This window comes from Cynocephalus volans, chromosome 2, assembly GCF_027409185.1.
Source record: "Cynocephalus volans isolate mCynVol1 chromosome 2, mCynVol1.pri, whole genome shotgun sequence".
In the NCBI taxonomy this organism is placed as follows: domain Eukaryota; kingdom Metazoa; phylum Chordata; class Mammalia; order Dermoptera; family Cynocephalidae; genus Cynocephalus; species Cynocephalus volans.
In genome coordinates, this window is record NC_084461.1 from 107121813 (window position 1) to 107265991 (window position 144179).

Here is a 144179-nt window from a genome sequence, read left to right on the forward strand (position 1 = left end):
ATTATTATAATAATCTAAAGTTTTATACATAAGCATATTCTGAATATCTGCCTTATACCTGAATGCTGCTTCATCATTTCAGCACCTGTTGCATTTGTCTTTTCTGTCCCAGTGAGACTCAATAGTTCACTTTAATTTTGAAGTAGTGACAAAAGCGCAGATGTGGACTTAATATATACATAATATTTTCAGGACTAGTGAAGGTTAGGTGGACATCATTGAACATTCTCAAAACAATGATTATGAAGCTGTTTCAATGAAGAAAAGTGAAGGACATTTTCAGTTATCCCCGAGCATATGGTGGTATGGGCATGCCAAACTTAAAGGAACCTGCCCTGTAGCAGTTGGTTTTATATTTACATTTTGAGCAATGAATTTAGTTTCAGCAAACAACATCATCTGTCACAGAAAAACAATGTTTTTAAGTGTAATTTTATGTTCTCTTTCAATTTTGTTTGCATTTTATTCAAAAGATTATTTTGGAGATTATGGAGGGTGTTAAAAATTATGGGAAATTATTCACCATCCCCAGCTACCAGTTGACAGAACCACTGTCAGGACAACAGAAATACAGTATTATCATATTATTAGATGTAAGTTTTCATATTGTTTTAAACCAAAAAACCAAAAATTAGTCATTGTTTTTCTATTCTTCTACATTCAACAATCTTATAAAAGGGAGATTACCAAAAACAAAAACAAAACCCAAACAACAACAACAAAAATTTTGTTCTAGTTCTTTCTCTGTTATTAACTAGCTTGACTACCTTAATCAAATTATTTAATTTCTCTGAACCTCAGCTGTTTTGCTTTCCCACCTGTCCATCTCTCTACTTTGAGATGGAACTTTTTTCTTTGAACATATCCGTGTTTCTCATGCCTTCATATGTTTGTATATGTTAGAAATCTTCCTGCCTCCTGTTGATTGTCTGGATAGCTTTCTATTTAGTTAGCTGACACTTACTCAATCAGCACTTCTTCCTAGAAGTCTCCCAGACTGCTCTATTGCTCCCCATCTTGGACAAGTGATAACTCTTATCACACTATATTATTGCTGCTTTTGTTGATATATTCAACTCTAGTCTTGGATTAACTCTTTGAGACTGTAGATTATATGTCTTATTCTTAATGCAGCTTTTATCACTCAACCCAGTGTCTGTGACTATTTGGAGCTCAATAAGTGAATTAATGGATGAATGAATGAATAACCAGATTCTGTTTGAATAGTGGTGTTTTTTTCATATTTATTTGAATAATGCTTAGTCTCATTAAAATACAAAATATAAATGAAGGAAAGAAATCTAGCTGCATTGCTTCCTGATAAAATAGGACTACATACAGAATTTATTGTTCTCGTGGTCCTTAGATCAGCTTAATTACAAGGCAGGTATTTATATAAGCCTGGTTATGCTATCTGCAGTCAATCCACTATTAATGTTTTCTTTTGACAACTGCAGAAGTTAACAAAAAAATTAGGATTATCACCGTCAGAGCAGTTATTATAATTGAGTTTTGAATAATGAATGAACTGTGTACAAGTGTCCAGGTGAAGAGCAGCTTATCAGGCACATTGTTTCTCTTGAGATATATATATATATATATATATATATATATATATATATATATATATATATATATATATATATATATATATATATATATTTCCACATTTCATTAGTAAATATGCTATCAAATATTACATAACAAAAGAACACAATTAGCAATATCACTGAATTTTAGCTTTAAAAAATATTTTAATAGTATTTTATTTCAAGTGTTCTTTAGTATCAGTGTAGTAATATCAAGAATATTTTATTTGAAGCCTAAAAAAAGAAACCAATTTAAAACCAAGAAGTTTTTAAATATTTGCCATTGGTTGAAATTTTGTACCATAACAAATAAACATGGCATACCATTTACAATGATGCTTGTTTCATTTTATCGTCTCTCTGTATTTCATTTTAAAATTGGAAGATAAGATGCTTCATTGTCTAAGCCTGAAATGTTTCCAAAATCTCAAATATGCATATATCTAAAAACCAAGAATGTGTTGAAAAGATATGATTTTATTTTGGGCAATGGTTATAAATGGAAGAAGAAAGAAGAACTGAAAATTTGAGAATCTAAGTTTCTTCTTTTTCATCAAAGCAGTTGGCATGATGACCACCATTCTAAAAGTTGAGTAGACTATAAATTCCCAAAAAAGCAATGCAGAACAAATAAAAGGGAGACAATACACAACCGAAAAGTTTATTTCTTAAACTCATGACAGTTTCGTTGAACCAACTGAATAATAATAAAGAAGCCACCATCTGGAAAACCCCTAAAAGGCAGCCTCTGTAAAGAAATGTTTAATTGCCATCTATTCCTTTGCTTTGTATACTGTCCATATTTGCGGTTATTCATTTTCATTGTTTTATATGTTTCTTAAAATTTATCAGAAAAATGATTGGATTTAGGAATTAAATAAATTATTCTCTAAGATTTGAGAAAGCTTAAGGCAACTATAAATTTGAGGGGAGGTATGAAGACAGCAAATTTGATTGCATATATTATGCAAAAAGAAAAGGTCAAGAATGAACGTGTAAGAATATAGTGAGTCATCACTTTACAGCAGAATTTAATTGACTAGTGCAGCTCAAAATACCACTGGGTTGTCACGGAAAGAAACTCATGACATCAACTTGAACAGAAAAAGTTCATTTTACCTCTTCTGAACAATTATTAAGGTTGTTGATAAGTTACAGAAATTACAGCATCATTATTTGGCTTTCAAAGCTCTGATCACTGTCCTCTTGGCTCCCCAGTAAAAGAGCTTGTTTACATGATAATTGAATGCTTGAATGCTTTAGACCCATTACTAATGAATTTTTTTCAATATAGTAATGATAAACATAACTAGAAATCCTTCATTAACTACATGTACAAATTTTATACATTCTTGAATTATGTAATCAGTTTTAGTTTACTTCGATTTCACTATTATTTTTCATATTATCATATTAAATAATATGAAATAGCTGCTGTTTATGGCATGCTTACTCTGTTCCCAGCACTATGTCAAGAACTTTATGGAAATTATTTCATTTAATACATACAATACTCAAATCAAGTAGGTGCTATTATTATCTTTATTTTATAGTTGAGAAAACTGAAGCTTAGAAAGGACTTCTTGACCTGTTTAATAGCAGAAACTGAACCCTTTCCAGATTCTCATTCCTGAATCCACGTTTTTAGCCACAAAATTATACTGCTTGAATTAAGAATACAATTGTACTATTCAAAATCTGATTTTAATGACTACTGTTGTTCATAAAATTTTTCATGTTACCTCAAGTTAGACTAAAAACAGGAATATGAAATTCCCGAAATGCAGAAAGAAGACACTTGCTTTATTGAGCAAAACTGCTCTTAACTCTTAAACCTTGAACTTGAATTGTGCTGACTCTTCAGAGTATTACCATTAGTAATTAATACCAGGTTCATAAACATCTGTATCAAACATGAGACCATATGTTTCTATTAAACTCAGGTTATTGTATAGACATAGAATACTTTAATAAACAGATGTTTACAATAATTGCAAAACATTGATTCTTAAATTATAGACATGTAATTTAGGGCAGAACAGAGAATATCATATTCATATGATCAAATCTCAGCAAAAGGTTTAACAAGTTTTAAACATTACATGGTTCAGCATAGTATTCTCTATGTTTGATGATATCTAATACATTCTAAATCTCTTAAATCATATACAGCACTTCCCTTGGGCTTCTCGGGATTTTCTAATTTGCAGATTTTTTAGATTGCTTCCACCAAAAGCATTTTCCATTATCCTCCTGAAGACTTTTGAATTATATCTAGTGGCATGTTTAGAATTTATGAGACAATATAACACTGGTTGTTTGTACAGTATCCCATTAACTCACTTCTTCCCACATTCTCAGAAATGGAAAATTAAGGAACCTCCATACCATTTTCCATAAAGGCTGCACCATTTTGCAGCCCCACCAACAGTGTATGAGAGTTCCTTTTTCTCCACAACCTCTCCAGCACTTATCATTCTCAGTCTTTTGGATATTAGCCATCCCTAACTGAAGTGAGTGGTATCTCGAAGTGGTCTTGATTTGCGTTTCCCAGATGCTGAGTGAAGTTAAGCTTTTTTTCATGTGTCTGTTGGCCATTCGTATATCTTCCTTTGAGAAATACCTATTCAGCTCTTTTGCCCATTTTTTTAATTGGGTTATTTGCTTTTTTGCTGTAAAGTTGTTTGAGTTCCTTGTATATTCTGGATATTAATCCTTTGTCAGATGTATATTTTGCAAATATTTACAGATAGATCTACCATATGACCCAGCTATTCCACTGTTGGGAATATACCCAGAGGAATGGAAATCATCGTGCTGAAGGGATACCTGTAGTCCAATGTTTACTGCAGCTCTATTAACAATAGCCAAGAATTGGAACCAGCCCAAATGTCCATCATCAGATGAGTGGATAAGGAAACTGTGGTATATCTACACAATGGAATACTACTCTGCTATAAAAAAGAATGAAATACTACCATTCACAGCAACATGGATGGACTTAGAGAAAATTATGGTAAGTGAAACAAGTCAGGCATAGAAAGAGAAATACCACATGTTCTCACTAATTTGTGGGAACTAAAAATAAATAAATAAATAAATAAACACAAAAACAAATAAAAGGGGGGGTAAGAAGACACAACAATCACAAAAATTCCTTGAACAATTTAAGTTAAGTGAACAGATATGACATGTGGGGAAGGGTAGGGTGTGGAAAGGAACAGGTAAAGGGGCATGAAAATCAACTACAATGTATATTGGGAAGTAAAATAAAATTTTTTAAAAAGAAATGGAAAATTAAGAAGTGCCATGAAAATCCAGTTTTCATGAAAACCCTGTCATGGTCTCTTGTTTACTTGTTAATATCCTAGATGGCCTTTTTTCCTATTTTGAGGAACTTCATCTCCTTTTTTCTGATTCTTATTTCCGCCCATAAAAAGATAAATATGCCCCTACTCTTAGCAGGCAATATTTTATGTTCAGAATTTCCACAGAAATGATATACATTTAAATACGTGGGTTCATTTTCATTGGTCTAGACCTCAGTATCTTAATTTACATTTTAATTGAAAATATCAGGTTTTTAAAACAGAATTTTAATTTAAGTGGTTTATCTATATTTGTCTAGGACTTCCACACTCTGATAACTAAGATTTTAACCCATGATCCTCTTTCCAGGTTTTCGTAGACTCCCCTTCCCCCTCCATTGCCCAACACTGAGACTGTAGACCTTTACAGCAATGTACTCAAAGGTTACAGAGGTGAGTATATCAACAACCTCACTCCCTTGTTACACAATAGTAGATAATATAACACTGTTGTTCCCAAAATGTGGTACAGTAGTTCCAAGATCCCCAGTGAATGCCTGAAACTGCAGACAGTATCAAACCCTATATATACTATATTTTTTCCTATGCATACATTCCTATGATAAATTTTAATTTAAAAATTGGGCACAGTAACAGATTAACAGCAATAACTAATAATAAAATAGAACAATTATAACAACATACTACAATAAAAGTTAAGAAGTGAATATGGTTTCTTTCTCTCAAAATATCTTTCCATACTGTACTCCTTATTCTCAGATCACTGCTGACGGTGGGTAACCAAAACCACTGAAAGTAAAACAGTGGTTGAGGGGGACTACTGTATACTTAACATTAAGAGTACTTGATATGTTTTAGCTGGTACACAGATAAACGTTTTTAATTTTAATGGTAACGTGTTTATTACATATGTACCAAAACATATTACTAGTACAGCAAAACTGTGATACTATTGTTTGGACAAGGCTGAAACAGTATTTAGGTTTTATGGTGCTTTTTTCAAGAGAATCATTTTAAGAAAAAATATTAAGTAAATATTAGGAAGGTTAGTGTATGGATAAGGCAAAACATGAAAATTCTACAAGAATTACTGCTGTTTAAAAAACAGTAATGCAATCATAACTGTAAAATAATTGGGAGTTGACTGTAGTCTCAAAAGAAGCATCGAAATTAGGCCAACCTAAATTACCATAACTAGTACATAGTTGTTATTGAAGTAAAAAAAAAAAGAGTAATTTGTTCCATATTAAATAACATCTTCAGACATATCTCAAAGCTAATATTTTATTAAATATGACATTGTAAACACTAACTTTCACAAACCAAGCCAAGAAGTAAAATGTGCTACGTTTTAAATAATGTATAATATTTACAGATTTTTCTCCCACTTAAATATGTGCTTTACTCTGTAAGGACGATAAATATCAATGGCCTGAAAAGATTTGTAAGTGCTTCTTATAAGACTTTTTAGACATTTATTTTGAGCCAGAAACATTAATAACCATGTAAAATAAAACAAAACTGAGAGTACATAGATTCTATTCCTAATGCTGCATTGTAATAATCACGTGAGGAAAAGCAGGTTTCATTTAACAGCGCAAAGGAGAGAACATGGTAGAAGTTCTGGTAGATTAGGTGAAGTTTTGAGCTTTTTCTACTCTTAGCTCCCCCAAATTGTGTGAATTTTATGGCTTTTTTATTTACTGGGGGGAAATGAAAGCACTTCTTCAAATAAAAGGTGAGTTCTTTCTTTTTCATTTTTTTATAATTTATTTTTTAATTGACATATTAACATATTTATGGGGTACAGAGTTATATTTCAATACATGTCTACAATGTGTGATGATCAAATCAGGGTGGTTAGCATATTCATCATCCCCAAATTTATAATTTCTTTGTGAAGAGAACATTTGAGCACCTCTCTTCTAGCCACTTGAGAACACACAATAAATTATTGTTAGTAATAGATGCCTAGCATTGCTATATGCCACTAGAACTTATTTTTCCTATCTAGTGGAACATAGGCTTCCACTTTGACCTATTATTTTCAGGAAAAATAAAATGCCAAGTTATAAATACACTAATATAAATATAAATTAGATTACACTACTGTATTCTAAACACAAATTGTTCAATATCAAAGGTCAATAGTATCATAATCCAGAAGCAAATGACACATACATGATTCTGTGCTTAAAAGTTATATAATTTATTGTATATGAATGATATCTCAATAAACAAAATTCAGTGGGAAAAACACAGGAAGGCCTACATGATAAAACTCATAAAAGAATTACAGAATTAGTCAACTCCTGGTAATGGTAATTAGTCAATTCCTGGTAAAGGTGAGTTTAAATGGTGAAAATTATTTCAATGGAAGTAATCCAAGGATTTCAAATTATACTTTTAAAACCCTTGTCATAAAAATTGTGACAGACAGTAGCTGCGGGGCAAATTAGAGAGCTGAGCCTCAGGCACTGTAGCCTGCTTCTAAGAAATCACATGCCTGTCCAGAGAGACTAAAATGTGTACAGCTTCAGCACAGCAAAGGGACTGGCAAAGTCGCTAAGCATCATTGTTAGAGGTACACAGCACACACGTACAGCAGTCACAACCAGAAATCCGTATTTTGATCTTCCTCTCCACTATCCATCCACAGGAGGGGGAAGGGAGGAGGAAAGAAGATAAAAATTCTGTCTGCCTTCAATTTATGAAAGTAGGATTTGGATTGAGTACTCATTCTTACCACTCTGATATTTTATTTGTAAGTATTTATTCCTCTTTTTTTGTGTGTGTGTGTGTGACCGGTAAGGGGATCGTAACCCTTGGCTTGGTGTCGTCGGCACCGCGCTCAGCCAGTGAGCGCACCGGCCATCCCTATATAGGATCCGAACCCGTGGCCTCGGCACTCCCCCGAGTGAGCCACGGGTTCAGCCCTTATTCCTCTTTCTAACATGGTTCTTTCAATCCACCTTTTTCTCCCTTTTCTTTTTCTTTTTTCTTTTTTTAGTTTATTTCTGACTAAATTCAGTTATTTAACTTCAAGAAACATAAGGACCTTTAATGGCTTAACTTTGTTAATTCTTTGTCAATTTATGTTATTTTTGTCCAGTATTTTGGTTGCATCTATTACTTAAACCCAACAAATTATACATTATTTTATTACTTTGTAAGGTTGTTGCTAATTTCGATGTACCTATGTATTTTCTGATATCTCTGCTCATCATTTCTTTTCTTTATTTCTGGCCTCTGTAGATCACTTTCTTTTGCACCAGGCCAGTGAAGGATTTTTAAGCATTTTTTATATTTAGTCAAGCAGTTTTAGTTGTTTTAATCTGGAGGGTCTTCGAAAGTAATTAGTGTGTTATTTTACCCAAAATTAAGTTTCTTTCTTTACTTTCCCTTCATCATTCAGATAAATTTTACTTGAAAACCATATGATAATTTTTAATATACTCTTGGTTCAATTAGCTAATATATTATTGAAGACTTTTGTATCTCAGTTCAGAAATGAAATAAGCCTGTAATTTGTATAACCATACCTAGTTTTGCTACCAAATTTTATTGGCCTCATAATATATTGTTCTCTTGTCCTTCACCGAGCTTATTATTTGATTGAGCCGTGAGAAACATGCAAACCTAAAATATGAAGCTAAGGGAGGGATAGACAGAAACTTCAAGAGGTACGGCAGTTGAAATGGTGCTGTGACACAGAAATGAGCCAATATTTGCAAAAAGAAATTCTACTGCTGCCCCCAATTTAATGTTCTTGCATTATAAAATGTGGTCTGTCTTATATGTTAGCATTTTAGGAATATTAAAAACTCAATTATACATTTGTCTGAAGCATGTACTCTTGAACAAAATAGGAAAAATTATTGAACTTTGTATTTGACTACGTTTATCTGAATGGAAATACAAATTTGGTAAAATAGATACTACACAGTGTGATATTTCTACTTTTAAAGATATATAAAACTAGCTCTTAGAAGAGTTCTAAAATTTCCAGCTGATACTGACAAAGGCATGATTTACCACAATATTCTTTTTTCCTTTGTCTGACACAGCATCTGGTACATGGCAGTTACCACTCATTCATATACTTTTACTGTGATAGCGTCGCTCCCTTTTTTTTTCTAGATTTAGGATTTTGGCCAAGAAACTATTGTATTAGTCCTACCATTACAATATTCTGGACATACTAGTACTTGCCCAATCAATCAAAAAGGATTAAATGAGAATACAATGGGTGCTTAGTTTTAAGTTCTCTATATATTAAATAAATTTAAAATATATTTTCTTCTTGTATGGAACAGATATGTGATCATAGAATTACATAATTAATTTTATGGAAAGCAAAAGTAAAACCACAGAAAATACGTAGCTGCTGAAATAGTAAATAGAAAACTCATACTCATTTAGAAAAGACTCCCAGGAAACATCTGGTAAATTTAACTCTGATTTTCTTTCCCAGGTAAATTTTTTTAGATAACTGGAAAGTAAAACAACTCAGGTAGAAACAGATCAAAACATTAAATATATTACATTTATATATATATACATATATATATATATACACACACACACACATACATACATACATATATATATATATATATATATCATACAGGAGTTCTTAAGAAAGTAGAACTGATGGTAAGGGAAACAGAAGAAAAAAATTATGAATTAATTGTATGCCTAAATACCTCACCTTGACTAATAATAATGTTATACATTTAAGAACTATGGATGAATCTCGCTATTCTTTAGTTGGCTTGATGTAATTGTCCCTAAATAAAACAGACTCTTAAAGCCAATCTCTTTTTGGAGTTAGATATAAGCATTCTCTGTCCCAGTCAAGGAAAATATCAAGCACTTAAATAAGTAACATTGAAAATTATTATTGACTATATCTGATCACACAATGTAAGCACCAAGATTTAATAAACTAAATTGTCATTTTTCTTTTTTTTTTATTTACAAGTGAAAGCATGGATCAAAAGTAATACCACTGTCCATGATTGTGTGCCCCAAAAGTCAGATATCAGATGTTCTAAATATACTTTAATTAATTATAACTAATATTCCATAATTATCATCTTCTGTCCTGTAAGTACTGAAAAGATCCAGAATTAAGCAACCTTCGACAACCCATATGTATGTGTGTTGAAATTCTTTTGGCACAGTAGAATGTGATAATTAAGAGTAAGGCTTGAGCCACACTGTCTCTACTTAAATAGTAGCTCCAGCATTTTCTCAGTGTTGGACAAGTTTTGGTAAATTACTTAAGCTCACTGTGCTTCAGTTTCTGAAACTATTGAGAAACTTTTTTTTAAAAAAAAAGGATAATAATGGCACCTCCCTTAAAGTGTCATTTTGAAGGTAAAATAAATGAAAACATATCAAGTGTTTAGAACGATGTTTGGTACTTAGTAAACGAACGTTGTTGTTTCATCACCTTGTGATAACTATTATTCATTATTATTAATAGTTATTTAATACTATTATCATCCTTAATCCTTAACTTTTCTCCCTTTTTGTCCTTCCTGCTTGACAGAAATGTTAACAATATGAGGTTGTTATTGCTGTGGTTTAATCAGACAACCTGCTGATTCTAAAATAATTTATTCTTTCTAACTCTCTTCTACCCCTGGAGCCTACATCAAATTAAAGTCCCTTCATTTTTGAAAGTGAGAAAGATACGCATAATGAATAAATAAAGCATGTAGTTAATCTTTCACAAATGACCTTTAGCAGAAAAGGATTGTCAAATTATAATCTAGGCAATTCATCACTGCCCTTTATTTTCTGAAAAAGTAGAGAGATGTCCTTGATCCAGAGAGCTTCCCAGGACATATTTGATTAGTTCCTAAGGACACATATGAATTGTCAAGGAAATATTACTACTAGACATTTTAGTACCTTAATGAGATCCTTTTATTCTCTCTTCCTCTGCTTTATTACTTTTTCCTTATGGACCCTAACTGCTTATTACTTTGGCAACAATAGATGATGTTACTGATGTAACTACAAAATCTCTACTCTGAAATTCAAGTTTTTTAGCTGGTAATAAAATCATCAAAAACTGGCTGTAACAAAGATGTTCAATCTTTTCCCTCACTTCCATGCTCTAAGGACTCCGAGTCCCAACCAGGGACTTGAATTTAGAATTATGAGGGGAAAAAAAGAGAATGCACTTAGGAACCATATGGACTGAATTAAGTTGCCTATATAGCTGCTTTAGAAGTTAAATAAAATATAGAAAGATAGTGCCTAGCACAGTGCTTGGTAAAAAGTACTCAATTCCCATTAATTTCTGTTCCCTGTCTCTTCCCTTTTGAAATCTTACTTTTGTGCCTTTGTTTGTCCTCTATGTCTTCTGTTTCCTACAACTGTCGAAAATCTCATCTGTCCTTCTTAGCCTGCTCACATGTCACCTTCTTAACTCAGCCTATTTATACCACTATTAAAGAATTTTAATTCTTTAGTTCTTTGAGAGTAGTGACAGAGTCTCCTGTCAAAATTTCTCAAAAAGTGGCTTGCCCACAGTGGAATGAACACTTTAAAACTGGAATGGTAAGTTTGGGTGTGAGGTCAGGGGTGCTGACATTCATAAAAATCCAACTTGTGCTGGGTATAAATAAAATAGACTATAAAAAGCAAACCAAGATTCTAATATCAGAGAGGTCAAGTACGTAATAAAAGCACAAACTTTTGAGTACATGCTGGGAGTCTCAACTTGAACCTGTAACTTTTGAAAGCAAAACCAGTGCAGGGAATTGATCTTGGTTCGTATGCTGTAATTCTGCTTTTTCTCCATAATCTTTCTATTGTTATGCAACTATTTAGACTGGTAAATATTATTTATGCTTACCAAACTCCTGCTAGAATGACCTTCTGTCATTTAGAGCTCCATATTCACATAATTATGGTGGCCATACATCCCAGTTTGGCTAGGACACTCCCAATATACAATATAAACAGCCCCATACTTTGTTACAGGCAAACTGCAATGCAGGACTCAGAATGTTATTACATTCTCCTCATAAAATATCCTCACACCAGAGTATTATTAATTTTTACTAAATATTTTTGCTTTTTTGTCTTCACTTTTCGACTTAATATTTATTGCAAAAGTAATAAAGGAAGACAAACCACTGCAATTTTTTTTAATTTACAGCTAAGACTTCTACTTTTGTCTTAGGGAATAGATTACTGATATCTTATCTATAATGTTTAATTTGAACATTACTCACAATCTTAGTTTCCTCCCATGTTCCAGAGATAATCATTACTGTTAGTTTGACATGAGACCCTCTAGATAACTTTTATGTATTATATTCAACTACATATGTATGTAGCAGTATAAAGAGAGTATTGTTTTTCAGTTGGGGAGAGTGTTTACATAAATAGCATCATACTGTTGAACAAGTTCTTCAACTTCCTTTTCCCATTCAACATTTTCTGAGCAGTTATTGCTGAGACAAAGAAAAGTGATTAATTTTTGCATGCTGACTTATATCTTTTATCTTGATGAACTCTCCAATACATAGTAACAGTTCCCTAATCTATGCATTTTAATTAATTCCTGGGTAATTTTGGTCATTTATATGATCTAAGAAATTTGTCACTTCCTCCTTGTTTTACAATTTATTTCTATAAAGTTTTTAATCACCTTTATATCTATACTGCCTGAAGTTATTTCTGCTTTCTGCTTTCTTCTTGATATTTACCAAAGTTTCTTTTAATTGTTATTTTCAAAGAAATAATATTGAATTTACTGATAAAATCTTCTGGGACTTTTGCTTATTTGTATTTTTAAATATTTCTGCTTATTTTATTGATTTCAATAATTAATTCCTTCCAGGTTGTTTGGAGGTATATATTTTTTTGCTTTTATTTTTAGTCTCTTGAACTAAAGTTTATTTCAGTTGTTTTTAATACTTCTTGTTTTATAATATATTAAAGTTATAAATATTTGAGTGTACTGTTTTAACCAAAACTACAAGTTTTAATATGTGATGCACATATTGTTGTTCAACTATGAGCAGTTTATAATTAGTATTTGTATTTCCTCTTGAACACAAAAGTTAATTAGTGGTATATTTTTACTTTCCAGTTATGTGCATTTCTTTTTACTACTGTAATCTAATTATATTGTGATCTGGAAATATGACCTCCAGGAAAACAATATTTACTATTTGTTAAGATTTACTTCAAGGTCTAAACATTTTTGAATTTTGAAAAGTATTTTTGTGTGTTTGAAAGAAATGTGCATATTTGGAGAATCAAAATTTTATACAATTCTATTAGATCAAATCTAGTATTTGAAGTTGTGATTTTTAATATTTTACCTATTTTAATCTAATCTGTTCTTTCTGAATGATGGTTATTAAAATTACCAACTATGATTATAGATTTTATATTTCTCAGAGTGTCTAACAGATTCTAAGCAAAAGTGTCAAGTGCATAAAGATTCCAATACTCCTCCATGTTCTGCTTATTATGTGTTGCAATGAACATACATGTAATGTCTTATAATAAGCATTTACCTGGATTTAAGGGTTTTTACCTTAATCTGAGTTGCTATCTCTTTCAACAGGTGCATTTAACATATAAACACATACTGTGATTACTGATAAATTTGTATTTATTTTTGCTATTTTATTTTATATTTCTACTTTTACTATGCTTTCTCTTTGAAAGACCTATTTTTTTATTTTTCTTTCTTTTTTTTAATATTTGGCTTGTGCTTTTTTTATCCCTCTTAGTTTTAAATTCTTCTACTTCTATCGTACTTATATTCTTCTAGTCATTATTAGTAAATTTTTATTGCTTGTGCTTTTTCTAACATCTACAGTTAATCAATATGACTGCTCTCTAACAAGACAAGAATTTTTTTCCATGAACTTTTTTTTTTGAAATATAATTGATTAAACATATTTGTGGGGTACAGAGTTGAATATCTGTGCCTGTGTAAAATGTGTGATGATCAAATCAGGATAATTAGCATGTTCATCATTACAAAATGTAACCATTCCTTGTGTCCATTAACAGATTTCCCCCTCCCCCTTTCCCTCCTCTAGTCACCACAGGGCTGGCCGGTTGCTCAATTGGTTAGAGTGTGGTGTTGATAACACCGAGGTCAAGGGTAAGGGTCTAAGGGTTCAGATCCTTGTACTGGCCAGCTGCCAAAAAACAAACAAACAAACAAACAAAAAATTAAACCATAAGAGAGAAAGAAAGAAGAAAGAGAAAAGGAGAGAAAGAGAGATAAGGATAAAAACAGCGAAAGAAAGAAAAAGAGAACAAAATAATATGCTGAACTTTAAGAAGGAGAGAAAAGACAAGAACACTAATATGCTGGTATTTCAGTCTTGTTCTTTCTCTGTCCTCCCTCCTGCCCCTCATCCTTCTATGTTGCTATAGTTCAGAATTTTCATTTCAGATTGTTTTTAAGCATTTTAAATATTCTATAGCTAGAGTTAGCAATACATTTTCTAATTTATTTGCTCTTTATTGATTTTTTAATTCCACTGTCACCTCATTTGTTTTCCTTTTGCCGAAGTAAATAATTGTTTGTGAGGTTGCTTTATCTTTAAAATCAAGTAATTTTAAGTTTTTGCTGTAATAATTTATAAAATACAAAAAGTAAATGTGTTTGCATCTTACTTTAGAAGATTATCATCTATTTTTACTTATAGCACTTACCATTATAAATACAACTTTATAGACTATATTTAATTCCATACTTTAGAAACTAGCCATTTTCTACAACTGCCACTCATTGAACAATTAGTAAATTTTAATACATCCTCATTTTCTTCTCTATCAATTTAAGCTGGTTATATAATAATTCTTATCTCTTTGAGTGTTTATTCTCAGAGATTTTGAAGTAATACTTTATCATGTATAACTTTGCCTATCAGTTTAGAAGTTAGACATCAACTGTTAATTAAAAGTGGAAGTTGGTCGGCCTATCTCACAGTCTGCCTACAATCCTATTCCATATCCACATGCTGATCATTTTTAACATTCTTCCTACATTATCACAGTCTATAACAACGTTCCCTTTTATAACCATAATTCCCACAGCTGTTTTAGCTTAGTTCTTCTTTTAACTAACTTTAATGCTCACTGTTATTGCTTAAACCACTGTTTTTCTATTTATTTCCTGATCAGCCGAGTTGATCCTCTAGTGTCAAGTTTTTCAACCTAGCACTATGGACACTTCTCTTCCACTCTGCCATCCTAACAGCCTGCTTCTTGTGGAAACGGCATGTGTAAGTTTTTCTTGCCTCAGCCCTTTCCCTAGCACTATATTGGAAGCATTTGCTGGCTCACTCACAATATTGTTGCTCCAAGAAAAGTGTCATAGTTTTTCCCCTCAGTGTGTATAAGAAAGAAGCCTTCTGCATACTTTGCCCACGTTTTACAGACTCATGTTTGGCCTGTTGCTTTACTCTGGTTCCGTTTTCATAGTTATTATCTGATTTCTTTCATGTTTCAATTCTGAGTTACAGAAGTTTCCTAGTTTCCTCAAAGATGAACTTTCCATTACTGTTTATCATTCTCCTTCTTATTTTTCAGTTTGTTTCAGAGAGGAGAAGGAACAAATAAATATACACACAACCAGCTCAAACCAAAAGACCTTAAGTAATATTTGACATTTCCTGATGGGTGGCATTAATCTATTACATTTTGTACAATATACTATGAGAAAAAATTAATTCTATGTAGAAAAAGTATGGGTACAGGGCCAGCCCTGTGGCTCACTCAGAAGAGTGCTGCACTGGTAGCGCCAAGGCCACAGGTTCGGATCCTATATAGGGATGGCCGGTGCACTCACTGGCTGAGCGTGGTGCAGCCAACACCATGCCAAGGGTTGCAATCCCCTTACCGGTCAGAAAAAAAAAAAAAAGAAAAAGTATAGGTACAGATATAGTTAGTTATATAGATACCTTTATTGCTTGCACAGCTTTTGGTTTATTTTAAATTTTCATTTTGACTTTTAAGAGTTCTAATTAAAATTGCTCTAAACATTTTCTTAAAGAACTATAGAATGCTCTTTTGTGAAGTTATAGATGTTAAGGCATCTATTGTATATTGCAAGTGATCATGAATTCAAATGGAACTTACTTAGAGATAAGAAGTACGTACACTACTTAAACACTGCCCTGCTTTTCATTTCAAAGTTTGTCGGGGTCTTTTTCTTTAATTGTGCTTTCTGAAATAGTCTGTATTATCAACCTAATGGTATTTAATTGTATGACAGATAAATTCTACATTTTACATAGCAGGGCCTTCTATGGGACAAAGGGGCCTAAGGATGTGACTGGAATAACTACGTTGGAGTAATGACTAAAATAAGAACACAAAAACCATGTACATGAATTATATGCAGGAAATAAATTATCCTGGAGCCAAAAATAATTTTCAGAAAGAAATATACGATGGATATCAGTGTAAAAATAATAATCCTCAAAAAAATAGTACAATTATATAGAACATTTCTTCGGCACTGAAAGGGTAACAGCTATGTTATGAGAAGGGTTGGATTTTAAAATAGCAACGTGTGGGGAAGATTTCAAAAATAGCTAACATGGTAAGGTTAACAATTGTGACATGTGGGAGTGGGGCAGATAAAGAAATTAAAATCTCTTCAAGTATCCATTGCAACCATTGAAATGATTCATTATCTTTATCATTTGTGAGTTTACAAGAGTAATGCATGCAGTTGTGAAATACTTAAGCATAACAGAACTATATAACAGAAAGATAAAGTCTCCCGTGAACCGAGCCCAAAGTAAGAAAACAAATCAGATTTTTAAAAGCATACTGGCACACTGTTAAGAGTGTTTTGTGTATGTTTTTGTATGTTTTGTTTGTTTTTAGTTATTTATTAGCATTTAATATTTTGGGGTTCCTTTTAACAAAAAGATAGGTATAAATACGTCATAATTTTTTTAACTTTTCCCTTATTGGGCAAAAATTTTCTTGTTTCCAATTTTTCACAATTTTTTTCTAGTTTTTACAAGGGTAAAGTACAATGAGTAATCTTGAATATGTATGTTTATATACACATACATAGTTTTAAACTGCACCTATAGCTCTAGAAATAAAATTGCTGAAACAAGAGATATGAACATTTAAAGGTTTAATACATATCACTAAATTTATCTAAAAATTATTAGGATTCTAGAGTATTACACACCCACCAAGAGCACTGGCCCTCTGCCCAAATTGTCACCGATGCCAGGTAAGACAATAAATTTTTTTTATGTTGATTTTAAGTGTTGTTAAACATCCTAGTGGAAACACTCCTTCCTCTTTCCCCAGACAGCAAAAGGGAAAGAATTGTACTAGAAATAACAATGCTGACAAGAGAGAAGATACACATGTAATTGTAAATCCTGACTAAGGAAACAGTTCAGACTCTCACAGGAGAAGGACTATAATGGGAATAGTAGTGCACATAATAATGAAAATAACCTTCTAAAATATATAAATTCTTTGTAATTTTTCTCCAGCTTGTCTAAAGAAGAACTTTTCCTCACTTTAGAGAAAAATTGTGATCAACCAGAAAATAATTACTTCCAACTCAAATATTAGTCTTATTAAAGATATAATAACAAATTATCTAAAGTCAGTGATAGTAAAAGTTTAAGGATGTTTTTGAGTATAGAGTAAGTTTTTATCTATCTTTCTTAAAGTCAGAACCCACTGACTGCTGTATGTTAATTTTACCAGTTTAAGCTTTGCTATTTTCTCTTACAAAATAGTCACATTGTATATGATATCATGATTGAAGTAAGGACTCTAGTGATGTATTTTCCATTATTTCATGGAAAGAAGTAATTAAGTAGTAATAAAATTATAGTCAACTTACGAAATTAAATTGAAAACCGCCACTTACCTGAGTCCTTCAAGCACTCAAATCAATATGTGTTTTTAATGGTAACACTTACATGCTTACTGAGAGAGCTTAATTAAGAAATACAGTGATGAAATTACTAAAGGTACTAAAGGAAGCCGTCTGGACATTTAGTGCCTCAACCCATAGACTATCTGTATTCACTTTATGTCTTTAAAATGCATTTAAGAACAAATTGGAGAGACAATATAGCAATACCAGATGTACTTTGCAAGCTGATTATGAAGCAGATGGTTTTATGATCACATTTGTATTTTAAAAGGTGTTATTCTATTATATAAGGTTCACATTTATGACGTGCTTCTTGTGTAGCATAGTGTATGGTGTCATTCATTAGAGCATCTTACCAGTTTCTCTTTCCTTGCATCTGTTCAGTAAGTATGCTGGCTGATTCTCTTAGCAAGAGGGATAAATTATCCAACTCCATTGTTGGGAGGATAGTATATAACACAGTCCTAATTTTCTTATTAACATGATGATGTCAGTATGACTTATACCATAGGTAACTCCGGAAAATCAACACAGATGTCTAAAAGCCAAGTCGGGTGGTGTCTAGTTTATTAATATCTGGCCCATGTAACCTAACAAGATTTGATGTGAACATTTTATTACTTAGTGATGTCTTTCTGCTATATACAATACACTTTTGTTTAAACTCAAAGGTACACACTCTGGAAGCTATTCCGTAATAAGAGACTATAACTACAATTATTCTTGGCATACTAAACTAATAAAAACATTAACCTTTATTAAACTATAATAGAAAATAAATGTGATTACAGAGATATAGGCATGCCCTTCTGAAGAGAGCAATAAAACATTAGGCCTTTTGCTCGTGCAGTCAATTTCTATTTTTTCACTTCTTTAGGAAGTAGTGAAGTGTAAGAAAAGTGTTTAAGAAAAAGCCTGCCCTGTCTATAAACTCAGTCTAAGTCTTGACATTCTGGCACTGTTCCCTGCCTGATTTGTAGTAATATCCTATTTGAGTCCAATGAGAATGATCCTATTATCTGAACAGACCAGATTAATGCTACTGTGAGAAAATACCCTCTTTCATTCAATTACCATTTATTTAACACCCATTAAATATTCCTAGGCTAGCCACTGGAGTTACAGATAGAAGGGAATCATTGCACATGCCTTCAAGGAAATCATAGTCCAGTGGTATAGTAGACATGCAAATAATTACATACAATAGTATATAAGTATATACAATATATAATACATTCCAGAGAGAATTACAGATTACATGTGTGAGGGTACTTCAAAAAGTTCATGGTTCATGGAAAAGTAGAATTAAAACATAATATGAATCTTTCAATGAACTTTTAAAAATACCCTTGTCTATTATATATATATAATTATACAAATGATATGTAATAATTATGGTGCAATATTTTTTTAAATATGCAACAAATAATTACATATATCATAGAGAATTACTATTACTGTAAACAAATATTAAACTGTAGCTAATATTCATTCTGAGGTATTAAAGGGGTAGTTTACTGACATATGCAATTTTACTTTAAAATGTACCTAACATAAGATGGATTAATCATGGAGAGAGAGGAGGATGGATAGATGATAGATGATGCTGTAAAGCAAATATAGTAAAATGTTAATGGTAGAATCCAAGGTGGGTATACAAGCGTGTACTGTAAACTGTTTTCAACTTTTCTGCACGAATGTTTGAAAACTTTATAATGAAATTCTGAAATGGAAAAGAAAGTGGAGTGCCTAAGAGTTCTTGGTTGCTTGAGGTAAAAAAAAAAAAAAAAAAAAAAAAAAAAATTAGGGAAATGGAGGAAAGCCAAGGAACTGAGAAACAAGGGCAGGGAAATAATAAGTTCATTTACCTGAATCTACATAAATATTGAAATTATCAAATTTTGTATTTGTCATACTGGAGAGAGTAATAGTGAGCAGTACCTACAAATTCAAGAAATGAGAGAGATTGACTTGGGTGTGGCTAACAGAAGGCAAGGAGAGGGCTTTCCAAGTAGTGGGAACAGCTTGCGCATATGTTCAGAGACTTTTGACAGTAAGGTATTCTAGGGATTATAAGTAGTTGAGCGTTTCTGGTACCTGAAATGCAAGGGTTGGAAAAGATGATGCAACAGACAGGCAAGGTGGTAAAATCGCGTATGTTGTGGTAATGGGGTTTAAAGATTATCCTTTGAGCAGCGGGGAACCATTGAAGAATTTTATGAAGGAAGTGATTTGATCACATATCTTTACTACAAAGATTACTCTGGACTCATTGTAGAGTTTGGATTAGATGATGTCAATCTTGAGGCAGAAAGGCCAGCTAAGAGGATTGTTCCAAGAGCAAGTGAGAGAGGATTCATGCCCAAGATAGAAATGTGGCAGTAGGAATAGAGAGGCATGAAGATATATGAGATATGTTTAGGAAAAAAGACCAATAGTCTTTAGCCATTGATACAAAAGGTAAAAAATAAAGGTAAAAATTCATGACAGTCTCAGGTCCGTGAGATAATTGTGGAGCCAATCACTACAGAAGAAGGAAGTAACAGGAATTGAGAGGACTTGGATTAGGGGAAATACCATGACTTGCTTTTCTGACATGAAGTAGAATACCAGCATGAACTTATGTGGTAATAATTTGGGTTATAGAATTGAGGTATGAGTGTAGATTGTGAAATAGCTTTCACCAGTTTTAAATACAGAACTGAAATGTGATCATTCCTTGCCTGTCTATTGCTAGCCCAAACATTACAATAAAAGAATGCAAATTAGCAGAAAGGAAGCATGGAGATCAAGAGATCTACAGGATTAATACATTATAATACCTTCTCACTTAAAAAAATGCAGTATTCAATACTGGTAGAAATACACAAAGAGCTAGAAAAGAGTAATTTTGAAGTATTATCTTAATTTTTTAAGATAAAAGTCATAACATTGTAATTATGAACCAATTACTATTGTGTAGTCCAGTACATTATGGAGTCAACAAAACTGCTTTGCTTTCTTAGAATAGTTGCAGAGTTGGATCAAACAAAACTTAATGTTATTCCAATACTTTTGCATGCATGAACCTAATGACTCGCGTGGCTCCTTTTTTTCAGCAAGCAGTGATAATTTCATTTTTTTTGGATACAGTACCAGTTGCTGTATCATACTAAAAATCTCAATGCAAATCCAATGAAGAATGGACTAAAACCCTAGTAAATATATTAAATATGCATGGCCATAGGAAACTGTTTCTTAAAAAATTAAAAATCGTTTTATAAACATTTTTATTTTTGGATTTATATTTCAATTTGCTAAGGACATGAAACTTCTCTGAGTAGTAGATCCATGTAGAGATCACTTTTCACTAAGAACATACACTGCTCGTACATTTAAAAATATTGCCCTTATAAAGTTTTCTTGTCTTAAATATGGTAATAGGGAAATTAGAAGTTTACTTCCTGAAAACTGAAAAAAAAAGTTCACATTTATTTCAAAGAGAAAGACCGTTTCCTTCACTTTCTTAGAGAAGTTATCTTGAAAAAAATCTTACTTATAAATTCAAATTGAAATCTAAAACTGTAGCTTTGGGTTTCTTTTGTTTGACATAGAATTATTACACTTGAGTGAGTCACCATTTTGCTAAATTTGTGAGTCCATTTTTTCCACTTCTCTTTGGATACAGAATTCTAGACTGGGTGGACATAAAATCACTTAATGCTAGAACATTGTCAGACTTATAATCAAAACTGACATTTCTTAAACTACTTCTGTCAGTACTTAGATTTGACACACTATCAGTGGTAAAGACACAGCATTCTCACATGAAATACAGTTTCTTATAAAACCTTTTCATGCTTTCCAGTTCTCTAGTTTTGTGCCACCTGCTTAACCTTACTGATCTATCTTCACTGAGAGAATACTTATTGATAACTACTGCTCCTTTGACCTCTGAAGAATTTGCAGTTTGTCTTTTTTTATTATTGTTTTGTTTTGTTTTAATGATTAGTGTTTCTTATATAAGTGAATTAATGCATGCTAAGTAAGATATAATTCTCTTTTAGATACAACCAAGATAATAAAGCTGAAGCAACTGTAAGATAGAATTCTAGCAGCTTTCTACACTCATAGTCCACTTATAGTCCTGCATTAGTGCTGCAGTAAATACATTAAAAGTGTCATATACCATGACAAAGTGGGATTTATACCTGATATGCAAGAATGGTTCAATATATGCAAATCCATAATATGATACACCATATTAACAAAACAAAGAATAAAAATCACATGATAATCTCAATCAATGCAGTAAACACATTTGACAAAAATAGGAATTTACCCTCAACACAGTAAAGGCCGTATATGAGAAGGTCACAGCTGACATTATACTCTGATGAACCAAAAGCTTTTTCTCTAAGATCTGGAATAAGACAAGGATGCCCACTCTTACCACTTCCATTCAACCAGAATGACCGGAAGACCTAATCAGAGCAATTAGGTAAGAAAAAGAAATGAAAGGCATCCAAATTGTTTCTGCTTGCAGCTGACATGACCTTATATGTAGAAAACCCTAAAGAGTCCATTTAAAAAAATTGTTAGAACTAAGAAATGAATTCAGCAAAGTTGCAGGATACAAAGACAAAATATGAAAATCAGTTAAATTTCTATATACTAACAAAAAATTAAGGAAGTTAAGGATACAATCCAATTTACAATAGAATCAAAAAGAATAGAATACATAGAAATAAACTTGAGCAAGGAGGTGAAAGACTTATACACTAAAAACTACAAAACACTGATGAAAGAAATCAAACCAAACACAAGTAAATGGAAAGACATCTGTGTTCACAGATTAGAAGAATTAATATTGTTATAATGTCCATCACACCCAAAGCAATCCACAGATTCAATGTAATTCCTATCAAAACTCCAATAACACTTCTTTACAGAAATAGAAAGGACAATCTTAAAATTCATATGGAACCACCAAAGACACCAAGCAGCCAAAGCAATTTTCAGCAAAAAAAAAAAAAAAAAAACAAAGCTGGAGGCATGCAGGTCCTGGCTTCAAAACATCTTACAAAGCTATGGTAATCAAAACAGTGGGACACCAGCATAAAAACAGACATGTAGGCCAGTGGAACAGAACAGAGAGCCCAGATATAAAACCACACATATACAGTCAACTGATCTTCAACAAGGGTGCCAAGAATATACAATGGAGAAAGGATAGTGTCTTCAATAAATGGGGTGGGGAAAACTGAATATTCACATGCAAATGAATAAATTTAGATGCTTATCTTACACCTTACACAAAAAGTCAAAGTAAAATGTATTAAAGTCAAATGTTAAGACCTGAAACTGTAAAACTACTGGAAGAAAACAGAGGAAGCCTTCTTAACATTGGCCTTAGCAATGATTTCTTGGATATGACATCGAAGTCACAGGAAACAAAAGCAGAAATAGACAAGAGGGAGTACATTAAACTAAAAAGCTTCTGCACAGCAAAGGAAACAACAGAATGTAAAGGCAATCATGGAATGAAAAAAAATTTGTGATTCATATATCTGATAAAGGGTTAATATCCAAAACACATAAGGACCACCTACCCCTCAATAGCAGATAAAGAAATAACTCAGTTTATAAAAAAAGGGAAAAGGACCTGAGCAGACATTTCTGCAAAGAGAAGAATGCAATATTGATAAACAGTTGGTATATGAAAATATGCTCAACATCACTAATGATCAGGAAAATGCAAATCAAAGTCTCAATGAGCTATCACCTTACACCTATTACGATAGCTATCATTTAAAAAAAAAGATAAGTGTTGAGGAAGATGTGGAAAAAAGGGAACTCTTGTACACTTTTGGTGGGAATATAAAATGGAACAGACACTAAGTAAAGCAGTATGGCACCTTAAAAAACTAAAAATAGAACTACCATATGATCCAATAATCTCACTTCTTGATATATATACAAAGGAATTGAAATCAGGATGTTGAAGAGATAACTGTACTCTCATGTTCATTGCAGCTTTATTCACAATACCCAAGATATAGAATCAACCTAAGTGTTCATCAGCACACAAATGGATAAAGAATATGTGGTATATATAAGTAATGCAATACTATTCAGTCTTAAGGGAAGGAAATCCTGTCATTTTTGATGAACCTGGAGGGCATATGCCAAGCAAAATAAGCCAGACACAGAAGGGCAAATACTACATGATTCCTCTTATATGAGGTATCTAAAATAGACAATAGAATGATGGTTACCAGAGGATGGGGGGAGGGAGATATGGGAGTTGTTCAATGGTACTAAGTTACAGTGATACAAGATGAGTAAGACCCAGCATTATGCCTATAGTTAGCAATAAGATATTGTGTACTTAAAAATGTATTAAGAGGGTAGGTTATATGTTAGATGCTCTTATCATAGGGGAAAAAAATAAAGAGTGGTATAAATATTTATTACTTGGATTGTGGTGATGATAACCCTAGCATGTATGTATATCCAAATTCATCAAACTGTACACACTAATTACATGTAGTTTTTTGTATACCATTAATATCTCAATAAAGCTGGGGCAAGTAGGTAGGGAAGTTAGCCTGCCACAGTTTCATGGGTGCTGGCAAAAGACATAACACTCCTGAGTCAAAGACTAAGCCCAATTTTTTACTCACAGCACTAGCAGTAGTCAGAGTATCACCATTTTTGCACCTGTTCTCTGAGCCCCAATTTGCATGGGTCATTGACAAAGGACCTGGTGACACCTACACACATAGTGAGGTACATTACAGGAAAGGAATCTGAGCTCAGGAAACACAAATCTTAAACACCAGTCTTTTTATAATGGGCAGTAAGCCTGCGTGGCCTGATAGCAGACATTTTATTTACTATACTGAACAGTAAATAAACATGCCCTTTGCTCTGGAAGGAGACACTGTCTTTATCTTCCAAAGCTGTTTGCTACACAAACATTCTTAGAAAGACAGTCTAGGATAAAGTAGATAGTGACTCTGCTCGCAAGAAATGTAGAAATGCGAGACATCCATAGAGAATTGCTGGTAATCAGGAAACAGTTTTCTGATGGGTTTAGCAGAGGCTTAGTTTCTCCAGCTCATTATCTCTTGCCCTGTGCTACTCTCAACTTCTTTCCTCTGCCTATCCAGTTTATGCAAGCTAAAAAGTTAACATTTCAGTGTGCATCCTAGGACTTCTGAATTCTGCTTTAACCAGTGGCTATTTGTTTTCTTACTGTGTGTGTGTGTGTGTGTGTGTGTGTGTGTGTGTGTTCATGTGTTGTACATACTTTCTGTAACCTTTATATTATGCTCTAAGTAATTCTTGTCCTTTTGGCTGGAGAAGGAAAGAGACCCTCAGAGTCAAGGTGAAAGTATTAAGTGAAGAAAGGAGGCAGATATTCTTTTTATTTTTATATTATGTAAGTTTTATGTTTTATAATATTATGCCACCAAACTACATTGAGTTCTTTTGGGTGGATAGATAATTGCATAGGAGGGAAAGCGGCAAGGTGGTAGGTAAATCAACAGAAACTTTTTTTTAATATGGTTACCATTATCATTACGTGAGAGAAAATTAGATTCACCTAAATGTTATAGAAAACCCAAATTAACAATAGCTTAAACACACAAATTTTGTTTTTGTTGTTTTCACTCAAAAAAAAAAAAAAAAAAAAAAAAGCCCAGACTAGGTATGACAATTCGATGAAGTAATCAGGGACCCAAAATTCCAAAATTTGACTTTGCCATTTCTATATGCAACCTTAATCTGTATGTTTTCAAATACTGCTGAAGTTCCTGCCATTATGTCAATGTTCCTGCCAGCACAAAGAAGAGCAGAAGGCACATTCACTTCAATGTAAATTGTACACACCACTTCACTTATATCCTTTTAAAGGGTCAAAAATTAGTAAGGAAACCAGCCTAAAAAATAATCAATATTCTGGTATATATTTGCAGCTGTCCTAGCCTTAAAAAAATCAATAATTTTCTTAAAATATCAGATGAGGAAAACAGGTTATTACAAAACTATCAGGCTAGAATATTGTAACTAGAAAATTCTAGTCGATATTTCAGAGTATTAAAACAATGGAACCAACTAGAAATAAGATATGGAGGAAGACAATGAAAAGTAAAAAGAGTTCGGTGGCTAAGGAACTAATTCAATACATGCAGAACCCTGAAGGACCTACTTTAATGGCTCATTGGGCCATATTTGGTCTTTTAAACAGGAGAAGCAGAAATGGAAAGTAGGGAACACTTTGAATGAGGTTTGAACAATATTTCTTTTAGATTAAATAGAACATAACGATAATAAGAAAGAACCTACCACTTCCTCATGTAAGGAGTTAGGCTGACATACCACACTTTCAATTTGTCATAGAGAAATCTATAATAGACTTCTAAAGTGCTTGGGGATGGGGAGAGTGTGGTGAATCTTTTATCTTGTGGAATTAAAATAGTCTATGCAAAGGATTCTTCCACCACCCTTTCTCAGGGCCAAAGGGCTAGTAAGTTCTAATATTTGTACTATATATAAAGCATTCTAATTTGTATACCATGGCTCTTAAAACTTGTTTAAAATTCTCTTGGCAGCATCTTGCCATTTATCAAATTTTATCTTCCTCAATCTTGGAAATGTCTCAGTATATCAATTTAGAAATCTTATTTTCTGATCTATGCAATATTGAATCAAAAAGCCAATGTAACTTAGAGTCTTATATAATTAGCTAAATTCAGCATTTTGATGAAGAGTCATTTAATCCATTGTTCAACTTGCCTTCATGCTCAAACAGGTAGAGCATTTTATTCATCTTCTGACTATTAATAACTGTCTTGAATATTAAGAAGGCCTGACTTTGCTATTTCTTATTCATAACATTCTCATTTTAATCAGATGCTAAATTCCACCCTGAATCTATTATATAACTCTAGAAAGCAAAATTCACATAGTAGTCTATGTTAATAGAATGGATATTCTGCTAGATGGTGGAAATAAAATGTTGAGTGAAACCAGATATGGTTCCCGCTAACCCTGAGCTTAGAGTTTAGTGGGCAGACAGACATTTAATAAGCACATTAATAGTTACATAATTTCAAAACTTACTTAAGGGAAATAACGTGGTCCAATGAAAGTACATAATAAAGACATTCAACAAATTATTAGTGAATGAATTATTGAGCACAGACCATATATGGAGACTGGTAGGACTGGTGTGAAATGACATGGTAATGTTAAGGTGCAACAAATTTTGAAGGACCTTAAGTGGCAGGCCAGGACTTTAAACTTTGTACAATAAAATGTATAGATAAAGTAAGCTATTAAAGGTGATAAAATGGAGGAGAAACATGATCTTATTTATGTTTGGGAAGAAAGCTTTGATAATAGTGAGAGAATGCCATGGTGGGGTGTAAAACGAGACTCAGGAAGACCAGTTTGCTGGCCGTTGTAACAGTCCAGATAATAAGGGCCTGAATGTAGGTAGTGAGGTAGATGTTCTTTGGATTGAGCAGGAATGGATTTGGAAGACATTTCATGGAGACTTATGAAAGAAATTGGTGACTAATAATTCTTTGAGATGTCAAGAATAAGAAGATGAGAGATTAAAGTTAATCAAATATTTCTTTTTTAGAGACTAAGGTTATCCCGTTAAATAAGACAGAACAAAGAATAAGTACTGTGGGGGGGGGAAAAGCTAAGAAAGAAAAAAGCAGCCCCTTACGTAGAAGAACTGATCTGAAACTCACAGCTAGCCTCAGTATTATTATAAGTCAGATTGATTCTCACATCTAAGCCATGTTGTTCTGCTCTTGGATACAATCTCACAGAATATCAATATCAAAGAAGGCAACTTTGAGACCATGACTAAGTGAGACAAAAAGATGATCATTGCACAACCACAAAATACCAAACATTTTCCTCCCTCAGCTAAGAGACTACTATTTCTTTACCAATTTCAGTTTTGTTCTCACTCTAATCAGCCTCCCTGTACCTAAGATTTACTGAGGTACTCAGTCATAGATTTCCCTCCTACTTTCTGAGAGCACTCTATATCTAGATCTAGTTTCTGCTTTGTTAGATCCTCTCCAAAATCACTCCAACAAAACCCAAATCCTGACACCCTCTTGATGACATACCCATGTTTTCCTCCAGTGTGCATTCTCCCTCACTGAAACAAGTGACAAACCCAACCTGTTTTAACTACAGCTGTGCTTCTGGTGTTCTTTGGATTGAGGTCATTGACATGGTGATAGGCTTAATGCTGGACAATACAATCTTTTTTTTTTTTTTTTTTTTGTTGGGAGTAGCTGGCCAAATGTGGGAATCCGAACCCTTGACTTCCATGTTATAGATAATGCAATCTTGAAGTGCTTCTGGGTGTATAACAGACAGTTGGAAATTCAATTTTGTAAGTTCAGATGAAAAAAAGGACTAGATTTGTATACTGGGGGAGAATTATCAACTTTTACGACAACATTTCTCAAACTGGTATTCACAGTTTCAGTAGATTTAATAAATGTACCATGATGTGTTCTGTGCTCTAATAAGATTGGAAAGGACTAGTTTAAACATGGATGAGAGGTTTCTTAACTTCAGAACTCTCACAAGATTTAATGTCATGTTACGTCTTGAATCCTACAGAAAATTCTAAATCTATTTGATTGTAGTATCATTTTTCTACCCAGATCTATCCCTGATGCATACTGCATATAACGTAATTTGGGAAATATTGCTTCAAAGGGTAGATGAAACATTAGGTCTAACTGAGATCCCTCAGAAAGTAAACATTCCCAAAATAGAACACCAAGAACATAATCTGTTGTTAAACATAGCCATTATTAAACATGAATTAATGTAAGCTTACAATTAAGTAAATTGTGTTAGAAACAAAAGCAATAGATACTCAAAACATATCCCTTCCTAATTCTTTTACTACATCATACTGTTGTGCAATCATATGCTCTTAAAATTACATCAGTTTATCTGCATGATAAATTCTACAAAATAGTGTACTATTGCATATCTTTTCTGATCTCCCCTCTAAATGGCTTCTCTTGGATAGATTGAAAGAGGTAATAGTAGAAATATTTACACCATGGATAACATCAAATACCACAAATCAAGGATTGATTTATTGTTTCATTGATTGACTCTAGATTATGATAGCAAAGAAGAAAATGTTAATAATGCAGATTAAATTTTGAAGTTTGTTCTGTCTATAATCATTCACTGTAAATAGCACAATTTCTTTCAGTATTTTAAAACTCTTATTCAACTTAACAAAGAAGTTGCTCAGATCATTCATGAACAAATGAAATTTGTTCTTAATATATGTCTATATAATTTTCACTTTTTTATTCATTAATGTAAATGAAAATACCAATAATATTTATGTCAGAAATATACTCATCAATTGAAACCACAGTTTGGCCAGGGATACAAGAGTTCAGGAAAAATCATGAAAACATCCTATGAATTTACAATAAAGAGTATCTTATATGTTAGTATTATTTGTAAACTGTGAGCTACATATCTTCTATACCAATAAAATTTGTAATGAACACAACTTTTTTTCCACAGAGAAAAGGTTATTAAATTTTTACCAGCTCATACCCCACAAAAAGTATTCTCACAAAAATTCGTGAATGGACATGTATGAGGATGTTCAGTGTTGTATTATTTATGGTGACAGGGATGGGCATCAATCATTAGGAGAGCAGATAGGTAAAATGGAAACTATACACTATGCAGCAGTTAGAAGCATGACATTACAGTCACATAGATAGTAAGATAATCTTTAAAGCATAAAGCTTAGTGAAAAATTTTAAACAAGAGTTTGGTAATACACAGTTTGTAAAAACACCTGCCCACCCCAAAAAGATGTCTTTTAAATATGATAAAATAGTTACCTATCAGAGCAGGGGGTGGGAAATAGGAGTAGATAGAGGAAATGCATAAATAAAATAAGAAAGGAAACTTGTATTGACCAGTGTGGAAAATGTGCTATGAATTGAGGCATATCACTGTCGGGCTGGATCACAGAACCCTCTGCCCTGTCCTGCGCAAGTCATGAGTCAGGTAGTTGAAAAAAAGATTCTGGTGGCCAGTTACAGGATAGACATGCTTTATTCTGATGCGAGCTCTGCCTGCCAGCGGTTCAGAGCTGCTGTCTTCCATACCAAAAGTACACAATAGTGGCAATGAGCCAAGGGGTACATGGGCACACACATACACTAACACTACTCTTATGTAACTTGTTTACAACAGATGTGCTGAATCATACCCAGCCAGATGTGAGGCGAGAGGGCCTGACTAAACTAACTCCATTTTCCTCACAATCACTAACTCAACCAAAGGGAAAAATGGCATCTGAGTTAAGTTATCCGAGCTAAGGCTAAAAACAGCACTGGGTAGAGGATTCCTAGGCAAGTGTTAGGAGTAGGGTGTTAAAGAAGCATTTCAGGTCAAGAATTCATGTCCACAGTGGCATATTCAACAGTGAATTTACAATGCAAAAAAATGGAAGTTTTGTTGGTATGTTTATAAAGTTTAAAAGGGAGTTAAACTTGGAGATGACAGCAGAGACGAACTGATGGTGAAAAGTCTGGTATATCACACTTAAAAGTTTGGTTTTTATCCTGAAAGCTATGAAAATCTCCGTAAGAGATTTTATGGAGGAAATGACATGATTAGATTTGTTTGAGAAAGATCACTGCGATGTGGAGAGTGGATTGGCACTGCCCAGTCTGAGGGCAGAAAGACCACTCGGAAAACTGCTACACAAATTCAGGACAGAAATGATATGGAGCTACTTGAAAATGGCAGCTGTGGAGATAGAAATAAGCAGTCTGGAAAGAGATAAAAGAAGGAGAATCTAAATAACTTAATTATTGCCTAGTTATAAGGGAGGGGGAATTGAGTGAGGAAGAAGTCAAAGATGATGGTATGTTATCCAAGCAGAGATTATCATTTCTTGTTTGTTTGCTTTTAATGTGTGTGTGGGAAGAGTAAATGGTGAGGTTAGTTGCAGACATACCAACTTTAAGTGACACTGTGATATTAGTATAACGATGGCAAAACCAATTGTACATACACAACAAATCATTTTTAACAGCACTTTCCTCTATATGAAACATTTATCTTCTAAAATATTTTCTGAAATATTTTCAAAGAAACAAATAATAGCGATAGCTAGAAAAAAGCACACAGTGAAATTATTTTTATTGAACGTTGTAAATCAAATCATGTTGTAAAATAATTAAAAACTAAAAAAAGATAATTAAATTCTAGAATATAAAAATATGAATAAAGTAATGGAATTAATACTTTCAAATTATATTAATATATTCATTAAAAAGAGGAAATACCTTCCAGTTCAGAGCCTGGAGACAAGCTGAACTAAATAAGGAGCATGAGAGATGTTAGAAATGCTAGGAATTTGAACACTGGACTTATGAATGCACAGGAAAAAGAAAATACCTATATAAGCCTTCAAGAACAGCAGAACTAAAGAAACCTTTAAAAGTCAAAGAAAACAGATTTCAGTTACAACAAAGCATGGGAGAAACTAATGTAGAAAGACAGACCAAGGATAAAGGGTCTAAGAGTATAATCATTTCCAGTAACAATCGCAGTGATGTTCAGACAGTGATGCTTCAGCAGTGAAGAAAAGTCATCCTCTGCAGAGGACAGTTTAGCCTCCTCCACAAGCTTCTCCTTCTCATCTGATTCACACTTACATTCCAGCTCTTCTACTAGCAGCAGCACCAGCATCAGTACAGGTACAGCTCTGAAGATGAACCACCAAAGAAAAGAAATAGAATTGCTCCATCCATATTGGACTGAAAGACTGAAAACATTAATATGATTCTCAAAAGGGAATTTAGAATATGTTAAGGCCAAATAGGTTAACTGGTCAAAATTTCTCAAGTTCAAAAATTTCTAAACATTTTACATTGTAAGACTGTAAGGAGTATTAATAATGAATTACAGATAAAGACTTTTTATTTTAATGGTAAATCGTGTTTTTTCTTTTTTATCTTTAAAATGTATCTCTCAAACTCATTCAAAGCTGAAATGCAGTAAATCTGTTTTTGTGATAAAACTTGTCTTTCCAAATAAGTGTCATACTTTGCTAAAAGTTAACCATATGTATCAAACATTTTCAGAATAATGCTTCAAAATATCTAGCAATGAATGTCTAAGGCTTTTTCCTGTGTATCATGTAAGATTCAATACATTGTTACTATAAGCTAGGAGTTTTCCTGCTGTTAATGTATGCTCTATTTTTATGTTTATGTTCAGAAAGTTATTCTGACTTCTTGTCTTAAATGAAAATTTCAAAGAACCTTTAATATATTCATACCCTTTGACTGCTACAAGTTTAAAGTTGCTGTGTTGTGCCATTCATTTGTTTCTGGTTCTGTGAGTTCTTAGAGTTATGCTTTTCTGAGCAAAAACATTTTAGAGTAAACTTAAAAAGGGATTAAAAATCCAAAACTACTTAGGAGTGCAATCTTTTTTTTTTTTTTTTTTGGTGGAGAACCAAGCCCTTGACATTGGTATCACAAGGCTGTGCTCTAACCAACTGAGCTAACTGGACAGCCCCAGGAAGCTAATCTTGGTGACTTTTGGTAAATTCAGTGTACCACAAAAAAAACAGCCATGTAAAAGTATAGTTTAGATAAAAGTGATATAAATATCTTTGTACATTAACATGCTATAAAAGGTATCATTCAAAGGGAGAAAAAGGTAGGAGAAAGAGAGGCAATTTTTACAGAAAATTAGGACTACAAGGGTTGCTTTATATTAAAAATACTTTTAAGCTTTATCATACATATTGCCTTTGCCATTTTTGCAATTACGGTATGACATTAAAATGTAACGGGTCATATATGGCAGCTACTGCACAAATAGAAGGACTTGGATTAATCTGGTGTGTTTACATAGCATATACATGGTTGAAATCTAGCATGAATGTTGAAAAGGAAATACTACACAATATTTCTTAAAAGTAAATACTCTATTGGGGTGAGATATTTGATTTAACATCACATTATTCTGTGATATCTTTTAACATTTTTGGAAAGAGGTATCATTTGTAGGAAAAAATTGATTTGGGTTAAATATAGGTTTTTCACATTAGGAATGTTAAAGGTTTTTTATGTTTTTATGAGAATGTACTAGAATATTACTTTTGAAGAAAATGGGCTTTTATTTAAATGTTGAGATAAGTGTATGCTGTGAGTTTAAGAAACCTGTAATTACCTATAAGTTTTACAGAACCATCTGCTTTTTTTGACTGTAAATAAACTTTAAAATGCCATCTTAAAGGCTCCATACAAAATCTATCCATTGACAAGTAAATTTAATAAATTACTAATCAAACACAAAAAATGGGGGAACATATTTCCATATTAGTGTGTCTCAGCACCCAATAATCACATTATTGTTTTTTTTTTCAAGCCCAAACTTCTGAAAATTTGTCAAAAATTGATCTTCTTTACATATGCTTGTTTATTAGACAGTATAGCCAGATTTTTCTATTTCTTTTCACTTATAGTTGATTGAAGAACACTTTTAATAAATTTTAATATTGGTGTTTTTTCGCATGAAGTAAAAACTCTTTTTCTCTGGAGAGAAAAGTTCTTAAACATAAAAATAAATTTGTCAGATATTCATTATAATCTTATTCACAATAAATTCCAAAAATTGTGATCATATCCATGTCTTTGTTTCTTCAGGATGTATGCTAGTGGTCTTGAATAACTCTACAGTTAAAAAAATTTCTACTAAAATATTTTCACCAGAAAATTTTTCATAAAATTTTATAATATTGGTTACAACTACAGAAAAAATATTTTTGCAAAAAATGAGAGATAGAAAGAAAAAGAAAGTGGCTGAATGATAAGCATACATAGACATTATTTAATGCATTACTTTAGAACAAGTGTCCATTCTTAGTAAAAACAATTGAGGCATTCAAATATTGCTCTTTAAATTTTTTATGGCAGTATAATACCAGTGACTTCTGTTTTCTCCTAATTTTAATTTCTTTAAAATTTTATTATTTTGTCTATGTGAATGTCCATTTTTTACTTTTGGTAAAAAAGTACTTTTTTGATAAGAAAGCACTTTTGGTTGTTGGTGTGTGTAGTTGACATCCTTGTCCTCATTTCCTGTGGTTTTTTTTTTTTTTTTTTTTTTTTTTGGCTTGTCTCATACAGCATTTAATTAAGGTTCATCCCAATAAGACTCCAAGTAGAAGGGACAACATGCACTGTTTACCTTAACTTTGTCTTCAGGAGCCATTAAGGCATCCCTAAGAAAGTCAGATGGTTTCTCCCTAAGTTTCTGTATTTTTTTTTTTTAATTTTATTTTGTCGATATACATTGTAGCTGATTAATGCTCCCCATCACCAAAACCTCCCTCCCTTCTCCCTCCCCCCTCCCCCCCAACCATGTCCTTTCTGTGTTTGTGGAATCAACTTCAAATAATTGTGGTTGTTATATCTTCTTCCCCCCCCCCCCCCGGTTTGTGTGTGTATGTGTGTATGTGTGTGTGAATTTACATATTAATTTTTAGCTCCCTCCAATAAGTGAGAACATGTGGTATTTCTCTTTCTGTGCCTGACTTGTTTCACTTAATATAATTCTCTCAAGGTCCATCCATGTTGTTGCAAATGGCAGTATTTCATTCGTTTTTATAGCTGAGTAGTATTCCATTGTGTAGATGTACCACATTTTCCGTATCCACTCATCTGATGATGGGCATTTGGGCTGGTTCCAACTCTTGGCTATTGTAAAGAGTGCTGCGATGAACATTGGGGAACAGGTATACCTTCGACTTGATGATTTCCATTCCTCTGGGTATATTCCCAACAGTGGGATGGCTGGGTCGTATGGTAGATCTATTTGCAATTGTTTAAGGAACCTCCATACCATTTTCCATAGAGGCTGCACCATTCTGCAGTCCCACCAACAATGTATGAGAGTTCCTTTTTCTCCGCAGCCTCGCCAGCATTTATCGTTCATAGTCTTTTGGATTTTAGCCATCCTAACTGGGGTTAGATGGTATCTCAATGTGGTTTTGATTTGCATTTCCCGGATGCTGAGTGATGTTGAGCATTTTTTCATATGTCTGTTGGCCATTTGGATATCTTCCTTAGAGAAATGCCTACTTAGCTCTTTTGCCCATTTTTTAATTGGGTTGCTTGTTTTCTTCTTGTAAAGTTGTTTGAGTTCCTTATATATTCTGGATATTAATCCTTTGTCAGATGTATATTTTGCAAATATTTTCTCCCACTCTGTTGGTTGTCTTTTAACTCTTTTAATTGTTTCTTTTGCTGTGCAGAAGCTTTTTAGTTTGATATAATCCCATTTGTTTATTTTTCCTTTGGTTGCCCGTGCTTTTGGGGTCGTATTCATGAAGTCTGTGCCCAGTCCTATTTCCTGAAGTGTTTCCCCTATGTTTTCTTTAAGAAGTTTTATTGTCTCAGGGTGTATATTTAAATCCTTAATCCATTTTGAGTTGATTTTAGTATACGGTGAGAGGTATGGATCTAGTTTCATTCTCCTGCATATCGATATCCAGTTATCCCAGCACCACTTGCTGAAGAGGCAGTCCCTTCCCCAGTGAATAGGCTTGGTGCCTTTGTCAAAGATCAGATGGCAGTAAGTGTGTGGGTTGATTTCTGGATTCTCTATTCTATTCCATTGGTCAGTGTGTCTGTTTTTATGCCAGTACCATACTGTTTTGGTTATTATAGCTTTGTAGTATAGCTTAAAGTCAGGTAGTGTTATGCCTCCAGCTTTATTTTTTTTGCTGAGCATTGCTTTGGCTATTCGTGGTCTTTTATTGTTCCATATAAATGTCTGAATAGTTTTTTCCATTTCTGAGAAAAATGTCTTTGGAATTTTGATGGGGATTGCATTGAATTTGTATATCACTTTGGGTAGTATGGACATTTTCACTATGTTGATTCTTCCAATCCAAGAGCATGGAATATCTTTCCATCTTCTTGTATCCTCTCTAATTTCTCGCAGCAGTGGTTTGTAGTTCTCATTATAGAGATTTTTCACCTCCTTGGTTAACTCAATTCCTAAGTATTTTATGTTTTTGGTGGCTATTGTAAATGGGCAGGCTTTCTTGATTTCTCCTTCTGCATGTTCACTATTGGAGAAAAGAAATGCTACTGATTTTTGTGTGTTGATTTTGTATCCTGCTACTGTGCTGAAATCATTTATCAATTCCAACAGTTTTTTTGTAGAGGTTTTAGGCTGTTCAATATATAGGATCATGTCATCTGCAAACAGGGACAGTTTGACTTCATCTTTTCCAATCTGGATGCCCTTTATTTCCTTCTCTTCTCTGATTGCTCTGGCTAGTACTTCCAACACGGCCAGGCCTCCCTGGAAACCACCACACCGGCCCTGTGACCCCAGCCCCTAGCCTTTCCCTGGTGTTCTGTGCCCTGATGCAGGGAGCCGGGAGCTCCAGCCTTCCCCATGACGTGGGTCTCCCCAGACTCGACAACAGTCCTGTCCGATCCTCACCCAGCTAGTCACAGGAGTAGCCTCCTCCTCACTCCTCAGCCTCATTCAGCTGAAATCAGTATTTCTAATTAATTTTTACTGGTGACGTTTCCTGCCAAAGTAGTCACAAGCACGTCGCGTGCTGTGCAAACTGCTGTGGTCACGACAGTTTCGGGACTCCTCAGCGCTGTGTGGGAAATGGAAATGGGGGGGAAACTGCCCCTGCCCCAGCCGCTCCCTGCCCTGCAGAGCTCCGCGGCCCCTGCTCTGCCGCCTGAAGAAGGAGTCTGGGTCCTGCCAGCAGGGGGCGCTCCCCGGCCCCTCCACCCAACCCCACCGTGGCGGGGCCGGGCCAGCCCTGCACTGAGTGCTTGTTCTTGAGCCGCAGCCCTGTCTGCCAGTTCAAAGTGTCTTTCTGTTGGGGTACATTTCAGAACGGGGGGTCCTCAGTGGGGAACACGTGAGCAACAAAGCGGTGCCCTTGCTCAGGCTTCCCCAGGGCAGCGCTCTAGGCTGGCTTCCTGCACGGCCACTCCGCCAGCCCGGCTGCGACAGAGGCTGTGTGCATGGTGGCCTGCGGGTCCCGCCTGGCCCAGTGTGTAGGTCTCCTGGGGAGATGCTGGCTGGGGCCTGAGGTCCAGCCGAGGCAGCCCTGGTAGCTGCTGGCCCCACTCAGGGGGAATCGGCCAGGATAGGTGGGTTCCTGGAAGGTGCTGGCCTGAGCACCTGTACCTGTAGCTCTGTAACAGAAAAAAGTAGCCCCCAGCTTCTGGGTCAGCCAAGGCTGGGCCTCTGGGGCTGGAAGGCCAGCTCAAGGGTGGGGGGTGGGGTCCCCACTGACCCCCTGCTATGGAATGGGGCCCCTCACCTCTCACTCCCATGACTGGCGCCTTCAGCCACCTCATCCAGGCCTGTCCTCATGGCCCGTGCTGCCCCCAGCCTCTTTCCCCATGCCCTGCCCTCTGCCCTGGTCCTCCGTCCAGCCAGGCCCCCCTGACATCTGCCCACCTCCGCAGTCCATACACCCTCAGCCCTGCAAGACAGGGGTTTGCTTTAAATACAGCTTACGGGAGATGGCATGTTCCCCAAAGCTGGGGAGCAGGTTGGGGGTGCTAGGGTCAGGGCACTGGGCCACCATGTGCCTGGCAGCTGCTCCCGAGAAACTGCAAGCCCTGCCTTTCTGCTTCTGTTGTAGTGAAACCTTCCACCGTTTCCTTCTTGGACCATGAAGGGCAAAAACAAAAAAAACAAAAAAAAATCACAAAACAGAAAACACACAAAAAAGATGTTAACATCCAAGCAACAAAAAACCCACCAAACCAAGAGGCATCCAACCAAGTCCGCGTCCCGCGTCCTGGCCGCACACCTGCACCGAGGGAGCACGTCCAGCAGGGGGCGCCTGGAGAGCGGCCCCACGGAGGACAAGGCGGGCCCCTCCCGCGTCCCGCGCCCCTGCCCCGGCCGGCAGCGCTGTGCAGAAGTGCCCCCTCTGCGTTTCACGCAGTGGGGTAGAGTTGGAGGGGAAGGCTGTTGGGGGGATCTCTGTTTTCTATCCAGTCTTCCTTTCCTGGCTCCCACTCCCAAAGCATTGTGGGCTCTGCGCGGGAGCAGGCCCGGGCCTGAGCAGGGAAGAGCAGGCGGGCAGGACTTGATCTTTGTTGCCAGCTGTGCCAGTGGAGGACATCCTTGTCCTCATTTCCTGTGGTTTTAAGGCTTAGTGTTTCACTGTACCATATATAAGGATGATTCCACCTGTTTGCAAATATTTTTGTGTCTGATTAACCTTATCTAAAACCTCACACTAGGGAAGAAAAGATAACTAAAAAAATTGCATACAGCTAACATTGTTTATTTTGAATCCAGGAATCTAAGAATGTGGGAATATGTACTATCATAGGGCCTGGAAATGAACTGGGTCAAAAAAAAAAATGAGCCTAATTAATTCCAAACAATTACAAACTGACTATAGAATAGGTGTAGCCGAGCCCACATGTGTCAGGGGCCAACTGCAAAACTGGCAGTTCTCCAAACTTACTTTCACATAGAATACAATGCTTATTAGAGATAATAAGTGCTAATTTTAAAACTTAACATCTATATTACTAAAACTTAACAGTCAAATTCAGATAATTTTTTAGAACGTAAATTGCCAATATATTTTTTGCGAGAAGAGAATTTTATAAATGAGTTCTTTTTAGAATTTCTAATGCATGATGATAATAAAAGCAGATTGACTTGTAGTCAGGATTATTACTGATTTTAAATTCTCTACAGACCAAGCCTTCCCCTTTCCTTATTTCCCACACTGGAAGCTGGCCTCTTCTACAGCCCAGCCCTTGGTACTTCACTACAGTATACAGTTGGTTGTTATAGACATGGACGTAGATTGAGAGTTTTCAACCTCCACACTACTGATGTTTGGGCTAGATAATTCTTTGCTGAATCAATAGATCCATGTGGTTAGGGTTGGGTATGAAAAAGTCCAGTATGGAGTAACCACTATCTGGCAAGGCTTCTAGCTTACGCAATGATATATGTGGGAGGCAAGAGAGGAAGAGGGTCACTGGCTCAGCCAGCACATTTAGATGAATCGATCGTTTTCCAGAACTGAGATGATAATGTACCTAGAGCCCTCTGAAATCCATTTTAGGTCAACGGTGACCTTGACAAGCAAAGTTTCAGTGGAGTGGTTAACAGGGAAAGTTACCAAAGGGCAAAGCATTGAGAAACAGTTAAAAAGTGATGAAGCAGAGATATGCTTGACTATGAATTGGGCAAAATAACAGCTGTTTTCTCTAACACTACTCCTTACCAGTAAAACAGCATTGAATTTCTTCAAAGAGAGGCTAAGTGACCTGCTCATTTTAATTCCCCATGCTCTACATCTTGCCTCTCTCTTAGTCTTGATGGACAAGTAGCCCAATGTGTTTGCTGTAAACTCCTTGCTCCTTGATGGTCATGTTCAAATTAAAAATATTTTCCTTGAATAGGTTTTTACACCATTAACTTTAGTCTCTCCCAAATTGCTATCTTCGAATTTAAATATAACTAAGAGAAATTTCCTTTAAAAGTTACTCAGTCATTTACAAATCCATAAATATCCCGGTATTTTCAAACCCACTTCTCCCAATATATTAAGTTTTATGAATTTTGATTTTTGCCTCAAAAGGCCTCGCTTCACGTTTTAAAAATTTCAATAACTTAAGAGAACCACCATCTTTGTGTGGAAGATATATTGTAAAAATTAAAATGTTTTAATTTCTATGCCTAATATTTTTGGAAACTTTAAGAGTTTATTTTTAAAAAATCTTTAGAAGCTTTATTCCATTTATAAAATAGAATTTCTTTTATTACCTTTGTTACTGGACTCAGGTCCAGCTGCCACCCCAGATAAAGAAAGACCATTCAGAAGTCAAAAGTAGGTGAGGGTAGGAAGTCACCTTTTATTCAGGAATACAAGTGAACTGAGGAGATGTGTTCAGCTAACCTATCCCTCTGGTAAACCTAAAGGAGAATGGCCAGACTAAAGCCACCTCAAAGACACCTATTTATTGAGGGTTTTTTAAAGAAAGGGCTGAGCGAATGGAACGTGGGGACCGAAAAGCAGGAGAGTGTGTGAGGTGCGGGTTCTCCATACGAGTAGCCAGGTGCAAGGTCTCCATCTGGTTTTTACTCTTATCTTTGCTGTTATCTCAGGGTCCTGCTGGAGGGGTGCAATCAGCATAGCTTTATTGATTTCTTCTTTGGTTTCCCAGCATCTGGCTAGTACATGCAAGTCTGCAAGTTTGCAGCTTCAGGCTGGCTGGAAAACAACTTTACCTTTATATAAATAATGTTTTCTTGCTCCATAACCAAGCTTCGAAATATCAAATAACCATGGGAAAAGACACAGCTCAGAAAAATGTATGCCAAGAAAAAAAATTGTGTCCTTTTAAAATTTGCCTACAGCTCATGAAGTTTTAGGTCCCAACATGGATTCAGTCCTGCTCACTTCAACATCTAGATTTTATTTTAACTAATTTCTTCCACTGGGAATTTTTCCCCTATTCCACAGCTTCCTATTGAATTGCCACCCTTCCTTCAAAAGTGAACTCAAACCCCACCTCCTTTGGAAAGCCTTCTAGTCAAATTGCTCTTCACTCCTCTATAATATTCCATTAGTACTTTATTTTCTTACTACAACACTTAATAAAGTCTGTCCTGGTATTAGAATTATTTGTTACTACTCTATATAAGTCCATTGTGGACATGGATAATGTCCTCATCATTTTTACATCTCTTACTGAACCTAGCTCAATGCTTTGCAAAATAGATGCTTGAAAATGTCTATTAAAGTGAATCAAAGCCATTCAGTGTGTTAAAAATAAATATGTACTGGGTTTTTTGTTTTTGTTTTTTTTTTTGTCTTTTTCGTGACCTGCACTCAGCCATTGAGTGCACCGGCCATTCTGTACTGGGTTTTAATAATGTTTTCTGAACTAGCTTTAAATTATTACGGGCTTTCTTGCAATAATCTTGAGCCTATCCAGGGCTAATTGGTAAATAATTAAAAGATGTAAATCATATATATGAATGGATTTATAGTTTATGAAGTGCCTTAGCTCATTAATTACTGAAAAATCAATAAATATTTATTGAAAATAATTATTTATTGGATTTTTCCCAGAAAGCACAAAAGAATGGCATTCTGGTTACAAATTATTGATATAATTCATACATCATATCATAAAGCTATTATAAAACTGCCACCAGTAATTTTATGACAAGAGACTTGGACTGCCACTTTATTACCTCTGTGACATTAGGCATATCTGTTATTCCTAAGATATGAATTCCTCATACATACCAATACTATTGCACAAAGTTACTGTCAAGATCAAATAAGATAATGAAAATAATAGCAGTTTAAATTATTGAGAGGTAAATATTCATCAAGAATGCTATGCTGTGTTCTCATTTCATTATCATAACAATCCTATGGGACACATTATCATCCTCATTTTTACAAATAAAGAAACCTTGGCACAAAGAGCTTACATTATTTGCCCAAGGGACGATGGCTTTTAAGATGTAGAATTGGAATTTGATATCAGATAGTCTGATTCCAGAGCCAAAGCTCTTAGCCAAAATGCTAAATTGCTAGGTGTCAGCTCCATCCCTTTTTTAAAAACTGGGCTATATGTCATTAACTAGTTATTTCAAAATTTTAAGATCTAAAATTCCTAGAATAGAACTTTTCTTTAGATTTCCTGGAGATATAAAGTGACAAATCTAATCAAAACATTCCATAAAAATTCAAATAAAATTTAGGCAAAAAATAATCTATTAGAGGATTTAGTAAACATACTAGTTTATTGGTTTGCCAATTACCCACTACATACCTAGTTACACTTTTTAGTATGTTACCATAAAAAACTTTGAATCAAAAAAATCTGTTAGTGTTTCATTTAGAGGGTTTACTGTTGTTTAGTGAGTCACTTAAAATCAAAATTTGAAACCTTAAATGGTTAATCTTAGGCATTACAGAAATACAAGACCTGAGAGATCCATCTATTTTCCTTCTAATTCCGAAAATGCTATCACATGCCATTCATTTCAGTTGCTTCAACATTCCCAATTTCAGTTGAATGGGCTATTTGGAGAACAACACCGCCACCCAGGGGATAGAGGACTGAAAATGCAGAATAACTGAAAATTTTACTGCAGTGGTTCTGGGTTGTGGATGAAATACTCAGTTGTGTTGCAATCTGTCGTGAGTTGAATTACTAACAGTAGCTCAAGTGCCAAGGCTGTAAATGACATGCTAAAGAAAAATGACAGAATTCCCAATAGGAACTTCTCTTTTACCCACTCATTCAAGTAAAAGAGAAGGGTGTTGAGTTAAAAACCACCTTCTCAGTAATAGCCCATAATTTTCCAACAGCTACCATAGTTAGAACCTATATGGGGAAAACACCTTAAAGCAAAAACCAATGTGATCAAAGCAATCAAAACTGAAAAGGCAAATGGCAAAATTTAGTAACCATTTCTAACCATAATAAAAAAATCTCTTGGAAAACTGAAGAAAACTACCTGAATTTTATTAAACTATTCACCATAACAAATACCAAATGCCATTTCAAATGGTGAAATGTTAAAGCCATTCTCAATAAAATCAGGAACAAACTAAGGATACTTACTATCACTGTTATTGCTTAACATTGTTTTGAAACTTCTAGCAAACATAAAAACACAATAGAATAAAATAATTGTTATAAATACTAAAAAAGAGAGGTAATTATCTTTCTGACAATATGATTGCATACTTAGGAAATCCTCCTTCTTCCTTTCTGACCCCCAGAAAACACTTGGAAAAGTGATTGAATAACAAATATACCAAAAAAATTTCAGTTTCTATCTATTCTGGTAATAACCAGTTAAATAGACAGAAATGTAAGAACATATTCCATTCACAATTGCAACAAAAACCATGAGAATAAATTTTAAATTTTATTTTTAGTTAAAAGTTAATACTAATACAAGGTAAAAAAAATTCAAAAGGTACAAAAAAAAAATCCTTGGTAGAAAGACTTTACCTATATCCCCAGCCACTGACTTCCCCTACAAGAACAACAATGCTATACAAACAAGTAAATGTGGTGTGTGTGTGTGTGTACACATATCCTTCCTTCAAACACAAACAATAGCATACTATAACACACTATAGGGTAGTGCCACTTGATTTATTGATTATAGAATATAGCATGAAAAGCCTTTCATTACAGCAAATAAGGAGCTGATTGCATATATTTAAAGTATAGTGCCTTTGATTGTGTCCCCCCAAAACTTAACTCCCACTGTGACAGTGTTAAGAGGGTGAGAAATCCTGTTTTGGTAATTGAAAGGTGGGGTCATGAAGAGGTGATTGGATTGTAGGACCATGCCATAGTGAATGGATAAATAATGGTGGTCAGGGGTGTAGTTCTGAGATCTTTAAGAGAAGAGTTCATGAGAGGTTAGTTTTTCTCTGCTCTGCCATTTTCTGCCACGTGAGATACCTGGGTCACTGTCATCACCACCAAGACCCTCACCAGATATGTTCCCTGGATTTTGGACTTCCCAGCCTCTGAAAGTGTAAGCAATAAATTTTGTTTTCTTTATAAATCATCCAGTTCTGTGGGTTGTTATAAGCAACAGTAACAGACTTATACATATACAGTCGCATAAGTTTTAACATATGTTTACACTGTGATAACATTGCCAAAATTAAAATGATATATATTGATCACCCCCCAAAAGTTCCTCATGACCCTTTGTAATTTGTCTTTCCCATCCTGCTATCCCTCCTCATCCCACTTCCCTAAACAACAATAAATCTATTTTTTTGTCAGTATAGATTATTTTTTCATTTCCTAGAAATTGAAATTAATGGAATATTATGTTAAAAAGTTCAATCATACCAAGCACTAGCTAGAATGTGGAGCAACTGGAATTCTCAAATATCACTGGTGGAAATGTAAAGTAGTACAACCACTTTAGAAACAGTTTGGCAGTTTCTTAAGAAGCTATACATTCACCAGCCATATGATATATAGTCTTCTCCTCCTAGATCAATAGAGAAATGGAAACGTGTCTATGAATGTTCAGAGCAGCTTCACTTGTAATAGTCAAAATACAGAAACAATCCAAAATTCCATTTAACAGGCAAATGAACTGTGGTACACACACACACAAACACACACACACACACAATGGAACACCACTCAGCAATAAAAAAGAATAATTTACACTACAACATGGATAAATTTTAAAATAATTATGTGTAAGAATGAGAGAATTCAGGCAAAAAGAGTACTTTTCTATTTATATAAAATTCCATTTATTTATTGATCCAAAAAATCTTTGCCTAACCCAAGGTCACAAAGTTTTTGTCCTCTGTTTTCTTCTGGAAGTTTTAGGTTTTATATTTGGGCGTGTGAACTATTTTGAGTTGTTTTTGCATGTGATATGAGATATAGGCAAGTGTTTTGGTTTTGTTTTGCTTTGTTTTGCATATGAATATCCAACTGGTCAGGCACAATTTGTTGAAAAGACTACTTTTCCACTGCTGAACTGCCTTTGCAAATTTTCAAAAATCATTTATCCACATATGTGTGTATTTTTTTCTTGATTCTATTCTGGTTGCTAAATATCCATGTTTAGTTGCGGTCTACAAATATATGACTACAATGTATGAAAAGTACCAAGTTATAGAAATGGCAGTAATCCCACATGTTAAAAAAGGAAAATCCCACATGTTTGAAGTGATCGTGGATGGATTCTCAAGCAAAGTAAGTGTTATGAACTGAATTCCTCCCCCCCATTTCATATGTTGATGCCCTAAATCCCAGTGTGATGCTGTTTGGAGATAAAGCTTTTAAAGGAGTTAAGGTTAAATGAGTTCATAACAGTGGGATCCTAATCCAATAGGATTGGTGTTCTTATAAGCAAAAAAAGAGACACTGGAGAGCTCTCTCTCTACATACGTACAGAAGAAAGGCCATGTGAGGACATAGCCACAACAAGAAGGTGACCATCTGCAAGCCAAAAAAAAAGAGCCTTTACAAGAAACTAACCCTGATGGCACCTTGACCTTGGACTTCTAGCCTTCAGAACTGTGACAAAAAAAATCTCTGTGGTGTGAGCTACCCAGTCTTTGCTATTTTGTTATAGCACCCCAAGCAGAATAACACAGTGGGATTTAAGAAACTCTTAAGGATCCTGAAACAGAAAAAAAAAATCCCTACTGACTATGTTTGTGGACCTTTAGTTCCACTAGTTGGAACGCTGTATTAAAGAGGAAAAAGGCCTCAACATAGTTGCTTTCGATGATAATAGCTTTGTTTCTTCATACATCTGACAGCATTTAATTGATCCAGTTCAGCCTTTCAGGAATAAAAGGGGGAGGCAGTTTGATATGGTTTTTTCCAGAGAAACTTGCAGTCTAATTAATACAAATAATTATTGTTACTAGAGGAAATGTGCATAACTTAATGAGAGCAGGTTAGTAGAATCACCTTTGTATACAAACAAAATAATTTTTGAGATTGCAGCATCAAAAGAAGGAGGTAGGTTAACATTGAGGTGATAAATCTAGGACATATGATTTCATATTAATATTGCAAAAACAGAAAAATACTAGTCTCTTTAAAAACAGGAGCATCTAAAATTGCTGAGCGTTTATAATGTAAAAGAACAGAAAGTACAAAGGAATTTCAAATTAAAATAGACTATCTTACTACTATAAATATGAACTGCTGATGAGAAAAATTAACTTCTGTTGGGGGCTATGAAAGGAGATGGATGGGGGCTTAAAAGAGATGGATGGAATTTGACATGGTCTTAAAAACTAGTGCTTGAGAAAGCAGATGTGGTAGGGGAAGCCTCAGAGGCAAAGGAGAGAGCAGTGGCTACAGAAAGGAGGAAAACAAATGCTGAGCCTGAGGAGACTGTGGAGGCTAAAGAATTGAGGTTTTGGGAAGCAAGAGTTTTGATCAAGAGAAAAGGCTGCAAAGCCTTAAGAGCTACAGACAAATTCTGTATTAGTATATTTTCTAAATCATTATGGGATTATAAAATACTTTTCTCATGAATTAGAAGACACATTTTCCATAACAGCTCTACATTTATCTTTATTATTTGACATTCTTTCTTACGTATTTATATATGGAGTATCTACTATCCACCTGCAGTTGAAAATTCTCCTACCCTTCAAGATCTCAGCTTTAATGAGGGGAGATAGTCAAAGCAGACAATTGCAATTTAGTGTATGATCTAGTAATGGCAAAACTACCTTCAGGCAATACTAGGCAAACAGGAAATAAGCAGTTAATCCATTTCTACCCATTAAGAGAATAACAGTCCAAAAACACATTAAGGAAATACCAATGCAAATAGAAGTCTGAGCTGTTTTAAGTGGAGTATATATCAATGAATTAAGAGCACAGGCTCTGAACAGTGCAGATTTCTTGGACAATGCTCAGAAGCGGGCCTTGGTTAAATGTCCTTTGATCAGTCTTGAAATTATTATTTTATCTTTGAATTTGAGTTTTGTAAGTGAAATCCAATGGGACAATGAAACACATGCCAACGGCTTGTAGTCCCAGATCATGTGTGGTCCTGCCTCCCACAGCCTCCCCAGATGGGTTCTCTGCCCTCCTGCTTCCGTCCCCACCCAGTAATTGCTGCCCCCTTGCATCAGTGCATGCACCCCTTCCGGAGTCTTGGGGCAGGAGTTTCAGGTACCTTTGAGGGTCTGCACTGGCACCCCAGTATCCTTGTGCTTGACGGAGAACCAACATTAAATAGCAAAAATGCCATGATGAGTCAAGAGACACCATGGAAGAAAGAAACTTTTCTTTTTGAAAGAGGGTCCCGGGGTTTCATTTTGCACCAACCCCACAAATTATGTAGCTGGACCTGAAGTATTGTAGCAGTGGACAGCCCCAACATGGTAACTCTGGGCAAGACACTTGGCTCCTCTGAAGTCAGTTTCCCCATCGGTAAAATAAGAATAACAGTTCCTATCTCGTTGGATTTCTGTGAAGATTTTGGAGCTAATTCATACAGAGTGTTTTGTTCAGCACTTAACTCTTTTTAATGGTCAGTACTAGAAGATGTTAACTTTTATTATCTTATATTATTTAATTCGGATTCACTCCCTTATGTCTCCTCTGACTGTAAGTTAACATTTCAAAACAGTCATTCCCACAGGAAGTAGCAAGTGTGCCTCATAGTTTTGTTCCAAATGTTTATTACCTAAATTTAAACCTTTCTACGGTGTTCAGGAAAACATATACATGCCTCAGTTATAATGTGAAGCTGAAAAAAAAAGCTGTGAGCTTCTAACACAGGGTTTGTTAGAAGCGCAGAAATGTTCACAAATTTGATAGACAAAAAATCAGAGCAAATATGTCTCTCAAGTGCTTTACCCTTTCACAAAAGCTCTTTCTCCCCTCAAAGGAGACAAAAACGAAGGCCCCTATAACTCCGGGCCCAGTCTACAAAAGAACAAAATAAATCAACATCTTGAAAACCTAAGGTCTCAGCTAACAACAGCCGACACACCGCTCTCCGGGCCCCTGCCCGCGCCTGGTTTCCATAGGAACGCGCAATTCCGGCGCGTCACCCTCTGAGCCGGAAGTTGTTCTCCCTCAGTTCCGTTTTTCCACTACAAGCGTTGGCGCAATCCGGCGGTGGATGAGTTTTGGGCTGAAGGGGCCGCCGTTGAAGGGCGTGGTGACGCGGCCGTGGTGTGGCGGAGTTCACGTGCGAGCAGCGGCGGATCCACTTCCTCAACCTACCATGGCGCAGCCAGGACCCCTGAACCTGAATAACGAGGTAAGCGCCGAGGTCTGAGAACCTAAGGGGATGACTTTGAGAGCCTTCAAAAACGAGGTCCTCTGCGTATTTCCGACCGACGCTGAGCGGGGGCGGGGGCAGGGCATGCGGCTGGAAGAGTTTCTGGATGGGCCCAGGCAGATTTCCCGGACCTCGAGTTTGGCAACCGGCGTAATTCCCTTTCATGAATTCTAGGTGACTAGGTACGAGACATGTCTCTGGCTCCCAGACCCCGCGATTTTTTATCTATGGGGTTTTGGGAAGACCATTTAAACTATGCTCAGTGTCCTCGTCTGTAAAACGAAGCTTAGAATAGTACCTTCCTTACAAAGTTGTTGTGAGAATTAAATTAAGATATGTAGAGTGTTTGCACAGTGCCTAACGCTTAGTAAATTCTCAGTACACATTACCTGCATTTTGTTGACTGTCGAAAATGAAGGTGAGGGATTAAGAGCTATAGCTTCTAAGAAATTCCTGATCTTCGATGAGACCGTATACACTCAGAACCCTATTTCTTTCTGCATTTTCTGTGTTATTTCTCTGCATCCATTTACAGCAAAACTAAAAGAAAGAGTTGTTTATACTTGCTGTCCCTAATTCCCCTTGTCTGGTTCTTTTTTCAGTCCGGTGTCATCGTCAGACATTTGCCCTCACCACCACCTCCACCATAGAGTGTTAATGTTACCAGGCTACTATTTCTGCCATTTACCCCTTTCCAGTTTTTGCTTCTATTTGACAAACTAATAAGTCTTCTGAAGTCTTGAAACTGGAAAAGTGAGGATCAAATGAGGACCTCGCAGCTAATACAGCAAAGGAAGTTCTTTATCCTCCTTATTATGTGGATATATAAATGTCCACTATGAGCAAGTCACTGTTCAGATTATACAGTTGTTTAAGACATACTTTATATTTTCTAATAACCTGTATTCAGGTGGGAAAGTTTAAGTAACATCAACCTATGGTACACATCAATGTATGAATACCCCCCCCCCCCCAAAAGCAAAATGAAGTGAGTGGTATTTGTCTTTGGTCTTTAAGGATTTTACAGAGGAATTGTAGTTAAGTAATTATGTAAAGGGGAGGAAGGCATTCCGGGCAGAGGGACCAGTATAAGCAGGGAAGGGTGGTATATAGATCCCTTGAATGGTATAGGGATAGGTACTTCATTGACGCGAACTTGTGTGATGAAGTAGAAAATAAAACTGAAATATATTTACTGCCTTACTGTCAGATTTATGAGTCTAGATTTCAGTGGGCAGTGGCATACAGTGTTCCTTTGACCTAAAACTCCTTCTCTTCTCCTCAGTCCATTTAGTACTTATTCCCAGTTTGTCATTTTCTTAGGGAGACCATTCTTGGCTATTATTTACCCCTTTTATAAGGTTTTGTAGCCCCATTTAATTTTCAGCACTTGTGTATGTGAGTGTGTGATAGATTTCTTATCCCCTCCTCCTGACTAAATTTTTTCTTAGTGTGTATCCCCAGTATCTATCTGTTGAATGAATAACGTGAGGCATCATTTTTATGATCCTTAATATCTTAGGTTAGCTCTTCTTAACTGGGGTTTAGGGATGTATTTCAGAGGTGCTGTAACTGCCTGAAATTATGTGTAAATATGTGTTTATATGTCTGTCTCTGTGGGGGAAAAGAGTCCGTACATTTCACCAGATTTGCAAATGTTTATAAATGGCTGTGGTATTGTCTTTGAGATATTGTTACTCACAGCTGTGACTTATTTATAGGAATCCTCGTTTCATAGCTATAATTAAAAAATTATTTGGCATTCTAATTTTACAATATATTTAATTTCTCAGGATGTCTTTTGTGAAAATAAAAGCCTGCCTGCAGAGCTACCCATTATAGTATGCTAACTTTCAATGTTTTTTACTCTTAATAGTTCTATTCTTATAAAAATTTTCACAAGGATAAAGACCAAATACTTCCTGGCTCCGGGTTATTAAAATACATTTATTCTTGTGAAGTAAAGTAAAATTTTACCTTTACTTTTTAAATAATAAATTATTACTTTTTACTTCATCTTATGATTATTTATTGCATGTTTTATCCTCCCTGGTACTTTATGTATACTTTGAAGGGAGACTGTTTAACTCCTTTATTATAGCAACTTTCCTAACTTCTAGCATAGTAACTTGTCTGCAGATAATAATAAGTAAATATATATTGGGCAGATGAAAGTATGGTTACCACAACTTGTGTTAACTAATGTTCAAATGAAAGGGAAAAATCTCTTAAATGTAGACTTTTCCCTTTTGCCATTAGAACTAGAGAAGGAAGGATGCACAATTGAAAACAACAGTGCTTTAGCATTTAGAGAGTAAAGAATTTGCAAAACTAGACCTGGATTTGTTCTAGTCATCTGTTTCTTTAGGCAGTAGTGACTGATATGTAAAATCAGAATTAGGAGATGAAACAGTCTGGTGGAATACTTTAATTCCATAGGAGGGGCAAGGGTCTTTCTATAAAACTGACATTTTATTCTTTGATAGCAAATTACCAGAAAGACATTGAAAAATTACTTTTTTTTTTTTCTTACAGTAAAGGTAGAAACTAAAGTGCCAAAGAACAGATTGACTTTTCTGCACATATTATAAAAGATAAAAATGTCAAAAACCATGTTTGTATTGCTTATGAAGCTATAAAACTCCTGTGTCATAATTGGATGCATAGTACTTTTTAATAATTTTTTCTGAAATAGAAAATCAGGGTCCATCTATAAGGAGAGAACCAATTTATTGGGTTGTTAAACTCTTATGGAAACTTTTGCTAGGTGGCAGCATATGCTCAGTAAAGGTGAAGTTGTAGATAATCACTAAGCACTGTAGATTTCTTAAACTCTTTCTCATCAGAAATAAGAAGTATAATTTAATGGTAAGTTGCCATCCAAATGGCCAAGTTAAAGTCCTCTTTATAAAATCATAATTAATTTTAATGATGAAATACTTCAAACATATGCAAATAAACAAACAAATGTCCTTGTAATTCACTTTCTGTATTTAGTAAATATCTGTGCTTAGCTATATCTTGCTGTTCAAATCCACCCACCTTCTTTTCCACTTCACAGATAATTATTATTTGGTGTGTGTTTTTCTCATGTATATTTTTGTAATTTTAGTGACATATATATGTATCTATACCTGATGTATAGTATTGTGTTTTATGTTTAAACTTTAAATGTGTAGTATCATACAGTATAAAAGTGTTACATGTATCATTTTACAAGTTATTTTTTTCAGCAGTCGTCATTTTCAAAGTGCACATCTCCTGAATTGATTTAAAATACCACGTTGCTGTGTGCTCTATTTATATACAATATTTTATCTCTTGTGCAATACTTTATAAGAATGCTGCATTGGATAATCTTGTGCCTTGCCTTTTTATATTGTTGGAGCTGTGTCTTCTGGATAGATTCCTAGAAGTAGGATTTTTGTTAGGTATTGCCAAAGTTTCCTCTGGAAGGAGTATACCAGTTTGCATTTCTACCAGAAGTGTATGACAGTGCCTGTTTCCTCACAGCCTCACGAACAGAGTATGTTGTCATATATTTTTTTTTTTTGTATTTGCCAATCTGATAGGTAAGTAATGAATAGCCAGATATCTTAATGTAGTGTAAGAAACACAGATATATACTCAGATTTTCTTTCTCACTGCAAGCTCCCCTAAAACAATACTAGCTCTTGGAATAATTGTTTTGTACTAACTACAGATTTTTGTTACAGTTTAATTCAAATACTTTGTAAAGTCAGGGCATTACCAATAGAGCCTTGCTAGTTGACGATTAGCAGATAGCCAGCCAAGAGTCAATTCAAAGTAGCATTTAATTCTGTCTGTGGACCAAAGTCTGCTGTCAGCTTTGTATATCAGAAACTTGCTGTTATTATCGCTTCTCGGCCTTTTGGCTAAGATCAAGTGTAGAAACTTGCTGTTATTGTAACCCCAAAAGTATAGGTCATTCACTCAAAAACAAATTCACATTAAACAAAAGCATATAAAAGTGTAAACGAGAAAGCTAGTTTATTAAGAAATATAAGGAGTCTTCAAAAAGTTCACGAAATGATTCATATTATCTTTTAACTTCATTTTTCCGTGAACTTTTTGAAGTACCTGCATATATCTAACATAGATAATAATGCCAACATTGTAAAACATATTCTTTGCCTGTCTACTGATCATCATCAGCTGCTTGGAATATAGAACTACAAGAAGGGGTTTTAGTTGCATGATTCATTCTTGGGTTATGATGCATCTATCCCTGTAATTGAGTTATTCCAGAATAGATTGGGATTATCAAGTCTCTGAACTGGGGAGCCCTTTTTTTGGAATTTCCTCGAGTTGTACACTGCCAGCTTTTGCTTCTTTGTGGTTTCCTTTCCTGTGTTTATGTCGACTCTTCCCAATCTGTTCACATGGTCTTTTCCCGAACAAGTCTATTAGGTTTCCACTTTATTTATGATCACATTTTTGTACTGTCTATCCAAGAGGCATCCAGGTTGTTCGGACTGCTTTCAGATTTTACCAGGTTAACTCTTAGGGCATCTGTATGCCTGAGTTCTAGGTAACACTTCACCGTCCTCACATATATATTCTGTTTATAAGTCTTAACTCCTTTTCTTCTGACTGTCTTAAATGCATTCTTTTGCTGTTTGGAATCCCTCAGCTTGAGTTTATCGGTCTTAGTGGTGATGGCCTACAGATTTTTTTTCTTCAATTTCTGTCTTCAAGTTCTTTCCTTCTAATTCTCTTTCATTTTGTTTCTTCTCTGTCAGTATATTTTATTATCATGATTATGACTCTATTTTTCCCTCACTCACTTTATTTCCCATTTCTTCTTTCCCTCCCAGACAATATCATACTGATTTCACAGTTCTAACAGGGATAGTTCTGCTGGCTTTTGGTTGAAGAATTTGTCAAAGTGTACTGCCCGTAAGCAGTGCTTTGGCCTTCTGCCAATATTGGGTGTTTTAGGCCTGTTTGTTGTCTTCTGGGTCATCTGTCAACCAGTTTCATAATTTCTGGGTGACAAATGAATTGGCATCCTTTTAAATCTTAACTAAAAGGTCATCAGTTTTACAAAAATAAAGCTAAGTGCTTGGAGTGGGCAGTTGTGACAAAAGTTAATTTTTAATTCCATTTTCACATAAAGTGAATATGCTTTTTTTTTTAAGACACTAAACTTTTCAAATTTTTCTACTGCTTGTACACAGATAGTGAAAAACTTAATAAGGTAGGAAGCATTTTTTGGTATTGGCATGAAACTATATGAAGTATATATAAAGTATATGAAATATTTCCTTTGCTTTTAAAATTTCCTTATCCAGTAATGGCAAATATAGTACTTCTTAAAGTGGAATTTTAAAATTGGAGACTAGCTTTCCCATGATTGGAATGTAACCAAGGACCAACTCTGCCCACTGCTATTTATTAACTTTGGTTAACAGTGGTTAGCAAATATACAGTGATGTATTATCATCTCATGCACCTGCAAGGTTCAGCAGTTAGAAACGTTTGTTAATGTATTTAAATGCACAATTTATCATTTGCTATTAATTTATTTTATAAATGACTTTCAAAAAATATATCATAAACCTGTTATACTTCTGCTTAAGATATGTAGCAATTCTTATTCACTTAAACCTTATCTAAATGGCTTTTTATTTTATTTATGTAAAATATGATTTTTTTTTAACGGAGCTAACTGAAACAAATTCTAAAGAGGTTATCATATCCAGCAGGAAGGAAAACTGATTAAGTATGTATTCTTTTAATATTTAATTCATTTGAAACAGTGAATGAACAAGCGAGTATTGCTACAGTTCAGGTCATTTATTTAACAAATACTTACTGAACACATACGAGTACTGCATGCCATGCACTGTGTTAGGTGTTAAGGTGCAGTGCTGAGTAAAACCAGATGCTTGATCTTCATAGAATTTATAACGTCCTGAAGGAAAGACACATTCAACCTAATCAAATTAAAAATAAAATAATAAGGGTCATGATAAATTCTAGAGATACTGGTTACTCTTAAGTGCTTGTTTGTAATGGGGAATTTGTGACCCTCTCAGGGAAGCCAGAAAAACTTCCCTCAGAAATGAGAGTTTAGCCAAAATCAGAGTGAACAGATGTTGACAGGCTAACATGGAAAGAAGGAACATTCCTGCCAGAGGAAATATCAAGTGTAATGACTTTATGGTAAATGTGAGCTTGGTGAGGACAGGAGACTAAAAGAATGCCTTTGTGGCCATCCTAAGAGCAACTGGAAACCATTGGAAAGAGTTAAGTAAAGTGTGACATCAGATCTGTGTGTTGGAAAATTTTATTCTGACTGCATTATGTATAAATGAATGGAGAAGGGCAAGAATGAGTATAGAGATACCAGTTAACAGTAACTCAGCGAAGATTTCTAGAGGTCAAGATTGCAAAAATAAAGTGGTACAATTTAAAAGATATTTAGGAGATAAAACTAAGAGGACTTGGTTATACATTTATTGTGAAGGATGATGATGACCTTTAGGTTCACAGCTGAAAAGATTGTTTCGTTCTCTTTAATATGAAACACTAAAAAAAAAAAAAAAAGTGAGGTGGATCCAATCAGAGGTGAAGAACATGAGTTCAAGTACAAATTTGAGATGATTTTGAGCACACTCAAAAAGAAATGTCAAGCAGGCCAGTTGCACATTTAGGTCTAGAGCTAAAAGGAGAGGTTTCAGCCAAGGTAAAAACTTGGAGTCATCTTTGTTTAGGTGGCAAGTTAAACCAATATGCACACATAAGATCACTTAATGCTAAAAAGTACATTGTGCAAAGAAGAGCTGGCCTAGGAGTGTCCCTTGAACTCTTTAACATTTCATGGCTGGGTAGAGGTGAATGAGCCTTCAAGATGTCATGGCTAGAGAGGAAGGAGGAAAATTAGGAGAGTATTCTGTCATGGAAATCAAGGAAATAGTGTTTCAGGGTGGAGGAAGTGGTCAACAATGTCAAATGCTGCTGAGAAGTCAAGTAAAATGAAGTCTCAAAAAATCCCCGTTAGATTCAGAGACTTTCGGAAATCATTGGTGTCCTTAGTGACAGCTTTTAGTTGACTAATGAGAATGGGAATCAAACTGGTATTGTGTGGCATTCAGAAATGAAGATACTGAGTTTGGACATCTCTTTCTAAAAGCTTGGCTCTGAAGGCGGTTAAGGAGTGGTTGCTTCTAGTGAACTATGTAGTGAAGCTGTTTTGTTTGTCTTGTCTTTAATAAAAATACTCAAGTATGTTTAAAAATCAGTGGAAAATAAATCCATTTAAGAGAATGATAATGACAGTGCTAGAGTAAAGGGATAATCTATATAGTAAGGATTGAGAAAGCAGAAGAGGATCAGCTCCAGAGCACAGTTAAAAGATTAACCTCAGATATGTGTAGGGGAATTTCTTACAGTGTAACTATTAATAGAACAAGGTGGGTGATGTAAGTAAATTTACATTTATGGAGTAGAAAGATGATGGTTCCCAACTGATGTTTATTTTCTCCATTAAACTGGAAGAGAGAGGAGAGGAGAAGGACCAGAGCTTTTAGGAGAACGGGCAGAAGTTTAAAATAGTCATTGTAGAGTGAACTGATCAGAAAAATATAATAGGAAGTATGAGGATTCATTTGAGGTTAGTTATGATGAATTTATAGTAGATACGTTGCAAGTATCTCCTGGCTATTAGGTTGTGGAGGTCTTGGAAGAACTCAGAATGTTGTTTTCATTTAGGAGTAACCTTTTGCTAACAAGAAAGATAGGATTTTATGGTATTGGCAAATGTTGATTATATACTGTAGAGCTAGGGCTAGGGTCTGGAGCTCACAGACCCCTAGAGCCCATTCACAAACCCTTTACAATGATAGGAAGAGCTGACATCGAGGGATCAAAAAGCGACGTAGCTATGAACGCTTGGCCACCACAAGCCAGTTCTGTTTGCCTTGTGGCAACAATTGAGCCCTGAACAGCATTTTGTTAAATGTCCGGAAACAGGTAGCAAGGTATGTTCAGTGGATTTAAAGGACTTTTTGATTGCTCCCGAGGAGGTGGATGAACTGTTCAATTTCGAATAGGGAGCAGGCCAAAGTACTCATCTTTTGGGGGCAGGCAAGGATCGGAGGCCTCATGTTTAATTGGCAGTACACTGGTTGAGGACAAATATGCAGCATGTTTTGGCATTGGTGGGTACAGCTGCAGAATGTAGCCTGATATATGGCAATCCAGATAAGTTTCCAGGGGCCACAGTTCGTATAGATGGCTATGGAGGACAAACTGCTGAGGTCAAAGCCGTTATTGCCATTGGGTATAGGAAGATTACCTCCTCGTGTATACACTGTATATATATTCCCAGACCCTGCCTCCATCTAGGATGGCTCCTTTGGGCATGCTGCTACTGATGACCTCCTGCTTCACCTTCTGCCTCAGTTGTGAGAACCCAGTCAGGCTGTCCCTGCAGGATCCCATGTGCGGCTGAATCTTCACACTGGGGCAAGAGAGGTGAAACTTCAATACAAAGACAAGTTCCAAAATAATGATAAAACGGTCATTTATCCTCACTAAGGGAACATCACAGAAGATTTTTAACATGTAGATTGTAGGGCGAGGGACCCTGAAGGGGTGGATTGTGGGGAAAATAGGATAATTTAGTCAGGCTTCCTTGGCTTAGGTCTGATTGGGGGGTCATGCAGCACATTTCTTTCTAAACAGGTTGTGTGTGAGTGGAGTTAGTGCATTTGCACCCATGTATCTTTTTAGTTAATTGCTATTGTGTGTTGAGTTTGTGAAGCAGACTGGCTGGCAGAGAGCTTGGGTCTAAAAATAGAACGTTTACTCTGCTGGCAGCTGCTCAGTTTCTCTTTGGACTTTGCCAGTAGCAGTTGCATTTCTGAGTTTCTCTATGGACTGCTTGGCTCATAGTGTTGTGTGTGCTGAATAAGACTATTCCTACTTCAGCCAAGGCTCCAAGGACCTTTTTGCCAGTTACCTAGCTCATAGACCTGCATGTGAAGGGTTTGTGAACGGGCTTGAGGGGTCTCTGAGCTCCAGCCCCTAGCTCTAGCTCTACTTATATATAAACTAGATAACAGGAGGAAAATTAAAAAGAAGAGAATAAATCATTGAAGAGAAAGTGTGGGGAAAAGTCAATGGACTGGTGGTCCCAGTGAAGTCAAAGACAGTTGTGGGAGATGGAGTTGAACAAACAAGCTGATAGAAGTAGTTGTGATCATGGGATGGAATATTTGAATTAATGGTTTTAGAAATGGAATAGTTATGAGTGATGACAAGGTCTACAGTGTGACCATGGAAATGGGTGGGTGAAATGGAATAGATTAAGTCATTAGAAAACAAGAAGTCAAGAAGTGAGGATGTAATATTAGATGGGTTATTTAAGTGTGCATTTAAATCAGCCAGAATCATGGCAAAACTTAGTATAAAAATAATTGTCAGCTGGTTGCCAGTATCTTCAGTGAATAAAGGAGTAAATGACATTAATGAAGAATAGAGAAGTTGTTATTGCCAAATGCAAGAGTCATGAAGAAACAGTATGATGCTGATATTCTTATTTTGGCAATAATTTGTGTGTACCAGTCCCCCCTTGCAAGGCACAAAAAACACTATGTAAATATTGCAAGGCTCCTGTCCTGTAGGATCTCACAGTCTATAGAAAAGTACAACCACATGAGCAATTAGTGACAGTACAATGAGATAGATGCTTTAATAACAAAACCTACAAAGTATAGTGGCTACCTCAGCGATGGAATGGTTATCTCTAACTGAAAAAGTTGTTGAAGGTTTCATAGGAAGGACTATATCACAACTGAATTTTATGTAGTTCCTAAAGTAGAGAAAGGGAAGAAGGACATTCCAGGAGGAATTATGTGTGACTCCTACCCATAACAGACAAAACATAAATTCAGTGATAACGTGACATTGTACTGAATACTATTATAACATACAGTTCTAGAATATTTTTATGTATTGGCCTGTAGTTCTGTTTTTTTCTTAAGAGTTCAGCATTGTTCTCTAATGGAATGATTTAAACTGAGTATCTGCTCACACATAATGTGCCCTTGTGTTTGGGGGGCTTTTTTTAGTTATACTTGAAGTAATTTATTACTGAAAGATAAGTGCAAGGGTGCTTTATAAAAAAGTAAAATAAAATAGTTTTCGCTTATTTACTTTGTTGATTCAGACATTCATTTAGTAAATTCAATTCCTACCATTGTGAGTAAGGCTCTGTTTTAAACCATAAGGATACAAAAATGAATATGACAGTCTCTGATCTCAGGTAACTCAGTTTATTATGTTCCAAGCCCAATAAGATATAAGTGTAACATTAAAATACTAATCATTGGGAATGCTGTGACTTTTTCAAAAATCATAACTTTTCTCTCAACCCTTCAAACGCTTTTTTTTTTTTTTTTTTTTAAGATGACCGGTGAGGGTATCTCAACTCTTGACCTGGTGTTGTCAGCACCACGCTCTCCCAGTGAGCAAACCGGCCATCTCTATATAGGGATCTGAACCCGTGGCCTTGGTGTTATCAGCACCACACTCTCCCAAATGAGCCATAGGCTGGCCCTCTCAAACACATTTTTAAACTGTTGATTATTCCATCACTGTTGTTGGAAGAAATTTGATTTCATCAAATATGAATACAGTTAAACAAAAAATTTGGATAAAGTGATAGACTAAGTCTATACTATTAACACTCAAAAGAAAGTGTGGTTGTTCCTGAATTAAGTACTTTTCTAATTATGGCTTCATTCCTCAAAGGTTGTGAAGATGAGAAAAGAAGTGAAGAGAATCCGAGTTCTGGTTATCCGAAAACTTGTCAGGAGTGTTGGCAGACTGAAGTCAAAAAAGTTAGTCATTTAATGATCCTGTGACTAATAAAATGTCCAAAGTTATTTTTACTCAATATTTATAAATTTTGAGGGTGGTATCTAGAGGACTAAGTAAATATCTTACTCATACAGTGCTTTGTTTTTTATATGAAGAGATGATCTGGGTGAAATGGAATGTGCTGTGTCAGCATGTCTTTCTGTGGTCTGTACCATGTTCACTTAAGATACATAAATCTGTATTAGTCAGGGTTCTCCAAAGAGACAGAATCCATAGGATATATTATAATTATATGAGAGGGATTTATTAGGGGAATTAGCTCACGTGGCTATGAAGAAAAGTCCCACAATAGGCCGTCTATAAACTGGATGCCAGTAGCGTGGCTAAGTCCAAGTCAAAAGGCTTCAGAACCAGGAAGCTGATGGTGTTCTTGGTTTAAGTTCTGGAACCCAAAAGCTAAAGAGTCTCAAGCTCTCATGTCCACGGACTGGAGAGAAGAGTGTATCCCAGCTCCAGCGGATGAGAGAGAGCTTTACCTCTTTCCTCTGTCTTTTGTTCTCTCTGGACCCCCAGTGGATTGGATGGGTCCCACCCACACTGAGGGTGGGTCTTTCACACCCAGGCCACTCAGACTCTCATACTAATCCCTGCTGGAAACACCTTCATGGATATATCTGAAAAGATTGCTTTACCAGGTTTCTCAGCATTCCTTCATCTAACCAAGTTGACATCTAGAATTAACCTCCACAAGTCCACCCCTTGTCAACTTGGTGTCCATACTATCTCCTTAAATCACACCTGATGAATTCTGTTGTTTTCAAAACTCTCCTTTAGGTCATTTCAGAATGAAATTCCCTTGGGGTTAATTATGTGTTTTATGTTATAAGAAGTTATTTTAAGATGTTGATATAGTTTAACATATAGTAAATGTAGTAATACCTTATGTTATAAACACTTCATATCACTTTTTTTATTGAATTGCTAAGTAATTTGAATTTTTCAGTGCCTTGTGGAAATCTGAACACTGTTCTATGTAATTTCTTGGAAAAAGATAATATGAGTGTTTTGTATTTTCAGCATCAATAGTATTAGTGAAAAAGTATTTTATTTATAGTTCTTAAGATTTTAGCATGAATATTTAGAAAGGCTTCAAATGTAATTTTTTCTGATTAACTTCCTGTTCTTTCATAAGTGTTTCAGAAGGTAGCCCTTCTGTCTGATATAATTAGGTGTTTCACATTTTTATTTTTTCTTTTAATTTCAGAGAACAAATTTTCATTTAATAAAATTATATCCAAACTTTAATTGTAGCAAACGCAGCTTATATTACATTAAATATAGTATACTATTGATTGATTGATTGATAAAAAGTATTATTTACCTTCCCATTAAGGAACTAGAGAAGGCAAACTGTGGTAATAGTCATTAATATAATGCCACAACAATGCTTATTTTTACCAGTTTCAAACACTTGGGTTTGTTTATGAAATTAGGATGTGTGTTGGAAGGGGCACAATGCAGGATGGTGGGATGTTTGTTATTTAGAGATTTATTATACTTTTCTGAAAGAAATAAAGAGCATTTATTATCATATGAATCTAAAATTAATGCTTTGCCTGGCCATATATTGTAATGTATTTTTGCAGGGGTACTGAAGATGCACTGTTAAAAAATCAAAGACGGGTACAACGATTGCTTGAAGAAATCCATGCCATGAAGGTAAGAACTTGTGTGGATTTATATGTGTGTATGTGTGTGTGTTCCCATGTCTCCTATCAGCCTGCATTTTTTGTGTGTGTGTTATTGCTTATTTGAATATTCCTGAGATTTGCCTAAGGCTTATTTGTATGAGTCTGTTTGGTGACAAAAGTAACACATTCACAGAATTGTAATATGTTCAAGCTTGCACTTTTCCACATTTTTTACTGAATTTGTTTAAAATGCTAGACTAATTTGAGTTAAAACTTCCATTCTAAACTCATCTATGTTTAATAATGCCTCATGCCTAAGGTTTTTGTTTTTACTGTAACTTTAGGAATGAAGTCTAAATTAAGTTCACGAATTAAAGTGGTCATGGTATTTGAGAATGTGGGTAGTGATATTGGTGGCTGACTGACATCATGCTCTGCTTCCTGCCAACTCAATACATTTTTATGTGGTGGTGTCAGCATTTTATTCAATTCTGTAGTAACTTGAAATAAAATTAGCGTTGGACCAACATGATCCATATTTTTGTTTTCTTCAGCCAGACTCTTCACTAGCATAATTTTTAGGTCTTCTCACTGCTCTTATTTTGTGGAAACTTTGATTTACCAAATGACATACCATTAAATGTCTGGGAGACTGTTTTACTGTAGAACTTAAAAACAACATTTGGTACCAGCAATTATCTTAATTGCAGGGTCATTTTGCTTGTGTGTTTGACTATTACGTTTTGGTATAACTTCCAAGTTTTGAGTTAGATAAAAGAGCAAGAGAATTCCCTAACAATATTTTAATTGAGTTAGATTACCAAAGCTTTTCACCCTTTCTTCCTTTTAAAGGGACGGTAAAGTGTTTAATAAGATAAAGTTATCCCAGTTAATCTGAATTAAAACAAATGTAGGAAATGACCCTTTGACATGAGGTATATTTGTTTCCTGTGTTTGTCTCCCCCCACCCCCTCCACCACAGGACCGCAAAATTCATGGAATCATTTGATATATCTTTTTAAAGTTATAATCCCCTTTTAATTTGTCATTCAGGGAAAAAAGTACACTGTATTTGACTCCTAATTATCATTTTTGTCTCTTTGGTTTGCAGGTAATTTAGGCTCTTTCATATACCTTTCTTTCCCCATGATATTTTTATGAGAAATAAAATCTTTAGTTAGAGATTTGGGGTTTTGAGAAGAGTGCTAAGATAAGTTGAGATTTATCTCTTTCTTTCACTTCTTTTAACCAAGGTCCTTACTAAATTACATTATCTATCTAAATTTTTCCCTGTAATTTCTTCTGAATAGTCATTCCTATAGCCCTAAATTATTCAGAGGCCTTGAGTTACTATGTGAAGATACTTCAAAAAGTTCATAGAAAATTTTGTATATCTTTTAATTCTATTTTTCCATGAATTTTTTGAACTACTCTTGTATAGTTGCTGATTCATTTTACCAGGAAAGAACTTAACAACATTTAGTTAATTACAAAGAAAAGCCGTCCCATTTGATCTACACATAAAGCTTGCTTTGATTATTCTTAAATATCATCCGTAAAGGGAGATTAGACTGAGTGTTAACGTTCATAGGTTTACAAGATTACTCTATCAGTACCATAGTTTTTGTTTTTTCTATTTTTCCCTGTGGTTATATAGGACCACTATAGAATTGTTGTCTCATAGAAAGCAAAAATTCATAGCCTGTATATTCCTTGAATATATGAAATTCAAAGTGTGTATATTCCTTGAATTTGTGGCAGTGATTAGGGTGGTCTGGGTCGACTACTCTGATGTCAACTTCTTCTGTAATGCATTTAAAAATTGGATTAAATTTAATTATAAAAACCAGATTAATAAGAGTGCTAGAAAAACTATAGGCTTGCTTTTTGAAGTATCAAATTTTATTCCTCATTTATGTTTCTTTTGCAAAATTGGTCTTTTCTAAAAGAAGCAAATACATTCATCATTTTTCTTAATTGAAAGGCCATTTTTAATTTCTTACGGAAGTGTAAGGAATGTACATGCAAGTATCAAAAAAATAGTCACAAAACAGTAAACACACAGTGTCAATTAAATTTGGAGAAAAACTTCTACTTATTCATTTTTCCAGAGGAATTTTTTCCTCGGATCATATACCACTACATTTTTATACTCTTATTCATGACATACTGTCTATACTTGCTTTCTATGATAATAGGGTATTTTGTTACAAGATGACATCCTCATGAAGAAAACCTGAGATATTTTTAGAAATGGGAGTTTCTTTCTTCTGGCTGAGAAAAACAATGGCCTGATCTTTATGTTACTATGAAATCATAGGTTCTAATTTTATAGACTATAATGTATGAGTTTCAAGTCTTTGCTGCTTTTTCTAATAGTATTCATACTTTTTAAGTTTGATTTTAGGGTAGTACTGGCTTCTGAGACAGTTCCATTTTCTTTGAAGTTAAAGTAGCTTATCAACATTTACAGAATCCTAAGTTATTTAGCTGGAGAAGGAAGTGGTGAAATTAAAGCATATATTGAAATTACTCAAAATGTGCAAGAAATCCCTTTCTCAGCAATAAAGGTAATAGCTAGCTTTTTTTTTTTTTTTCCCCTTAATTTTATTTTGTCGATATACAATGTGGTTGATTATTGTGGCCCATTACCAAAACCCCCCTCCCCCCTCCCCCCTCCCCCTCCCCCCTCCCACCCAACAATGTCCTTTCTGTTTGCTTGTCATATCAACTTCAAGTAATTGTAGTTGTTGTGTCTTCTCCCTCCCCCCCCCCCCGGTTTTTGTGTGTGTGTGTGTTTGTGTGTGTGTGTGTGTGAATTTATTTATTTATTTTTAGCTTCCACCAATAAGTGAGAACGTGTGGTATTTCTCTTTCTGTGCCTGACTTGTTTCACTTAATATAATTCTCTCAAGGTCCATCCATGTTGTTGCAAATGGCAGTATTTCATTCGTTTTTTTAGCTGAGTAGTATTCCATTATGTAGATGTACCACATTTTCCGTATCCACTCATCCGATGATGGACATTTGGGCTGGTTCCAACTTTTGGCTATTGTAAAGAGTTGTGCGATGAACATTGGGGAACAGGTATACCTTCGACTTGATGATTTCCATTCCTCTGGGTGTATTCCCAGCAGTGGGATAGCTGGGTCATATGGCAGATCTATCTGCAATTGTTTGAGGAACCTCCATACCATTTTCCATAGAGGCTGCACCATTTTGCAGTCCCACCAACAATGTATGAGAGTTCCTTTTTCTCCGCAGCCTCGCCAGCATTTATCGTTCAGAGTCTTTTGGATTTTAGCCATCCTAACTGGGGTGAGATGGTATCTCAATGTAGTTTTAATTTGCATTTCCCGGATGCTGAGTGATGTTGAGCATTTTTTCATATGTCTGTTGGCCATTTGGATATCTTCCTTAGAGAAATGCCTACTTAGCTCTTTTGCCCATTTTTTAATTGGGTTGCTTGTTTTTTTCTTGTAAAGTTGTTTGAGTTCCTTATATATTCTGGATATTAATCCTTTGTCAGATGTATATTTTGTAAATATTTTCTCCCACTCTGTTGGTTGTCTTTTAACTCTGTTAATTGTTTCTTTTGCTGTGCAGAAGCTCTTTGGTATGATATAATCCCATTTGTTTATTTTTCCTTTGGTTGCCTGTGCTTTTGGGGTCATATTCATGAAGTCTGTGCCCAGTCCTATTTCCTGAAGTGTCTCTCCTATGTTTTCTTTAAGAAGTTTTATTGTTTCAAGGTGTATGTTTAATTCTCTAATCCATTTTGAGTTGACTTTAGTGTATGGTGAAAGGTATGGGTTTAGTTTCATTCTCCTGCATATTGATATCCAGTCCTCCCAGCACCATTTGCTAAAGAGGCAGTTTCTTCCCCAGTGTATAGGCTTGGTGCCTTTGTCAAAGATCAGATGGCTGTAGGTGTGTGGGTTGATTTCTGGATTCTCTATTCTATTCTATTGATCAGTGTGTCTGTTTTTATGCCAGTACCATACTGTTTTGGTTATTATAGCTTTGTAGTATAGTTTAAAGTCAGGTAGTGTTATGCCTCCAGCTTTATTTTTTTTGCTCAGCGTTGCTCTGGCTATGTGTGGTCTTTTGTTATTCCATATAAATGTCTGGATATTTCTTTCCATTTCTGAGAAAAATGTCATTGGAATTTTGATGGGGATTGCATTAAATTTGTATATCACTTTGGGTAGTATGGACATTTTCACTATGTTGATTCTTCCAATCCAAGAGCATGGGATATCTTTCCATCTTCTTGTATCCTCTCTAATTTCTCTAAGCATTGGTTTGTAGTTCTCATTATAGAGATTTTTCACATCCTTGGTTAACTCAGTTCCTTAGTATTTTATTTTTTGGTGGCTATTGTAAATGGACAGGCTTTCTTGATTTCTCTTTCTGCTTGTTCACTATTGGAGAATAGAAATACTACTGATTTTTGTGTGTTGATTTTGTATCCTGCTACTGTGCTGAAATCGTTTATCGCCTCCGAGAGTTTTTTTGTAGAGGCTTTAGGCTGTTAGATATATAGGATCATGTCATCTGCAAACAGTGACAGTTTGACTTCATCTTTTCCAATCTGGATGCCCTTTATTTCCTTCTCTTCTCTGATTGCTCTGGCTAGTACTTCCAACACTATGTTGAATACGAGTGGTGAGAGTGGGCATCCTTGTCTAGTTCCTGTTCTTAAAGGAAAAGCTTTCAGCTTTACCCCTTTCAGGATGATATTGGCAGTGGGTTTATCATATATGGCTTTAATTATGTTGAGATACTTTCCGTCTATACCTAACTTATAGAGGGTCTTTGTCATGAATGAGTTCTGAACTTTATCAAATGCTTTTTCAGCATCTATAGAGATGATCATATGGTCCTTGTGTTTGATTTTATTAATATGGTGTATCACATTTATTGATTTGCGTATGTTGAACCAACCTTGCATCCCTGGGATGAATCCCACTTGATTGTGATGAATAATTTTTCATATGTGTTGCTGTTTTCTGTCTGCTAGTATTTTATTGAGTATTTTTGCATCTATCTTCATCAAGGATATCAGCCTTTAGTTTTCTTTTTTGGTTATATCTTAACCCGGTTTTGGTATCAGGATGATGTTTGCTTCATAGAATGAGTTTGGGAGATTTGCGTCTGTTTCAATCTTTTGGAATAGTTTGTAAAGAATCGGTGTCAATTCCTCTTTGAATGTTTGGTAAAATTCTCCTGTGAATCCATCTGGTCCTGGGCTTTTCTTTGTTGGGAGCTTTCTGATAAAAGCTTCAATCTCCTTTATTGTTATTGGTCTGTTCAGATTTTCTACATCTTCATGGCTCAGTTTTGGGAGCTTGTGTGTGTCCAGAAATTTATCCATTTCCTCCAGATTTTCAAACTTGTTGGTGTATAGTTGTTTATAGTAGTCTCGAATGATTCCTTGTATTTCAGATGAATCAGTTGTAATATCATCTTTTTCATTTTTAACTTTTTTTCTTTGAATCTTCTCTCTTCTCTTTTTTGTTAGCCATGCTAATGGTTTGTCAATTTTTTTTATCTTTTCAAAAAACCGACTTTTTGATTCATTGATCTTTTGTATTGTTTTTTGTGTTTCAATTTCATTAAGTTCTGCTCTGATCTTAATGATTTCTTTCCATCTGCAAACTTTTGGTATGGATTGTTCTTGTTTTTCTAGATCTTTAAGGTGAAGTGTTAGGTTGTTCACTTGCCATCTTTCCATTCTTCTGAGGTGAGCATTTAATGCAATAAATTTCCCCCTTATACTGCTTTTGCAGTATCCCACAGGTTTTGGTATGATGTATCATTATTTTTATTAGTTTCAATAAATTTTTTGATTTCCTGCTTGATTTCTTCTTGGACCCATATGTCATTAAGTAGAATGCTGTTTAATTTCCATGTGTTTGTATAGTTTCCAGAGTTTCGTTTGTTATTGATTTCTAGTTTTAATCCATTGTGGTCTGAGAAGATACATGGGATAATTCCAATTTTTTTGAATTTATTGAGACTTGATTTGTGACCTAATATGTGATCTATCCTGGAGAATGATCCATGTGCTGATGAGAAGAATGAATATTCTGAGGTTGTTGGGTGGAATGTTCTGTAGATATCTGCCAATTCCAATTGGTCTAGAGTCTTGTTTAGATCTTGTGTTTCTCTGCTGATTCTTTGCCTAGATGATCTGTCCAATATTGACAGTGGGGTGGTCAGGTCCCCTGTTATTATAGTATTTGTGTCTATTTCCTTGTTTAGGTCTAATAGAGTTTGTTTTATAAATCTGGCTGCTCCAACATTGTGTGTGTACATATTTTTGATTGTTATGTCTTCTTGATGGATCCAGTCCTTTTATCATTATGTAGTGTCCCTCATTGTCTCTTTTTATGGTTTTTAGTTTAAAGTCTACTTTGTCAGATATAAGTATAGCTACTCCAGCTCGTTTTTCTTTTCTGCTTGCATGGTAAATCTTTTTCCATCCTTTCACTCTTAGTCTATGTGAGTCTTTATGGGTGAGTTGGGTCTCTTGAAGGCAGCATATAGTTGGGTCCTCCTTTTTAATCCAGTCAGCCAGTCTGTGTCTTTTGATTGGGGAATTTAAGCCTTTTACATTAAGAGTTGTTATTGAATAGTGTTGGTTTATTCCTAGCATTTTATTGATTGTTGTTTGGTTGTCTTAGGTATCTTTTGTTCCTTGCTTTCTGATTTACTGTTTGTTTTCTGTGTTTGTTGGTTCCTTAGGTTGTAGATAGCCTTTTTGTTTGTTTGTTTTCTCTTCATGAATGCCATTTTTATTATACTAGTGGGTTTAGATTTTTCTTGTGGTTTTATGGCAGTGGTAGTTATTTTTCAGGAACCAAACCCAGTACTCCCTTGAGAATTTCTTGTAAGGGTGGTTGTGTGGTAGTGAACTCCTGCAGTTTTTGTTTGTCTGAGAAATATACTATTTGCCCTTCTTTTCGGAAGGATAGCCTTGCAGGGTAGAGTATTCTTGGCTGGCAATCTTTGTCTTTTAGTATTTTGAATATATCATCCCATTCCTTTCTGGCTTTTAGGGTTTGTGATGAAAAGTCTGATGTTAGCCTGATTGGGGCTCCCTTATAGGTGATTTGACGCTTCTCTCTTGCAGCTTTTAAGATTCTCTCTTTGTCTTTGAGTTTTGCCAATTTGACTATAACATGTCTTGGAGAAGACCTTTTTGGGTTGAATATGTTTGGAGATCATTGAGCTTCCTGGATCTGAAGATCTGTGATTTTTCCTATACCTGGGAAGTTTTCTGCCACTATTTTGTTGAATATGTTTTCAATGGAATCTCCATTTTCCTCCCCTTCTGGAATACCCATGACTCGGATATTTGAGCGTTTAAGGTTGTCTGATATCTCTCTCAGATTTTCTTCAATGCCTTTGATTCTTTTTTCTTTTTTTTTTTTTTTTGTCTGCTTGTGTTATTTCAAACAGCCCATCTTCAAGTTCAGAGGTTCTCTCTTCAACTTCGACAAGCCTGCTGGTTAAACTCTCCGTTGTGTTTTTTATTTCCCTGAATAACTTCTTCAGTTCGGCAAATTCTGCTACATTTTTTTTCAGGACATTGATTTCCTTGTACATTTCCTCTGTCAGGTCCTGTATACTTTTCCTCATTTCATCATGATGTCTAGCTGAGTTTTCTTGTATCTCATTCAGTTTCCTTAGAATTATCACTCGAAATTCCTTGTCAGGCATTTCAAGGGCTTCTTGTTCTATAGGATCTAGAGCTTGAGATTTATTATCATTTGGTGGTGTACTTTCTTGATTTTTCATATTTCTGTTATCTTTTCTTTGATGTTTATTCATTGTGGCAGGGGGTTTCACAGTCCACAGATCAGATGAAATGAGCAGAGTATCTTCTGTTCCACTGGGCAGTCTGATGAACACAGCAGGCAGACCGGCTCTCTTAGGGCGAGTTGGTGGGAGCAGTTGGCTGGTAAATGTCCTTCAGTCAGGTCAGGTCCCGAGGAGGCATTGGGTGGGAGGGTGTGCAAATGCAGTCCTTGGGGTCCTGGGGCTTCGGCTTGAGGAGATATTGTTGGGGCCCCTGGGTCTGGAGGGCCCTGATGTTTGGGTGAGGAGGGGCCACTGCTGCCGCCACCGCCAGGTGAGGAGGCGGTACCTCTGCTGCCGCCGCCGCTGCCACTGCCACCGCCGCTCTGGCGCAGGGTCCGGTTCCTGCTGCTGCTGCTGCTGAGCCTTTCACAGCAATATCCTCATGGGCCGGTGGTGGGGGGTCTTTGCTCCCTTCCCCCGGGGAAGCGGCACCCTTCTCGGGAGCGGGGCTCAGGCGATGCCAGCCTAATAGCTAGCTTTTCCTGAGTATTTACTGTGTGCCAGGCACTACTTGTATATTTTATAATCACTGTCTCATGAGGTAGATATTGTTATTATTCTTATCTTAAAGAATAAGAAACTGAAGCTTAGAGAAATTAAGCAGTTTACCAAAGGTCAAACAATTGTTAACTCGTGGACTCCAAAATTGTCTGTAAACTAATGATGCTAGCCACTTTACTATACTAATTCAGGAAGCCAAGAACTTCCTGAAATATATGTAGACCACTCTCCTAGAAATTAGGTGACGTAATTGAATAAACATGATGCTTGTCCTCTAGGGAGAAAAGGCCCAAAGATGTACAACATGTTTTCAGATCCTTTAATTCCTCTTAGCTAAATGTACCGTTACCTATATCTGTATGTTTTTAACCTCTTCCTCCCTAAGGCCATAACTTCTCCCTATGCTGAGTATTCTTTTAAGATGAGAGCTGTATATTCTTCTGTGAGACTTTGTTCTGCCTGCTACCCCTTACCTCTCCTCTATTGTAAAACTCTTTTCCTTTTGTTTTATTCTTTTCCTGTTTTTGTATGCTCAACTCTGTTACTGAAACTGTCCTTTGAGCTTACATCAGCTGTTAGGGTCACCCTATCTCATGCTTCTTCGTGGCCTGTTTCTAAGTGGTTGTAATTAGTGGATCACAAATAGGAAAAACTGTATAGATTATGATCTGTAGAGGTATTATGTAAAATCAAGTAAAGTAATACATCATCAAAAAGAATAAAATAACTATATCATATTATTTGAACCTCACCACAGCTCTGTAAAGTAGGGAGAATCTTGTTTCAAAGGATGTATTCTAGGCTGCATACATCCCTAGGATTGGAGGTTTATCATCATATATAGTCATATGTTCTTTGGAATTTTGTGATATTTCTGGGTATATATGCTTTTTTAAAATTTATTTAGTTTTGTTCTGTAATTTCACATACTGTGAGTTTTTTCCTGTGAATGTTTTAAAAAAATTCTCCACAGGGTAAAAGATGTCTTAATATATTCCATAAGTATACTGTATTAATTAGCTGTGTCAAATTATCATTTAGTTCACTTATTCTACTAAAGTAATTGTATTAAAAGTATTGTTAATCTTATACAATAATTATTTTTGACAGTTTTATCTGTTATTTGTGAGCCAATACAAAGAATCATACTATCAAATCAGTCTTATGTGTTATAGATCTTACTTAGAATCCAGCTGTGCTAATAGTTTCAAGAATGCGAGTAATCAGAAGGCACAGGTGAAACAAGGAGAGATCTGGGACTGTAAGTGATTCCACAGGGGTCTAACCTTTCCACATTAGACATGTACTTTCTATCCCAGACAGTCTCCAAATGAGGAAGTCTGGTTATTACCTCTTAGCAGTGAGCATTTAGGTTTTGAAACTTCTCCATTCTATACCCCAAGGTTGTGTAGTTTACATGATATTCTCCAGTGTACCATTAATCATAAATCTATAGATTCTAGGTTTGGTTACTGTAAGCCTTCTTAATAAGGGACATCCTACTAAGAGCATTCCTCAGATAAGGACCTTTCTCCAAACAAAAATCATTAGCCTGTTTACCAGGAAGACTAGTTACCAGCCTATTAACAAGTAGATTAAACTACATCACCTCTCTTTCCCTGAGTTTCCTCCTGGTAAAGGAAGTGAAAGATCCCAGAATATAGCTGTTTTAATTCTTCCTTCCCTGATTTGCACTACTCTTTCTTTTAGCTTTTTTTTCTTTCCCTTCATAAACTTTAATAATATTGTATTTACACTTTCCCCTTCCACTATTTGGAAAACATTTCAAACCTATAGAAAATTTGTAATACCACAGAATAATAATAATAATAATAATAATAATAATAATAATAATACATTGTATCACATCTGTCTTTGTCCCTTTACTGGAAATGCTAAATTCCAGTCACTCGGTATAAATGTTGTCTGCTAGATTTCTCTATTAAAAGATACCTTTATCTATTTGCAATTAAGTAATTGTGAAATGATATTTCAAAACTTTGTGAATATCCTGTAGTCTTTGACCTAGTGATTGATGTTCTCTGGCTGAATCCTTTAAAACATTTTTATTGTTTCAATTTCTGTGATGAGATTATTTCTCTGATAAGGTTTTCATTCTTTGAGAAGAATTTTCTTTTTTAAAGTATCATTGAAGACAGTGATAATAGCCATTTTTGCCTGTGGAGAAAAAAATATTCTGTTTTCTTCGTTCTTCATATGCAGGCAATTTTTAATTGTACCCTGGACATGTTGTAGATTAAGTTGTAGAGATTCAGGATTTAGTTATTTTTCTCCAATAAATGCTTGTTTTAGCAATTAATTTTTTCTTGGCTGGGCTTTAACTTCAAACTATTTTGGGGGGCGGGGGCAGCAGCTCCTGTCTCAGTTTAGGTCTTTTGTTTTTTAGCAAGCTGCTTTGAGTCTGTTCCTTGTATGAGTGGTTCAGGTTAGAGATCCCTTCTCTCTTTTTCTTATGGGTTTCCCCTGCCCTCTCAGTAGACAAGGTATCTTAGATTCACTTTTCCTGGGGGGTACCTCTGCCACTGCTACTGAATAATGCAGATTGCAGTTAGCCTAAGGCTAAACTCTGAAGAGATGGTAACTTACTTGTATAGCTTTCTATCTCCTTTACTCCAAGTAAGCTTGTAGTCCCCATCAGAGTCTGTCTGCATCAATTTACTTTCTAGCACCTTCAGATAAGGCTTTTTTTGTAGTGTGTCCAGGTTTTATAGTTGTTTTTAGGTAGTCTGAGGGCCCCAAGACACTCTAAAATTTTGATCTTAGGCAAAGAAGAATAAGTTAAAGAGACTGAGAAACTGTACCCAGTAAAGGAGAAAAAGAGCCAAGAGTATGGTATCTAGGAAACCAACTCAAGAAACTATTTCGAGAAGGGAGCAATAAACTATGTGGTGGTAGTGTTTTCAAAATAACAACATTATTTTCAAACTATAAACATTTATTAGATCATGATTATTGATGAGTTTAAGTTTTAGTTCCTCTATGATCTAGGCTGCTTTGCAGAACTGTGCTTATATAACTCAAACCTTTTCTCCTCCTCCTACCCAGTCCTGTTTCTTGTCTGTAAAAACATGCTTAACTAAATCTTTAAATCTGAAATTGTTTCCAGAGTCATATTTTCTTCCTTCAAGTCTGAAACCTGGAAACTGCAAACAGTGGTTCAAGTATGGAAAAGGTATAATGTTTCTCTCTTTCTTGTTTATTTCCTGTACTGCTTGAGCACACCCACATCCAGGCCTTTCATGGCTGCAGGATCTGCAACAATCAGTACTATGGCCTCTTAAGTCCCTTTCATAATTCTGTACTTTTTACTTAGATTGTTTTTTCTCTTTACAGAAACAAGGTAATAAATAATTTCTTGAAAGCTATAAGTAACTTTAAAGATCCCTAATAAATACTTTCAACTTAAGGATAGTATTTCTACCAAGATGGTGACAAATAACGCACTTCTCTAAAAGAGGTAATGCAGTACAGATTCCAATGCAAATGGCTCCATTTGCATAACTATTTAAATTTTTTCCTTTCCCCTTTGTCCCATCACATTTTCTCTTACTTCTTTTTTCTCCCTTTGTTTGCTTTTTTCTCATTGTAGTTACTGGTAATATCTTTTCTGGTGGACAGTTAATTAAGTGGAGAACTTGTATCAAGGGTAATTTGGAAGACTGAATACTATGAAGTTTAGTGGCTATTGTGCTAAGGTAAATCAGAAAAATATCCATTATTCGAGATGATGGGAGTACATGGACAGGCAGTCTTCTTCAGTGTTGGTGGATATTAAAAGTGATACACCCTTTTAGAACAGACATTTCACAACTATTAAAATTATTGACTGAGCATTTCCACTTTTAAAAATATATTCTACAAAATACTTCTTTTTTTTTTTTTTTTGGTCGTTTTTTTCGTGACCGGCACTCAGCCAGTGAGTGCACCGGCCATTCCTATATAGGATCCGAACCCGCGGCGGGAGCGTCACCGCACTCCCAGAGCAGCACTCTACCGAGTGCGCCACGGGCTCAGCCCTACAAAATACTTCTTAGCTCACGTTCTTATTATTTCTCATATGGACTTCCTGCCTCTGGTCTCACCCCCTTCAAATAATGTCCTGCATTATATAACCAGTGACCTTTCTAAACTGCAGATTTAATTGTGGTTCTCCCCTGTATGGCATACAAGAACCTTTGTGATCTATACTCTAGCTACCTCTCTACTGCTCCTATATCTTCTGCTTACCCTGTACTTTTTGATTCAGCTATACTGAACCCCAAATATATCTCTTCCTTTAGCACCTAATTCTTATATGTTACTAGCTCTAGGAAACTTTCCGTGGCACCACCACTCTGACCTCAGAAGAATTATTCACAGCCTACACTACACAGCCCCTTTACCTTGTGTATATTTCTGTTGTCATATTTGTATAGCAGTCTGGTTCCATTTCATTCCTACTACCTAGAACTTCTTAAGAAAATAGTTTAGTTTACTCAGTTCATTTTCCTTACCACCTCGGGGTGTGTCTGGTACATAGTGAATGTTGCCTGGCTAGCTGGCTGAGTGACTTTTAATGAAAATTTTTTTACTTAACTTGGCATGTTTGCAACTTTTAGATTATTCTGAATCCCCTAGAGATAAGTGAAATACTAACAAAGAGTTTTTTGTTACTTTCAGTGTAAAGTATCAGAGATAGAAGAATAAAAAGGCCCTTCACTTTACAGAGTTACCTTAGCCAGTGCCCTAAGGCCGTATAATTTCTCATTTAATTTTCTAAAAGGCAGAACTTTTCTTACTTCAAAAAGCTGATCAAGATACCTTGGCTTAATAGTCTTCTGTACTCAACTTGTGACCTTTGAAGTGATAAACAGGAAGTCATAGTGGTATTTTAAAGGACCAGTTACAGGTATACACTGATCTCACAGTCATACAACAGCATTTAGAAATAGATTATCACATTGAAATCCCAGTTTACTTCCTGGCAGTGATTTCTACACCTTTAAGTCAGTGTTTCAAATAGTTCATATTCCTGAAACCCTTAACAGTGTTGCATTTTTAATATGTAGGGATTATGATTCTCATTGTAGGCCATGTTGAAATGAAGATATTATATCAAGTCCATGATGGCCTTAAAATATTCTTGTCTTCCAAATAAGAGATGTGGCAAATAAAAGTGGTATCCATCCTCTGTTTTTGAACCTGCTTTCTTCTGTTTGAATACAAAAGACAAGTTGTAGTCCTTTGGAAAAGTGAAGAAAATGCTATTACCATTTACTGAGTCACAATACATATCTAATTTTTTAATACAGAACTGATTCTGGAATTGCTTCATCTGGATAAGACTACTTCAAAGGCTACTGAGTATATAAACAAGATCTAGGAAGTGAGAAAGCAGTATCACATGAGCTTTTTTAAAAAAAAAAATTCTGTTTCTTCTTTTTTTGTTTTAATTTGATTATTTAAGTTTTGTAATTCTGGAAATTTGAACTTACAACCTTGGCAAGATATTTCCTAATAACTATGAAAATACTTAAAGCACTTTCCAACTAATTCAAAAATTTTGGACAACTAATACTACTGTTATAATTCCACTGTGAAATAATGTGGTGCTTGAGAAAAGAGATAAATATTACAACATATTTTGTTGGAAACATACAAGGGTAGACAAAGGGCCCTAGAGAAAAGCAGAAATAAGATCAGAAGTAACTGGTCTTGCAACACAGGATATTCTTTTTTTTTTTTTCCCAATTGGATAGTACCTCAGTTTTGAATTAAATGGAGAAAATTCATTTTCACACATTTACATTCAACTTGAATATATCTTGCATTGTTAAATTTCAGCTGTGATGGAAACCATGTGTTTTTGTTTTTTAATGTTAGAACTAATTAGTGTTTTGACTTCTTAAAGAATTAATATTTTGTGATAAGAGAAAGTTAATATGAAGAATTTTATTCCATTTCTCTACTTGCTCACTAAATTATGTAAGCTATTGATCTTTTAAAGAATAGAAGTAATTCCAAGGAGTGGTTTTTCCAATTAAGAATGCTTTTTAGCAATTTACAATGAAATTGTATAGTTGACTTTGTGTGTGTGACCGGTAAGGGGATCGCAACCCTTGGCTTGGTGTCGCCCACACCACGCTCAGCCAGTGAGCGCACCAGCCATCCCCATATAGGATCCGAACCAGCGGTGGGAGCGGCGGGAGCGCCACTGCGCACCCAAGCGCCGCACTCTCCCGAGTGCGCCACGGGGCCGGCCCTGTATAGTTGACTTTTATTCTTTCCTTTTATCCTCCCCTTTTCCTCTATAAGAACTTGCAGGTTTTGGTTTTATTTAATATCATTTGTTCTGCTCTTTACAATCTAAGACAGCATCCCAGTTTATTAATGATCATAGTCATGTATCTTCTTATTATTACTCATAAAATTTGCAACCATAAAAGAAAAACAAGTACAAATGAAAAAGATTAGCAATTTCCAGAACAGCCATTATAAATTCCATATTGTATGTATATTCAGGTTAGTTAAATACATTTTAATTTAAAACCTACTGTGCATATATATATATAGATGAATAGATTTCTGTTCCTGCTGTTAGAGAACATACTGTTCTCTTCAAAACAAGTATAAGTCTCTATGGTATACTATCCCAGTGTTAAAACGAAAGAATTTTGGAACCTAGAAAAGTGATCAGTTAATTTAATTCTTTATATGGTTTAAGGAAGACTTCACAGAGTGGGCGACATCAAGTTGGAACCTGAAGAAAAAATATGATTCTGCTTGGGAACGGGCATTCTAGGTAAATAGAGCGCACCAAAAACAAAACATACAGCTCCATAAGTACAGGGTGTATGGGGCTGGCTGCTTTGCTCAGTTGGTTAGAGCATGGTGTTGTAATACCAAGGTCAAGGGTTCGTTCAGATCCCCTTAAAGGTCAGCTGCCAATAAAAAGATAAAGTACAGGGTGTGATTTGGATTGGCTCCTTAGTAGTCTGTATTTCTATTATAGTATGTAGCACTTTTTTTTTATTGGTTATGAATATTCATGGTGTACAGAGCAAATTGTCACCACTCATGCCTAAGATGTGATGGCCAGATCCATACTGGCAGCATGACCATTACCACAAATTATGATTATACCCCATGTCCCCCACCCAGTTATCCCCAACCTCCCTCCCCATCCACCTTTCCCCACTCCACTTTGTATCCCTAAGTATGTTCTCTCCCTCTGCAAGTCCAACACGCCACTGTGGTCTTTCTTTCCTTCTTTCTCTCTTAGCTCCTGCTATGAGTCAGTACATACAGTATTTATCCCTCTGTGCTTTCCTTATTTCACTCAACATAAGTTTCTCCAAGCTCATCCATGCTTTTGTAAATGCGAGAATTTCAGTCTTTTTTATGGCAAAGTAATATTCCATGGTGTATATACACCACATTTTCCTTATCCAGTCATCCATCAATGGACATTTAGGTTGATTCCATATCTTGGCTATTGTGAACAGAGCTGCAATGAACATGGGAGTGCAGGTATCCCTTCAACATGATGATTTCCATTCCTTTGGGTGTATACCCAGAAGTAGTATTGCTGGATCATATAGAAGATCAATCTGTAGTTGTTTGAGAAACCTCCACACTGTTTTCCATAGTGGTTGTACTAATTTACAGTCCCACCAACAGTGTAGGAGCATTTCTTTCTCTCCACATCCTCACCAGCATTTGTAATTCTCTGTCTTTGACTGTAGCCAGTCTAACTAGAGTGAGATGATATCTCAGTGTCATTTTAATTTGCATTTCCCTGATGACTAGTGATGTTGAGCATTTTTTCATGTACCTGTTGACCATTTGTATGTCTTCCTTTGAAAAATGTCTGTTCAGCTCCTTTGCCAATTTTTTAATTGGGTTATTTGGTTTTTTACTGTGTAATTGCTTGAGTTCCTTCTATATTATGGATATTAATCCCATATCAGATGCATAGTTAGCAAAAATTTTCTCCCATTCTGTAGGTTGTGATTTCACTCTCTTGATTGTTTCCTTTGCTGTGCTGAGCTTTTTAGTTTGATATAGTCCCATCTGTTTGTTTTATCTTTTGTATGTATGTAGCATTGAACTAAAATTATTTCTTCAATATCTTCCTTTCTTTGAGAAGGGATATTGTCTTTCTGTCTTGGTGCTAAGTGCACTAATTGTAGAAAAAGCAGACAATCAGTGTATATTTTACCAGTGAATTAATGTCATAGCTGTAATATGGAATGAATGGAGAAGTAAAATGTTGAAAATAATGAATAAAATGGCAGGTGAGATTACATCATAAAGCCTTTTAGAAAATGTGGACACATTAAAGGATTTTGAGTAATTGTATTTTTTCTAGAAAGATAAAGCTGAAGTCAGAGTGAAGGATTGATGAGAAGGAGAAGAGATTGGAGGTGAGATAACTAGAGGAAACAGTGGCTTGTAGATCCACCTTACTGACTTAATCTTTTCATACATTAAGCAGACATTCATTAAGCCTGTGTTTCTGGAAGGTAGTGTGCCATGAGATTCATACTTTCTGCTGCTATGTACAATTTTAAAATCAGGGTAAATTATGATAGATGCTTTGAAAATTTTTAAAAAGCAAGAGACTGCTTCTAGCTAGTAATCAGGGAAGGCTTCATGGAAAAAGTAACAGTTTAACTATAAATATTAATATTACTAAGTTACCAAATTGATGTGATATCCTTAATATTTCTTAATTGAATTTCAATTAGAAAGCAAGGATACTGTTTTATGCAACAGACTTCATCTCTCAGGCTTATATATTATTTATAGCACTATAGCTATAGCTCAACTTCATATGTAATAGCATTACTCATAAACATCATCATAATAATTTTAGTTATTAATTATTGAGCCTCTCCTCTGTTCCATGATCTTTGCTAGAGCCTATATACATTTCTCGAATCTTCATGGTAGCTCTTCAGGGTTCTTATTTAGCCGCATTTTACTGATGTGGAAATTGGTGTTTTAAGGGTTAATTGCCTTGTCCAAAGTCACACTATTAGAACATGGCAAAGCCAGGATTCAATCCAAATCTGATTCTGTAGCCCATGGTCTCAACTCTCTACTAACCTGAACTCTCACTTTAAGTATTAAGTACACAATTTTATCTGGAATAATTAGGTATTATAAAGATACTGATGTGCTTTGGAATTGTAATTTTAATGATCACTATTAATTCAAAAGTGAAAATAATAATGAAATAATATATAGACACTGCCTCTTAAAAAAATTTGAGATTTGTTTATAATTTGGCATAATTGGAACAGTTGGACCTTCCTAAAGGTATAGTGTTTTAGTCCGTTTTGTGTTGCTATAACAGAAATATCTGAGACTGGGTAATGTGTAAGGAAAAGAGGTTTATTTGGCTTACAATTCTGGGACAGCTGCATCTGGCACAGGCCTCAGGCTGCTTCTACTCCTGGCAGAAAGTGGTAGGCAGCCGGCAGGTACAAGCAGATCACATGGCGAGAGAGGAAACAAGAGAGAGAGAGGAGGTGCCAGGGTCTTTTAAACAACAAGCTCTCAGAGGAACTAATAGAGCGAGAACTCACTCATTTATCCCTCCTCCCCCAGGGAGAGCATTAATCCATTCATGAGAGATCCGCCCCCATGACTCAATAACTTTCCAACACTGCCACATTGGGAATCAAAATTCCACGTGAGTTTTGGAGGGGACAACACACCCAAACTCCATCATATAGAGTACCTGGTTATACATAAAGGATTTTGTGTGTGCATTTAACGTTTAGAAATAAAAGCTGGAAGCTAAATAGCAAAATATTCAATTCCTTTGGGACCAAGAATTAGTAGCAGTGATTGGGTTTCAAAAAAATATCATTCCTTACCAAATGTGGCACTATATTTTAACCAGATTTGGATGTAATGTGGTGCTAGGTTGATATAGCCTTCTTAAACAATTAACACATGGGAATACAATTAAGAAAGAGTATGATTTTATTAATCAGTTGTGCCCCTGAAAAAGATTGCTGGGAACTTAAAGGTTCTAGAGAAAATACTTTAAAGGAATTAGAATTTACAAGTAACACATAGATTGAATTCCTAATAACTTTGAAACTCTTACTTTCACTTAAGGACTGCTTGTTTTTAACATATCCATAGAACCTGTTTAATATATCCCTACATCTTAGCCATGATTCCAAAATTATAGGAAAAGACTGCCTCAGTCCCCTAATATAATTTCCCTTTAGTAAGCATTTTGATGAATTCCCTAGGTTATTCGCTGTGAAGGGGAATGTGCTATGGTCTTAGGTAATTGTTTGAGTTTGAGGTTTTGTCTGTCTCCTTTTTTTTCCTCCCTTTAACTCTTCGGGATTGTGTAAGGAATACTAAACTTGCAAATGTATGTAGATAAAAACTTTTAGGAACAAAAAAAGCTAATATGATAAATTCATATCAAGCTGTGATTTGTTTGCTGTAAAACAATGCTCTTTTGAAATTAATGTTTGGATTCTACTTCAAAAACAATAAACTTTTCTCACCAAGGCCAGTCATTTTGTTAGAGGGAATCTCCAGAATGAAAAAAATCTGTCTGACTTATTCCTTTGATGCAGAAGTGTTGATATATCAATCTTCATGTTGATATAATTGCTGGATCTCACTTACCTTGCCTGCCCCTTTGAACATGACAGAAGCAAGCAATTTTTTATGCCAAAAACAGTTTAGATGTTTTTATTTGGTGTAAAAAATGTGATGATGTTTAATTACTTGGGTTAAATAAGCTATTTTGCCCTATTTTCTCAAAGGTATTTTTACTGTGAGAAATAGGACTATATAGTAAACACAAGGTCTTGGAGCTTCATTTGACTAAATTATTTGCTAATGTTTATGCTTAATACGCATTTTTTTTCCTATTGAATCATAATTGATTATACATATTTTTGGGATTCAGTGTTGACATATGTTGATCAAATCAATATTATTAGTATGTATGTTGTTACAAATTACACTTATTCTTTATGCCCCTTGTCCAATCTCTCCCTATCCCCTCTCCCTCCCCCTCCCACCACTTATAACCCTAGATTTCTTCTCTCCCTCAGAAAAAGTAATGGTTACTGTGTTGATTTGTTGCCTAGATGATGTGTCCAATGCTGAAAGATGTGTTCACGTCCCCCAATATTATCATAAAGCAGATGCTTTTTCTGTCACTCTGGAATGGGCTTTGTGGAGAGAGACATCTTATTTTTTTCTTTGGTCTCTGCTGGTGACTCTCCTTATGTCAGTGCACTCCAGTGGCTGGCAGACCATCTGCATGGTGGTTGTGACCTCTAGCCACTTTCATGGCAGCCATGGTTACTGTGGTGGGTGTGGTGGGCCACCCACATGGAGGTGATGTTTTTGGCATGCTCCTTGGCACTGGTGGTGTGCCTGGTTGGGGGGCGGTCCAGTCCCCAGCTTGATGCCCTGGGCCCCTGGGCGGGGCCTTGAGGTGCTGGTGGTATGCCTGGGCCGGAACTAATTTTTTATCCTTTGCTTACTTCTAAAATGGGGGAACTTCCTGTGGGAACCAGTACTTAAGCTGTGTTGTTGAGATAAATTGCTGCTTTGCTGTTGTTTCCCTAGGGAAGACTTTTTGTGCATCTCAGGGTTTAATGGTTGACCTTATAGGTACTTCTGGCTCTCCAGAGACTGAGTGCACCTGGGTTGTGTAGAAATTCTGATCTGGACCTGAATCTTTTCATCAAACTAAACCCCATGCAGTTCTACATTCCTGACTAGTCTCCTCTGAGTGGTCCTGTGCTGATTGGGGTTGGATCAGCTATCCTTGCTGTGTCCCAGCATTCTTCTGGTGGGCCCGTCTCCCCTACCACCCATGCTCCAAACACTTCCCGTGGGATGGGCTCTGCGCAGGTCCCTTGTGATATCTCACCACCCTCTGAATGGCTCCCCTTTTTCAGCTGTTCTGGCTTTCCTGCATGGGTCCACAGGAACCCTATTAGTGGTCTTGCTGTTCTGGGGGCCACGAAGGCCCTCTTCACTCCTACAACCTCCAAGAAACTCCATCCGAAGGGCACAGCTGTGGCTTCTGCTGGCTCCTGCCAGCTCCTGCTGCATGGTCTCAGTAGTTTCAACCTTAAAGCGGCAGCGGCCTGAAATGCTCCAAGTAGTTTTTTCTTTCTCTCATCATGGCTTCTCCCTTTTCATGAACTCTGTAGTTCTCTCCTTCTCTTCCCCTGAGCTCTAGCAGCCCCACCTTGGCTGTTGTTACATTTTTATAATTGTAAATTGGTTGATTTGTGGGAGAGAGTGATGCTGGGGACCATCTGTTCTGCCACCTTGACCGGAACCTTAATATGCATTTTTAAATGAAGTGCAAATTTTTGGATTATTGAATTGTACAAGTATTTTTTTTTTAGCCTTTGCTTACCAAAATAGTGATTATTTTTGTATTGTGGTGAAGAAAGTTTATAGTTGAAAGATGCATTCAGTTTAGTTTTTAGAATTTAAAGATTCAACTTTTGACATGAAATTCAGCATGGAACTAAAGTGACAAAGTACTATTTGTAAACTTCTAGTAATTCTTTTTTACTTAATTTTTAATTGTACATATGTGTGGGGTATGGTGTATTGCTTTAGTACATGCATATGTTGTTTAAAGATCCACACAGGGTAGATAGCATGTTCATCACCTAAACATTTATCATTATTTCTGGTGATTATGTTCAAGATCTTTTCTAGTTATTTAGAAATATACAATACAGTATTCTTAGCTGTAGTCGACCTAGACATTTAGTAATTTTTAAACTGACTGCCAGCAAAAACCTGACACTTGTAAAATTTCCTACTAGTGAACTTACTTATTTACTATATTACTCTCCTGTTCAGGAACCTAAGTGAGCTTCCTGTTGTCTGCCAGTCTGCACCTAATTCCATGTTAGTATTAAAGCTTTTTCATCACTTTACCTCTCCCATCCTGACCAGCTTTCTCTCTCATCCTTGTCTTTGTCCACATACTGTAGTCAGCATTATATCCCCTACACATACTTTGTGCATTCTTGTTTTTAAATTTCTGTAGTTTTATCTGGTAACAAGGCAGAATTTACCAACATCTCACGCACTCTTGTAAAACCAGAGTGAATCATTGTCACTTGCAGCCTCCATCTCCAAAACAATGGTTTTTTGGGGAGAAGATGAGATGTACGTGCATGAAGATTTGTGCCTGGAGGCATATATCCATCATAATGAACAGGAGCTTCGTGTAGTTTGAGAAAAGCTCCCCCAGTAATCTGGCTCTTTGTATTATTCCCAACGTTGAGAATTACTGCACTAACCAGGAATTACCTTGCTTTCTTCATCTTCATACATACAGTATGTTTTTAACATACAATCATGCACGCATTCAGTTTTTAAGTCTATTATTAATATATTTTCCTTTGTGTTATGATAGCACATTTTTTAGGTTATTTTCATGATATTCCAAAAATTGAACCCTCTTTTGGTTGTCTTTTTACATAGTGCCTGGTGTTCTGCACATAGAAGGTTTTCAATAACGTGTTTCAGATATTAATATACACATCTATAAATATATTTTTTAAAAGGTTATATAGCAAAATGCCATTAAATTTTTCTAATTGAAATGAAGATAAATCTCTATCAAAGCTGTGAATTTTTTAGTTTCTTTTTCTTATCCTTCATCTGATAATAATGCTTGAGACTTTGGTATTAGCTCATTTTGCATTTCATGTTTAAGAGTTTGAATTTCAAATAGTGAGTTTGTTGAAGTAAAATCAGCGATCTGTTGATGACTTTTACATGTGGAAGAATATCATTACAAAAGCAAAGAAGAAAAAAGCGTCTTATGTCACATTTCCTGAAATTTTTAGCAAGTTGTACTGATACTGCTTTTGTACCATTAACTAATTTTGTGCAGTTCTGTCTGTTTCTTCATTTTTAAAACTAGAAATAATTTTTGTTTGACTTCTTTCCTGTGGTGATTAAGTAAAATATGCAATATCAACATTCCTAGCATGGTAGTCTTCGAAAAAAGTTTTTAAGAATTTGAATTTCTGTAGTCTTTTACTCCATATCAGTGGCCTAGATTAAATATTATTTAAGATGGCCATTGCCTTCAACACCATTTTGAAAAGTTATGCCAGACACATTCAGTGACATAGAAATCCAGAACAGAGATCTTTTGGAGATCTACCCCAGTTCATTATCATTGTACAGGTTGCATTGTGACTTTAGACCAGAAGCTGAAAGTTATTATTTTAGTTAGTACTATGATGTTATTTAGTCTTGTGCTTTACCAGAAAAGTTTGAGCTTTTACCTGATCCTATTTAGTCTTGTGCTTTTACCTGATATTATTTTGTCTTGTGCTTTGCCTCAGAGCCATCCTCATGACCAAAGCACTTTATTTTGTACCAACAAAAATATGTTAGGTCTGTACTTTCTGTGCCACATACTCTGCGAGTTTATAGAAATATAGGACTTAATATAGTGCCTACTGTTGTAAAGCTTATAGTCTAGTGAGAGAGATGGACACATGAAGAGAGAGCTTTAGTTTGATGTGTGAAAAGAACACTGATAGATGCATTGGAGGAAGGGCACTTAGCAATTGCTTGAAGATTCCTGCTTCCTGTAGCAGGAAGCTGAGTCTTTAAAAGTAAGTGGAACTTTGCAGGTTGAAGGGTGGGAAACTTTAACTTATATTTCTTTATTGTTTTGTTTTTTTGGTTTCCATTTTTTAGGGGTTTTTTTGCTTTGTTTTGTTTTTTGGACTGTAAGGGGATCGCAACCCTCGGCACAGTGTTATCTGCACCATGCTCAGCCAGTGAGTGCACTGGCCATCCCTATGTAGGATCCAAACCCACGGCCTCAGCGCTATCAGCACAGCACTCTCCCGAGTGAGCCACGGGGCCGGCCCTTTAGGGGTTTTTTTTTAACTCGTAGAAGGTATCTATAGAATCAAGAAATATGAAGTTTTTAGATTCTTTTATTAGTTTCCCTACATGAAATCTGTGTTAGATGTGATAATGATACTTAGATTCAGGTCTCAACATGGACAAGAGTAAAGATTAACTGGTGTTATTTTTTAAAATTTAGATAATCAAAAAATATTGATGGATGGAAGACATAGTTATTGAATATTGAATGTACTCTACCATAGTTCCTACACAGGAGCAGTGTTTACTGTCAGGTCTGGTTTATGCTCTGCTTATACTGAGATAATTAAGATAGTCAGTGCAACAATTTATAATACCTAACAATTTAAAATAACTTCAATATCCATTCTTTCAACAAGCATTTATTGAACACTTACCAAATGCCGTGTACTTTTCTAGGGACTTAAGATATACCTGAGGGGAAGAAAACATTTTTGATATTTTGTAATTTATTTTTTTTGTGGGATTAGAGTAGACAACATAATAAGTTAATTATATAGTGTGTTACTAGATGATATGCTATGGAAAAAATAGAAGAGAATAGGAAGGATTAGGAGTGATGATGTGAAGTAGATAGTTGGATATGTAAGTCTGGACTTCAGAGGAGAGATCTGGGCTAGAGAGGGATTTTGAGGTGTTCACATATACATGATATTTAAAGTCATGAGACTGGATGAAATCACTAAGGTGGTATTAGATAATAGTGAAGAGGAGAGTAATAAGGGCAGAGCCCTGGTGCCTTTTTAAGTTAGAGAAGAGAAAAAACTAACAAAGACTAAGAACGAATAACAAAAAATATGGGTCCTGTAAGCCAAACAAAGTATATCAAGGAGGAAGGAGGAATTAGCTGGTCAAAAGTTGAGGATAGGCCATGAAGGGAAAGAGTTAGATGCTGCTGATATGTGAGTAAGAGGATTACTGACACCTGTTCATTACATTTAGCAATGTGGAGATTGTTGGTGATTTGCAAGAATGGGATTGGAGTAATTGGGACAAAAGCCAATGAAGTGGGTTGAAGAAAATAGAGAGCATTTGGAGATAGCAAGTATTGACAAATGTTATAATTAGGATGACCATATGACCAAATTTCCCTGGGACTGTCCCAGTAATTATCATATGTCACATCATATTAATTAATAGTGCTACATTTCATTCTCTTATGGGTCCTGGTTTGAACAATAAATTATATGGTCAACATGGTTATGATTCATTGCTGTCATTATTCTTTTTGACACTCAAATTTGGCCAGTGGTATCTCCTTTAAGCCAGCTTATGTGACTTTTTTGAGACCCCATTTTGAACCCTATCAATCCTTCCTTTTCTGGCATAAGAAATTGTTGCAGGGCTTTTACTTTTCCTGCCTCATATCTGTAATCAGCTGTTCCCTTAAGAAGCTCTGCTTCCTTTGGGTGATGTTTAGAAACCAGTACTTGAAATATGGATAGATTTTGATTGGATTTGAAATATGGATAGAGTATGAAGGATAGATGGCCAGTTAGAGGAAGGCATTCTAAAGACAAATAAAAAACAAACAGTTTGCCAAAGATGTTGAGGTGGAGAATAGGAAAGTTATTCTGGGGGTTCTACATAAAAGTGAATGGATGGAGTATAAGGACGGGTCTGCCACCGGCCGACAGGAACAGCCCTAGCCTCGTTTATCAGTCTCTCCCTTGGTGGGCAAGCGAATTGCCCCAGATTCCTCTTTCCCTCCGGGCCCTGTTGGAACGAGATGGGGGAAGAGAGCCGTGAAGAGAGGTGAGCACAGCCGCCGGCCCCAAGCAGCCCATTAAAGGACACTCAAGACGTGGCAGGGGTTCTGTCGAGCAGTTCCGTTTATTATCACACAGGCACTTGCTTTTAAAGGCCAATGGGGAAGGGAGGTTTTTACATCCTCTAATCAGCTTAAAGGTTAGGAGAGCATGCATCCTGTCTCAGTGCCTAGCTATTGCAATCACGCAGTGTTCACGAGTGCGGAAGTGCGTATTTGGCCAATAAGGGCTAAGGCAAGGTTCCCGCAGACACTACCACCCTACTTCCTCCCAGTGCCGTCTTAGGCTGTCACGTTAATAGGCCCTTGTGAGCCCATAATGGCGCCGCTTGTAATGTCACTTAAGGTGGCGTTACTTTTTAAGGCTCAACAGTATAATACTCCTAGAAGAAGTATATTATAATATTAGAGCAGAAAGATACATTGAGACCAGGTAATGAAAGGATTTGAATGTCAGACTAAAGGTCTTTGACTTCATTCTATATTCAGGACACTGACATAATACGCATTGGAGTTAGTGATTCTGGAAGCAGGAAAACCAATTAGGCTACTATAATTCACACAATTCATAATGAAGTCTTGAATCTAGAGGAAGAATAATGGTAATCCAAAGGAGGGAACAAATTCAACAGACAGTACAGAAGAGAAAGCAGAAAGGGGGATAGAAGCATAACAGAAGCATAATAAAGATGTTCACAGAGTGTCAGATGACTGTGAGCTGTCTAACAGAGGATGGAGATGCCATTGATTGCAATAGAAAATACAGGAATAGGTGCAGAAGGAAGACAGTAATAATTTATTTGGAAAAATCCCTTGGCGATATGATGATAGAATATAACTTTATTGAAGTTTCATTTGATAGAAGTGTACGTTGTTTGTGTCCAGGAATTTATCCATTTTTTCTAGATTTTTCAGGTTTTTTGGCGTATAGTTCATAATAGTCCCTTATGATCCTTTGTATTTCTGTGACATCAGTTGTAATGTCTTCTTTTTCATTTCTGATTTTATTTATTTGAGTCCTCTCTCTTTTGTCCTTAGTTACTCTAGCTAAGGATTTATCTATTTTGTTTATCTTTTCAGCAAACCAACTCTTTGGTTCATTAATCTTTTGTTTCTTTTTAAATCTCTAATTCATTTATTTCTGTTCTGTTCTTTGTTATATATCTACTACTAGGTTGTTGATTTGAAGTCTTTCTTCATCTTTGATGTAGGCGTTTATTGGTATAATTTGTATAAGCTTCCCTTTTAGAACTGCTTTTGCTATATCCCATAAGTTCTGGTATGTTGTATTTTCATTTTCACTTGTCTCCAGGAATTTCTTTTTTATTTCTTTTTTACACATTTATTGTTTAGGAGCATGTTATTTAATTTCCATGTTTTTGTACAGTGTCCAGTGTTCCTTCTGTTACAGATTTCTAGTTTTATTCTATTGTGGTTGGAAAAGATATGTGTACTTAAGAGGAACTTGCAATTTGGATTATTAGAATGTAATATTTTAAATAAATCCATAACACACATCTATATTATTAAATATTTTGTTAGTATCTTTTTTTTTCCTCCATATTTCAAACTTTCTTGAACTAGCAGTGGTGTGTCAGTGTCTTCTCTTGGTAATGTTTCTATTTCTCCTTTATTTCCTGTAATTTCTGCTTTATATAAGTTTTATTTGATACATAGATAGTCATAAATGTTACCTTCTTTGTCTAGTTTAATTTTTTGTTTGCCTGAATTCTTTGTCTGACACACGATCTCAACACCTGCCTTCTGATTATTCCTATCTGCCTGGTATATCTTTGCTCATTCCTTTATTCTTAGCCTTTTTTTTTTTTTTTTAAATACGTTCTTCTAGTGTCTGTATTATATGCAGCACAGAGGTAGGCTTTGTTTTATAATCCAATTTGAAAATTTTTCTTGTAATAGACACATGATGTTTGCTTTGTCAATTTTGTTATATTTTATATTCTAATTACCACATATTCTATGTTGTATTTACTGTTTATTTCTCCACTTGATGTGTCTCTTTCTGGTATTTTTTTTTTAATTATTGTTATTTAGAAAGGTTTGTATTTTTGTTCCATGGTTATTTTATTTATGTCTCTTAGAGTACCCTTACTTTCTCATTTTCTTATGTAATCTTTTATTTTCTAGTCTGTCCATTTTAAATGGTGTCCTTTGACCTCTCCTGTTTGCCTAACACAGACAATAATTATCTTATTCTACTTTCCCCGCTTCCTGTATTTTTTCAATTGCAGTTTTTTCCTACTTCATCAAAACATGTAAAGTTTACGTACTATACTTTCTCCTATACCCCAAACTTATTTTAGTCCTAGATCTACAAATATATACTCTCTTTCAGTTCTTTTCTCAACGTCCTGTCTTAACTGCCTGAAGCTCTTCCTCTAGAAGATTCCTCTGGAGAGGCACATGTGTACAATATTCCTTGCATTCTTGCAGGTTCAAATTTCTTTTATATGTAAAGATTTGATATTTGAAGAGCTGCTTGACTAGATATAAAATCCTCTAGTTACTGTTGCTTGTATTGAGTTCCTAATAATACTGTTTTGTACTTGGTTTGTATGTTCTTAGAAGATTATTTTTTAAAGTCATTTTGCTGTGGGTTTTTAGTATGTGATAATTTCTTACTGCGGTAAGACTTACTCTTTCTAAGAGTTAAGATTTTATTGAATATCAAGTTTCTTAAAGCAAGAATGGGAAGGAATTAGCTCATAATAATAATAATAATGACAATTTAAAATTAGACTCATAACTAAAATTAGTTTGTTTTATTCTTTTACAGGAATTGAAACCTGATATAGTAACTAAATCTGCTCTTGGGGATGATATCAACTTTGAAAAAATTTGCAAAAAGGTATATTTGCAATGAATTATATTTGTCTTATGAAAACTTTGTTATTTGTAATGTTTATTTTTTTCTTGTCACCTTTTCTCTTGAAAAAACTTGTCAAGAAGCCAGTTGCTATTAGTATATAATGACTTTTTCTCACTGAGCCCCAGTATTCCCACCAAAAAATATCTTTACATTAATTTATGCATTTTGTTTTATAGTAATGTCACAGCTCCGAGGTCCTTCAAAGTGTGTTGAACTTAATATGGCCTTTCGTGTGTTATATAACAATTAGTCTATTAATCTTACTGATTAGAAATAGGAGCCTTTATTACTCCTCCTACGTAACTGAAATTTTGTATTTTTTGACAAACATCTCTCCAACCCTAACACCATGCCCTAGCACCTTGTAACCACCATTTTCTACTTTCTACTTCTATGACTTCTGTGAGTTCAACTTTTTTAGATTCCACGTACAGGTAAGATCATATGGTATTTGTCTTTCTGTGCCTGGCTTATTTTACTTAATGTCATCCAGGTTCATTCATGTTGTGACAAATGACAGAATTTCCTTCCATTTTATGGCTGGAGACTATTCCATTGTGTGTGAGTATGTGTGTATACCACATTTTCTTTATCCATTGATAAAATATCTGTTGATGGACATTTAGTTTGATTCCATATCTTGGCTATTGTGAATATTACTACAGTGAACATAGACTGCAGATACCCCGTCAGTGTACTTATTTCATTTCCCCTGGATGTATACTTAGTAGTGGGATTACTGGATCACTTCGTACTTCTATTTTTAATTTTTTTAAGAACCTCTAAACTGTTTTCCATAATGGCTGCACTAATTTACATTTCTACCAACAATGTGCAAGGGTTCACTTTTCTTCATATCTTCTCCAACATTTGTTATCTTTAATCTTTTTAATAATAGCCATTCTGACAGTTGTGAGGTAATATCTCATTGTGGTTTTAATTTGCATTTCCCTGATGATTAGTAATGTTTACTATTTTTTCATACATTTGTTGGCCATTTGTATGTCTTTTGAGCAATGTCTGTTAAGGTTCTTTGCTCATTTTTTAATTAGATTATTTGTTTTCTTACTATTGAGTTGTTTGAGTTCCTTTTATACTGTTGATATTAGCCATTAGCAGATGTATGGTTTGCAAATATTTCCTCTTATTCCATAGGTTGTCTCTTCACTCTGTTGATTGTTTCCTTTGCTGTGTAGAAGCTTTTTAGTTTGATATAATTCCATTTGTCTGTTTATGCTATTGTTGGGGTTGTACCCAGAAAAATCATTGCCCAGACTAATTTCTGGGAACTTTTTCGCTATGTATTTATCAAACAGTTTCACAGTTTTAGGTCTTGCATTTTAGTCTTTAATCCAATTGAGTTGAATTTTGTGTGGAGTGTGATATAAGGGCCTAATTTCGTTCTTCTTCATGTGGATATCTAGTTGTCCCAACACCATTTATTAAAGAGACTGTACTATTCCTGTTCTGTATTCTTGGCACCTTTGTTAAAAATCAGTTGACCATAAAATATGTGGATTTATTTCTGGGCTGCTTATTCTGTTCCATTGGTCTATATATCTGTTGGGGGTTTTCTTTCATTTGGTTATTTTTTGTGTTTTTTGCCAGTACCGTGCTGTTCTGGTTGCTATAGCTTTGTAGAATATTTTGAAGTCAGGTAATATAATACCTTTAGCTATATATGTTTTGCTCAAGATTTCTTTGGCTCTACAGGATCTTCCGTGTTTCCATATGAATTTTAGGATTCCTTTTACTTTTTCTGTGAAAAATATCATTAGAATTTTGATAGAGATTACACTGAATCTGTAGATCACTTTGATTAGTATGGACATTTTAACAATATTAATTCTTCAAACCCATGAACCTGGGATTTTTTTAAAATTGGGTTATCTTTACTTTCATACTTTCATACTTTCATAGTTTATAGTTTTAGTTTAGTTTATAGTTATGGATTTTATATTTGTAGTTTATAATTTTATAGTTTCCAGTGCACAGGTCTTTCACCTTCTTGGTTAAATTTGTTCCTATGTGTTTTATTACTTTTGTAGCTGTCCTAAATGAGATTGTTTTCTTGATTTCCTTTTCAAATAGTTCATGGTTAGTGTATAGAAACACTACTGATTTCTATATGTTGATTGTATATATGAAACTTTACTGAATTTATTTATTAGTCCTAGCATTTTTTTGGTAGAGTCAGTAGGATTTTCTATATATGCATATGTTATATGCAAACATGGCAATTTCACCTCTTCCCTTTCAATTTGGTGGCTGTCTCTTATTTCTCTTCCTTGCCTGATTGCTCTGGCTAGGACTGTATTGAATAGAAGTGTCAAGAGTGGGCCTCCTTGTCTTGTTCCAGATCCTAGAGGAAAAGCTTCAAACTTTTACTGTTGACTATGATGTTAACTGTGCTTTTTATGTAGAGCCTTTATTGTAATGAGGTATATTCCTCTGTACCTAATTTGTTGAGTGTTTTTTTTAATCATGAAAGGATGTTGAATTTTGTCAAATGCTTTTTCTGCACCTATTGAGGTAATACTGTTTTTATCCTACCTTCTGTTAATGTGGTGTATCATATTTATAAATTTGCTTATGTTGAACTATCCTTGTATTTCTGGGGTATATAACTCTTGATCGAGGTGAATGATCTTTTAATGTACTGTTGAATTTAGTTTGCCAATATTTTGTTGAGGATTTTTGCATTTATTTTTGTCAGGGATATTGTCCTGACTTTTTAAAAAATTTTTCTTATAGTGTTCTTGACTGGCTTTGCTATCAGGATGATAATGCTGTCCTTGTCAAATGAGTTTGGAGGTATTCTTCTCTTTTTTGTTTTTTTGGAAGTTTGAGAAAGATTCATATTGGTTCTTTTTAAAATGTTTGGTAGAATTCAGCAGTGAAGCCATCATGTCATGGCTTTTCTTTAACAAGAGACTGTTTATTACTGATTTAATATCCTTACTCATTACTGATCTGTTTAGATTTTCTGTTACTTCATGATGAAGTCTTGGTAGGTTATACATGCCTAGGAATTTTTCCATTTCTTCTAGGTTATCCAATTTGTTGGCATACATTTATTTATAATAGTCTCTTATAATACTTGGTGTTTCTGTGGAATTAGTTGTAGTATCTCCTCTCACTTCTGATTTTATTTACTCAAATCTTCTCTCTTATTTTCTTCTCTCTTATTTTTGTCTGATTTATTCGTTGCTGAAAGCAGGTGGTAAAGTCCCATATTATTACTGTATTTCAATCTTATCTATGTTTATATTTATTAATATTTGCTTTTTATATCTATGTAGGTGCTCTGATGTTGGGTGCATATATATTTTTAATTGTTATATCCTTTTGCTCAGTTGACCCTTTTATTATACCTCAGGTTGGGGGAGGAGTAACACAGGTGACATAAAAATGTCCTTCCTACCCTCTTCAATGTGTCTTTTCTTATTTCCATGCTACAACTCAGGTGCTGTAATCTCTCACCTGGTTTTATTAGCTCTTGTCTTTTAAGTCATTTACATCTTCCTTAACATTGTTTTAGTCCGTTTTGTGTTGCTATGACAGAAATACTTGAGACTGGGTATTTATGAGGAACAGAGATTTATTTGGCTTATGATTCTGGGACAGCTGTATCTGGCACAGGCCTCAGGCTGCTTCTACTCATGGCGGAAAATGGTGGGCAGCCGGCAGGTGCTAGCAGATCCATGGCAAGAGGAAAGTAATAGAGAGAAGCAAGAGAGAGAGAGGAGGACCCAGGTCTATTAAACAACCAGCTCTCATGGGAACTAATAGAGTGATAACTCACTCATTAATTCCCCCTCCCCCAGGGAGAGCATTAATCCATTCATGAGGGATGGGCCCCCATGACCCAAACAGCTTCCAGCACTGCCACGCTAGGAATCAGATTTCCACATGCAGTTGTGGAGGGGACAACACATCAAACTCCATCAAACATATACCTAAAAGTGGAGTTGCTTGGTTATGGAATATGCGTATTTCTGGAACTGGGGGGGAAAAAAACATTATAACAAAAGTTGCTCTTTTCACTTAGGAAATTACATGAGATTTAGGAGCTATGGCTAGGAACCAGTACGAAAACCAAATATACATTTCTTATTATATCACAATATCAAACATATGTTCAACTTGTAGATGCTGCCACACAGTTTTCCAGAGTAGATACACCAATTTATGCTCTCACCTGCAGTGTATGAGAGTTCTAGTTTGAGTTGGTATTACTGGTCTTTTTCATTTTTGACATTCTAATAGATGTGTAATAATGCCTAGTTTTAGTTTGCATTTTCCCAATGACATGTCATCATTTTGTTTGTTCATGTGCAGCCATGTGCATATCCTCTTTTGTGAAGTGCCTGTTTTTGTCTTTTCCCCAATCTTTAATTGGTTTCTTTTCTTAATGATTTGTAAGAGTTTTTCATATATTCTTGGATAAGCTCTTTGTCAGGTTGGAAATAGCTACTTCCATTCTTTGGCTTCCTTTTACTCTCTTTCTAGTATATATATTGATGAATAAGAGTTCCTTACTTTAATTAGCCTTTTTCATTATATTTAGTATATTTTCTCTCCCCTTTCCCCCCTTTTTCATATTTTCTACTACTTTTATTTGATGTTTTTCTTACTGTATTTTATTTTTATAGTCTGTTAAATCATTTTTTAAACCAGGAGGTAGAAAATAAACAAAGATGTAATATTTTAAGACTTACAGGAAGCATTCCATTCTTTCTTTAGGTGGATGAATGAATGGATAGATAGATGCAAGTATAGTTCTTGGTAAGCCTTCTTAGTAGGTGGTCACAAATGATTAAAATGTCCATGCCTGTGTATGTTCTTCTTTTGTAGTATGTAGATGACCATAGTCTTGAAAGCATCACCTTACCTATTCCTTATCCATTTACTATTCTTTCAAACAAGTGGAGGAAGTGGTCCATGATCTGCAATAATGGCAATGGTAATTCTCATAATCTCTCAAGTGAGAGTATACTGGGCTGAGTTTGTCTTTAGAACTTTTGCTTTCTGTATATCCTCAACCTTTTCCACTTTTCTTCTGCAGACTGCATGCCAATGTGGAACACCTCATCCTGGCCTCTTCAGCAGTTTTAAAATTCTTTCCTGGCACTCAACTCCATCCTCTCCCTCCATCCCCCTTCCCACTAACAGCACCACCAATACCAAATTATAATATCCATACTCCCTTAAAATAGTGATAAGTATTATAAAAGCTGTTTAGTTAAATTGTGTCATGTCACTACTGAAAATTTGTGTTGTTTTTTATTACTTTCTACCCTGTTGATTTTCTCCAGGATTCATCTCTTCCTGTCATATTATTGACTACCTATGGCTTTTCAGTATTAAAAGGGCAGATTTTTTTTTTCCTGCTTTTCTTATTGGAGAGAGGTTCATCTTGCCGTTTTCTTGCCTAGAATTTATTATAAGTGCATTGAGTTCAGCTTCATTTCTCATTTTTTTGTTCTATTTTGTTTTTATGTGGTTGTTCTTCCTTAGTTCACTATAGGACATACACAGTCTATGTTGTGGGACCAGTAAATTTAGAGATTGATCCATTCCTGGAAATAGGACCCAAGGAAGGTTGTAATTGGGATTTAGTATCAGTTTTAGCAGAAGATAAAAGGCACCATTCCTAAAAGTAGATCTGATGGCTTAGGGGAAATAGAGCATTGATGGGGTCCTCCTTTTGTTCAAGCAGAAATAATAGTAGCTACAGATACCCCTACCACAAAGCTATTACTTTCTCTAGTTGGTTGAGAAATGGTTAGCTATTCCATTTATGCTTCATTGCCTTGCCTCACAATAATGCTCACATGTAACGTTTTATTTGTGTGTGTATCAAATCAAATTTGCCATATGCCTTATTTAATTTCCACACAAAACTGTATTCATTTATGCCCATTTTTCAGTGTTTCTTCTAACTTAGAAACATTCAATAGACAGAATAAAGGAGAGCTTTCCTGTGGGAAAAACTTCATTTATCTATTTTCAATTGAGTTTATATATGATAATATAATTGACAATTGAAAATGTTTCTTATTACTTTCTAAATACCCATGTTTAGTTTGCCACAGTTTTTCTGATGGACTGTTTTCTATTATTTCACTAAGAGTTTTTAATAAATACAAATATTAATGTGTTGATTTATATCTTTAGATAAAGAATTAAAATTAAGTCCAGTTAATATTAAAAGTACTGCTACTAGCATTCTACCACTACCAATTTATTTAGAGTCAGTTTGTTTTAGGCAACATTTCAAAGGATTAACATTACATATAAAAGATCTTTTTCATTTTTAGACTGTTGTTTACATTCAGAGGTACATCCTCAAAATTCTTTTTAAAAACTTGAACACCACATGCTTTTGTGTTCACAGTAAATACTCATATGCCAAAATAAAAAATTTCCATTAAAAGATGAGGTATTTTCCTTTTTTTATTTAATTTATTTGAAGTGGAAGAAACTGGAGGTGTGTGAAAACCACAGTTTCCTGAGAATTTTCCATGGTAAACATTGTGTCAGATTTAAAAAAGGAAAGCTGTGGTTGCCTTCATTCCTCCCAACATTGTGAAGACTTTTTCATGCAGGTGTAAAAACTGTTTATAAAGACTGCTTAGCAGCCTTTTAAGCTTCAAACTAAATTCATTTAAATTTAAGATGTATCCTTGTATTTGTATTCCTTCTAGAAATCCTCATAACACTTTCTGTCTCTCCTATGAAGTTTTTTACATTCTGCTTTGGATTAGTTATTTGTGCTTTTTTTGTTTTTAATCTTTTAAAATTTAGAGCATCATCGTGAGCCTCAAGTGATGGTCTTTATGTCTTCATGTGTAAGATGATGCCTTCACATGTTAAGGGCTCTGTAGAATATAAAGAGGCAGAAGTAGGTGAGAAAGGAAGATGGGAAGGAGAAAAATAAAGAGGGAAAAAGGAATTGAAGTCTCTCGTGGCAAGGGCTGCCCTACTCATTCTTGTGAGTTCCTACACTTAACCCAGTGTGGCAAGCAAGATGCAGACATTATATCAATGCAGCAGAGACCCAAAACAGCAGCAAAGGAATAAACCTGAGCTCACGTGCTTCCCAAGCCTCTTTTTTAATGTTTACATTTCATTTCTTTCCAAAAAGTTTTGAGGGGGCTTTACACAATTTATAGTGTAAGAAACATCTGGAGTTGGGTCACAAAATGAGAGAAAGTTATCTCACATAGTTTAGAAGAAAACTCATTGAGGATACTAGACTGAATTCAGAAACCTGGTTTTGAGTTTTAACTTGTTCCTAACTGGCTAGGCAATCTTGAAAGCAAGTCTACACTATTACTGTAATTGATTGTTAATATCTTTGATCTGTTTCTCCTTTAGTTCTTGTCAGTATTTGAATTTTAAAAGTTAAATGAAGTATTTTCTGAGAGTAAAATTCTTAAGAATAAAATTAAGTAAAGGATTAAAATAAAAATACTCATGAATAAAATTACAGGCTTAAAATGTTAAATGTGACATTTTTTAAGAATAAAATTTTATTTAAATAACTGCTATAATTTATAAAATTGATATTTCTAACTAAGACTTTCTTTAAAACAAACATTTTAAGAAGTACATGTGTAACATTGTTTATTGGCCTTCTAAGAGTGGAAAATTTCAGTTAGTATTTATGAAGCATATAATTAACGTGCATGTCAATAACAGTTTTTCCATTTGCACTGTTTTTTCCCCATTAGAATATTTTTTCTATTTCCCAAATTCTAAGCAACAGAAATTTGCAAATCAGTACCAGGACATCAAGAACAAATATGAACTAATTTAAAATAGCTACCAGCTAAATATAAAGAATTTTGAAAGGCCAGATGTATCTTAAGGATGCTCATAGAAAGATGGAATTAAAAGATAAAAATAAAAAATATTAATTTTATTTCCCAAAATAAACTCTATCAAATTCAAGACACTTTTGTAAGCTATGATGTCAGCCATTTAGTTTATCCCTAAAGGACTAAAAGGTCCAGGAATTTAACCATGTCATGCAGTCTTTTTTACATTAACTGAAGAAAAATGGTTACCCTTTAAAGACTTTTTTAAGATTAAGAAACTAAAAGAAGTCAGAAAGAGCCACCTCAGGATTGTAAGGTGGATGCCTAATGATTTCCCATCAAAACTCACAAAATTGCCCTTGTTTGATGAGAGGAATGAACAGGAGCATTGTAGTAATAGAGAAGGACTCTCTGGTAAAGCTCTGCCAGGTGTTTTTCTGCTCAAGCTTTGACTTTTTCAAAATGCTTTCATAATAAGCAGATGTTATCATTTTGTAGCCCTTCAGAAAGTCCATAAGCAAAATGTCTTGAGCATACCAAAAAACTGTTGCCATGACCTTTGCTTTTGACCAGTCTGCTTTTGCTTTGACTGGACCACTTTCACCTCTTGGTAGCCATTGGTTTGACTGTGCTTTGTCTTCAGGATCATACTGGTAAAGTCATTTTTCATATCCTGTTATAGTTCTAGGAAGAAATGTTTCAGGATCTTGAACACGCTTGTTTAAAATTTCCATTGAAAGCTCTGCTCTTGTCTGCAGCTGATCTGTGCACGACAGTTTCGGCACCCATCAAGCAGAAAGCTTGCTCAACTGTATTGTCAGTTAGAATTGTGTAAGCTCAACCAGTTGAGATGTCTGTGGTGCTGGCTATTGTTTCTGCTGTTAATCACTGGTCCATTACAATTAAGGCACAAACAAGATTATTAATTTTTTCCATGCAAATTGATGTGGATGGTTATTGCTGAGGGCTTCATCTTCAACATTGTCTCATCACTTCTTAAAATGAGTTATCCCTTTGTAAACAGCTGATTTCTTTGGGGCATTGTCCCCAGAAACTTCCCATAAAGCATCAACTATTTCACTGTTCTTCCACCCAAGCTTGACGATAAATTTGCTGTTTGTTCTTCCTTTAATTTTAGCAGTATTCATGTTGCTTTGATAGAGGCTCTTTTCAAACTGATGTCTTATCCTTCTTAATGTCTCAAACTAGATCCTGTTTAGACATGTCATAACTAGTTAGTATGAGTTTATTTTGATTCAAAAAAATTTTGCAATCCATGCATAGTTTTTTCATAATATGCACTTTCTATGAACTTTTTGAAGACCCTTCATGTACTCTACAGTGCATTCTGATGTTTGTAAATGCCTTGATTAAATAATTTTCAATTCAATGAAAGCTTCAGTAATTGTCTTTATTATAATTTATTATAGTGTTAGAGTAATATTATTATAATTAGCACTTGAGCATGACTTGTGCCTTTTCCTTCTAGGCTAATAATTTGGCTACACTTTTAGGAAGTGATTGAGAACTCACTTGTGAACTCACCCCCTGCAAAGATTCCTGCTTAGCTAAGGGAAGAGGCTTAAATTTCTAGGATTCTCTGAATTTGAACTGATGTTGCCTTGTCACTAGTCTCATGACTTCAGGCAGGATATGTACCATCTCTGGCTCTTGTTTTTTCTCATTTCCATAATAAGGAGCTCTTTCAGTTCAAGCATTCTGGCAATGCATTTTAGTCCCCCTTCAAAGTCATTATTGCATCAGATAAAAATGACACAGCTCATATTCTCAGTGTTTAGATTTATTTTGCCCAAAGAATTAAATGTTTCATGCACCCTCTCCCACTCAGCAAGATTTTTATACAATATTTTATACAATATTGTACTGTATTATTTTTTGAAATTTTAAGTATTCTTAACTCTGACATTTTTCATATTTTAATGTAACAGCAGTAGTTCTTTCTCTAAGATGTTTGGCCATATTGTTAGGAAATCAACTTTATCAAAATTTCCAACTTATAAAAATTAGAATAGTAAGTACATTTTCAAATGTATATGCACAAATACCAAATTATGGTACAAAGTACATACATAACATACCTACAAGACAGTATTTTTGTTTAAATAAATTCCTAGCTAAATGAATGAGAACTTGAGAAGCCATTTATTTTCAACCCATTGTTCTTAAATAGAATTGTATTCCTACATATAAGGCATTATTTATCTTAGCCACTGTTGAGGATGTGGATACTGTCTCATAATATAAAGTGGATTTTTCATTTATAGCTATTCAAACTTGCCCAGAGGCAGAAAATGTGTTCTTGGTGTGGAGTGATTATAGGAGTGAAATGCCCACATCTCATCCTTTTCCTGAATAACCCACATTATTAGCTGCTGAACTAAGAAGCATAAAGCATCAGAATATGTTTTGTCTTCCTTAAAAGAAACTACCCTTATCAACACAATACTTACTAATAGAATAAAACGTATGGGGGGGTGTATTCATAGTCTAAAACTCAGAAGCCATAGAAGTTTTACTCAATGAAAATTTTGTTTGTCACCCAGACAAATTTTCTAAATATATGTAAAGAACGTGATCAACAAGCTAGCAAAAAAATAAGCAACAGATATTCAAAGAAAAGTACATACCAATGGTTTACTAAAATAATAAAAATCAACTCACAATAAAGTGAATTTAAAAATAAGATTATAATGACTTTTTTTTTCAACTCAGGATTATAAAGATCAAAAATATAACATGCTGCATGGGAAAAAGGCATAGAGAAACATACTTTCGTATATTGCTAATGGAAATGTAATTTGGTAGATCTCACTTATATGTGGAATATAAAAAAGTCGAACTCCTGGTTGTAGAAGTAGAGAGTAGAATGGTGGTTACCAGAGGCTTGGTTGGGGTCGGGGAGTGGGGTAGTGTAGGGGGGGAGAGGGGAGACATTGGTCAATCCATGGTTACAAAGTTACAGTTAGATAGGAAGAATCAGTGTTGGTGTTCTATAGCACAGCAAAATGACTACACTTAATAATACATATTTCAAAATAGCTAAAAGAGAGGATTTTAAATGTTCTCACCACAAAGAAATGATAAATATTTGAGGTGATGGACATGCAGGTTGCTCTGATTTGATCATTCTACAGTGTACACATGTATCAGAATATCACGTTGTACTCCATAGATACATAACAATTATCATTTGTCAGTTAGAAATAAAACTAAAAGTAATTATATCTTAGAGTTCTATACCAATATTTATATGTTTGCAAATATATATTATTTTTATTTGCTGATAGCATTAACTGTTGTTTTTCTTTAAAAATAAGAATTACATGTAGTTACGGAATCTAAAGTTGTGTTATCCATAATTCTACATAACTACTCAATGCTATATACTTACATACGTTCTAGACTCAAGCTTTTATGTTCTTTTTTGAACTCACTCTTGCTACGTATGGCTGCTCAGCTCCGGTTTGACAACTACAAAGTGAGTGGCACCATAGATTTATACAACACAGTGCCCATTTTCAAATCAAGTCCACTTCTTCTTAACCTTGTATTCTCCCCAAAAAAGTCCACCACAAATGTTGCAACATAAAAAGTTACAGAGAAAAATGTATATAACAGTAGGGCCATGCTTCCTTGGAAATCTCTGGAGAAGAATTATTTTTTGCCTTTTCAGCTTCTTGTATGTACCCCCTACAGCTTCCTTGGCTTGTGACAGGATAACTCCAATCTTTGCTTTAGCCTTTAGATGGTCTTCTTCCCTCTGCGTGTCTTTGTGCCTCTGATCTAAATGTTCTTTTTTAAATAAGTACACCAGTCGTATTGTATATAGGGCTCATTCTGATCCACTATGATCTCATCTTAATCTCATCTGCAAAGACTTTGTTTCCAAATATGATCAAATTCTTAGTTTCCAGGTCGACACAGGTTTTGGAAGGACACGAGGTAATTAGATGGCAGGGGGCCTTGGCACAAGACTTGCACCAGGTATAATTTAAGTTACTGTTTGAGTGCCATTACCTAAGTAAGTCCTCCAAACAGAATAAATTTCAAACTGCCATCATCTTGCTTTTATTTAGATATTCATACATTTTTATTATTGGGAGACTGGAGGTGGGGAGACTTACACTGGACTATTAACAATGGAGGGTAAATTTAGAATAAAAACATTTGAAGCTGGTAGCTCTACTTTCACACACTAGTGAAATTTATTCACTTGCTTTATTAATTTATTGAGGGCTGGCTAGTCAGCTCACTTGGTTAGAGTGCAGCCTTTTACCCCAAGGTCACAGGTTTGGATCCCTGTACTGGCCAGCCACCAAAAAAAAATGTTTACTGAGTGCATACTATTACCAGTCACTATTCTAGGCACTGAATCTACAGCAATAAGGTATACAAAGTCTCTGCCTCATAGATATGAAAATGTCTAAACAGGCATGCAGTGCTAAGTGATGGAAGGAAATAAAGAGTAATGAAAAGCATTGTGCTTGTTGAGATGACATTTGAGCAGAGACCTAAGTACAGTGAGAAGATCAGCCATGTATATATTTGAGAGTAGAGCATTCCAGGTAGAGAAGAGCTTGCAATGGAATGGCCTAAGTGTCAGAAGACAAAAAAGCTTAAAGAAGAACAGATATGGAAATAACATGATCTAATTACATTTTTAAATGTCACTGTGATTGCTGTATGGAAAGTTGTGAGAGAAGAAGATACAAAGGAGAGTGACCAGGTATGAGCTTATTATATTAGTCCAGGTGAGAGGTATTGGTGATTTGGTCAAAAGTAGTTAAAGTAGAAATAGTTAGAAGTGACTGGTTATGAATATAGTTTGCAGACAGAACTACATTTGTTGAGGGATTTATTGTGAGATGTGTGGGAAAGAGAAATATAGTGGAAGAATCCTTAGAGTTTTAGCCTGAGCAAGAAAGGAAATTACATGCAGTAAGATGGGAAGGACTATAGGAGAAGCAGGTTTGAGAGGAAAATCAAAGAATTGTTTTGTCATTTCAAATAGATGTTCCCGTAGTAGGTGGTTAGATGTGAGTCTAGAGCTCAAGTTGCAGCTGGAGATAGAAATTTGTAAGTTGTCAGTCTGCATATGGTATTTAAAGAATTAGCTTGTATAATGAATTTTCTGAATTTATAAGTACATTAAATATATATATAATCTTTTCCCATTCAGTGATCATCATATATTTATAAAATGTAGGCTATAATCCAGGCACTGTATTAAGTCCTAAAAATACAGGAGTATTGGTAGACATTCAAAATATAAATATATAGCATTAAATAGTATCTAGGTCTCCATTAAATGGGACTTCAAATATTACAGTAGGAATAAATTGTCTGTATCACCCAGCTTTGCACTAATATATTGATTCTTTCATGTTAATTTTGTCTTCATAATTAAATTGTTTACACTCTTTGAACACAGAAGCTGTGTTACTTTTTTAAAAAATATCACACATGATGGCTAGCACAGTTCTGGAAATATATTAAGAATATTTACTAATTGGTTACATTATTATTTTAATTGTTCAAAGGCAGGAATATTTTTGTCAGCATTATAATTATCTTTTGCATGGATATACAGATAATTTATCCAATGAAAATTTAGCAAATTCTGTTTCCTAAATCTAATTTTAAAAGACTCTGATAGATTTTATTTTATTCACTTCCAATAGTGCCAAGTTATTTTTATTCCCATAAATCTTTTTTTAATTTGTAGCCAGATTCTACTGCAACTGAAAGAGCAATTGCCAGACTAGCAGTACACCCTCTTCTGAAGAAAAAAATAGATGTATTAAAAGGTATGAATCAAATGACTTTTAAGCCATCTACTTAATGCATTTGTGTATATAATTTTGGATAAATGTTCATTTATTTTAAGTATCTTTATGGTTCTTTTACTTCTTGAAGATCTTTTATGTTGTAAATATAAGTTTCTTTCAAATATTTAGAAATGTGAGAAAGTGCCTGAAAATATGGAAAGTATCTGATATATGAAGAAAAAATAAATTTGTATTTTTTCCTAAATTCTAATATATTAATACAAAATTACATGTAATCCATAAATATATATTTTTATATATAACATATACATAATAAAGTTGAATACAGTTGTTTTTCTAAATATTGGTATAACATTATTTTTGGTTTTGCCCTTTGGTCATGTACTTTCATTTGTGATGTGTACTATAAAATATATTTATAGAATTAAATGCTTTTGTCACAGATTAAGTAATATTTATTTTTATTTCCAAAAACACAATATTCAATGTATTATTACTACAGAAATTGAAGTTGCCATTTATTTATTTGTATTCAGTCATGTTTTTACTGTTCTTCATAATCCCAAGATGTGAAGAAAGGATAATTTTCTTTTCATTTTAGCAATTTGAAATACATCTGAGCATGTCTTTATAAGTTTGGTTTTTAAGAAGTCTAAAGATGTCTTCCTGAATTCAGACCCATTGTACATATTTAATGTAAATTCCAATTTTCCTCTTCAGTGTTTCCAAGTAATTTAAGAAATGCTATACTGAAACAGTGATGTTAATATGTTTCAATGCTAAAACAAGTCATGCACTATTTTTCTTGAAGCTGCTGTCCAAGTCTTTAAAGACGCAAGACAAAATGTTGCTGAAGTTGAGTCATCAAAGAATGCTTCAGAAGAAAATCATTCTAAGGACACTTTGTCTTCAAATGATGATACAAGTAAGTTACAGCATGAAGGAACTATTATCAGTGACCAAAAAGAGAAAGAAGCCAAAATACTGGCAAAGAAACCGATAAATAATTCAAAGAACAAAGTAGCCAAGATGGAACATGGACCCAAAGCAGTAGACATTCCAAATTCTTCATTAAAGCCTTCAGAAAAGGATTCTGTGGTTCTCTCTTCACTCCAGAGAACTCCTGCTGACCCCAAAATTAAAACATTAAGTCAAATCCAAAAAAAGAAAGTGTCTGATAGTTTGCTTGGTGATGACAGTGATGGCGAAAAAGAATTACATGAAGAGGAAAAGGAGTATTTTGATGATAGCACAGAAGAAAGGTTTTACAAACAGTCTTCCATGTCTGAAGATAGTGATAGTGGTGATGACTTCTTCATTGGGAAAGTCAGAAGGACACGGAAGAAGGAAAGTAGTTGCCATTCTTCAGTTGGGGAACAAAAACCCCTCCAAAAAGTGATACCCAAAGAAGACACACATGAAACTCACTGGGATGTAAGAAGTTACAAAAACAAGCCAAGTACAGAAGCCAGGAAATTAGAATCAGTGTTTTTCCCCTCTTTATCTGGATCTAAAAGCTTGAGAAGGTAAGGATATTTTTTTATTCTGAAATAAGTATTATTTCTTAATTTTTTTGAAAGATATGAAATATCTACACATCCTGACTGTGAGGGAGGAGACTGTCTCCTATACACAGTTCTAGTTTGTACAGCTTGTTCTATTTTCAGATATGGCCCTCTCCAGCTTTATAGTGTGATCATATATACAAATACACGTATGGCAGTGCCTCTTCAGAAAATGAGATGTTATCACCAAATAATATGCCTAGCTAATTTAAGATTTATTCCTTCAGTTATCAAAGTTTTTAAAGTTATCAAAGTTAGTTTTTGATTAAAAAAAAACTTTTGAAAATGTTTTAAAACAGAACTTTTTGAAAATAATATGGTGTTTTTTTCTTGATGACCCAGGATCATTATTGTAAACATCAGTCATTTTACTGTGTAATCTTGTTTCAGTGTATAAGGCTGCTTGCCCTAACAATGAGTTTCTCTGGACTGTTTTATATTTGGTGATATCACTCCATCCCTGCCGTTAACCACCACTTTTCACAGCTCTTCTGTTATAAATCAATAAGTTTAATTTCATTTGTAATACTAATTTGATAGAGGATCTTTTCACATTTCAGAGTAAAGGTCATGGTTAGCTAATTTCTTTAGTAACAGTGGTGTTCTTCAGTAAACCAGTTTTCTCTATTCTTTAATGGAATAGAAAAAATGGGATGTAGAAATTTTCCAAAGAAGTTAGAGTATGGAAAAGACATAAAAATCTTTGAAGCCTTGAAAATAATTAAAATGTTTATTTATATCTCCTAAACCTGCCTCAAAAGACTACATTTTCTCCTTGTTTTTAAGTTTAGGAAACTTAAAGTTTCCTTGTTTAGGTTATCTCCTAAACCTGCCTCAAAAGACTATATTTTTTCCTTGTTTCACTACTGTTTCTTCCCCTCCAACAAAATGTAAATATTAATTTTTTTTATGTGTGACTCATTCTCCCTGTGAGAAGACTTTTGAAATTCTTTATATAGATAGTCCCCAAGAACAGAAACAAGGTAAGCAAGATAGGATACTTTTCAGTTATGAACAGAAATACTTACAAGGGTGGTGAGAGGAAAAGTCCCTCATGTCTGTAGTAATACTGGAGTCTAACAAACTTTTGGTGTAGCTAAAACCTGGGGTTTTCATAATGATTTTATTGATTGCTGGTAGGATGAGGGAGTATAATATAGTCCTTTGAATGAGTTGTATCATCAGTTTTATTATGTTATCTTCTTAAGATCAGAGGATTTATCTTTTAAAAATCATCATGGTATTTTTCTTCTTTTAGAGATTACAGAGAACAGGCTCCAAAAAGCAAAACCCTAGGTATGTATTTTTTTTTCTATATCACCTTTTACGACCTAACCTAGGTATGTATTCATGGCTGCCTGACCTCCATATGCAATTGAGCAATGCTTTGCCAAAGTGGAAGCATGAAAAGTTATGGTTGCCTGATAGCCTGAATGAATTATGTACCCACAGAAATGGAAATGAAGCATCTTATAACTATCAATATAATTTTTTATTTTTATTGTTTTTTTCCTGTGTCCTGCCAGTGGGAAGAATATAGACAAAGTTTATTAGTAAAAATTATTTTTATTTAACTTAAATCAACATTTTTTTAAAGTAAATTATTATATAACTTATATCTTAGTCACTCAATGCCATGCCATTAAGCATTCAGTAGCAAGTATATTACTTTCTGGGTTGAGTAAAATCAGAATATTTTCAGATTAATTTATAACAAATCAAAGTTTAATATATTTGGGTAGGCTGACTTCTTACACAGTCCCAGACTTTCACTGGTTTAACATAATAAAAATTTATTTCTCACACACATCAGAGCCCACTGTAAATCAGCAAAGGGGCTCTGACCCATGTAGTTATTCAGGGACCAGGCTGCTTCCAACTTTTGGCTCCTTCCTCCTCCAGGTCCCAAATATTCTCCATTTGCCAATAGAGGGGAATGGAGTACATGGAGAATTTTGCAGGATGTTTTCATGAGCCAGGTCTAAAAGTGGCAGAAGTCAGTTCTGCTCACATTTTATTGGCCAGAATTCAATCTTATGACCCCATGTAGCAACAAAGGAGCTAAGAAATGCATCCTAACTCTGTGTCTAGGAGGAAAAAAAGAAGTGGAATTTCTTGAACACCTAACTTTTTCTGCCACTGACCATTCTTTCTATAACCAGAAGCCCATTTCACATTTCCTACTACACATACAGCATACTTATCTCCTTCCCAAGGAAGCCAACCCAGAGTCACATCTAGTCACTGCATCCAGCTCAAAGTCCGAGATCATTGGGTGATGATATAGTGCTTTCTGTCAGATCTCATGGATGGGAATCCTCGAAGTCTGATGACCTTTGTACGAAAAAGAAGCTGTCTGCCCCCAATTCATATCAAGTATATAGTAGCAGAGCAGGAACATGGTAACCCAGTAAAAACTTGCATTCAGTTTAAGAGGAAAATGGAAGGCATACAACAGGTCTACTTCCCAAGATTATGCTGAGCAAAAATTATGAAGTCTCTGAGAGGAGCTTTCTTATCATTGTTCTCTGTGGTCCCCTGCTACCTTCTTGGGAGAGTCTTTGTTCTCTGGCCACATCTGAAGTGGGTGTTAGTACAGTCTCTTTGGAGTTTGCCCCAAGTTGCTGGTACAATATAAGGTCCTGAAGATTGTTCAAAGTCTAACGGTCAGAGGTTTTTTCCAGTCCCAGACTCGTGATTTCTTTCACTGTACACTTTCTCAAAAATTTAGTAGATTTCTGACCTCATTGTTTCCATCATGTTCATCCATGAGCTAGTAATCAAACTGACAATTCTTTCCTAGAGTTAGTTCTCAAACTTGGCATATTTATGTTTGTTTGTGTTGTGTTTTGTTTTTGTTTTGTTTTTTCCACCCCCACCCTCATTCACTTTCTGCTGCATTGAGACTGTTAGGTTTGGGTGGAAAGGCCTTACTTTCAATCTTATCTCTGCCCCAAGGCTGAGTCTCTGTGGGCTTATATTGCTTAAAATATTTCTCAGTCTTATTGCTTACTATTTGGAGGCTTTGCTAAACCTTAAGTTCCCAAATATCTAGATTCTTCCTCTTCCCTTAGAACAGTGAGCTGGTCAGTTATTTCCTGAACTTTTCTCATCTTTCTAGTACATTGCCAAAGACAGCCAACAGTATAATAATCTTTTATTTTTTATAACCACTTATCCTGTACTGCAAAGTCCATATGCATTTGGTCTGCTTTCCAAGATATCACTGACAGTAGTTTTACTTATTTATTTAGCACATAGGTTGCTCACCCCTCATTCTCAGTTATTCATTTTCTTACCACTTACAACCAAACTGCTAAGCCAGTGCCAAATTTTTATGTTATTGTAATGGTTGTACCCTACTTCAGAGTACCAATTTCAGTATTATTCATAGTAGACTACCTGCTGTAACGAATAACTACCAGATCTTAGTGGTTTATTCCTCATTCATCAGTCTGTCTCCTCCTTGTAGTCTCAGTCCATCTTGTGCCTCTGCCCCCCACAGAGCCTAGGGGTTCTCTTCATTCGTTAGGAATAGAAAAATAAATAATGCTGGACTGAATGTGATGTTTTTATGGTCCAGGCTTTTTGCTCACATTTCATTGACGATGACTCAGTTATACGGCTTCATCTGACTGCAGCAGGAATAAAAAATGTGTTCTGGTTGTGTGCCTAAAAGAAAAGAAAACAGGGTTTGGCAAAAAACATGGTAATATGCCTCATTTACCATATATTCAGAAACATAGAATAACTAAGTATGAGGTACTCATATTTTCCCAATGAGGAGACCCAAGTAAAAGGGTAATTTTTTGCTTAGCTTGTATATTTAAAATATTTACCAATTTATTTACATATACAACTTGATATAAATACTACGTTAGTTTAGAAATACTGCAGTACTCAAAACTCAGTTTTCATGAAACAGTTTCATTTAAACTCTCCATCACTAGAACCACTCTTTGCATATTATAACAGATTTCTAGAGCGCATGTGATTTCTGTGATAAATGGAACATTTTGATTTCTGTCTATATGGTGTTTTGGAAATGTTGTCCCCTGTGTGTACTTGCTGGCATAACGTGACATTTGCTTTTTAAAAAGGTCTGTAAAAGACTTTTAACGATGATATCTAACTCACAGTGGAGAAATTATATACCCCTAGGACTGATTAATAAGTTTATATTACATCTTTTGCCTCCCTTTTTCTTTCTGTTTCCATGAACTAAAGCTCTGTAAACATCCCAAATGTGCATTGATTTATGTCTTTTCACAGTAGTTTGTCTTTCCCAAACAGTTCTTGTTCAAAATTATATAATTAAAGAACCTCATAATGTAAAATACCATAAGGACTAGAATACAAGTTGCCACCTCCACGTTCATATCTGGAGGATAGTATTATGACTGAAAAAGGACTTTATCTTATATTGAATAGACCTAGTAATTTTGCCTCATAATAACAATTTTTGGTTTAATAACAGAAGGAAGTAGAATCAATTAATAGCCCTTTAAAAATAAATAAATCCCATCAGCATTGTCAGATGTAGTGTCTTAATATTAAGACATGATTTTTTGTCTACATCTGCTTCATATACAGATACCATAAACTAATGATGTTCCTTTGAAAAGACAAGATGCCCTTTTTTTTTTGGACATTCATGTTAGCTAGACTGTGATTTCTTCATGTCATTATAAATGAGACAGCACAGCCTATGTTAGGAGGTACTCGATAAACATGTATTTACCTGCTGAGTTAGAGGGTAAGAAAGTATGTGTCCAAAACTTACTATTCATATGTCAATTTTTCAGCTTCAAACTGTTCCCTGTTATGCTTTAATTTTAAATTGTGAAGTGTTCCATTTAAGGAAAACAGAATTTCTTCCTTTAATATCTGTTTGAAGAAGATGAAATCTATCTCTTTTGTATATACTATTTAAATATATAGTTAATTTTTATTATTTTTGCTTTCTCTTCCCAGATTTTCCACAAAACGTATCTCAGATCAAGGATCAATTTAATAAGAGTGCACAAAGAGGACTTGAAAATACAAAACATCAGTTGCAGCTGCCTCTTCATCCTTCATGGGAAGCGAGTAAGAGGCGAAAAGAACAGCAGTCTAAAATTGCTGTGTTTCAGGGGAAGAAAATTACATTTGGTGATTGATCACTGCCTCTTTTTGTGAACTTTTCTATCTAAGAATTATTTTCCCTTTTTTCACTAGCCTAGTATTTCAACTTGTATTTGATTAAGTCTCTTTGGAGGGGTTATAGAATGTTTGTTTTTGTCTTTTTCTTTTTTAAGTGACTTCGAGTTATGTTTACATAAACCTTTCACAAATCAAATATGTATTTAAATTGATTTTTTGTATTTTGCTGCAGACTGTTTCCTCTATAATAAAATTTGGGGATTATAGTGACTTCAGATTTTTCTCATTTGTTCTTATCATGAATTGTATTTCACTGGTTCAGCTCTGTTTTTGTCTTGAAAATAGATGTCAAGATATGTTTAAAATAATAATGGAAAATATAAGGAAACTTTAGCTATTTAAAATAGATCACCTTTGTTAAAAGTTATTCTTAGCAAAAGTAAAATAGGAACTTTTATTATGGGTGTACAGATAATGAACTATTATAAATAAATATTAATTTTTATTATAGTCTTATTTGTGATCATGCACTTTTTGATTGTTCGAAAATCCTTTTTCAAGACAATTTTGGGTTTCTTAATTATATTTCATTTAGGCAAATTTTTTAAACATAGCAACACCACCCCAAATCAGTTTTATATTATACAACATATAAATATTTTCATTAAATCAAAAATGTATGATATCTAGTTATTTGGCTATGTACTCTTACAAAAACATTTATGGAGGAATTATAGATTATAATTGACAAGAACAAATTCTGAAGGAGGTAGGATGGAAAGAGCATTTCCACTGGACTGAGCAGAGAGGTTATGAGATGACTCACTGAAGAAGGGCCTACTTTGTAAGTCACAGTACTGTTACTTAAAAGGAAAATAGGATTTTAAAAATCCTAAATTGTTGCAAATGTTTCACTTTTTGCTACTGTAGGAGAAATTTAAGGTTTTTGGTTAACTAAATTCCATGTTTCCTGCACATTAGTGCTGTTAATGGCAGAGAAGGCCATCTGGTTAGCCTAAATTCATAAGCTCTCAAGAGTCATTTCTATCTGTTTTAAGAGCTTAAGAATTTAGATAACTAGAACAGTGAAATTCAAAAGATTATGTGGGAAGAATGTTATTTTTTGCTGTGTTGAATGCAAAATTTGTTTTTTGTAGTTTTTTCCTTTAAATTTTTATTTTGACATAATTTCAGACTGACAAACTGAAAGAAAAATGTCTCTGTGCCTACCCAGAGTTTGCCAGACTATGAGACTGGGGCCACTGTCCTCCAGACTGCCAGACCTGCCCAAGACTTCTTACCCCTACTGTAATGAGTTATGGTCCATCTAGAAAGTTAGAGGAAAGAGTTTTACATTTGTTGGCTGCAAGATTTTGTTATATGGGAAATACTGTTGGGCTTTGTTCGGGGATGCAGTTAAGTTACTTAGATTGGTCCTTTTGAGATCTGTGCTTTGTTACAGTGGTTCTAGAACAGCCATTAGTGTAGGGTGGCAGTTCTCAACTTAGGACAGTTTTGTACCCCAGGGATCATTTGGCAACATCTGGAGATATTTTGGGTTGTCACAAGGAGGCAGTGGGGCACAGGCAGAGGGTGGGTAGTACATCTGGCGCATAGAGGTCAGAGATGCTGCTAAACTTTCTACAGTACACACAAAAAAAGTAGTTTCCAGTCCAAAATGTTAACAATGCTGAGGTTGAGAAACCCTGGTCTGGGGCTCATTTGGCCCCACTACTGAGGCATTACTGTTCTAAGAACTCTACCTGATAATTTGTCTATTAGGAAATCTTTCTGTTGTTTTTGGTAAGAACAAACCATACCTGGGCATAGGTAAGCTGATAATCTTCCACTTAACTTGTTTCTAGTGGGTTTTTTGCTGGCCTTGGTACATTCTCCATACACACATCACATAGATCAATCTTCTACCAAAAACTTGATGGGAGCCTCTACAGATCTCCGAAGCACTTTCTCACTTTTTTTTTTTTTTTTTTTTGTGACCTGTAAGGGGAGCGCAACCCTTGGTGTGGTGTCGCCCGCACCGCACTCAGCCAGTGAGCACACCGGCCATCCCTATATAGGATCCGAACCCGCGGCCTCGGCACTCCCAGCGCCACACTCTCCCGAGTGAGCCACAGGGTCGGCCCGACTTTCTCACTTTCTGTGCATCCACTTCCTCTCCAGTTTTTTGCCTCACAAATTCTAATCATATTGGCCTGCCTGAACTCCAAAGTCTGTCTCTCTAATTCAGTAAGTCCACTGAGTTCCTTTGGGGTTTCTTCTTCCTGCACTAATTTGGAAGCTCCTCAGGCAGTGTAGCACTCAACTCATTTGTTTTTCTTCTCTCAGGTATTACTATCCTGTGATGCCTATTTTCCATTGTCTGAAAACCGTTGTCTTGTATATTTTGTCCAGTTTTCTAGTTGTTTAAACTAGAAGGACAAAGTCAGTTCCTGTTATTCCATAGTGGTCAGAAATAGAAATCTGTTTATTTTGATGCTTGAGTTGTGCTTAATTTGGCCAGTGGGAGCCCCCTCAACCTGTCTCTTATGTCTTTTTGTCATATAAGTCTTTTTTTAATAGTGAGAAAACTGGTTAATGGGTGTCCATTATATATTTACATATTTACTCAACCCTAGAATACACAGAATTTAGTTTCAGAATTGCTAAGTGGTGCCTCTGCAAAACAGAAGTCTACTAGCCAAAGTTCAATATTTGTTTAGAGTTTTGTTTTTTTTTTTTTCTTTTGCCTGAGAGCATATGGGATAATAATAGCTAAAATAGAGTTAAGGACATGTGAAAATTCTCTATAAAAGCAATAAGAAAACTGTCAGAATCAACATTTTCAGAACTCTGGAATTAACCAAAGGCTTGGAGTAATCCAAGGTGTATTTATTCAAGAAAAATGTCTGAATCTTGATAAGAACAGTGACTGTTGTGAACTTAACTTTCCCTATTTGCATGCTCTACTCCCCAGATCCATGGTAGCTTGAAAATCAACAAACCACAATCACAGTGCAAACCAGCAGCCTAGCAGCCATTGGGGCAGAGCAGTGATGGAGCTTCTTCAAGGACACATTCCCTGAGAATTGTTATAATTTGACCTGTCTGGTGGTTCACTGGAAGACCCCACTTGCAAAGCTGTCTTTATTGGATCTGAGTTAGAGCTTGCCCGATGCCCATAAGCCTTTTCCCTGAGATCCCTTTTTGAAAACAATTAGAGATAATTGTTTATCATCAAGGCTGTCTCAGACAGTGAATAGCAGTTGGGGTAAACAATAAGTTAACTAAAAGGCTTAAAAGGAAATCTGGAGAATTTAATATTCATAGGTACTGATATGGATTGAGTTGTCCCCCAGGTTTTATGTATTAGAGGCTTAATCCCCACTGTGACAATGTTAAAAGGGTGGAAAATTCTATTATGATTATTGAAAGGTGGGGCCTCAAAGAGGTGATTAGATCCTGAGGACCATGCCCTAATGAATGGATTAATAATGGTGGTCATGGGCATGTTTATGAGGGCTTTAAAAGGATAGCACATGAGTGTCTCTCTCTCTCTCTCTCTCTCTCTCTCTCTCTCTCTCGTCTCTCTCTCTCTGTCTCTCTCCTCTCTCTCTCCCCCCTCCTTTCCACTCCCTCTCCCCCCTCTTTCCTTCTGTTATGTCACAGTATGATACCCTGTGTTGCTGTAAAGCCATCACCAAAGAAGACCCTCACCAGATGTGTTCCTTGGACTTTGGACTTCCCAGCCTCAGAAACTGTAAGCAGTAAATTTCATTTGCTTATAAATTATCCAGTTCTAGGTATTTTGTTTTAAGCAATTGAAATGGACTAATACAGGTACTTTGGTAAGTTGTGACATATTTCTTGGAATCAAGGAAATCACACATGCATAGGGCTGTGTGCATGCTCAGTAAAGAGCTGAGAAGTCCCTTCAACTCACCTCTGGCTGAGCTCGAGGCACTGCACAAGCAACAGGTGAAAGCTAAGGGACAGTTACCAGCCTCCTGGCTAAGTGCTGAAGGTGTGACCCCAACACACAGAACTCCTCAGCAAAGAGTATTCCAGTCATTTAAGGAAATTTCTGTCCAGTTATTAACATACAACTAAGCTAAATAAGAGACTTCAATTTCCATACACAACAAAGAATATGGACTTCACAAAAGTAGTTCAGAAAAGTCACTAAACTGACAAGAAAACAGCAACAACAAACCCTGTGGGTGGAGAGGATCTGATTTGCAGAGTTGCAACTTTATACTGAAATGTGCAGTTTTAAGCAAAAACTTAGGAGACATGCACAAAAACAAGAAAGAACAGCCCATGCACTGGGCGGGGGTGGTCAATAGAAACTCCCTGAGGAATCTGAGACTTTGGATTTACTCAACAATTTTAAACATGTTCAAAGATCCAAAGGAAACTGTCTAAAGAGCTAAAAGGAAGTCTGAGAATAATGTCTCACCAAATAGAGAATATCAATAATGAGACAGAAATTATAAAGAAGAGCCAAAGACAAATTCTGGAGTTGAAAAGTACAATTACTGAAATGAAAAATTCAGTGAAAGATCTCAACACTAGATTTGAGCAGGCAGCAGAAAGATTTAGTGAATTTGAAGATAGATCAATTGAGATCCAGTTTGAAGAACAGAAAAAAAGAATGTTTTTTTCTGTTCTTCACAAATACATGAATGTTCATAGTAACATTATTGATAGTAGCTAAAAAGGGGAAACAGATATCCATTAACTGATGATGAATAAAGTGTGGTGTATACATACAATGGAATATTATTCAGCCATAAAAAGGAATGAAGTATTGATATACACTACAATATAGATGAGCCTTGAAAACATCATGCTAACTGAAAGAAGCCAAACACAAAATGTGGTTTCCACTGACATGAAATGTCCAGAATAGGTAAATCTGTAGAGACTGAATGTAGATTAGTGATGGCTAGGAGCTGGGGGAGGGAGGGATAGCGAATGTCTGCTAATGGGTCTGGCATTTCTTTTTGGAAAGATGAATGTGTTCTGGAATTGGATAATAGTGTTGGTGATACAATCTTGCAAAAACTACAGGAGCCACTGAATTGTGCACTTTAAAAGGGTGAATATTATGGTATGTGAATTACATCTCAATTTAAAAACTAAGTCCCCTGGGTTAGTGCTTTTCTCTCCTCTCTTCAGTGTAGTATTTCATCTGAAATGTAGTGTAGTTCGTATGTTTCTGATGGTATTTTATTTAAATGATTTTTCCTCCATCCTTGGTAATTTTATTTTTCTTTCATTATCTATGTGAAATATTAGCACCGTTCCATAAGTCAGAGCTATACCAAACAGTATTCTGACAGGAATGGGAACTCCCCTTCCTATTGTTCCTGTGCTTTTCATCCCATACCTGCTGTGGATAATCAATCTCATTAATCTCCGATAAATCCATCCTGTGTTTCTATTTGCACAGATGAACAAGTCTATGTCTATTTTCTAATTTCCCCTTATTTCTTACACAAAAATTAGCATTCCCTAGATGTTTTTGTGATTTTGCTCTTTTTATTTAAAAATATATCCTGGCAATCACTGCATATTTGTTTATAGAGATCTTCCTCATTCAAAAACAATTTTATAGTACTCTGTTTGTTATGTGTATCAGAATTTATTTAACCCCTACTCTATGTATGAATATATACATTATTTTCCCTATTTTTGCAATTGGAAACAATGTTGCAGAGAAAATATGAAAAACCAGTACAGTCAGGCCCATATCCGTGAGTTTCACATCAGCAAATCCAACCAACCACAATCAAAAATATTCAAAAATATAAACAAACAGTAACAATACAACAATAAAAATACAAATAAAAAATACCGTGTAACAACTATTTACATGGCATTTACATCATATTAGATATTATAAGTTATCTAGAGACAATTTAAAGAATTTGGGAAGATGTGCATAGGTTATATATGCAAATACTATGCTATTTTATATCAGAGACTTGAGCATCCGAGGATTTTGGTATTGGGTGCTGAGGGGAGGGAACAAGGAGGGTATCCTTGAACCAGTCCTCCATAGATACAAGGGACACTGTATCTATTTTCATATTGTTGGAGGTATATCTTTGGGTTAAATTCCTAGAAGTGGAAATGTTATGTCAGAAGGTAAGTGCATATGTAGTTTTGTTGAAAATTGCCAAATTCCACCACCCCATGAAGATTGTATCAGTTTGTATACCCAGTGCAGAATATGAAAGAGGCCTATTTTCCCACAACCTCTCCAACAGAATACAGTATTTTACATTTTGATTTTCAGCAATTGGATGGTTGAGTAATTTTACCTCGGTGAAATTTAACCATGCATTTCTGTTATGGGTATAGTTGAATACTCTTTTAATGTTTAAGGAAGATTTTTGTATCGGGTTTTGTGAATTGTTTTTTTCATGTCTCTTACCTGTTTTTCCATTCATGAGGGTTGTTTTCATTTGTTCGTTTTTGTCTTTTTCCCCTAATTTTTAAGGTTTCTTTATATATTAGAGATATTAGCCTTTTGTCTTTTATATGTATTGCAGTATATGTATTTTATTTTCCCAGTTTGTCAGTTGTCTTTTGATGTTGTTTATGTTGTTTATTTTTCTATTATGTCTGTTTTTCTGCCATTTATTGTATGTAGTGAGATGTATCAGTTTCTTTTTTAAATATCCTTTTATTTCATTTTTGCAAATAGATTGAGAATAATAGAAAATCTTTCCCTACTGTGGTTTGCTTGCTACGTTATCTGATGTCAGTGTTGCTTCCCCTGCTTTCTTATAGTTTCCATTTGCCTGAAATACCTTAGACAATCCCTCTATTTTTAGCTTTTCTGAATCATTCTGTTTTAGGTGTGTCTCTCTAATAAAAAGCATATAGTTGGTTCATTATGAGCCAAATTGAAAATCTTTTCCATTTAATAAGTGAATTAAGCCCTTTCACATATGTTGATGAGATGAATATATTTGCTTACAACCCTGTCAGATTATCTTATGCTGTAATTACATTTATTATATTTAGTATATGTCTCTTCATAATGTGTTTGTTGGCCTCTCTTCTTAAAAAGATTCTTAAATTTGGTATTTAGGAGGGTTTGTTTTTCTGTTCTAGTGGTTATCTATGTGCTTATAATCTTTTTTAATGCTTTTAGTCCCCTGGTTTTTTTTTTTTTTTTTTTAGAGTCTGTATTGTTCATCTTTAATGATATCTTTTAACTTTTTCTTACTGCCTAAATACCGGTTAATGAGTTTATTCTACTTTCCTCTTTCCGTCTGCCCTCTCCTCCTGTTTTTAGTTGCATTATTTTTACTTCATCAGAACATACAGCACATAACAGAGCATTATCATATTTTAGATATATGTAAAAGTATAAATACTCTACACTGTCCCCACCTTAATTTTAATCTTAGATTTGCAGTTAAGTATAGTAAATGCTAAATTGCTAAAGTTTTCCCTGTCATCTTTTGTTTGGACGAAGTTCATTTTTCTACCAGATTCCTCAAAAAAATGACTCATGGAAAGAATTTTTTGAGCTCTTGATGTTTAAAACTTCTCCTGCGATCCTAAAAATCTGTAACTGGATCTTGAATTGTGGCTTTCTTGGTAGTCCTTCCCCTCTTCATTGTGGCATCTAAACCAATCCTTCATTGTGTCTTTGGTGAATCTTTCCGGACAGCTTCTTGCCCTTCTTCCAGTTAGGAGATTTATCTGATCGTCTGGGCACAGGGATAGCTTCCTGCTCCTTGCCAGGGATACAGGTTTTTTTCCTTCTATCCTTCTTTAAGCCATAGTGAGTCTTCACCTGTGTCCTGGGTGACAGTGTTTGATGTCCTTCCAGTGGCTGAAAGCTTTTTTTCAGTAGGGAAGAAAGATCCTGGTGGGGATTTGTGTCTTTCCTACAGCAGCAGCCCCTCCTCTTTCAGGCCTGCACCATCACGGGAAGTTTTCTTTTATCTCTGCTGTGTCTCCTGTCTTTCTCCTGAGTGTCCAGTGTAGGCTCATGGTGATGAGTGGATGCAAACTCCTATTATGTCTGCAGCTCCCAGGGCTTCATAGTCTCAAGTTAGCCCACACTCAGCTATAGCAATTCATCAACAAGTTTAGCTGAATACTTCTTATCTCTAGAATGGCAAACCCATCTTCCTCCTGTGCTCCGTCACAAGTAAGCCAGTGCTCTCATCTGGTCACTCCTGGGAAGTGCCTGTACTTCCCTAGATGTCTGGCTGCCTGATTGTCTCACTACCTCATCTCTCTGAGGGTCCAAGAAAAGTTACGATTTTGTAACTTACCCAATTAGAATTTTTAAAGAGGGAGTAATGATCTTTCCAGCTTCCTGTATTTTATGCCCCAGTTTCATTTTTATTGTATCTTTGCTATAGAAGTGTTTCTATGTAATCAAATATACTGGCCACTTCAGTTTTGCCATCTGTGCTTTATATTTTGCTTAAAAGAGTTTACCCTTGTTGGAAAAGGCAATCAGCCATAAGCCCTGAGCACGCCTGCAGGTTCTTGCTAAGTATGCCAAGAATGCAAAGCCCTGTTCACTCTTCACCATTCATTTCTCAGTGTTGTATTTGCACTGAACAACCCTGAGGGATGAGTAATATCTTCCCCAGGACAAAAATCAGTCAAGCATAGTTTTCCTTTTCTACAGTGCAATCTATTGCTTGTGCAGGTATCCAACAATGGTCCTTTATATATTCCCCTTGGGACTTGGGAGAGTATGAGTTTACAGGAAAGGATTAACTCAGCAGGCCTAGGTTTCTCTAATTCTGCACATTCCCAAAATATGCCTGTCTTCCAGACTGGTCCTTGGTCAGCTCCTGGGAAATGAGCTCTGAACTAACAGTTCTGCCTGATAAGAGTGTTTTTATATACATAAGGCCTTGGGCTATCTGGTAACAGTTTGATCAGACAGTTTATCTAAAAAAGTGATTTATGGTGGGTACCTGTCTGTGCTCTGGGGGACTGGAGTTTGAGTAGCCAAGGTCAGTCCTGGAAGTGATTCATGCCTCCATGGCTGATCCCCTCTAAAAACCTTGGACACCAAGGCTCAGGTGAGCATCCCTGATTGGCAGCACCTCCCACAGGCTGTTATACATCATTGCTGGGAGAAGTAAGCCCATCTTCAGGGCTGGCTCTTGGCCAGCTCCTGGAAGGTGACCTCTGAGTCCTTGGGCCATGGGGTACCAATGTGATCAGATAATTTATGCTAAAAATGTGATTTATTAAGAACATTTCTTTGTTCTGGGAGGCTGAAGTCTAAGTAGCTGAGGTCAGTCGTGTAGGTGATTTGTGCTTATGTGACTGACCCTCTATAAAAACCCTGGGCACCAAGGCTCAACACAACATCCCAATTTGGCAACATTTTATAAGTGTTGTCACATTATTTCTGGGAGTGTGTTTATATGACTCCCTGGGAGAAGACATGTGGAAGCTTGTGCCTGCTTTCTCTTGGATTTTGTCCCATGTGACTTTTCCTTTTGCTGATTATAATTGGTATCCTTTCATTGTAATAAACCATAACTGTGAATATAACAGCATTTTCTGAATCCTGTGAGTCTTTCTAGTGAATCATTGAGCTTCAGGGTGGTCTTAGGGACCCCCAATCCAGTGAGGAATTGGCACAAGCATCATGGTCACACACCAGCTATTTTTTTTTTTTCCATGAGTAATAAAACCGTTTATCTTTGATCCAGGATCTCATATCTCCCACCAGCAGCCATGAAACTGTGGCAGACTAACTTTTATTAGTTTGCAAGTAGGATAAATTCCCATGTCCTGTAAAGGTCATGACATCCCCAAGTAATTCTACTGTATTTTCCTCTAGTACTTTTATAGGTTTAGGTTTAAATTTAGCTTTTTAAACCATCTGGAATTTACCCATGTGCATTCTATCAAAGATTGGCAAACTGCTTGGTCAAACCAATTACTACACAACTAACCTATTACTTCCCAACCTCTCTTGAAGTTAAATTTGGATCAAATGACTTAAGAATTGCTTAATTCTTAAGTGGAAAGTGGGTGTAAACTGTGTAAACCACTTTCAGGTATGGCCTGTAAAGTCTCTTACAATTCCCACTCTTCTTTTATCCTTCAGCCAGATGCCAACTCCCAGGGAGATATTAGATGCCTGAGAAACTTTCCTCCACCTAAGCCATTTGGACTTCAGTGATCATCAAACAAACATCTGTTATGCTAAGCCAATGAGAATTTGAGATTTTTTTTTTTAATAGTGTAGGTTCTTATGCAGAAAGTGGTGATAATGCAAGAAGAAGGATGCTGTTGTTAAAAAAAAAAAAAGCCTCAAATACATGGTCTAGCAGAGGGTGAGGATGAAAATTACTATCCAGGGATAGAAAACTGGAGATTAGTGTCATGCAATGATAAAACATTTGTTAAAATGGTCATTTGTAATTACTTGGAAAGTGCACCACATGACTATGGACCCCATAGCTCTACAGAAAGAGATTGGAAAGTGGAATGTTCGTAGCGGTCTGCATTTATCAAGTTGATAGGAAAAAAGAGATGGCTATGGCAATCATTTGGTATTTTGCAAGCAAAACAAAAGCAAAATAATGGAAATCCCACTGCTTCCAGTCCCAAATGATAAGAGATTGCGTACAAATGTCCTTTAAGACTTCTCACTGAAGCATAACTAAGAGTAAGGGTGTGTAATTACCTCCTAAACTTGATAGCCTTAAGGCATGGAGGCTAAGGAGGGAAAAAATAAGGCAGTCTTGAGCATTACATTTAGGAAAGAACTTTGGGAGGAAAGAACTATGTTATACTAGCATATATGATTGAATAGATACCATTCTCTTAAAAACAATAATATGCTTATTTGTAATACCAAAGAAATAGCGAGACTAGACTTTAGTAGCCTTTGAATGTTCTATTATTAAGAGTATTGGGGGGCTTCCAAGCTTGCACAGGGAAGAAGTGGGTTGGCAAAAACTGTAAAGGCCTTCAAGAAGGGTACACTCCCCATCATTTATTTCAGAGGTGACTTAGGATGATAATGGACAAAAAAGAACCTCCAAAAGGATGGACCCAGTGCTATGAAGAAAAGCGAACAAGTAGTTCCATCCTGACAGCAAAATTTAAACCAAGAAAATGCCCTCACTTCCATATCAGAGGACTTTAAAATTCCTGCCAGAGGGGATCATAACTGCAACAAACCTGTGCCTTCTCTGTGCCTCCCATATTCCCTTTACTAGATGGCAGTTTTTATTATAAATCTTCTGTCTTTGCCCACCCTAGTATGTTGGACATACTGACCTGGTGACAGTGAAGATATTTCTATAAACTTGTGTTTTTAGTGCAAGGGTCACTGGACCTCAAGGAGCTATATCCAGAACTGGTGGAAAGAAGATGCAGCATTCAGAGATCTTGGACTTTGAGCAGGTTGCAATAGTTGGGTAGAACTTTGGAATCTCTCGCTTGGGAAGGTGGGAGTACGTTCCAGGTATGGTAGAATATTTGGTAACCAGGACACACTACTTTAGAAACTGGCTAAGTGTTCACTGGTTCTATTTCTTCTCTTCCTTAAGCACCTGGCTAAAGTACATTTCCCAGCCTCTGGAAGTTAGCTGGCCAATGGAATATGGGTAAAAAATTATTATATGATTTTCACCTGCCTCAAATACTTTCCAGGCAATCTTCCACATTTATTCACTTGTTTTCCAGCTAGATGTTGACATCCTGGGCAACCTCACAAGATAGTGTTTGAAGATGGTGAAGTTTCTATTTGCCGGTGTCCCTGAATGATCGCATGGAGCAGATCCTCCCAACTCTATCCAGCCTCCCATTGCACTTTACTTGAGCAAGAAATAAGTATTTGGTTAAGTCACCAAGACTGAGGGGATTTATCTGTTACTGTAGTTAGAGCCATTCTGATACAAGAATAACATGATTGGAATTTAACTATTCTATTTTTCCAAAATGAATACTGTTCTAATGCTATTTTTGAGTAGTTGAATCATCTTTTCTTTACTGATTTCAAGGTCACCATACAATCATGGGAATATTCCTAATCTCTCTCACTTTTTGCTTATCTGTTTATCTGATCCAGTATTACATTTTAAATTATAGCTTTGTCTTTTTCTTAGATAACCAGTAGCCTGATTTACCCATAGGTCTTTTTTCCCAAAATTTTTCTTGGTTATTCTTTACAAATAAATTTTAGAATCAGCTTTTCAAATTTTATTTTTAAAAATTATGTTGGGATATTACTTTTGGTTACTCTTAGAAATTATCTGTATCCTAGCAAATATTTGTGTTTCAAACATGCTGTCTTTGTTTTCTAATTAGTCGTATTAAATGATGGGTCTGCTTCTGTGAATGAGCCTAAACTATAGAATTATAGAATAAATGATATGTACAAGGAAAATGTTCAGTAGCATAAGTATGATATCACCCTGCAGAAACTAAGTAGCCTTAAGCTGGATACTGGAATGTTGTTTGTACTTGAACGTGTGTTTCTTTTCAAAGGAAAACTTGTTTTGAAAGAAAGTCATTCTTGATGTTGTTTACAGGATAAAATTAAAAGGATGTTTTTCAGTAATGACAGCCAAAACTTAGAGGATCAGTGAAGGAAGGAGGGTTATTTGTGTTTATTTTTAAACTAAACATGGTATGAATAGTCAATGGTTAGCTTAACTCTCTCTGTCATGGACAAAAGTTCACAGCCTTCACATATACCACCACCAACCGATTTAGCTCACCTCTGAAATAGGTGTGAATTAGTTCTGAATGTAATATCATAGGCAACACCTGTGATCAAGAAGAGGTTGTCAGACCCTATCACATTTTTAAAGATCTGTTAGCACTCTAATTGCATTATTAATATGCCTACAATTTACTTTCTTAAGTGCTAAAATTTGTGTTCTCCACTTTGATACCTGCAAGATTCTCCCTCAGTTTTTCAGGTCTCTGTTCAAATGTCTTTAAGGAGAACTTCTCTACCCTCTCTTGGAAAATGTCAACTGGTTATTCCCCCCTCCTTGCTTTACTTTTCTTATATGACATTCATCACCTGATGTGTATAAGTACGTATGGTCATCAGCCTCCCCCATTAAGAATATAAGCTTTGTGAGTGCAGGGACTTTGTTTTCTTCTCTGCCGTGTCCCAACTTTGAACAGTGCTTGGTACATAGTAGGTGGTCAGTTAAATATTTCCTTTTTTTAAAATAAATATTCTATAAATGTTTGAATAAATATTATTTTGAATAAATAGTCATGGATATATACAAGTTTTTCCAATTTATCATGATTCACGTGGTTGAAGAGCTGAAGCTACCAGTTAGGAGGTTGTTACAATAATCCAGGTGAGAGATAGAATGGCTTGGACTTGGGTTGCAGCAGTGGAAAATGAGAATGGAAGAGAAGGTGATGGATGTTTGATTATAGAGGAAAAGGTATGAATTAATCCTCTAGGAAAAGTGTGGTGGTAGTGCAATTGAAATAAGAGATCAGTATGATAACTGGGCAGCATTAGGGGCCCATTGAAATTTACTGTCATTAATTTAAAGTGAGAGCAACCATTTATATTTTCATTTTTGTGATCTGCTTTCTTCACTATATTTATTTTGGGATTTTGATCTTTTTTGGTTTGTAGGAGCTCTTCATTTTTTAGAGAAATTAGCCTCTTGCCTGCTGTGATTTTCAAAGAATTCCCATTTTTTCATTTATCTTTTGACCATTTGATTTTTTTTTCCCCAAATAAAATATTTTATTTTGTTCATGCAATAAATGGGGTCTGATTTTTTATCTTCTAACTGGTTGTTGTTAGTGTACATGAAGGCTATAAACTTCTGTATACTGCTAATACCTCTCATGGTTTTTAATTGTTTCTCTTGCATTTTTCCATGTTCAGAATTACATAATCTAAAGGCATTAATAATTTTACCTGCTGCTTTCTAATTTTTAGAACTTTTCTCTTGCCTAATTAAAATGGCTAGTGCTGCCAGTAAAACATAAGATAATAGTATTGAAAGTGGACCGCCTTGGCTGTTTCTCACTTTAATTGGAATTCTTCTGCTGCTTACCCTTAATCATATAATTGACTTTTAGATTGAGATAAATACGTTAAGATCTGTTCCTCTTCTTAAGGTTTATTTTTAAAAATCAAGACTATATGTTGAGTTTTATCAAATGCCTTTTAAGCATTTATGAAGATAACCATACAATTTTTCTCTTTTTTGTTCTTTAAATATTTAGTGGAATAATTCTGAAAAAAATATTTGTGCCTGGTGCATTTTGACAACTTTGTCTGTTTTTTCTATATTAATTTATCTGTTTAGGTCTTTATCTAAACTCAATTTATATTTTTCTTAAAAAGTAACCATTTCATCTATGTTATGTATTTTATTTTCAGAGGTAAACAATGTAACTTCTTGATTTTTAAAATTACATCTGCCAGTTTGGATTATTTCACTGTTTGTGCTTTATACTTTTTTTCTAGATTAGTTAGTTAATGGTTTGCCTAAGTAACGTATACATTTTTTTCTTTGGGTGCTCTTTTAGCCATATTGTATAGATTTTGATGCATTGCAATTTCTAGGCTACTACTTTTATCTTTTCCTACCTTTTTTCAATTGCATTTTAAATGTTTTTCCAATTTTCCATCTCTGCTATTTCGCTTTTTGGTTTTTTGGATTTTTTTTCCTTTGGTAATTACTCTTTAAGTTTTAAAGTACATATTTTCTTAAAATCTAAATTAATCTCAGTAAGTCTACAGACATACCAAACAAAACATAGGCCTCAGAACTCTCATCATTTTTTTTACTTTACATGCATTTGTGCCAACTATTTTAATTCTGCCTTTTAGTTCTATATCCAAATTAGACATTATCACTATTGCTATATATAGTCGATGTATATATAGTTGGCAAACTCACGTTTACCAGATTTTTTTTTATCAATTTTTCTTCGCCTCCAACCTTCTTTCTGCTATCATTTTCTAACTTTCTTAAGTACATATTTTGCAACACAATTTTAGAGATGATCTGATAGTGGTAAGCCCTCTTAGTTTTTGTCTGTCACAACAATGCCTTTATTTTTGTCTTATTCTCAAATGTTAGTCTAGTAGGGTAACTGTAGTGGATTGAATTATGTCCCCCCAAAGTTTCTTGAAGCTTGAATTGTGTCCCCCAAGTTTTATATATTAAAAACTTAGCCCCCACTATAACTGTTAAGAGGGTGGGAAATCCTATTATGGTAATAGAAAGGTAGAGCCTTAAAGAGGTGATTGGATTGTAGGACCATGCAGTAGTGAATGGATTAAAAATGGTGGTCAAGGACGTGCTTCTGAGGGCTTTAAGAAGAGGAGATTCTGTCACACACTCTCTTTCTCCTCTCTCTGCTTCCACCGTCTTGCAATGTGAGACCCCTGAGTCACTGTCACCATGACCAGATGGACTTTGGACTTTGCAGACTCAGAAACTGTAAGCAAATAAATTTTGAGTTTTTTTATAAATCGCTCCGTCTCGGGAATTTTGTTATAAGCAACAAAAATGAACTAATACTGGTAAATAATCTTGGTTAATAATTATTTTCTTCCATTGCTATGAAAGTATCATTGTTTTCTGACTTCCTTTATTTCTACTAAGAAGTCTGCTATCAGTCACATTGTCATTCCTTTTAGGCAATTTAGTGTGTGACAGTGATTCTTTTATAATTTGAAATAATTGTATTTTTTAATAGAGATTATCTTTACAGTTGTAATTATGTATACTATTCTCAGTAATACTCTTATTACTGTAGTACAAGGGTTGGCACACTTTTTCTGTAACAGGTGAGATAGGAAATATTCTAGACTTTGTAGGCTGTAAGGCCTTTGTGGCAGCTACTCAACTCTGGTGGTGTAGCACAAAAGCATCTATAGAAAATATGTAAACAAATGGGTGTGACTGTGTTTTAATATACTTTATCTACAAAAACAGGTGGTGTGTCTGATTTGGCCCATGGTGCATATTTGTTAACCCCTGCTTTAGACAGTATTTATTTGTTGCCTTTTGTGAGTAATGATTAAAATAATATATTTCTTCTTTCTCTCAGCTCCCTTTCCTCAACTACTGAATGTTAGTTAATGGTATTATCTTTCTTAGATTTTTATATTGATAAATCTAACAGGCAGATGAGTACATATATATGTAATTTAAATTACATATTTTGACCCCTGCTATAAAAATATGAAGAAATAGCAAATTTAATTTTTCTCTTCATTCCATTCTCAACATTTGTTGTTATGCATTGATTCCATTCTCAACATTTGTTGTTATTCTATTTCTACCTTATGAAGATTTATGGCATTTACATTCATTCCATCACCCTAATCTTTCTGGGTCAGGTGACTTGTTAAAGGACTCACCACCAGTAAGTGGTAAAGCTAGGATGTAAACTTGGATGGCCTGTGTTGTTAACAACTATATTATACTGCCATTGTCTCAGCCCATTCAGGCTGCTATAAAGAAAATACCATAGAGCTAGTGGCTTATAAACAACAGACACTTACTTCTTACAGTCCTGGAGGCTGGGAAGTTCAAGTTGCCAGCAGATTAAGTGTCATCTGGTGAGGGTTCATTTCTTGCATATGGAGCCTTTTTGCTGAGTCCTCACATGGTGTAAGGGACAAACAAGCTCCCTTAAACCTCTTTTATCAGGGCACTAATCCCATTCACGAGGGCTCCGCCCTCATGATCTAATCACTTCCCAAAGTCCTAACCTCTTAATTCCATAACTTTGGGGGTTAGGATTTCACCATATGAATTTTGGGGGGACACATTCAGACCATAGCAGTCATATTTTTCTTTTTTTTTCTTTTTTTTTTTTTTGAGGGTATAATTTGTGAGTTTTAATATGAAGACACAATCATGAAATCATCACCACAATCAAGATAATAAGCATATACATTACTCCCAAAAGTTTCCTCATACCCCTTTGTAATCTTTCTTCCTGTCCCTCCCCTCATCATATCCCCATCCTGAGTAGACCACTGCTCTGATTTCTGGTATTACAGATTAGTTACTATTTTCTAGAGTTTTATATAAGTGAAATCATACAGTACGTATTATGCTTTTTAACAGTCATATTTTTCTGAAGCTAGGATAATCCTGATACTTAAAAGATTATGAGGGTGAGAGGAGCCCAATTATTTATAAATGTAAATGTGAAAATGACAAATAATACAGAAAACCAAATTTTATACATTTTTAAAAGTTATCTAGCATTACTGTGGTTAGTTGAATTTTATTAAGTGAATTTGATTAAATATATCACTCCAGTAATACCAATAAAAAATATTTTCTCATCACAATACAAAACCAAGAGACATTTACTAAAATCTATCCATGTCTAAGCAAAGGACTTAAAAATCTATGAAAAGAAGGATGATTTCTCAGCATTAAAATGGGTATCTTAGACTAATGGCCATTATTGTATTTAATGAAGTCTAAGGGAAATAGTCAATTATCTAGTTTGGCCAGAGGAAAGAATGCATGAAAAACGGTAGGATATGAAACCAGTGAAGTGGGCAATTAAGGCCAGATAAAGGAAAACCTTGAATGTCAGTCAGGGTGCCTGAAATTTAGTTTACAGGAAATTGAGAAACCAAATTTTAAAAAACTGAAAAATCTGAGGAAGAAGAATGTTATGTAAAGCATGTAATATAACCACCTTGCCAAGCGTCCTTAAGCTTTCTTGTCTTTCCAGTAACTAACCTCACTGAAAATGTTCTAGGTCAAGGTTTTCCCATGATATTTCAAATCCACAGAACATTTGTATAAAGTTAAAATAACACTTGACCGTAATGGGGGAAAAATACACATGCACATGACAAAAACAGCTCCAAAAACAACGTTTTGGCTTTTCTCATGAAATAGCACAGCTTCTTAAATGCCTTTCATAAGGTTCCAAAACTATCTCAAATTACTAAAAGGAAAAAAAAAGGTCTGTTATCAAGTTTTCATGTTAAATGTTATTTAATTTAATGAACTACATTAATGAAAGAAACAAATAGTTCAAGTTGAATGAAAAAGCATTTATGCCATTATAGAACCCTCTCGGTTCTTAAAAAAAAAAAAAAAAAAAATCTCTGATTTTGATAATGGATCTACCAGTAATCATTAATGGCTGCTAAAATTATTAAGTAAAAATCTGATGGGGGGTTTTACAGTGGATGGATCAGACTGACAACAATGAACACTCTGATCATTTTTAACATAACAAAAAGCTATCTATCTTGGGCTTCCTCTTATCATGCAATTATGCAGGGTGCAACCCAACCTTTTTTTTTCCCCCAATCAAAGCTAACATAACTGATCAAGCCTCTAGATCTGACTTTTTGTGTAGTAAGTACAAGGAACAGAGGAATATGTTAAATGACACCACAGGATATACACAGCAAAGCCCAGAATATGGAAAATTCTATAAGACAAAATACCTATTTTTTAATAGCAAGAAAAAGAAAAAATGATAAAAGGGACACATATATTTTTAAGGATACTTAAAACGCATAATAACCAAATTCAGTGTGTGAACCCTGTTTGAGACTGATTCAAACAAACCAACTGCAATAAAAAAGAAGAAAACATAAGACAATTGGTGAAATTTAAATACTAACCAGGTATTTGATGATATGAAGGAACTGTTAATTTTTTAGGTGAGATATGATGGTTCCATTAAAAGTTTCCTAATCTTTTGGAGATACACACTTAAGGAGTTTAAATAAAATTATATGATATCTTGGATTTGCTTTAAAATGACAGAATGAGTAAAGAGTTTGAGAAGTGGTGAGTAAAGGAATAAAAGAAACAATATTGGGCATGTGCTGATAACGGTTGATGCTGGGTGATGTGTCCATGGAGATTCAATAGATTATTCTTTCTAATTTTTATATGCTTGAAATTTTCCATTAGAATATAATGCATGCTATCACAGGAGAAAATTCAGAATATGCAGGAAAAATATGAAGAATATATGGTGTTTTATCTTCCAAGGCTTCAGAGTTAATCACTACTAAACTTTTGTTGCATTGTCTTTGAGTCTCTTTTTTAATGCAAATTCAAAACACAAGCAGAAACATTTAGAATAATTTACTCTCTTTATATTATAGCAGAGCATTTTCTCATATAACCAAATTTAATTTGTATATTTTTTTCAAGGACCAACCTGATTTACTTATTTAGCCATTGGGAGGAGTGGTGGACAGCCCCAACCCCCCAGCAGCAGGCAAAAGCAAGCACCGGGTCCTAGGCAGGAGCCAGAATAGTAACAAAAAAAGTAACGTTTCTATCAAATACATTTGGTACAATAGTATGACATCGAAATCAGATAAAACATTAATGGATGGCTTCATATTTTAATTTAGTGCAACATTAAGCAATATAATAGAAAGCATTTTTAGTATCATATAGGAACTCATGTCCAGAATACCTCACCTGTCATAGTCACATGTTAATTTTAATTATATTGAATACATGTGGCAAATATGTGCATACATTAGCTATGAGTGTGTGTGTGTGTGTGTGTGTGTGTGTGTGTGTGTGTGTGTGTGTGTGTGTGTATATAAACTATGTTTTTAAAATTTTAATTTAATGTAACAATTTTAATCTATTTGGTAAGTTTTGCTATACTAAATTATTATCCTCTGCTAACATGTGTCTCAAAGAATAATAATTTTTGTAAATGTTTTTATAATTTAGACTTAAGTTTGTGTATATTATAGTTTCCTTAGAAATTCAGGTTGTTTTTATGTGTTACACTGTCAATAATACCAACGATGAGTTGATTAATAATTTGTCAATACTTAATTAAATATGCTCAAGCATAAAATGCTTCCAGCATTCAAGTAGCCAGCCAAGGGAGGAATAGGAGTTAGCTAATAAAATTCAATAAAAAGGAAGGCTCACAATGTATTTATAACACAACTTATTCTCTTGACACACAATTAAAAAAGTAAACAAGAAATAAAAATAGAGAAGACAGTCTGAAACAAAAAACAGCTCATGTTGTACATTTTGAAGGAGTCAGGGAGAATTTTCTATTCAACTAAATTGAGAAAGTCTACAAGGACAGATCATGAGCACAGTGTAGTGTTGAAATCCTGGATGATTGCAGTACTATGCCCAAACATCCTCAAACTTGGGCTTCTGATATGCTGGAATGACTGATAACAGCAGATGCCCAGAAATAAATCAACTAAAAGTTGCTCTCTCATATAACCAAATTTAAAACAGAATCTTTAGAGGATGCCCAATAATTCTTCTTACAGTAAGATAAAAAATTAACAGTTATTCATACAGGTTATTTCTAGTGATTAAACTGGTTTGATAATGCTTTATAAATCTTTAATCTGTGTATTTGATTATTTTCTTAGAATAGGTTTTTCAAAGTGGAATTATTGCCCAAGAAGAATTATTTAAGGTTCTTGATACATATTCTCAAATTATTTTCATGAAAAATGACATCAATTTATACTCAAATAGTTTATTAAATTTCTAATCTCGCTTCCTTTGTAGCACTGAAGGGTAATATTTAAATCATTGTTAATTTACAATGTTCAGTCTTCCCATAGAATAACATAGTATACTTCTTTACTCAACAAATATTGGGAGTTTTCTTCATATGAGCCCTATGTCAAGATTATTCCTAAGTATATTATAAATGGAATCTTTTGAAAAGTATTTTTTCTAACTGGCTATTACTATCATAGAAAAAAATTTTGCATCTTGTACCCAATTAGTTTATTGGATTTAGATTAATTCTAAGATATTTAATTGATTTCCTTGGGTTTTCATTAAAACTGTGGTAACTTGGGCAGTAATTTAGCCTCTCCGAGCCTCTCAGTCACCCTTGAAATAAATAAAATAATAGCTTCTACTCTGTAACTGTGAGAAGACAATGAAATGGTGTGGGCATATATATAAAGCCCTGTGTCCAGAACATAGTAAGGACTCATTAAATATTTGATATCAACGTGGGCTCTCTCATGAAAACTAACATGCATCCTCTTAACTAGCTCCTCAAAAATTGGCCATTGTTGTCTTATATGAGACTGCATTTGCAGAAATCAGACCTCTGATACTATAGGGGCATTGATGTAATATTTTTAGATTAACCTCAAAACAGTGGTAAATTTTAGTTTTGTGAACTAACTACATTTGTGAGGCACTGGTAGCATGGTTACCTCAGTAAAATGAGCATTATTTATTGATGCTGACCAACTGAAATGATTTCAATAGAAGTATTGATTTTGAGTGAAGATCCAAAATATTCTGATGGAGCAAATCCAACTCTTATGTCGGGCCTTAAAAACTAACGCCACCTTAAGTGACAGTACAAGTGGCGCCATTATGGGCCCACTAGGGCGTATTAACATGGCAGCCTAAGGCTGCGCCGGGAGGAAGTAGGGTGGGAGTGTCTGCGGGAACCTTGCCTTAGCCCTTATTGGCCAAGTATGCGCTTCCATGCTCGTGGTGGTGAACATTGCATGATTGCAATAGCTAGGCATTGAGACAGGATGCATGCCCTTGACCTTTAAGCTGATAGGATTATGTTAAAACCTCCCTTCTCCATTTGCCTTTAAAAGCAAGTGCTTGTGTGATAATAAACGGAACTGCTCGACAGAACCCCCGCCATGTCTGAGTGTCCTTTACCCGGCTAGTTGGGGCCGGTGGCTATGCTCACCTCTCTTCACGGCTCTCTTCCCCTGTCACCTTCCAAAGGGGACCAGAGGGAAAGAGGAATCCAGGCAATTCGCTCGCCCACCAGAAGGAACACCAAGGGAGAGACTGATAGCGAGGCAAGAGCTGTTCGGGTTGGCCAGCGGCGGACCCGACACTCTTAGATTTTCTAGCAAGTTCAAATGAGACCAGTGTTTGAGGTCAAAGCACTCCCACTGGCCTCTTGTTGCCAGATGATTGAGAAAGAAAGAATCCCAGAGGACTGACTGTAGCTAAATTGTGAAACCCTGTACCTGAGGAGAGAGAAAAGAAGGATATGTAGTTTTTTTCCACATCTCTGTTACTCAGAAGTATTCCCCTGAGAAAATGGTAGGGGTGGGGGAATAGGGTATATGGGCCTAGCTCCTGATGAGCCATCTCAAACTCCAAAAGAATAACAGGGTAACTTCCTGTGTACTAAAAGGCATCTCTGGTCAGCCTGGGTCTTGGAGAGAATCTTGGCTAGATCAGTTATTTTCCAGAAAGCAGATTGCGTAAGTTAGTAAGGAAGATGCAGCATGTGTGCACCATCCCATCCCTCTGGATTCGTCCCCTCAGATCTCTGATCTTCAAGGCAAATTTAATGTCATTACTGATGTTCTTGGACCCAGGTTCAGAAACCTCCTGAATAAGTTGCCACACCTGTGCACCAATCCCACCTCATCCCAGCACCAACCACATATTAATTTCTCTATATCCCAAACTACAAGGAATGGCGAGAGTACTGAGAGTGAATACTGGGAGAGGATCAGAGATAGCTGACTACTTGTTACTCTCACCCATGCGCCCCTGCTGTTCTTCCAGAACACTGGTATCTTGCTGTGCTTTTCTCTGAAGTTTTCCTTTCTCCTCTACCCTGCCATTGGACTGTATGCACTCTACAGGGTCTGTAAATGTGTTGAGTACACTGTAAGTACTAGAAGTAAAGAGTGCAAATGCCCTAATGTACCCCTTACACAGGGAGTCTCTTGCTGATGGTCAAAGACAAGCAACAGGACAGAGTGATGGTAGAGGGGGTCAGGGGGTATGGGTGGCAGTTGGAGGAGAAAAAGCTTAAAAGCTATCTCTTGTTACTTCCCCTTTTCTCTTTGGATTGACCCTCATTTTTGAAACTCCTAAAATGCCCTACCAATATAAAATGTAGAAAACCCCCCACACTCATCTATGCACCATAGAAATAACTTTGTTTTCTCTTTATAGTTTGCCCTTAATGATTAACTAAGATTGGATCAAAAGTAGACACTTTGTCTTGCCCAACACATCCTCATACATCTCTCAAAGAATCCTGTCTCACAAAGCAGGAAGCAGCTTCCCATAATGCTTGAGACATCCTACATCGTGTATACATCTCTCAAAGCATCCTGCTTCACCCAATACATTTACTTGTACAAACCTCAGCCCTCAATTGATCAGGGAGCTAGTTGGGACTTTACCCTCTGTCTGCCAGAGGGTACCGTCTTCTGAGATAAAAAGCCTTTTCTTTAAGTTCTGTCTGGTGAGTGTGATTGGCAGTGCTATATCAGTGATAGCTTGGACACACCCGGGTCAGGGCTTCCCCCACAAGGGGAATCTTACAGGACTGGTTCATTACAACTAAGACTTCTTGAAACACAGAACATGGGGAGGGAGGAGATCAGGGTATGGGAGCTGAGTGAGCAAGGGGACAGAATAGAGGACACTTGAGCAGCCTGTGCAGGGCTTCATAGGCCTTTATGGTGACTTTGGTTTTTATTTATTCTGAGAAAAAAGGGATACCACTGGAGGGTTTTGAGCAGAGGAGGGACATGAGTGATTCCAGTTTTAAAGGATCACTGTGGCTGCTGTGTTGTTAATAGGCATTTAGGAAGCAGGAGTAAGAACAGAGAGACCAAAAAGTACAGGACTGCAATAACCCAGGCTACACGGGGTGGTTGCTTAGAAACAGCACTGGGTAATAAATAAGGGGTGTAGTCAAATAATGGATAGTTTACTTCTAGTCCAAAAAAGAGGTAGGAAAGAGATCCAGCTAATATTTTATTTTGTTTTTTAATTCCTTGCCTCCCTACCACATGACTCCTAAGTCTTCAGTCAAATTGGCTATGTGTACAAACATTTGGCATTAGTTTGATTTTTTTTTTAAGAAAATGGGTGGGGTGTGGTTAAAATAAAAAAAAAAAAAAGGAAGATAGGGAGGTAGTGAGCAGGCTGTATGGCTATTTAGACCTGCCAATAGGTAAGGGGAGTAATGTGGCAGGGGAGAGGAAGGCGGCATTACTTGTTTGTGAGGGGAAAGTCAGCCCTTAGATATTGAGAATATGGATGTTCTGTTGACAGAAATTAGGTGGGTGAGCAGCTCGGAAGGAAAGGTTTTGAGTTGGATTACACAGATGTTGATTTTATTGATCTTTCTGCTGGACATAAATATGATGGCTTGCTGGCCCCCAAAATCTTCTCATTGACATTACCCATAGTACTCACCCCCTACTTCTGGGGAATCATTTTTCTTTCCCCCACCCTCCCTTCACACGCACACATAAGCCAAAATATAGTCATAAGAATTGAATGGGACAGTCATTTTCTTACTTGATCTCGCCTCCCTGACTTGTGATTTAAAAAAAAAAAAAAAAAAAAAAGCACTTGACTCAGTCTGGGCCAATCTTAGTACCTGCAAATCTTATTTCAGGGACTGGTACATGACACAGACTGAGCCTATGAAAAGCCTTTTCCTGAACTTTTCAAACTGGAACTCCAGGTTAATGCCATTTTCTTTCTGGTCTATAAGCTATGCAGATGTATACACAGATCTGCAGGCAACAAGAGTTCCTTCCTCGTGGAGAAATGAAACCAAGAGCATGAAGACTATTCACAAACAGAGAAAAGGCAGTGAGAATGCGGTCTCCATGGTATTTGATTTCCTGGTATGGTGTGCTCCTGCAGCAAAACCCTACCCTTTTTCTTTGGTTTCACGAACCTATAATTCTGACTAAACAAGTTTAAGATACGCCTGTCACCAGAAACTAAAGTGTCCTAAAACAAAAGTGAAGTGGTCACAACTACTAGATTGTTTTTTATCCATGAATCTTATCTCTAGCAGCAACCCAACTATAGAATGTATTAAAAGGAATTTTTTCCTCTAAAAAAAAAAGTCACTATAATAATTGAAAATTATTGACTCTAATGTTTGCTGTGTGGAAGTGGTATAACTCACTAGTTTGCAAGTGACTGGTAATGAAACAGGATAGGGTTAGGCCTGTGAAACAAACTGACTCCATTTTCCTTGCTGAGGACACTTTGTTACTTTCCTACTCCTCAGTCATGAGACCCTAGGACACATGATTACCCCATGGCCCTGATAAAAGTAACTGGAAGAGACTGGTTGAGTGTAACCACCCTGATAAAATAAACTGAGATAAGAAGGGAACAGATGTTCGCTGAGTTACAAACCCCCTTCCTCAAGGCTTGTTCTTTATTTAAATCGTATCATTATCTACCCATTCTATTTTTTCCCTGTGATTGTAAAAACTAAAATACAGGTTAACCTTGAGGTCCCTTTGGGAGTTGCATGCAGGATGCCCCTGGAACTGACCCCCCTCATGACCACATGAAGATATCAGAAATCATCAAGACAAGAAGCTGATGTCAACTGAGAGACTGCTTGCCTTTAAAATCCCTCCCCGACTTCTCTCAGGGAGACAGCTTTTCTCTTGTTGTCTCCCTCATGCATAAGTCTATCTCTTTTTAATAAAGCATTGCTTGCCTTAAATTCTGCTGGGTACTTTGTTCATTTTAATGACATTGTGACCCTAGAGCCTAATTCAGTAACAGTAATACAGCTCCAAATTTGTCAGACTCAAAATTTATGCATTAGTTCAATAAAGATATATACAATGAAGACCCAACATGATTTATTTTTTGAAAAAGAAGTTATCCCTTTTGGGGGTTTTTTGGCAGCTGGCCAGTAAGAAGATATGAACTCTTCACCTTGGGGTTGTAACACGGTGCTCTAACCAACTGAGCTAACTTCAGAAAGTTCATGGAAAAATAAGAATTGAAAGATAATATTAATCTTTCCATGAACTTTTTGAAGTACGCTGATATATAGTTGTGTCATGATCTCTGGTTTGACTTGGTATGTAAAGAAATTGAGAACTGGCAAAATTCTGTTTCTTACAGTGACACAAGTGTACTCTTGGCCATTGTATTGATGGTTCTACTCTTGGTTTTGTGGCTGTATTTTTTTCTTTCTCCAAAGTTGGTGCCTATTTCCCATAGTTAAGCAGCAAACAAATTATTGTCAGTAAATTGTAAGTAGTGTACATACATACATGATTACAAGTCATTCATTTCCAATCCCATTTTTCTCTGCCACAGTAAGATGTACTATACTCAATATTAAATTATGCAATTATGTACAACATAAAGTAATTTTAAATATACAAAATGAACAAACCATGAAGAAAATAATTGGTTCTCCTGAGTGTTATAAGCAAGTAAGATTTGAGAGAGAAGAAATTTTAATAAGGGGTACCTAAAAGCGTTCAAGTTATCTGACAATCAGAAAGATGTATATATTTCCTTCTAAAATAGAACATGGTTCAGAGATTAGAATGATCCATTCCATTGAAAGGGTTCTATTTAACCATGTATAGCAGTTTTTAGGAGGCAAGACAGGTAGCAAATGGGTGTTTCAGGTATCCCTGTGTTCTGCAGCTCAAATGCTGCTGCCACTGTCATATACTTATTTTAAGTAATTTGCAAATGATCTCATTTCTATAAATTGAAAGTTACTTAATATGGAAAATCCCAGAGATTCTCAAGCAAAAAGAGTTTAATAATGTTGGAAAACTCAAAATTAAAATTTATTTTGTGCTTATGCAGTGCCTCTATAGCTAAATGTGCTTATCTACCAGGGCCCCCAGAAGTCAGCCTAATTAATAATCAACTGCCTGCATTCCTCACTTCTATAACCTTGCTTGCACACCTGTTCTAGTCATGTGAATTTGGAGAAGCTGAAACCAGCAACTGCTTGATTAAGATATATACTTAGAAACTGAAACTTAAAGGGCCCACCTATAAAAGGCCCTGCAAAACCTTCATTTGGGGTCCAGAAATTCAGAGCAATAGCGCGTCTGGACCCACTAGCGTAATAGATTTCTGACTTTCCAACCCTCTGAGTGTCTCCCGCTTCCTTGCTGAATCCAATTCTACAACAATAGGATAATAAGTACTATTAAAAAAAAAAAAAAAGACATAGCAAAACATTTAAGAAACACTGGATAACAAAGATAAAGTGGTTTCTTTACTGCAGGGATTCTGGGAATCTTTAACATGGTAATATGTACTGTGAATCTTCACCATAGAGATAACATTTCCCATACTTACCTATGGCATTCTTTCTCAGTTGAGTATTGTTTTAGTCCTATATTTTTGTATTGCTGTAATCCTATTGTTTTGTGTTGCTATAACAGAAATACCTGAGATTGGGTAATTTATAAAGGAAAGAGGTTTATTTGGCTTACGAGTCTGGGACAGCTGCATCTGGCATGGGTCTCAGGTTGCTTCTACTCATGACAGAGAATAGCAGGACAGCCAGTGGGTACAAGCAGATCACAGGGTGAGAGGAAGCAAGAGAGAAAGAGAAGGTGCCAGGGTCTTTTTAAGCAACGAGCTCTCACGGGAAATACTCGAGCAAGAACTCATTCATTACTCCCCCCTCCCTGAGGGAGAGCATTAATCCATTCATGAGGGATCCACCCCCATGACTCAATCAGTTTCCAACACTACCACACTAGGGATCAAATTTCCACATGAATTTTGGAGGGGACAACACATCCGAACTCCTTCATTCCGCCTCTGGCCCCCTAAAACTCATGTCACACTCACATACAAAATACAATCATTCCGTCCCAACCGTCCCAAAAGTCTTAACTGTTCCAGCACCAACTTAAAAGTCCAAAGTCCAAAGTCTCCTCTGAGACCAAAAGCAAAAGTCCTTCCAGCTGTGAACCTGTAAAAGTCAAAGCCAAATTTATCTACTTCCAAGATACAATGGTGGAACAGACATTGGGTACACATTCCTTTTCCAAAAGGGAGGAATAGGCCAAAAGAAAGGAGAAACAGGCCCCAACAAGTCCAAAACCCAACAGGACAGACATTAAATCTTAAAGGTCCAAACTAATCTTCCTTGACTCCAAGTCCTGCATCCTGGGCATGATGGTTCTTCTGGGCCCACAAAGCATCAGGCAGCCTCACTCCCACAGCTCTGCCAGGCGCAGCACAGTGGGCCACGCTGGTGCTTGTGGCTTTTGCAGGCCTGCATTGCACGTTACCAGTGGCCCTGAAGTTCTGGTGTCCTGGCGGCAAACCCGCTGCCTTGGCTTTACTAGACATTTCCCTGGTGGGGGCTCTATGTGAGGGCTCTGACCCCACTTTCCTGCTTGGCATTGCTCTAGTAGATGGCCTCTGCAGTGGCTCTGCCCCTGTGGCAGGTCTCTGCCTGAGTCCCCAGGCTTTTCTGTACATCCTCTGGAATCTGGGTGGAGGCTGCCATGCCTCCACTGCTCTCATGTCCTGCCGGCCTGCATACTTAACACAACGTGGACACCACCGAGGTTTCAGGCCTCTACTCTCCAGAGCTGTTGCACGAACCACACTTGGGGCCACTCCAGCGGGAGCAGCTGAGTTACAGGGAACAGGTTCCCGAGGGCAGCTGTGCCCCAGGTTTGTCCTCCAGGATAACTCAGTCCTTCTAGGCCTCAGGGTCTGTTGTCCCCTGTGGAGAGGACAACACATCCAAACTCCATCAAGTATCTTATGAAACTGCAATTCGTCAGCAAGTGATTTAGGAATCACCATTCTCTTAATTTTATATAAATGATATTTTACTCATCTAAATTAAAAAGAAGCATGGTACAAGGGCTTTGTTTATATTTAACCTGCACATTACTATAATGAAAGTGATTTATTCAACTTGTGTGCTAAACCTCTACAAATATTTGTGGCAAGGATTAGAAATACTAATAAATGAGCAAAAAAGTCAGGCAAGTTTTCTGACAAAAACAAAAGATCTGCCCACCCTATCTTTGGTTAATGAGCTAATAATGCACACTGCTTGAAACATTCAGTATTGATGAGACAAAGGAAATCATCTATTGCATTACTAACAAAAGCATAATCAGGTGCTTTGCATTGACCAGTCAATGGAAGCAGGAAATTGGTGGTTTCACTGATGTTCTACAACTAGAATCTGCAAATTGCCAGCCACAAGTCTGCATCTGTTTTACCTGCATGAGCTCTTTAAGGGTAAATTGGTTTTGTAGGTTACTTTTGTGAATTGTTCCCCCAAAACACTTGCCCACAGTTTGGGGCCTGTTTGCCCAAGGTTACCAGCTTCCAGGCTAATCTGGTACATGTTTAAATAAGGATTATGTAGTGGATTGAATTATGTCCCCCCAAAACTCAATGAAGCTTAAATTGTGTCTCCCAAGTTTTATGTATTAGAGACTTGGCCCCCACCATGACTGTCAGGAGGGTGGGAAATCCTATTGTAGTAATTGAAAGGTGGAGCCTTAAAGAGGTGATTGGATTGTAGGACTGTGCAGTAGTGAATGGATTAAAAATGGTGGTCAGGGGCATGGTTCTGAGGGCTTTAAAAAAAAAAAGGAGAGTCTGTCTTTCACTCTCTTGCTCTCTTCTACTGTCTTGCAATGTAAGATCCTTAGGTCACTGTCACCACCACGAGATGGACTTTGGACTTCCCAGCCTCAGAAACTGTAAGCAATAAATTTCATTTTCTTTATAAATCACCCAGTTCCATGTACTTGGCTACAAGCAACATAAACAGACTAATACAGATTACTAATACAATGATAGCAACATTTCTCTGATGTAAATAATTCGTTGTTATAGTTGGATATGTCCGCTAAATGAATGTGTGTATTCATGTATATTCCTTGTAAATCCTAATTTAAAGCAGCATGCGATGGTTCTTGCCATGCCTGCTCTGTGTCCTTAGAAGTAGCTGATAGGGTGACAAAAGTTAGAACCATTCATGTATAATGGTACCTTAAAACATCAACTAGGTTTTTATCCATCATATACAAACTTCAAGTCATGTGATCTTATTAAACAATCTATTAATACAAAAGCCAGTTAAGGAAAACCACCAACCATATACTTATCTTTAAAGTAAAATGAAATTCAGATTATTTATTTACATGTAACAACAAATGACCACGATGGACACTTGAAATCATTTATTCAAGGCATTTTTATATAATCTTGCAATTATAGTATAGGCATATATTAAAAGAATAGGAGAATGCAAAGAAGAATATAAAGCCAGTGTCCTGGCATTTAAAGTAAGAGCTCTTCAAAAAAGTTACAAAAGTTTTACAAATAGCATTCCTGATAAATTTGGGAGAAACTAAAATTTCATTATAAACATTATAATACCAAAAGATATGTCACTTAGTTTGTAGCAAGCAGTCTCATATGTCCCGTGAGCTAAGACAATGCATTTTACATTCAGGTTAAAATAAGTCAGTACCATTTTAGCTTGATGGATAAATGAAATGCTTTGTGTTCAAAACTTGGCCAGGACTTTTGGTAGCTGGTAATAAAACTTAATTTGTCGATTAAATGTATCAATTGTGAATATGAATTCAAAACAAAAACTACAGAAAAGGGGTTACTTTTCAGTTATCAGTTAATATACCATTAGTATCAAAACAAATTATTTTTAAACAAAATATCTCCTGACCAGTAATTCAATATTTTCATGCAATCTACTAAAGATTAACTCTCAGTACCAGGAAAATTTTAGTGAACTGAATTTTTTCTAGAATCTGAATATTGGGAATGTTTATAAGTGTGACTATCCTATGAGGTTTTAAAGAGCAAAAAAAAAAAAAAATTGTTATGACAAATAATTCCTGGTAAGTAATTAGATGATAGAAATTGTAAATAAAATTATTATATAAAAATATAAAGATTTTTCTGGAAATAGGAAAGTTGTGTATTCATATATGTAATGGGACTGTTGAGAGACTGAATCCTAGCCTCAAAGGTGAGGACATCTACTCCAGATTGTGGTCTGCATGATTGAGACCACTAATATGTCATATGGTGGACTCACTAAATTATTTACCTAATTAGTTCATTTTCTCACAGCCTGTAGTAGTATAATAGCCAGTATCTTCTCAGTCTTCAACATCCTTTGTATCATTTCTATTTCCTATTTTTTAAATTTTCTATTTTGAGTTTAGTAAAGACTTGCTTATGTTCTTTATTAACTGATAATCTTCACCAGCTAACCTGTGAGTTTTGTTGGTTATTCAGAGAAGAGACTCCTTGAGGTTCAAAAATATTGAGTATTAAATCAATATTTGTAAGTTATTTGGGAGTGTTTAGAGGGATGGGAGGGGAGGAATGTTCACATAAGGAACGAGTAAGAATCTTTAGCTTCCTAATTGAAAAAAAGTGTTTTTTTTCAAAATCAACCAAATGGTACATGTTATATTTAAAAGGCAGTCATTTCAGGGATTGGAAATATATTTTTAATTAAGAAACACATACATGCATATACTTAGTAACTTTTAACTTATTTTTTAAAATAAAATATCATCATGAAGAACAATAGTGCTTAAAATTGAAACTTTGTAGGCATGTATATTTAGATCATAAAAATGAAATAAGGTGAACCTAATGGGTAATAATGACATTTTAATACTTATTGAGGTTAGGCACAGTCTGTTTTATGTTCCAATGCCTAGCATGTGAGTGCCTGGTGTATAAAAACCTCTCTAATGATGATGGATGGATAGACAGATAAAAGGCCTGATGAATGATTGTGAATGTGTCTTCTTGTATATATCCAAAAGCCATGATATTGGCTAGTTTTTAATACAAGGGTAAGAATCTTAACAAAATGATAGATCTTAAATCTGTAGTTGCCAGTCTGGCTCAGTATTAATACTGACAGTAGTTTTTGTTTTTTAAAAAAGCAAGTATATTAAAATATCTCTATTAGAAAAGATTACAATTTGAAAGGATCATTCAACAATCTTAAAACTAAAAAGCAATTTAAGGCAAAGAGGTACATCAAAGCAGCTATTCCATAGCTTAGATGTCAATGAGAGTTCTGTCTGTATTCTCTATTGGTAAGTGTGTGCCCTGGCAGGTAAGGATCATGTGTACCGCTGTATCCGCCCCTGTTTACTGTCCATCTCTGGCCCCTCTTACCTCACTATGCACCCAGTGAGTGTGGAATGATTATTAGTAATTGGTGTTGACTTTACAACTCTATGACATATAATACAGAATGCCAACACATTTTTAAAGTTCTACCTAACATGTTCTGGCACTGGAAATACCTCACTTGAGATTTTAATGTTGGTTAATGCGGGAAAATGTCTGCTTAAGCACCACTAACTTGAAAGTGTAATTTGATTTCTTTCTGCACCTTTTGAATTTACGAAAAAGAGAAATTCTCCAAATTCTGTTGTGGCACATGGCTTCACAGTTTAAAATAAAATCACAGCTGTCTCATTATGCAGCACAGTCCTTGGTTTTACAGAAAGTACTTTTCCCCCTTATTCACCATCCCCTCAAGTATGTGATGCTATGAGCTTTGCAAATTTGGACTGTATTTCAGAAACGCACACAAAAATATGTATGATGGATTCCTGAATAACCTAGGATGATGTTCCTGTATCGCACACATTTTATGTCATCTATTTTGGATAATTAAATTTTTTAGCATTATTCTTTTTAATAGTTGAAAATTTAAAAAGATGTAGAAGGGTAGAAATTCTAAGATGCTTTTCATTTTTTTAAAAGTGTTTGAGAGACAGTTGTGACAGTTTTGGTGACTTGTTTGTATGATTTTTATGTCAGCAAGGAAGTTTTATTTTTGGCTCATACATTAATATGCCTAAATGCCTATTATCTCTGGATGTATCACATCTGTCATCAGAATAACTTCCCAGTTACACAGTTGTCCTATGTATACCAGTCCCCAGAATGGTAATTTTAAGAACACCACTTAAAACATCTCTTCCCATGGGAAAATAAAAGGGTAGAAGAGCATCGACAAATATGAAATAGGAATCAGGCAGCTCCATTACTTAATTTGTTTCAAAACAAGAGTTGACTCAAGTCAGAATGAGATAGTGCACTTGATAGAAGGAAAGTTATCCACTAATCTAAAAATGTAAACATAATTTTTATAGGGAAGTAACTATTTGAATACATATATTGCCATTTGTCTGCTATATAGTAATAGTTCTTGACACCAATGGTAATGTGTTTGTTTCTTTCTCAGCACCATATCTACTTAAACAGTAGGAGCCATCATTTCTAAATTAGTCTATATAAAGACATATGTAAGCCTGTTGTTATGTTTCACTGAAGTTTCGGCACTTTAGAAAATTCTCAGTTCCAGGTAATTTGGGCTCATTCATTGAAATATTATTTTCTCTTTTGCACTATAATTTCAAAAGGAGCATAAGAAATTTGGATTTCTTTGAAAGATCCAAATTTGCAACTACTGAAGTGAAATATGTTAATTCACAAAGTAATGTGAATAATAAGTATCAAAAATTTTCCAAATAATGCTGATTTAAATGTTCAAAGTCCAGTTATGCGTTTTGTTATAAAACAGTACAAACAAAAATTCCTTTGTTGTTTTCTGTTCTCTTTTTCAAAATACGTAAATCCTACTGAAGTTAATCTCTTTTCTCCACTTCAGAACACCAGGCACTGATTTATCCATTGGGAGTTTTGGCTTACTTTCTAATACCTAGATTAAGAAAAAAAATAATACAAATTATTAATAACTTGATAATATTATAAATAAGTACAGTACGCAAATTTAAAGTCAACTTTTTAAAAACTTCATGCAACAATTTCCCTTCACCTAAGCAAAAGTCACCTTGTGAAATTATCCACTAATACATTATTTTAATAAGTGACTATGTCAGCAGCAGAGAGTGTATGTCCAGTGCCTACAGTCTTGACATTTAGAGTTAAAGAAACAGCCTCTGAAACAATCAAGCATAAAGCAGGACTTATGGGACCAGCAGCCCTGACCAGGTGAGTTCATTCCATGGAACAAGGGTGGCACATCCACCAAGAAGAGAGTCATGGCCTCTGTACTTTCTTGCATTGGTCCCTCTCCAGAATGCACGTGGATGTAGAATAATGCATTAACAGGCAGAACCTGGATCAAAGCCAATCAAATATTGTTGTACATAGATCCCCATATAAGAAAGTAAGAATGCACTTAGCCTAAATCATAGAATATCAATTTCCATACAGTAAATTCTGTGAAGAGAAGAGAAGTTCATAGTATCTTGGAACTGAAGGAGGACTCAGAGTCACCTGGCCTATATGTTTTGTTTACAATGAGGAAAACGAAGGACAGAGCGTACATTAATAGCACACACCTGCTTACGGGGTGGTGTTTACACACCAATAGAATGCTCTTAAACATCTGACTGGCAGAAAAAACAATCAGTGAACTGAGAGATGATATATCTCTAGAGTTGATTTTTTTTAAAAAATACAATAATGTTAGCATGAGAATCATACTCACCACTGCTTACATAGCCACCAGACTGACCACGTGACTTTAGGGAAGTTACACTCCCTGCTCAAAAAACTCTGGAGACTCCCTGTTTCCTCCAGAATAAAGTTCAAACTTTTTAGCTTGCTCTTCAATGCTCTCTTTGATCAGATCCCAACTTACTTTTCCATCCTTTCTGCCCAACTCTCAACTCCATGCAATGTATGCTTTAGCCAAACTAGAAGACTCGCTTTTCTAAACATGCCCTGTGATGGCCTCCCGCCATGTAGGTGCGTGTGAGGTTGACTCCCCAGCACACTCCTCCTGATCTCTCCCCGTGCAATCCTCAGCCTTCAAGGCCCAATTCAAATGCTGTCCTAAAGTCACTCCTGAATCACAGCCTGAAGAAATCTCTCCTTCCTCTGAACTCTGATCCCTAGCGAGGAGGCCCGAGGTAAAAGTCAAAATACAAGAGCCAAGCCTCATGCTCCTGAAGGTGAGGGCTTTTTTTCTCAAGCGTTCTGCTCTTTTCCTATTTTCCCGCTCAGAATAATATGATCATATTATTTTATTATGATCACTAACTATGGGTAATTTCACTTTTTCATATTTTCATCTCATCAGTATTACTTATTAAAATTCCACCTCAACCACTCTTGCAATTCAGTTATAATCATTGATACCTGGGTAAATAAAAAAGAAAAAAATCAGCACTATTTGGGTGACCACATCAAGAATCCCACTTGTAGAGTTATAATATTGTTGGAGCAATATAACAATTTTTATTTGTTCTAAGCATCTGGCCATATCCAATTCAGTAGATTCTGCTGATGAAAACTGACAACATTCTGTGCAACAACAGAGTCACCTATTTGGACCTGTTCCTAGTGGGATTTCAGTAAGTCATACTTGGAAGTCATCACAGGTCCTTTTGGTTCCACTGCATTTTATTTTACCCCTCGGGGAACTTTTCATATTGTATCTCCATTATAGTTATGTGTGTATTTCTATCACCCTCTCTACTCAATTTCAAACTCCTTGAGAGAGAGGATAATTCATCTATTAAGTGTTGAATGAGAGGCTGCAAGGTAGCAGACGTGTACCTGGCACAGGGTATATGGCGATGTACAAGAGACTAGATCCCATCTATTATGGAGTGGAGCAGGAGACAAACATTAAACAAAGATTCATCAGTAATTAATAGGCATTACTATAATAAGGCTTCAGCAGTATAAGAACTAGGAGTCATATTTATCTTTGCATTACTCTCTAATATC

The 144179-nt window shown here is 35.5% G+C and overlaps 2 protein-coding genes across 3 annotated transcripts in view; one reads left to right on the plus strand and one right to left on the minus strand.

Annotated features, from left to right (window-relative positions):
* Window positions 1-47631: 47631 nt before the first annotated feature.
* Window positions 47632-108845, plus strand: SRFBP1 (serum response factor binding protein 1). 2 transcript variants are annotated; one of them, XM_063087164.1, is made up of 8 exons: window positions 47632-47741; window positions 58545-58633; window positions 60260-60332; window positions 88186-88257; window positions 101851-101932; window positions 102726-103440; window positions 104738-104775; window positions 108454-108845. In XM_063087164.1, exons 1-8 carry the CDS (start codon window positions 47706-47708, stop codon window positions 108636-108638), a joined length of 1290 nt encoding a protein of 429 aa, XP_062943234.1. In that variant the 5' UTR covers window positions 47632-47705; the 3' UTR covers window positions 108639-108845. The 2 variants fall into 2 exon arrangements, with proteins under 2 accessions (XP_062943234.1, XP_062943235.1); XM_063087165.1 differs by lacking the exon at window positions 58545-58633 and having other exon boundaries at window positions 47656-47741.
* A 30367-nt stretch (window positions 108846-139212) lies between these two features.
* Window positions 139213-144179, minus strand: part of LOX (lysyl oxidase) — a 16291-nt gene continuing 11324 nt past the window's right edge. The window contains exon 7 of the mRNA XM_063086366.1: window positions 139213-142137. Coding sequence (XP_062942436.1) covers window positions 142131-142137 — 7 coding nt within the window. The 3' untranslated portion in view covers window positions 139213-142130. The remainder of the gene's footprint in view (window positions 142138-144179) is intronic.

What these genes read in the sequence shown, in the direction of transcription:
- SRFBP1 (XM_063087164.1), top strand. Translation starts at nt 47,706, where the DNA reads ATGGCGCAGCCAGGACCCCTGAACCTGAATAACGAG. An exon ending in GGCAGACTGAAGTCAAAAAA is followed by an intron (nt 58,634 to 60,259) that starts GTTAGTCATTTA and finishes GTATTTTTGCAG; the next exon opens with GGGTACTGAAGATGCACTGT. An exon ending in AAAAATAGATGTATTAAAAG is followed by an intron (nt 101,933 to 102,725) that starts GTATGAATCAAA and finishes TTTTTCTTGAAG; the next exon opens with CTGCTGTCCAAGTCTTTAAA.